At 37.9% G+C, this 140931-nt stretch overlaps 1 pseudogene; it reads left to right on the top strand.

Moving 5' to 3' along the window:
• The first annotated feature begins 19243 nt into the window (after nucleotides 1-19243).
• LOC149205200 (magnesium-protoporphyrin IX monomethyl ester [oxidative] cyclase, chloroplastic-like) lies at nucleotides 19244-81874 on the top strand (annotated as a pseudogene).
• Nucleotides 81875-140931: the final 59057 nt, after the last annotated feature.

The following is a 140931-nucleotide window of genomic DNA, read 5'->3' as shown; positions in this document are numbered from 1 at the left end:
TTCACTGAAGTAGCTCAACACATGAATCCTGTAATGCAATCTCTTTATTACTCAGTCCCGTCTGCTGACTTGAAAAATTGGTATAATAACCCCCAGGTTTTTGACCAATACAACTCTACAAATGTCTAGCAATCCACCCGCAATACTTCGAATTATGAAGTATCTATACAAAAATAGTCTACAAAATAACTCAAATTGTCTTGAAATTAATCTAGGAAAAAGAAATATCTTCATGCAAGAAGATAGAGAGAGATGTTGAACTGATGTATGCTATCGCTGTTTATTTGGTTGTGTTGTCTTTATGCTTTCGACCTTTTGATGTTTATTCTCTGCCTTGTTGTTCGTCTTCACGCCGACTGTTCTTTTTACTTTGCCTTTTCAACTGATACTCTTTACCCTGATACTCTTTCATCTGGCTAGCCTATTATTTTTCTCTTATTGTGCTTTTTCAGTTTGACTATGCATTTTTACTGTAAGTCATTTAACTTCAACAAAAGATCTGCATCTAGTAATTTTATATTTACCATTTTCCTATAAATTTCCTCTACTTTTGTGTACTTAGCAAAAGTGGGCCTGATCACAAAAAGGTGTTTAGCTGATGCTAGAGGTAAAACTGGTTCTCAAATTTATGATATAGAACCTTTCCAGTAGGCATCCCCTTCATAGAAGAATTATTTGCCTGATCCCTTGCCACCTCTTTGATTCTCCTGTTATGGTCTTCCTGTGGCATCAATTTGTCATTTATCACTAAGGGATTTGAAGACCTTTTTGTCTTAAAACATCAAACTTTACTAGGAACCTGTCTATAGCCAGTTGCATGGTTTAGCATTTGTCCTCAAGGTTCATCATCAAATTCCTCTTGGTGAGCACCTTTTTAACCTCCAGTATGGTGCCTGTCGTGTCAGCTATGTCCAACTCTTGTAATTCATATTTACTTTTAGAGTTAAGGAAATGGATTATTCTAGTGGCTTCTTCTGGCATGTCTCCCAGCTCAGCCTTAACTCTTTGTATTGCTTCTGTAGCTTATTTGACTAAGTTATTTTGATCAAATATGAGTTGTATAGATGGCCAAATATCATTGATATAGTCAATGATATTTTCCCATAACTGTTCTTTAGCTTGGCCAAGGGGCTCCTTCAATGGTAGTTCTTTCTCTAAGCTCTTCATTCTTTCAGTCAACCTGGTTTACTTCTGAACTTCCTCCTTGTGCATAATCTGTGTAAGATTATTCTCATTCTCTAAACTTGTTATATTTTCTTTAAGATTATTTATCTCTATGGTCTAAATGAACATGTCTTCCATTTCTTTAACCAATTTGCTTGCCTCATCACTTGGCTGAGCTAATGTTGTTGTCGAACTTGTTGCTAATGTAGATGTTATTGCAGTTGGAAGTGTTATAGCTAGTGGAGCTGTAGGAGCTAATGAAGCTATCAAGGTGGATGGTATGGCTATAGTGACTGTTGGAATGACAGTGGTAGTGGTGGTCTCAAGGCTAGCCTGTTTCAGTGTTATTAAGATGTCCAACTCCTTCTCCATTTCTTTTGATTGGTCATTAAGTTGTAGAACTAGATCCATCATCTCCTCCTACTGTGTTTTGCTTTCTAAGACCTCTCTTTGTTTGTGGGTGCTCTGAATGAGGTAGTTTTAGTTGCTTCTTCAAAGCAACAATTTCCTCATTCTTTTTCTTTATCAATTTCTTAGCAACCTTGACATCATTGGGATCATGTCCAATCTCAATCACCAAGTCTTCCAGTGACTTGATTTTGTTGTCCTTAGCCTATGAGGAGGCCTTTTCTAGTTTGTACTATGCAGTGATATTATCTAGTGAGCCTTGGAGTTTGTGCACAATCATAGCTTTGCTCGTCATGGTGGAATAGAAAATATCACCTGCTTGTTTGTGAAACTCAATTTGGTCAATAAGGTGAACATCCCTGGCCAAAACTTCAAAATCTGTTTTCTTATAGTTTGCTGATGATCTTGGTTGTTGGACTGTAGGTTGCATGAATGTCATTTGCATCTTCCCAGTCTTAATGTCGAAGGCTGACATTAACCTATTTTGATTGGAAAGTGTTTGCTTGAAGTACTGGGCATAAGTCTCAGCCTTCAATGATTCATTCCTCAACTTAATTTCCTTGTACCTCTCTTTAATATCTTTCTCTTTATCCATAGGCCTTGTGGATGAAGATACCTCAATGATGAGTTGTTTCCGAATAAGTTGGGTGTTTGAGGTAGAAGGTTGGTGTTTTTTCTGAAGCTGATGGGCCTTTTCTCCTTCCCACCATTGTGTCAGTGTCATTGATTTCCACTTTTCCAATGGTGTCTTTCTATTCAGTTACAGGATTAAGCTTGGGCCTCTTCCTATAACTAATTTCAAATTGTTCATATGTGGTTTCCATGGCTAAACTAGAACCTTCTTCCCTTGTTCTCTTTGCATTTCTATCTTCATTTGCTGGAGTTTGTAAAAGAGGGGGAATATTCATCTTTCTCCTAGGTCTGGAACCTGCAGAAAGGAACTAGTATCAATCTTCTTTTCCACATCTATCAATGTATTTTCCACATCCACTACAGTACTATCCATGTCTATCAAAGTGTTTTCCAACCATTCAGTCTGGTTGGCGAATCTCTCAATGTTTGGCATGGGACAATGTATGAAAGGATCCAATTTGACTTTGAGCCTTAGTTTATTTATGACTCCATGAGGGTCATATTTCCACATAAGACTATTCTTGAATTTCATCTGCTGTAGAATCTTATCAGCCTTTGGTCCAACTTTCCTATTATTACAAATAAAGGGGTCCAATTGGTTTTTCATTTTGAATTGAGCCTTCTTCTTGGCTTCTAGGAAATTAACTTCATCAGAGTTTATAATCTACCTAAAGTACTCTAATGCAAATAACCACATGGTGAGGTATTTGGGCAGTTTGTAGGGAGCTAGTTGGCATCCATATATCCTTATCTCTGTGTGGTCCTGGTATAATTACCAGTCTCCCACTTTACTGTTCTTTGCCACTTGTAAAACACTTTTAATTTCCTGACTAATCTTGGGCTGATAGCTACTGGTTTGCATTTTTATGACAGGATGAACAAATGAATCAATGAGGTCTTTATAGCAAAAAATAGTGGAGTATTCTTGGATCAATGGTGTCCAATAGATGACTGATCTTGGATTGCCTTTGGTGTCTAACTTCTGAATGTTGATTGGAAACTTGTCTAACTAATAGTATAGGAACATGTGAAAGAAAACTGAAGAGTACTTGAAAGCTCTCTCATTTGGTAGTCTGATGAGTTGTTCATGCATTCTATCTACTATGAACTGAGCATAGTTATACATTATAGTAGGAGGCTTGCCTGGGCAAAAGATAGAGAGGAAAGCCAGGACAACCTCATCCACATGTTCATCTATGGTGTACCCTAAAATGCAAGAGAGCATGGTAATCATTTATCTACCTCTCTCAGAAAAAAGGGTGGCAGCATAAGGAGGACTATCTGTTGGAGTGTGAGACTCTTTAATGATGAAAGTTTGAATAATCTGAGCTTTCTTGGGAATATTTAGCTTAGTGTAGAGATCAAACAACCCTTCAATTGAAAGTAGGGTTTCATTTTGAATTGACTAGATTTGCATCATTTGATTTATAGATTCTGTTGTAATGGTGAACAAAACCTATTGATCATGGGTGACTATGGCTCTCTGATTTGGAATATAGCATTCTTGGTAGAAGTGGATGATTTCTAGGAATGGGTGTACCTGTGGGAAATAGTACTTGGGAAAATTTGACTCCCAAAGGTGAATGTCATCATTCTGGTTTAAAAACGTGTCTTTACTCCAGCAATGGAGTTTCAGTAGGTAGGCAGGGGAAGAAATATCTTTAATTTGAAAGTCTCTATTAGCAAATGCAAGGTGGTCAATATCCCGGTGAGGGATTGCAAGGGTCTTACATCCAGAGAGGTTTGGGAAGCCATAATTGGGTTTAATGAATTGAATTATGCTTTATGTGGCTTTGAAAGTAAGGTTTAGGAGCTTTGGACAGTGGGAGGGTAATTTGAATTTGTAAGAAAGGGTTTAGGATGTACAATAGGTTTCTCTTCAATTTATGAATTTTTTTTTTAGTTAGTTTTATTAATTAACCGTTCAATAACTATTGTACCTTTTTCAAATTCACATGGTCATTTTGGTTTTTCCGAGAATACCTTGAAATTGGCGATTTGTTGTGCAGACGAGGTTCTGTGGTAGCTGTAGAGGGTACTGAGGCTTGAACTGGATATTTTCTACTTCAACTTAGTGTCCACAGTGTCTTTAGGTGGCGATTGGTGGCTAAATTGGTCGCTTAGAGGTTTTGGGTGTTACAAGTGGCTTACAGCAGTTTGCAGAGAAAATGAGCAAAAAGAGTAGTTTGGGGATTTTTCGGCCTTTTAAATGATAACAGTCACATTTTGGCGTGAATAGTATTGAATGAATAGTGGGCATTTTTTCCTTTAGGCGGGGAGGTGTTTTGTGTGACATCATACCAGTTTTGGATGGGGGGCGATATTTTTCACGTGCATGCGATATAACGTGGTGCTGCCATGTAGCCAAGCAATGTTTGGCCAAAACCACGAATCTCGCGTGCTCTTGGGTCGTTAACTCCCGGACAATGAATCTGCAGAATATGGCTTTACATCGTTAGATCTGGGGTTGGGAGATTGGAGTGATATCACACAGTTGAGTTGCACAGATGAAGTCGGGAAAGTGGTTGGCGGGCCCGAGGTTTAATTACAAAGAATTGTAATTAATTAATCATAATGTCATGATTTAATATAAGAAGTGGGCTAATAAAGGTGGTACCATGGGTTATGTGGTGAGGGTTTTTTAACTGCACTAGAGTTTGTGGGTTAAAAAGGTTATCAGGGAAACATAAAGTGGGGGATGTTATTTACATAATGCGGGGGGATAGGAAAAACTAAGGATAAAGGGTTTTTGTGGGTTTTTAAGGGAAAAGGGAAATTAATAAGGGGGAAAAGTGATATTTGTAATGGGGAATGAGTTTGACACTAGGGAAAAGGGGTTTTAGGAAGGGGGGATGAATTTTGAAAGGTAATTTCTAGGGGAATGTGTGAAACCAAGGGTAAAGGTCAAAATGATGGGAAGTGTATTTATAAGTAATAAAGGGATAATGGGGGAAATTAGCAAATAAGTATGTGGGGGTGTAGTGAAATGAGGGGAAATTTAGTAAACAAACTTTGGTGAATATCCTTTCTTTTTCTCAATTCCTCCTGCACATGAAACATAGGATTAAGCATGATAAATGTGCTTTTGACTTAGAAACCTTGTGCACTTTGCAAAACTTCTTCTACCTACCCTTTATTTACCTTAACATTTTTTCTTCATTTCAATGGGTGCATTTAAGCTTGCTGACCCTTTATTTCTTTTTCTTTTGATAAGAAAACTATCTAATTGTAACCTTATAACTTCCAATGGCTCAGATGAAACTAATGAGCTCATTATTATTTTCTACCTAATAACTAATCTGTCAAGTTTAAACAGTTAGGCTAGATCTTTATTCTCTATCTATCAACATGAAATTTAGAGAATGAATGAGTCAAGATTAAGCTATTTGACCATCATGGATTGTGGAATTTTTGACAGGCTACACACAATATTATTTTACAAATTAAAGTAAAAGGAGTGGCATTTTAATTTGCACACTTTCATGATCCATTTTTATCTCTTTTGGAGTTCATTTTTTTTTTACTTTTTTCTTTCTTTTTGTCCCTTGATTATTCTTTTAGGACACACCCTCTTTACATTTTTTAATTTTTTAATATGGAAAACATTTTGTAGAAAGAAAAAGTATGTACAATATTGCAAGACTAAGCATAGCCAATTCAAAATTATGAATCCTATTATTACAGGACCCTAACAATGGCTTCACATGGGGATGGAATTTTCTGGTGAAATGTCAACAACTTTAAGATCAATAGCGTTTGAAATTTTTGACTATAGTTGCCTTGTAACCACTCCTCCATAATCTTCTTTATTCATATTTATGATGGTAAACCTTTTCAAAGCTCAGGGCCTTTTCTCTAGGCTTCAACTTTAAATGATTACCATCCAATCCAATCTAAACTCTGCAATGTTATATACAATGGGCAAAGTAAAATGAACTACTATTAATCTGTGGATAAGTAATGCTTTAGCATTATACCATTGATTGATCATCCCAGTAGATATGTTCCATCTAACTGTCTCAAGAAAAATGCATTGTTACCTCTGTAACCATAAATCATATAAGGGCCTTGCCATAGGAAATCAAATTTGCCATGTTTACCTTTCTCTTCTCTTCTATAATCCCATTTAATTACTTTGTCACCTATGTAAAAATAATTATCTTTAGTTTTCTTGTCAAAAATATTTTTGATTTTATCCTGGATCACTTGTGATTTGACATAGACTTCTTCTCTGGTTTGCTGCAAGTGTATTGTCTGATTTATCCTCCTTTGGATGTCATTTGGTTCAACTTGCAACTCTTGAATCATTTTCATTACTGATACTCCTAAAGAGGATGGAAAAACAACATCCATTCCATATACTAGCTGATAAGGAGATGTACCAATGGAATTTTTGGTAGTTAGTTTGTCTGCCCATAAGGCATTGACCAACATTTTGTTCCAGGTCTTCTTGTTGTCTTCTAGCAGTTTCTTGATGATATTGATAAGGCTTTTTGTTTGAGGATTTTGCAAGTCCATTACCTTGAGGGTAATAGGCAGTGGAATGGCCAAGGGTAATGTGATATCTGTTACAAAATTCTATCATTTTCTTGGATTTAAAAGTAGCTGCATTATCAGTAATGAGCTTTTGGGGGCATCCAAATCTTGAAAGGATATTGTTTTCAAGGAATGAGATAATGACAAAGTCTATGGCTTGTCTAGAAGGGATGGCTTCTATCCATTTAGTAAAGTAATCAGTGGCTGTCAAAATCCACTTATGCTGGGCTGAGGAGGATGGGTGAATTTCCCAATGAAGTCTAAACCCCATTGTTGAAATGGCACTTCTATGGATATGGGTTTGAGAGGTAAAGGTAAGAGCTTCCTTTTGCACTAAAATATTTGGAACTTGTGATAGGAGGTCACATATTTCTTGACATCTGCAAAAAGGGTGGGCCAATAGAAACCTTCCCTTAGAATTTTATCAGCATTTGTTTTCCAATATAGGTGTCCTCCACAATATCCTGCATGAAATTCTTGCATAACTTTGTCAGCTTCATCTTTCAATAAACAATTGAATAGAATGCCACCATTATTTTTCCAAAATAAAGAATTGCCTATGATACAATATTTTATTGATTTCATTTTCAAAAATCTACCTTTAGTTCTACATAAACTAGGAGGAGCTTGTAGGTTTAGTAAAACAAATATGATATCTGCATACCAAGGTGAATATGTAAAAGGTTCACTGGTCTGTGGATTTTCCATCTCTTCCTGATCATCTAGGGCGCCAATAAAATTTATATCTAAGTCCCGACAGTTCGATTCAGCCATGAGTTTAGCTAAACCTTGGCCTTTGATAAGTTTTGTAGGTTTTATTTCTATCATATTAAAAAATAGTGGCAATCCATTTGCCTCTATCTCCTTCAGGCCCATCCTATGTCAGAATGCCCTTTACTACTGAATTTGGAACATAAGCAACGATGTGAGAATATAAGATGTATACTCTGAAATCTTTAATATCTTTCACTAAAGCTAGTGCTTGTTTTTCCATTATGTCATATTTCAGTGTATCATCTCTCAAAGATTTGCTGAAAAATGCAATAGGTTGCTCATAACCTTGATCATTCTTTTGCAACAAGATTTCTACAATAGTATTTTCTGAAGCAAAAGAAAAAAATATAAAATTATTTTGGAAATCAAGACTTATGAGGACTGGTGTTTTAGTAAGGGCTTCCTTGATTGCCTTAAAAGACTATTTAGCCTCTACTATCCACTTAAGTGCTGACTCTTTCTTTAACATGTTATTTAATCTCTGATTAATTCTGCTAAGTTAGAAATGAATCTCATAAGGAAATTTATTTTTCCTAAGAATGACTGTAATTCTTTGATTTTTCTAGGATAAGTGATGTTTAGGATTGCCTTTATTCTAGCTGGATCTATTCTGATTCCATCTTTGGATGTTATGTGTCCCAACACTTTACCTTCTTCTAGACCAAAGAGTGTCTTTTTGGGATTTAAGGAAATACCAAATTTTCTGCATTTAATGAAAACTCTTCTTAGGTGATCTAGATGTTCATTATCTGATTTTCAAAACACAGTGATGTCATCTTGGTAAACCACTAGGAAGTCATGGATTTCTTTTGCAAAGGCTATATCCATTGCTCTTTGGAAGGTAGTCGCTTCATTAATTAGTCCAAAAGGCATCTTTAAATACATAAAAGTACCCTAGGGAGTGGTAAATGAAGTGTTTGCTTGATCCTCTAGTTGAACTAAGATTTGGTTGTATCCAGAGAATCCATCAAGTAATGAAATTTTGGATGAGTCTACTACCCTTTGGAGAATTTGGTCCATTTTAGGGAGAGGGTAGTTATCTTTTAATGATACTTTGTTCAAGTTCTTGAAATCAACACAGAATTTGATTTCTCTTGTTTTCTTTCTAGTAGTGACCAAATTAGAGACCCAGTCTGAATATCTAATTGGTGTTATGATTTGTGCATCATACATCCTCTTTACTTCCTTTTCAATTAATGGCATAAGAACTGGATTAATTCTCCTAAGCTTCTGTTTAAAGGGTTTATGATCTTCTTTGATAGGTATCTTATGTTGAATTATGATGGTATCATAAGACTTAAGGTCTTCATAACTCCAAGCAAATACATCTTGAAACTCTTTGAACAGACTTATGTATTTAATCTTTTCATCTGGAGGTAAGACTTTTGATATTTTGATAAGCTTGGGTTTTCTTCTGTTCTTATGTTACATTCTTCTATATCTGCTCTTAAAGGTTCCATCTTTGGCTTCCTAGCTACATCATTTGAATCAAACAAATCTTCTAATGGGGCTAATCCCTTGGGCAAAAAGTTATCTTTAAGGTTTAAAATTTCAGGATCATCATTCATTATTTCTTCTATTTCTACCTTTTCTAAGTTATCTATTTCTACTTTAGTGAAATTAGTGGGTTTATTCAAATCTAAAGCATTTATATCTATCTCACTATCTATGTTATTATCTACTATACAATCAGTATCTATGTTATAGTTTTGAAACTCTCCTTTAGCATTCATGAAATCATAAATTTGAGAATCTTGTGAAAAAATCTGCCAATATTTCAAATTGTCAGGTATGACAGGTCTGTGTCTTACTTCTGTAGTGTACTTGTGGTTAGGCTGAATAGGTAATGTGCAGTTACTAGTAGAAGTGGCTAGACTATGAGCTTGCATGTTCTGTTTCCTAGGAATGGCAAAAAAATCAGTTTCAGGAGGTCCTTAATCAAATCTAGGATAGTCTCTCTGTATTGGCTAAGCATGGGATTATTCACAAATTATTCTCCTTTAATTTGTTTTATAATCAATTCTAAATCTCCCATGATAGAAACTCTCTTGGCTCCAATTTTTCTAACAATTTGTAGTCCTAAGATTAAAGCTTCATATTCTGTCATGTTGTTTGTGCATTTAAAGTTTAATGTAAAGGCATGACCTTCAGAATGATTATTCTCCATGTTATGAATCTAAACTCTTGCACCTACTCCTAATCTATTTACAGAGCCATCAAAATCCAAATGCTATATAGACTCATGAAATATGTTTTCACTATTAGGTGATTTGTGTTTTTCGTCTACAGCTGTAATTTCATTTTTTCCATTGTCTGAATTGTAGAAGATAAAAGAGTCCATATCAGAATGCATGGAATATATGGGGAACTTTTGTGGTTTTTTCTGCACTACTCGCCATGTATTTCATCATGGTATCTCTATAAAGTTTTCTTGGCTGACCAAAAACATAGATGGTGGCATATGACATATCTAACTATAGACATCCCTGCAATTTTGCTCCCCATGAGCAAGATAACAACATTCCATACTTGGGTGGGATATCAACAACTACTATGTCCATGAAAATGCTCTTTTCTGGGAACTGGAATAGAGTAACACACAAACCTTTAATTAGGCCAAGGCATTTGACTTGGCTAGAATCAAATGAAAAGAGGTCGTTGTATGGTCTGGTGATATCTAAGTTTAATCTCTCCATGATTGCTTTTGGCATTATGTTATGGGATGCCCTTGAATCTAGCATAGCATTATGTAAGATTTTATCATGAACATTCAAGCTAATGTAGAATGGAGGGATACCCCCTTGCTGATGTGTGCCATTTACTTCTGGGCCAAACAATAACTCAGGTTGATCATTGCTGAGGTTTACAACATCTTCTCCTTCACCTATGTTTAGTGTTTGGATGATTTGTGCTTTATATGATTAATTTTTCACTAACTCTATGAAAGGAACTGATATTTTCAATTTGGCTATCTTAGTCTTAATGTTGAATGGAAATTGAGTTTTGCCTAATTGTGTAAGATCTTCCTGAACAATTGTGGTCTGTGAAGTTTTATCTTCTTTATTAGTAGTTGGCAATTCAGTTTGTGTACCAGCTGTTTTGTTTTGGATTCTCGTATTTGGGATAGTTTTTCTAACAATTTCAGTTTGAGTTTCAACTGAAGTTATATCTACAATTTTAGGGATGGAAGTCTCTTGAGTTCCTCTAATTTGTATCACTTTGTTCACAGGAGATTGTGTTATATTTTTAGTTTGGGTTCGGATTGATTTCTTAGTGGGAATTTCAATTTTCTCTTTGCTTCTAAGGTTGCACTATTTGTGAACTTAATATGTAGCAGATTCATAGCCTTGTTTGAAGTCAAAGGGTTCTCCAGATTCTAATTATAATTGTTGTAGCATGTAGAATTCTTGTTCTTCTTGAGTAACAAAACCAACATCTTCATTTTTAATTCCTAATAGATTTATCTGGGTATCCTCCTCTTCTTCATGGTTTTGTGAACCCTCAACATAGTTTTCCTAGAAAGGAGGTCTAATCTATTGATCTGGTATAGCATTTTTTCTAGTGTTAGGATTTTTCCTAATGTTGGGGTTTCTTATTGGGGGTGGCTGTTGATTTTACCACTGAGTTTTTCTTTCCACATTTTATAATCTATCCATTATCCTTTCTACACTCTTTGCTAAACTATCTATTTTACCATTAGAAGTGGAGGTTTCCTCTTTAATGACAACTCATTTCTCATTTCTCATCCTAGCTTTCTTAGCCAATAAATTTGCTTCTACACTAACAACATTTATTTGCATCTTTTCTAATGTTTCATGGTTTCTTTCCCTCAACTGGTAGGACATGTCAGTGTCAAAACCATCAGGAAATTTGATTAATGCTAGGTCTGGTGGAGGTTTAATATTAGCAGGGATTGCATTGTAGATACTATTGAACCTAGTACAATAGTCCTGAACTGATTCATTAGGAGCTCTTCTAATGTTATCATATTCAGATAGTATTTGCAGAGGGTTTTTCTTTCTTTCCCATCTATCAATAAACAATTTATGAAAAGTAGCTAAATCTGCAATATGATTAGCAGGTAAACCTTTGAACCATTTTTTAACATCCCCTATCAATGTTTGGGAAAATAACCTCATTTGGACATCAGACTCATCAATCTCATGCAATTCAAAGTAATCAGTCATTTTATTCACATGCTATTGGGCAGTATACTAACCAGTAGCATCAAACAAAAAGATTTTGCTTTGGTAATCTTGGGGCATGGCATGTAGTTGAGCTGGTAAAACCAAAGGTGCATATCTGTCTACCATGGCTGAGATTTTGGTTTGACTGTGGGGCAAAGTAGTGGTGCTAGAAGAAGGACTTGAGATGGGTGTAGATGAACTTGAGATGTTTGGTTGGAGAGGAAGCTGAGGTATGATTGGTTTAGGGCAATGAACTGTGGTGGATATTATAGGTGGGGTGGTAGTAAATGAAGCTGTATTTGCAGTTTTTGAAGACTCTGTAGAAAGTTCAGAGGTAGCAATAGTGAGGGCAGCTAATTCAACTGATTGTTGAAGGTAGGCATTATCTATATGGTTTATCAAGGTTGAAGTTAAAGATTCTAGTTTATCAAAAGTATCCAAAACAAGCTGATATAAATCAGGATGTATAGGCACCCTTTTTGACTCAATAAATTGAATAAAATTAGGGTCTATTACAGTTTCATGAATTGAATTTTCTGATTTGGTTGTAAACAAATAAAGCTCAAATGATAGACCAAATTGAATATCCTCTAAACTTGATAACTCTTTGGGGAGTGAATTTTCTTTAACTAACTAACTACTACTTCCTTGAGTTTCTAACGTTTTTGATTTTCTTAAAATTCTGTCAGGATCATCAACTATTGCTGCAGGGTTTGGATATGCATTTTCTCTAGTATAGTGTGTTCTCCTAGAAGCCATAATTTTAACTTTTTTGATTTGTTTTATGAAACTTTTTAATAACTCAAAAATGACCTTAAGGTGCAAAAGGTAAGATTTAAGATTTCCTTAAAGTTTTATTACACTAAGGACTGTCCCTAGTATGGTTGCAAATATGTTATCACAAAAAAATGTCTATAGAGTTGTTAGGAAAGAAATGATAGAGGTAACCACAAACCTACTTTGGAGATTAGGATCTAGCCTTCCTAATGCTCAGAGAGGGCTCTCTCTTTATGATTTAACTTTGTTTAGCTAATTGATTTTAGGCTAGTTATGATTGTACTTGGGTTTTGGTTTTGAATTGGTGGTGGGATCACTTAATTAGATGGATAGAGGGATGTATTTTACCATTGGGCTATGGGGTCAAATGTCAAGCAAATAGGACTGGATCAAGGTCTAAAGATAGTGTTTACAGGGCAAGGTAGCTGAGTAATTTTAGATCTTAGGGCTGGATGGTGAAGTGGTTTTCAATTGGATCTAAGGAGCAATTAAGGATTCCTTAAACCTGATTATGAAGGAAGTGAAATAGGTCAACCAAGATGGGATAGAAATTAAGGATTCTCAAATCTGAGTATCAGAAGAAAACATTAAAATGATTAACTATTCAAGACAGAGTGTACATAAACAAATTATGAAATAAATTTCCAGTTATTTCATTCAATTTAGATAACATGCAAGTTTGTGAAACACATAAGAAAATAACAATTTGACAAAGAAAATACTTCACTGAAGTAGCTCAAAACATGAATCCTATAATACAATCTCTTTATTACTCAGTCCAATCTGTTGAATTAAATAATTAGTACAATAACCCTTAGGTTTCTGACCAATACAAGTCTACAAATGTCTAGCAATCCACCCTAAATACTTCGAATTATGAAGTATTTATACAAAATTAGTTTACAAAATATCCCAAACTTCCTTGGGAATTAATCTAGGAAAAAGAAATATCTTCATGCAAGAAGATAGAGACAAATGTTCAATAGTTGTATGCTGTCCCTCTTTATTTGGTTGTGTTGTCTTTATTCTTTTGAACTTTTGTTGTTTATTCTCTACCCTGTTGTTGGTCTTAATGTTGGATTTTATTTTCACTTTTCCCTTTCAACTGATACTCTTACCCTGATACTCTTTCATCTTGCTAGACTATTATTTTTCTTTTACTATGATTTTTCACTTTGACTCTGCATTTTTATAGTAATTCATTTAACTTCTCCCAAATATTTTCATCTTGTAATTTTATATTTACCATTTTCCTGTAAATTTCATCTGCTTCTGTGTAATTAGAAAAAGTGGGCCTGTTCACAAAAAGGTGTTTTACCTCATGCTGTAGTTAAAACAGGTTCTCAAATGTCTGATATAGAACCTTTCCAGTAGGCATCCCCTTCATAGAATAATTATTTGCCCGATTCCTTTGCCACCTCTCTGATTCTCCTATTGTAGTCTTCATGTGGCATTAATTTTTCATTTATCACTAAGGGATTTGGTAGACCTTTCTATCTTAAAATATCAAACTTTACCATGAACTTGTCTATAGCAAGCTGCATGGTTTGGCATTTGTCCTCAAGGTTCATCATCAAATTCCTCTTGGTGAGCACCTTTTTAACCTCCAGTATGGTGGTTGTCCTATCATCTATGTCCAGCTCCTGTAATTCATATTTATTTTTAGAGTTAAGGAAATGGATTATTCTAGTGGCTTCTTCTTGCATGTATCCCAGTTCAGCGTTAACGCTTTGTATTGCTTCTATAGCTTCTTTGACTAAGTCATTTTGCTCAAATATCACTTGTATAAATGGCCAAATATCATTGATAGAGTCATGATATTTTCCCATAACTGTTCTTTAGCTTGGCCAAGTGGAAACTTCAATGTTAGTTCTTTCTCTAAGCTCTTCATTCTTTTAGTCAACTTGGTTGACTTCTGAATTTCCTCCTTGTGCATAATCTGTGCAAGATTATTCTCGTTCTCTAAACTTGTTATCTTTTCTTTCAGCTTATTTATCTTTGTGGTTTGAATGGACATGTCTTCCATTGCTTTGACCAATTTTCTTGCCTCATCACTTGGCTAAGCTACTGCTGTTGTCGAACCTGTTGCTGATGTAGATGCTGTTGCAGCTGGAAGTGTTGTAGCCAGTGGAGCTGTAGGAGCCAATGAAGCTACCAAGGTGGATGGTATTGCTATAGTGACTACTGGAATGACAGTGGTAGTGGCAGTCTCAAGGCTGACCTGTTTTAGCTGTATTAAGCTGTCCAACTCCTCTATTTCTTTCAATTGGTCATTAAGTTGTAGAACCAGATCCATCATCTCCTCCTGCTGTGTTTGGATTTCGAAGACCTCTTTTGTCTATGGGTGCTCTCAATGAGGCGGTTTCATTTCTTCTTCAAAGCAGCAATATCCTCTTTCTTTTTCTTTATCAATTTCTTAGCAGCCTTGACATCATTGGGATCATGTACAAGCTCAATCACCAAGTCTTCCAGTGACTTGATTCTGTTGTCCTTGGATTTTGAGGAGGGATTTTCTAGTTTGTATTATGAAATGATATTATCTAGTGAGCCTTGAAGTTTGTGCACGGTAATAGATTTATTCGTCATGGTGGAATAGATCATCTGACCTGCCTGTTTGTGAAACTTAATTTGGTCAATGGGGTGAACATCCCTAGCCAAAACTTCAAAATTTATTTTCTTATAGTCTGTTGATGATCTTGGTTGCTGGAGTGTAGGTTGCATGAATGTCACTTGCATCTTCCCAGTATTAATGTTGAAGGATGAAATTAACCTATTTTGATTATTGGTGTTTGCTTGAAGTACTGGGCATAAGTCTTAGCCTTCAATGTCTCATTCCTAAACTTAATTTCCTTGTACCTCTCTTTAATATCTTTCTCTTTATCCACAAGCGTGGTGGATGAAGAGACCTCAATGCTGAACTATTTCTCAAGAAGTTGGGTGTTTGAGGTAGAAGGCTAGTGTGTCTCTTCTGAAGTTGTTGGTTCTTTGCTCCTTCCCACCATTGTGTCAGCGTCAGTGCTTTCCACTATGCCAATGGTGTCTTCTTGTTCAGTGATAAGATTAAGCTTGGGTCTCTTCTTGTACTAATTTCAAATTATTCATTTGTGGTTTCCATGGCTAAACTAGAACCTTCTTCCCTAGTTCTCTTTGCATTTCTGTCTTCATTTGCTAGAGTTTGTAAAGAGGAGGAATATTCATCTGTTCTCCTAGGTCTGGAACCTGTAGAAAGGAACTAGAATCAACATGCTTTTTCACATCTATCAATGTATTTTCCACATCCACTACAATACTGTCCATGTTTATCAAAGTGTTTTCAAAACTATTCAGACTAGTTGGAAAATCTATCAATGTTTGGCCTGGGATGATGTATGAAAGGACCCAATTTGACTTTGAGCCTTAGTTTATTTATGACTCCATGAGGGTCATATTTCCACATAAAACTATTATTGAATTTCATCTGCTGTAGAATCTTATCAACCTCTGGTCCAACTTCCCTATTATTACAAATAAGGGGGCCTAATTGGTTTTTTATTTTGAATTGAGTCTTCTTCTTGGCTATCGTGAAGTTAACTCCATCAGAGTTTATAATCTTCCTAAAGTAATCTAATGCAAATAACCTCATGGGGAGGTATTTGGTAAGTTTGTAGGGATCTATTTGGCATCCATATATCCTTATCTCTGTGTGGTCCTGGTATAAATACCAGTCTCCCACTTTACTGTTCTTTGCCAACTGTAAAAACCTTTTAATTTCCTAATTGATCTTGGGTTGATAGATACTGGTTAGCATGTTTATAATAGGATGCACAAATGAATCAATGAAGTCTTTATAGGAAAAAACAATGGAGTATTCTTGGATCAATGGTGTCCAATATATGACTGATCTTGGATTGCCTTTAGTGTCTAACTTCTGAATATTGATTGGAAACTTGTCTGACTGATAGTACAGGAACATGTGAAACAAAACTAAAGAGTACTTGAAAACTCTCTCATTTGGTAGTCTAATGAATTGTTCATGCGTTCTGGCTACTATGAACTGAGCATAGTTATACGTTATAATAGGAGGCTTGCCTGGGCAAGAGATAGAAAGGAAACCCAGGATAACCACATCCACATGTTCATCTGTGGTGTACCCTAAAATGCAAGAGAGCATGGTAATAATTTCTCTGCCTCTCTCAGAAAAAATGGTGGCAGCATAAGGAGGACTATCTATTGGAGTGTGAGACTCTTTAATGATGAAATTTTGAATAATTTGAGCTTTTTTGGGAATGTCTAGCTTGGTGTAGAGGTCAAGCAACCCTTCAATTGAAAGTGGGGTCTCATTTTGACTTGACTAGATTTGCAGCATTTGATTTATAGATTTTGTTGTAATGGTGAACAGCTGATCAGGGGTGACTATGGCTCTCCGACTTGGAATATAGCATGCTTGGAAGAAGTGGATGATTTATGGGAATGGGTGTACCTGTGGGAAATAGTACTTGGGAAAATTTGACTCCCAAAGGGGATTGTCATCATTCTGGTTTAAAAACTTGTCTTTACTCCAGTAGTGGAGTTTCAGTAGGTAGGCAAGGGAAGCAGTATCTTTAATTTGAAAGTCTCTATCAGCTAATGTAAGGTGGTCAATATCTAGGTGAGGGGTTTGTAGGGGTCTTACATCTAAAGAGGTTTGGGGAGCCATAATTGGGTTTAATGAATTTAATAATACTTTTAGTGGCTTTGGAAGTAAGTTTTAGGAGCTATGGACAGTGGGAGGGTAATTTGAATCTGTAAGAAAGGGTTTAGGATGTACAGTAGGTTTCTCTTCAATTCAGGAAGTTTTTTTTAGTTAATTTAATTAATTAACCATTCAATAATTACTGTGCGTTTTTCAAATTCACAGGGCCATTCTGGTTTTTCCAAGAATACCTGGAAATTGGTGATTTGGTGTGCAGACGGGGTTCTGTGGTAGCTGCAGAGGGTACTAAGGCTTGAAATGGATATTTTCTGCTTCAACTTGGTGTCCACAACGTCTTTAGGTGGCAATTGGTGGCTAAATTGGTCACTCAGAGGTTTTGGGTGTCACAATTAGCTTAGAGCAGTGTGTTGAAAAACGAGCGAAAAGAGAAATTTGGGTCTTTTTCAGCCTTTTAACTGATAACAGTCACATTTTGACGCGAATATTATTGAATGAACAGTGGGTAGTTTTTCCTTTAAGTGGGGAGGTGGTTTTATGTGACATCACACCACTTTTGGATGGTGGGTGGTATTTTTCGCTAGCACACGATATAATGTGGTGCTATTGCGTAGCCAAACAACACTCAGCCAAAACCATGAATTTCGCGTGCTCTTGGGCCGTTAACTGCCGGACAATGAATCTGTGCGACATGGCTTTACACCATTGGATCTGGGAGTGGGAAATCTGAGGGATATCGCACAATTGAGTTGCACGGACAAAGTTGGGAAAGTGTTTGGCAGGGCCCGAGTTTTAATTACAAGGAATTGTAATTAATTAATGAATAATGTCGGGATTTAATATAAGCAGCGGGCTAATAAAGTTGGGACCATGGGTTATGTGGCGGGGTTTTTTTAACTGCACCAGGGTTGGTGGGTTAAAAAAGGTATCAGGGAAATAGAAAGTGGGGGACATTAATTACATAATGCGAGGGCATAGGAAAAACTAAGGATAAAGGGTTTTGTGGGTTTTTAAGGGGAAAAGGGAAATTAATAAGGGGGAAAGTGATATTTGTAATAGGGAATGGGTTTGACACTAGGGAAAAGGGGTTTTGGGAAGGGGGGATGATTTTTGAATGGTATTTCTAGGGGAATGTGTGCAACCAAGGGGTAAAGGTCAGAATGAGGGGGAAAGATATTTATAAGTAATAAAGGGATAATGGAGGAAATTAGCAAATAAGTATGTGGGGGTGTAGTGAAATGAGGGAAAATTTAGTAAACAAACTTTGGTGAATATCATTTCTTTTTTTCAATTCTTCCTGCACATGAAACATAGGATTAAACATGATAAATTTTCTTTTGACTTAGCAACCTTGTGCACTTTGCAAAACTTCTTCTACCTAGCCTTTAGTTACCCTAACATTTTTCTTCATTTCAATGGGTGCATTTAAGCTTGCTGACCCTTTATTTCTTTTTCTTTTGATAAGCAAACTATCTAATTGTAACCTTATAACTTACAATGGCTCAGATTAAACTGATGAGCTAATTATTATTCTCTATATAACTACTGATCTTCCATGTTTAAACAATTTGGCGCCATCTTTATTCTCTATTTATCAACATGAAATTTAAAGCATGAAGGAGTCAAGATTAAGCTATTTGACCATCATGGATTGTGGCATTTTTGACAAGCTGCAAACAATATTATTTTACAAATTGAAGTAGGAGGAGTGGAATCTGAATTTGCACACTTTTATGATCTATTTTTATCTGTTTTAGGGTTCTGTTTTTTACTTTTTTCTTTCTTTTTGTCCGTTGATTATTCTTTTAGGACATAAACTCTTTAAATTTTTTAATTTTTCAATATGGAAAACATTTTGCAGAAAGAAAAGGTATGTAAAATATTTCAAGACTAACCATAACCAATTCAAAATTATGAATCCTATTATTATAGGACCCTAACAGACATTACGGACTCTAACTAGTATCTGGAAAGAAATAGATGGAGGTAATGGAGGATGTTCTGACGTATCAACAAAAAAGACAATCAAACAATCGTCTCAAGGATCTACTACACCAAAATTAGTTAATAGAGATTTATTTTGAGACGGGCACGAATGGAGGACTTCCAGCGTGGACATGGCTACAGGGGATTATGGCAAGTCGTCTACTATAATGTATGTATGGGCAGCTCAGTTAGAAGCCACGTTATGATGTAATGGTCCCTTGGGGATCTTAGAAATTGACTCAAATTTAGGTTGAGTTATCTGTAGCAGACCATTTGGGGTCATATGAGGCTCAACAGATGCTTTGGTTTTAGACTCAGTGGTGGACGAAATTGATGGCTTGTCATATTGACATGATTGATTTTACAAGGTTATATCAGAGGTATTGACCTCGTCAGAATTCATCATGAGGATCTGGTAGTCACCAGGACTAGAAGGTTGGGGAGGGTTGGCTGCTTGATCTTGCTGAGGTTGAGCAACAACAAATCCTTGCTAAGGGAAAGGATTTGTGATAACTACCGGTTGATATGGCGTAAGATTCTGAGGTGGTTGCCGCATGGGCGGTTAACCTCTATAAGCTACTTGGGCTTCCCACATTTGGTGCATCTGGGATTAGAGGGGACACAAATGAGTATAATGGCCATGTAAAGCACAACATGCACAAGGCTTGTTCATACAAATAGCCTTGTTATGCTTGGGTTGGTCACCCTATTGCTAGTTGTTTGTGTTAGGCTAGTTCCCCTAGGGTTCATTAGGTTGATTACCTTGGTTACCCTGGTTACCCTTGTTTCCTTTGCCCTTATTCTTTTTATTTAAATTTTGGGGACTAGTTGCACTCTGCTATGCAAAAACCTGACCTTGGGGGGAAGGTGGCTATTGGGGTTGAGGATTCATGGGAGGTTGCGGTGCTAATTATTGAGGGGATGGAGTGCTTGACAATGCATAGGTATAAGATGGTGAAGGGGAAACAGTATAGTAGACAGGTTGAGTAGTAGTTGGCCCTAACATTTGTTGATGTGTTCGGGTAAATGCATAAGAGGGGATTTGTCCTGAATACACGTTGCTGGCAGGAGGGGGATAAGTGTTGGAGGAATTGGTGCCCCCCTTTGGATAGCCATAACTCTGTTGAGTATATGGTGGAGGATGTGAAATAGCTCCAACAATATTGTCGGTGGCATGAGATGCCCCCATGCATTAGCACCACGAGGACGAGGGAGGTCTGGAATAATGGTTTAGACATAACCGGATTGAGCATAAATCAAGTCATATATTAGAGCAGTCTGAAGAGCTTCTTCCTCTATCTGAGGAAAGTGAGACGTGACATATTTTGAAATAGGTGCTAAAAGAATCCTAAGGAACCAATCAAGGTAGAAATAGTCTTTAAAGGGTGGAGCACAACACATGCTCCTCCTGCTATTCCATTCTTAAACATGATCAGAAAGACAGGTGGAAGAGGACTGACAGAATGTGATTAAGAGCTCTGTACCAGAGTTGTATTGGAGAGGTAACTAAAAATATGAAAGGATCACTTTAGCAAGTGTCGTGAAACGTGAGAGGCGACAGGCTAGTCCATATAACACTTTGTAGCAACTCCACTAAGCGTGCATTGGATCAAACGAAGAAGAATGGAATCATTGGTGATGGAATTGGATGAACACCACATATGGAAAGAGTGAATGTGATTGGTGTGGTCCCCTCTAGAATTACCTTCAAACTTGGGAATGTTAGAGGGGGGCTTAGTCGGCATAGTTGGCCAACCAACATCATGGTGTATAGGGTCGTTAATCAATTGGCTAAAATTCGGGAGGCTTAAACTAGCCATGAAAGGTAGCACAGGAGCTGCTAGAATAGTTCGTGAGATGGTTTTGCTAGATGTGGCTACTGGGGTAAAATGGAAGCCAACACCAGGTTGGTGTACTGCACCTAGAGTGGATCCTGACATGATGATGATATGCAATGAAGGAGGCTCAAAATCAGATGAGGAATTAGATGAACCAGAAGAGGAGTCGATATGGGGACTCAGGGGACTTTGAACTCGAACCCTGCGGGGAGGAGTTATTCCTGACCGAAAGTTGGGGATGAATTCCTAAGAGTCTCAGCGACAAACACTACAAAGAAATGGTGAAGGGAGATTAACAAGATGTTTTTGTCTCTATTTGAGATAAGTGTTGGCTTGGTAGCGTAAACCAAGCACCCTTCACTTAAGGTGTGCTTATATGTGTAGGTGTGTTTATTAATTAAGCCCATATCATGTTTGAAAAAAAAAATATTGCTAAAATAAATTGAAATTAAAAAAAAAATGAACAAAAAATCAACTCTCTAAACCCCACCCAAACTGGGTTTGCAAACACTGTGGTGGTTGGTGGTGAAATCAAATGAAAACACATGAGAACGGACAAGATATCTAAGCTTCATTGATCCATAACTTGTTAATATAAGAAGATTTTCTTAAAAAATCACATTACAAATATTTGGTCGACATGTTTCGAACCATATAATTTTCTTATATTAACACGGCGACCAAATATTTGCAATGTGATTTTTTCCCAAAATCTTCTTATATTAACAAGATATCTAAGTGTCGGTGTGACTGGGACCAAATGACACTATATTGTTAGAAAGTGGTGCAATGACAACAAAAAGCCAGGGAGGAAAATCGCTAAAAAAATATAGGGATATGGGTGTGAAACCTAGGGAAAACACTGGGACCCTAAGGAAAATATCCAAACAAGGTTTAAGATGAAACTTTGGATGGAAAAAACCTATCTATGATGATCTAGAAAAGGAAGGTACATATATGGAAAATATGGCTGAAATCTCTGCAAAAACTCAGAATTATTATTCAGCTAAACTCCTCCTATAAAGGTGGAAGCGTACTAGAAGCCCTAAGGCGATAAATTCCACTTCGACGAGTGAAACATAGTAAATCAAGGCCTAAGCAGGCTAAAACAATGGTCAACCAATCGAGAAGACAGTTCTCGGAAAAACCCAAAAACAGATCAGAAAAATCCCAGAAACCCTAAAATTGCAGGTACTAACTAGTTTAGGGGGATATCACACTTTTTGGGCTAGAAAGTGTCCTTTGAACCTCTATATCACACTTTTTGGGTAGAAAAGTGCGATTTCTACTCCTCAGTTCTCGGGTGGCAAGTCTAAAAAAAAATTCTGTTTCTATCGCGGTTGGTACCTGTGACCTACTGAAATAACTAGAAAACTTGCGAAAGTTAGAAATTTGATTGATCTAGGGTTAGAATGGTAGTAAACAACATTAAGAGACTGGAAAAAGAAAAAACTTCAGCTGAAAATTGAAGGTCACCCAGGTTTCTTAATCAGAATTAAAAAACGCTGTGGAGTCACCAATTTGTTATGTAGTATTCTTCTCGAATGTGTATGAAAAGAAATTACTTTAGGTTGTGGATGACAAAAAACCCTAACAATAAAAATGGTTGTTAAACATTGTAGATCTGTAGCAAATGATAGAAACAAAACCTGCTAAAGCCCTGATCTATGCAACAGACATAGTTAAACAACAAAATGGAATAGTATAATAAGCGCAAATAACTCCAATAATCTAATGGAAACCATATATATAAAGAATATATTTTATTAAACAACACCTGTGAAGGGAGCAAATAATGTTACCGGTCCCCCTCTATGGGATGGGTTCTTGGCTATCCTCAACGTCTTCATCTTTTTGTAGAGTCTCTCTCCTCTATAATATGAAAAACCTAGCAAACAAATTTTTGAGCTCAATGAGAACTCAAATGGAAAAGAAGATGGTGTGCGACAATGATAATAATCAAAGCTGCAATACTGAGTACAACAATGAAAATATTCGAAAGTGAAGAATGAATGGAAAACCCTTCTATTTATAACAGAATATTAGGTTATCCCCCAATAATGAGAAATAATAAAATATTATTAAATCCATTCTAGAATTAAACATTTGGAATATTTTCTTATATTTGGTTGGAGGGAAAGAGTATTTAAACTTTATTTAGAAATAATAAATAAATAGCTAATTTATTTATCATCTCAAGAAATATGGTTAAGGAATAATAAACAAATAATGATTTAGTTAATTATTCCTATGGGATTTGGTCAAACTTGACAAGGAATAATAACTAAATAGTGATTAATTAATTATTCCTAAAGAAAAATAAGATAACTAATGATTTATCTATTTATTTCTCATATTGGGCCAAATGTGACAAGGAATATGACTTAAATAATGGTTTAATTAATTATTCCTACAATATAATTAAATAAATAATGATTTATTTAATTATTCTTCATGGGTTTAATTATAAATGACTTAACAAATGTGGTTTATTAAGTAATTTCTCATAGTGAAAGCAATTTTACATGGTAAAATTGGCCCTATAGGGTGTACTTTGATCTATTTAGTAAATTATGGCTAGATGATCAATTTTTTGTGATAAAAAATACCCAAATCCCCATATACACATACATAGAAACAATAGATATCTATTGCCTAAAACAAATCATATTAGGAGATACTAGATAAAGTAAACTCTTGACACTAGAGTTTATTAAGATAACCTAGATTTATTAAGCTGGAAATGTGTGGGGAGGTCTCATTTCCCCATATATCTTGATATAAATAGACCATTCATCTATATACTAGTCTCCAATATTTTGCAACATTTCTATAGCTTCTTGAGACAATCTTGGGCATGGTTTGCAAAAGATCAACTCATACAAAGGTGAAAAAAAGTAATCACAAATATGAGCATAATTATGTATGTATTTATGCTCCCAAAGATCCTTGCAATACACATGAACAGGAGGTTGGTTAGGTGTCTAGGACCAACCCATGCCTACAAATGAGTTAGAAGCACAAACCACATCCAATAGATAAGATGACATATCAAATTTTGGAGGATTGGTGGATGCATTAGGCTTGGCCTTCCTAATAGCTTCCTACAAAGAATGGGATAAAATGGTTGCCGAGTTGAAAGAAGTTCCTTGTTCTATGATTTCATGGATAAATGGTAGCCAAGTGTTATAGACATTTTTGTGCCTTACAGCTCTAAGCATGAAATGTCCATAAACCAAGGGATCCTAAGTCCCTAAAAGTGTTGTTCCTGCCCCTAAAGGAACAAGGTCAACCAATGACAGCTTCTCCCAGAAGTTCTCCACCAGAAACTACTCAGAACTAGTCAAATCAGGATCAATTCAGATGCTCCACTAGCTGGCTGCGTTGCAAAGCACCCAAATACACTGGCTAGGTGCGTTGCAACGTACTTGAATGCACTACCCAAGTGCACTGAGCGGGAAATGACAAGTGGCAGAGTCATTCAACGAGGTGGAGAGACAATGGAAGCTTCCAGAATATTCTCCAATGACACTTGCCTCACTGAATTCGACCAGTGATGAGTAAGAGGCTCTCAGTCTCCAAGTGGAAGCAAGAACTGACAGAGAGAAGCCACAAGTCAAAACATAAGCTGACTCATCCTCTCTGCTTACATCTATATATGGATCCCTCATCCCAGAGATCCAGAGGCTGGAATTTTGTACTTTGCAGAGAATTGTTGTTGGTTTTGAGATTGAGATTAGTGCATTGGTGATTTATGCTTTGTTGGAGGTGAGGAAGGGATTCCTTTGCTGGGAGGTAGATTCTGGATCAGGACTCACTTGGTTGTATCTCCTCCTGGATCTTCTTGTTATATCAATAAAACTATTTGAGTTTCTCCTACATGTTTGTATATCAATGATGCTTTGTTATATTTGCATGTTTAGCTTAAATCTGATCCTAAGCTAGTTATGAATGTAAATCTATATCTTTGTGTAGTTTTTCCTCTTTTGTGATCTTGCAGGAACTTGGTGAAGCTGGGCAAGCGAGAGAGCGGGTAGCTGGAAGCCAACAAAGAGGAGAGCGATTGGATCAACAAACTAGCGCAAGACACAGGTTAGTTAATCCTTCCTCTTCGTTTACATTTCATAAAGAAGAATACGAAAATAGTTTTCCTTGTTTGTTGCTAAGGCACTGTCACATCTTAGAGTGGGATAGGGCCGTTCTGAGTAGATACTTTTCCCAACAACAAAATGGCGACTCCGCTGGGGATCGTGTCTAGTTAGTTTATTTGTGTTTCTCTTGTTGTTTGTTTCATAAACACAGAAGTAGCAATCGAATTGCATTTGCCATTATCAAATGCAAAGTAGCTGCTACTTCAAATCCACTCGCTGGATTTGTTTATGATTTGAACAGCTGATCCACAAATGCTCTAATTACCCTTTGTGATAGCTCTTAGTCCTCCTTTAAATCATCCCTCTGATTGTACCTTACTGATTACTTTTACTCGGCCAAAATCCATAGATTAAACTGCAAACCGTGACCCAGAACCCGGATAGAAGTCTCGTTTCTGCCCCAACGCAGGCTCTGTGAAGAGGTTCTGCATTTCAACGCAGGTCCCGAGAGGGCTACCTGCGCTGCAATTCAGTTTCTCTGTGCAATAGGTGCGCTGATCAGCCTTTGCCCTGTGCAGCTGAGGTTCTTTGCTTCTTTTTGTCCAGTTTGATCTCTGATTTTTGCAGCCTGTTATCAGTGTGTGTACCTATCTAAAAACCCCTTTTCTCTGCCTTAATTCCGCCTCCTTTGTACAAAAAGACTGTAGGTTTTCTTTGTGTATTTGTTACATCATTTACAATTTTCCATTGAAAAGTAAAATAGTCATACTGTTGTCCTTAGATTTAGATCTGTCGTAAGTGTCGATTTTAATCTTAGGAGAAAGTTTGCTTGCTCTTGACAGTTGATTATACCTTTTACTTTTCCTTTGGTTTGAATTTGTCTCTTTCTAGTGTCGAAACGAGTGTTTATTTCAAAATCATAAAGTGTCGTAATCTTCTCTACCTTTTTGATTTCGAAAAAGAAGCTTGTTTGTGTTTTTCACTTGAAAGAAAATTCAAATTTGTACATCAACTTTCTTTTTAGGCATCAATATTAAGAAAGTGAAAACAAATACATGCATTTGTGCATTTGCATATTGATAGTTTGTATGGTTTGATTTAGGAAAAGTGCATTTACAGTGTGCTCTTTGCTCTTTGAGAAACGATTGTGTCTTTCTTTTCCCCTTGTAGCTAGGATTTTCATTGTTGAAAAGAGATAAATGCTTGCTTATCATCTTTAGATTGCATTTAGGAATTACATCTACATCTCGTGGTGATCCCAAAAGGCAAACTTCTAAGAAAGATCAACTTAAAATAAATTGAATGAATCTAACAACGCATTGGAACTTAACGCACAACATAGAGGTGTAGGCTAGAGACGTGTTCCGGCGTCGTAAAGCCTGGTAACTGTTGTCCTCACTGATGGTTGGGTGATTCCTCCACTGTGAGACGATAAGTGCCAGTATGGATTGTGCTCCCACATACCGTCGAGTATATATTGGGAGACCCCTATAGGCTTAAATCCTTTTATCCATAGGAAGTCGTGTCGGCCGCCCTACTGATCGCAATGCACCGAACACAGCATTCGGGAAGATTGACTGCCGTACCGTAAAAAGTATTCTGTAGTTTTGCGATTGGTTTGGTACTCCCTCTACCTAGATCTCCAGAGTAGTCCCTTTCATTCCTTTTCAGACTCCTTAACGGAAAAGGTCCATCTGAGCACTTGTCACTTCAAGCTCATTAAAAATCGAAGGAGACTAGAGTCATCTTTTGTTTTTTCTCAACTCTTAAAAACTGAAAAAACAAGTTGTGTCAAAGCATCTAAAATTCATTTAATTTGGAAACATACTTCCCCTTTGTTTTAGTTGATCGAGTAATCCGCGATCGTGGAAGAAAGTCAATCTAAATCGCTACAAAATCTTTTGGATAGACTAGATATGTCTGAACAACCGTCGACATCCAGGACTGTGTCGTCCGACACAGTAGTGGCATAGCCTCCTACTGCTACTCCAATGATGTTCAATGGTATACCATCTGTCCCGACAAGTTATCAACAACAAGCCGGAGTCCCATCAGGGACTGCTTCGACGACATGGTTAGTTCCTATTTCTTCATCCGGATTATCATCTGGTATTTCTTATGTTGAAACTCAACAAATTGATCCAATGTGTCTTCAAAGGCCAATCTACCCTTTAAGTACTGGATTGCCACCATATGGAGGGAAGTATGCATTTTCATTGTTCCCTCCCAAAGAACAACCATATGAGAGTTTACAACAAAGTTCAGGTCAAACTGGAATTACATCCAGCAGTTGGGTACCATTACTACCTCAGCAACCAAGGGTTGTATATTCAATGCAACCAGTCCACCCTGTGTCGAATACTCCCACTATACCTGCTATGGTGACTGCATCGCAAGTACAAGCGTTACCTGTTGTATGTCAACCCCAAGTTTCTCAGGTTGCAATACAACAACCTCTTGTCTCAACGACTCAATCGCAACCTCGGGTTAGTGCCTCCTTATCTGGAGCGACTCAGGCTCAAACAAGTACTATGACTCCTCATCTTGGTCAATCATCCAGTATTGGATAACAACAAATGGTCCAACAACCAGGGCTGGTTCAATCTCAACAACTGCCATTCCAACAATCATATCAAGGACCTGAGCAACAAGTCTTTGTAAGTAATGGGCAACCACATTTCCAAAGTGGTTATCAACAACCATATTATAGTGGTTATGCCCATCAACCTTGTCAAAGTTGCCAACATCAAATACATTATGCTGGTATGCAAAGACCCATTGCTCAGGCGATTCCATCTTATCCTGGGTATGCTTCGCCTAACCTGAATCAACAGTTGCCCTTTGTAGCAACTCTAGAATTACCAGATCTAAACCGGCTGACGAATGATCCAATTACTTATGCCCCTTGGTGGCCAGCGATTCCGCATAAACTTCCATCAAATATTCCTAAATTTAATGGAAATCCGGGTGAAGATCCGTCGAATCATGTGATGACATTTCATCTGTGGTGTTCATCAAACACCCTAAATGATGATTCGATTAGGCTTCGCCTTTTTAAGAGGACGTTAACTGGTCCAACAGCAAAATGGTATATCGAATTGCCCAGAGCTTCGTTTGACAACGTCAGTACCCTAGCCACAACCTTTTTAACCCATTTTCAGTTACCGATAAGGTACGAAACGGGAACAGAACTTCTTACCAATTTCAAACAAACAACGGCCACTCACATATCTGATCATATTCATGAGTGGCGATGTCATCGTAGAATGGTAAAAACGTATGTTCCTGATCAGCTTTTAGCTGAATGGTTTATTAAGTCTTTGTTACCTTCCATCACGGAAGATGTGGCAAAGGGGGGAGTCGTAACAGAAGAGCAAGTTATCGCTCGTGCGCAATATTTGGACTTGATTTACACTCAGTCTGGCACGCTCTACGATAAAATACCTGACGCCCCTAGACCGGAATTCTCAGTTCCTCCTCTTCCTAAATCAAACAATGACTCTCATGCCATTGATGGCGTGATTGGCACGATAGAAACGAAATCGACAAAGGCTACATCTAAAAAGGCCTGTCAAAATGCAAATGAGGAACTTCTTGCCTCGGAAGTAAATGCCGTGTCGACTGACAAGGGCAAACAACTGAAGCAACCAGGGGGCAAGAAGAAAAAGAAAGGGAGAAAAAGGAAGCAGGATGAGTCATCTCCTGAAAAGCCTTCTACAAACCATTCTGGGCAAAGGAAACCCCCTGCGGGGTGTCATATATGTGACGAGGATCATCGGACGAGAGATTGTCCACATAAAGCTGAAGTTAAGAAACTCTTTAAGAGTTCAAAAACCTCAGCAATATTGACTTATCCATTTCCAAGCCCAGGAACCAAACTGGTTGCTAATCAAAATGCTTCCCGATCCCAAGTGCTTATGTTGTCTATCTCAAAGCAGCAAAATGATGCTTTGGCAAGGAATAAAGATTGCGGGAATCCACAGGTGTCAAATAACAAGGCTAATGAACAAACTAGTAGTTCGACAACAACTTTGACCAAAGTTGTGCCACCCATCATTCCTGAACAAATGATAAAGTCGCCAAAGGGAGTAGTGCACAAATCGACATTTAATCCCCATGCAAAAATAGCACAGAATTATAATATAATAGAGGACCTGGCCCAATCGCCGTCCGCTATGTCGACACTTGAGGTACCGCAAAATTGCCTCTCCCAAGAGCAAGCTTTATTATCAGCAATAGGTGGGATTGACCCAATGGATTCCAATCTTTAAGTATGGGGGATTTACGCAGTGCATTATATTAGATATCATTTTTGGGATTCAACTGCGTTAAGTAAGTCATTCAAACATATGACCATTTCCATGAGAGGTAGTCGTAACTGACTAATTTCTCATGATTTTTGAATAGTTCACTTAGCACTCATTGCATCGGGTGATGCTCACAGGGGTGAAGAAGTGGGATTGAAACTAGTGAAATGTGGAGAACGAATCACATAGCATCAATCATCACTTCCGGGGCTTGCAACCGGTAACCAGGACTTCCCAGGAGGTCACCCATCCCAGAACTCCTCTGGCTCAAGCGCGCTTAACTGTGGAGTTTTTCCCACAATCAAGTCCACTTAGCTTGCTACCCCATTTGCAAAACCTTAGCAAGTATTGTGCCTCATGAACCATTCAAGTAGAGATCCCTTGACTCTTTTTGAATTTAAGTATGGGGGATTTACGCAGTGCATTATATTAGATATCATTTTTGGGATTCAACTGCGTTAAGTAAGTCATTCAAACATATGACCATTTCCATGAGAGGTAGTCGTAACTGACTAATTTCTCATGATTTTTGAATAGTTCACTTAGCACTCATTGCATCGGGTGATGCTCACAGGGGTGAAGAAGTGGGATTGAAACTAGTGAAATGTGGAGAACGAATCACATAGCATCAATCATCACTTCCGGGGCTTGCACCCGGTAACCAGGACTTCCCAGGAGGTCACCCATCCCAGAACTCCTCTGGCTCAAGCGCGCTTAACTGTGGAGTTTTTCCCACAATCAAGCCCACTTAGCTTGCTACCCCATTTGCAAAACCTTAGCAAGTATTGTGCCTCATGAACCATTCAAGTAGAGATCCCTTGACTCTTTTTGAATTTAAGTATGGGGGATTTACGCAGTGCATTATATTAGATATCATTTTTGGGATTCAACTGCGTTAAGTAAGTCATTCAAACATATGACCATTTCCATGAGAGGTAGTCGTAACTGACTAATTTCTCATGATTTTTGAATAGTTCACTTAGCACTCATTGCATCGGGTGATGCTCACAGGGGTGAAGAAGTGGGATTGAAACTAGTGAAATGTGGAGAACGAATCACATAGCATCAATCATCACTTCCGGGGCTTGCACCCGGTAACCAGGACTTCCCAGGAGGTCACCCATCCCAGAACTCCTCTGGCTCAAGCGCGCTTAACTGTGGAGTTTTTCCCACAATCAAGCCCACTTAGCTTGCTACCCCATTTGCAAAACCTTAGCAAGTATTGTGCCTCATGAACCATTCAAGTAGAGATCCCTTGACTCTTTTTGAATTTAAGTATGGGGGATTTACGCAGTGCATTATATTAGATATCATTTTTGGGATTCAACTGCGTTAAGTAAGTCATTCAAACATATGACCATTTCCATGAGAGGTAGTCGTCACTGACTAATTTCTCATGATTTTTGAATAGTTCACTTAGCACTCATTGCATCGGGTGATGCTCACAGGGGTGAAGAAGTGGGATTGAAACTAGTGAAATGTGGAGAACGAATCACATAGCATCAATCATCACTTCCGGGGCTTGCACCCGGTAACCAGGACTTCCCAGGAGGTCACCCATCCCAGAACTCCTCTGGCTCAAGCGCGCTTAACTGTGGAGTTTTTCCCACAATCAAGCCCACTTAGCTTGCTACCCCATTTGCAAAACCTTAGCAAGTATTGTGCCTCATGAACCATTCAAGTAGAGATCCCTTGACTCTTTTTGAATTTAAGTATGGGGGATTTACGCAGTGCATTATATTAGATATCATTTTTGGGATTCAACTGCGTTAAGTAAGTCATTCAAACATATGACCATTTCCATGAGAGGTAGTCGTAACTGACTAATTTCTCATGATTTTTGAATAGTTCACTTAGCACTCATTGCATCGGGTGATGCTCACAGGGGTGAAGAAGTGGGATTGAAACTAGTGAAATGTGGAGAACGAATCACATAGCATCAATCATCACTTCCCGGTAACCTGGGAAGTCCTGGTTACCGGGTGCAAGCCCCGGAAGTGATGATTGATGCTATGTGATTCGTTCTCCACATTTCACTAGTTTCAATCCCACTTCTTCACCCCTGTGAGCATCACCCGATGCAATGAGTGCTAAGTGAACTATTCAAAAATCATGAGAAATTAGTCAGTTACGACTACCTCTCATGGAAATGGTCATATGTTTGAATGACTTACTTAACGCAGTTGAATCCCACTTCTTCACCCCTGTGAGCATCACCCGATGCAATGAGTGCTAAGTGAACTATTCAAAAATCATGAGAAATTAGTCAGTTACGACTACCTCTCATGGAAATGGTCATATGTTTGAATGACTTACTTAACGCAGTTGAATCCCAAAAATGATATCTAATATAATGCACTGCGTAAATCCCCCATACTTAAATTCAAAAAGAGTCAAGGGATCTCTACTTGAATGGTTCATGAGGCACAATACTTGCTAAGGTTTTGCAAATGGGGTAGCAAGCTAAGTGGGCTTGATTGTGGGAAAAACTCCACAGTTAAGCGCGCTTGAGCCAGAGGAGTTCTGGGATGGGTGACCTCCTGGGAAGTCCTGGTTACCGGGTGCAAGCCCCGGAAGTGATGATTGATGCTATGTGATTCGTTCTCCACATTTCACTAGTTTCAATCCCACTTCTTCACCCCTGTGAGCATCACCCGATGCAATGAGTGCTAAGTGAACTATTCAAAAATCATGAGAAATTAGTCAGTTACGACTACCTCTCATGGAAATGGTCATATGTTTGAATGACTTACTTAACGCAGTTGAATCCCAAAAATGATATCTGATTCCAATCTTGTGGCCTTTAATCATAAAGGATATGACCCTCAGTTACCAACTCAACTAACTTTTCTTATTCAAGTGAAAGCCCTCAACAAAACTGTTCATCGAACAATTATTGATGAGGGGGCATCTACATGTATTATGTCGATGAGTTGCTGGAAAAATTTAGGATCTCCAACCTTGTTGCGGTCTGCGACGACGTTAAAAGCATTCGACGGAAGGACATATACCCCATATGGTATCCTAAATAACTTGAAAGTTGAACTAGGAGGGAAAACAGTAGAAATAGATGTTGAAGTCATAGATGGGAATCTTGATTACAAAATCCTACTAGGAAGACCATGGATATATGCCATGGTAGCTGTTGTGTCGACCTATTTCAGAAAGATTGCATTTCCCTTTCAAGGAGGGATTACAATCGTCGATCAGTAAAACTTCCTCCCCAATGGTTCTCAAGTTACTGGAAGCATTCCAATGATCCATGGAAGCAATCATTCGCTCCAAAATATCAGAGTAGGTCTCCTAAAAGACCCTGCCTTAATGGGTACTTTTTCCCTACCACCTCCGAGTAATCTGGCGGAAGTGGCCACAGTGGAATATGAAACCTTCTATATCTAATGGATTTGGACTCCGAGAACGGTTCTGATCTCGTGTCAACCTCATTAAAAAATGAAACAAGGAGTCATGAGGATAGTTCTTTTACTGCATCAACCTCATTAAAAAATGAAACAAATCCCCTTTTCAAATCTCAAAGGTAAACCTTCATTCCAACCACCGAGTTGAATGCAATGAAGCTTGGGGGGCATGCACCTCGATTTGCGTTATTATGCTGGGGGCATGCAAACTTATCATCGAGCAGTTTTAGCACATAGTTCAAGCTCGTTAAAAAATAAACATAAGACCGAGCAAGTGTTTCAATCTGCGTTTAAGCTCGTTAAAAAATGAACTATCCTCCGGTAAATAACCACCATGAATGTAGCATTATTAGCCATTAAAGCCTTGGTCGTGTTTGCACCGTCACCTCCACTTTTCCATTGGCCGATCGTTCACCTCCATTTGATTTTTTACCCATTTTGAGGAACAGCTGCGAAGAGTGATTTCACTAGCCATCCTTGTGACACTGCCGTGCTTGGAAAATTCCAACCCTTACCTAGAATCAGTTGCTACCCATTTTATCATTCGTTCCTCAAAAGACGAGTCTTCTTTAAGCTCTTTTCATCTGACTAGTAAAACATGAAAATATTGCCGAGTTTTGGCCTTCCAGCTCGTTAAAGTGACCGGAAGTGCTATCCCTCCTCTAGATTTTAATCTTTTTGGACTTGAGGGATTATTGCACAAAAAGATCGAGCGCTTGTGTTGTTCGGCTCGTTAAAACTATCGAAAATTCATCCCTTCTGTATTGTTTTATACTTTTTCGGACTTAAGGGATTAGATGACGAAAAAGGAATTCCGGAGTTACCTTTACGTACCTTTTCAGACTCTCTAAAAATGAAAAGGACCGAGTTATCTTTGTCGTTAAACTCGTTAAAAACATTAATAGCGACAAACTTGTCTTTAGACGAGAACGAGTTTCACTATCGCTAGGCTCGTTAAAACATAGCGATGGGTTTGCCCGAAGGGAAAATTATAGAACAAGCACATGTTATCCTCCTCAAGCTTGACAAAAATAAAGAGGTACTGGTCAGCAATGACTGGGGAAAAATTGGGAAGAAACTCAAAGAATCTTTATTGGTAGCAAGTCGCTCTTGAACATGACACTTCCACTCCGTGCCTGAGTTGGGTTGGGTTGTTTCATTCACCGGTCACATCACCATGGTCTCGCCATACCATCCAAATTTGGGGTAAATGCTACCAATCCATCACATAAGTGTCACCGACATGTTCAAGAGAAGTCATCCAGAGAAGTCACCCATGTCCCATCCACTACCATACATTATACTTCATTCCTTCATGACCGCCATCCTGAACCATATATCATCAGATCGTTTTCACCTCCATCAAAATCATTTGCTCCGTTCCATGTCATTGATGTGGGATTCATTAAGGCCCTCCTTTGATGGATCGCTTCCTGTTGACATCAGCTCATTATCCAAGAAGTTGATCTAGGAACACCCCATTCAGTACTTTGAAGCTTGCATGCCTCAATGGCAAGTTTCTCACTTCCGGCGACAGGTTTACATCAATGACCTTCGACCGAAAGATTTTGCGTGGTGTTCGACGCCAAGTCCTTTATTCACACCACGTGAATTGTACTGCAGTACCTTGAGGGTCATCATCCTTATCGGTGATTCCTCTCGCGCTTGTTAACAGTTTACATCATCGACTGGTAATCAAGCGATGTCTGTCCATGTTCGACTTCAAAACATTTCTCACATGGATCGACTTGTACTTCGAGTGAAGATCGGACGAGATTGAAGACCCCGGATCTAGTTTCATCCATCTGGGCTGCGATATATATTCAGGAAAAATAAAAACATTGACGTGTACAACATTGCAGCACAGATAATCATCCTACCAAAAGGATGATGACTTCATCAGAATCATCAGTCTACCATCAGACGATTGTCTGTCCTATGTACATAAAAATGAATTTATAAAGCTGAGCATGGGAATGCCCACCTCAGCTAGATCATGAAAACAGTATAAAGATAATGTATTGTATCGTATCTTATTACAGGTCTCCTCCCAGCATTGAAAGAACTTCGGATCCTCCTAATAAAGCATTTCACCCGATAAACGGCCTCATACTTTAGGGGGCAACTGTTATAGACATTTTTGTGCCTTACAGCTCTAAGCATGAAATGTCCATAAACCAAGGGATCCTAAGTCCCTAAAATGTTGTTCCTGCCCCTAAAGGAACAAGGTCAACCAATGACAGCTTCTCCCAGAAGTTCTCCACCAGAAACTACTCAGAACTAGTCAAATCAGGATCAATTCAGATGCTCCACTAGCTGGCTGTGTTGCAAAGCACCCAAATACACTGGCTAGGTGCGTTGCAACGCACTTGAATGCACTACCCAGGTGCGCTGAGCGGGAAATGACAAGTGGCAGAGTCATTCAACGAGGTGGAGAGACAATGGAAGCTTCCATAATCTTCTCCAATGACACTTGCCTCACTGAATTCGACCAGTGATGAGTAAGAGGCTCTCAGTCTCCAAGTGGAAGCAAGAACTGACAGAGAGAAGCCACAAGTCAAAACATAAGCTGACTCATCCTCTCTGCTTACATCTATATATGGATCCCTCATCCCAGAGATCCAGAGGCTGGAATTTTGTACTTTGCAGAGAATTGCTGTTGGTTTTGAGATTGAGATTAGTGCATTGGGTGATTTATGCTTTGTTGGAGGTGAGGAAGGGATTCCTTTGCTGGGAGGTAGATGCTGGATCGGGACTCACTTGGTTGTATCTCCTCCTGGATCTTCTTGTTATATCAATAAAACTATTTGAGTTTCTCTTACATGTTTGTATATCAATGATGCTTTGTTATATTTGCATGTTTAGCTTAAATCTGATCTTAAGCTAGTTATGAATGTAAATCTATATCTTTGTGTAGTTTTTCCTCTTTTGTGATCTTGCAGGAACTTGGTGAAGCTGGGCAAGCGAGAGAGTGCGTAGCTGGAAGCCAACAAAGAGGAGAGCGATTGGATCAACAAACTAGCGCAAGACACAAGTTAGTTAATCCTTCCTCTTCGTTTACATTTCATAAAGAAGAATACAAAAATAGTTTTCCTTGTTTGTTGCTAAGGCACTGTCACACCTTAGAGTGGGATAGGGGCGTTCTGAGTAGATACTTTTCCCAACAACACCAAGCCACTTTAAAATGTGAAGATTACTTTTCTCCATATAATCTGTTGACCAATTAAGCTGCAAACATATCGGTGCCTTTCAAATCAACTGTTATTTTATATGTAATTAGGCATTTCTGTCATTTATAGGATCGACTTCATTTATATGGTTTTTGTTGCATTTGTTTCAAATGTATTTGAGGGTGTGACTGGGTCTGTTGATTCATTTAGGAAGATTGGTTTTTATTGTTTGTCTAACCAAGTCAGGGAAAAGAGTTATTTTCTAAGAAGAAGATGCCAAGGAATGCTCTACAAGGGCTTACTTTGACCTCATTGCTTCTCTAGAAGCAGTGAGGTAATTGAGTTTCTTTGTATCTTTATTTTTCTATATAATATAATAAATATCTTACAAAAAATTATGTTTTTGTGGCTTCTGCATAGGTTTATGTCTGGTGCTTTTTTGTAAGCTTTAATCTGTTCCACTTAGAGAGAGAGAGATCTAGAAAGAGTGGTACTATATTATTTGCAATACTCGATCTTGATTAATTACATAAGAATTGTAGGTTTGCATCATCTAATTTGAATTTTAGACTCTAGAGCACATTTTAGATGACTTCTGAAATTTTTTGTTTGTTGTAACTCAGCAGTGATTCAAAAGGGAACATTTACAAATTTTGACTATGGACTCTGGCGGAATTTGGAGGACTATGGAAGCTTAAATCCAATGGATTATTATCTCTCTTAAACTCCATAATCACTTCCTTTATGGATGTAAAATGGAGGGAAAGATGCTTTGGGATATTTGGTGGATGTAAACCACACACTCACCCAGTTGAATAGTAAGCCAGTGTTGGTATATTTGGACTCCTACACTCACCTTGATTTTATTATGGGTGTACAGGAAAAAATAGATTCGTATGATTCCATGGTAGAGTTCTTTAAAACCCAGTCAAGAAATTTGTTTGAGTAGTTTGAACACAAAGAATAAAAAATTAAGGCAATGTAAAGAACCTATAGACCTATTGCAAGCTTTATTAAGAGCTTACAACTTCTTTCACTACTAAGTCCAATGGAAATAAACTTTTGTACTATATTTTGTATATGGATGTGTATCACATGGAACATTTATTGTATATAGACATGTGCATATATGTATAAACAAAAAAACTCACACTCGAATGTATGGTTAAGAGATCAAGGTTATTTGTTAGTGTTATATGGGTTGAGACTTTATATTGGAAATGGAAAAACAAATGTACAATGTGCACTATACCGCATTACATTTGTATTCAAACTTCAATAAGAGAATTGTGAGTAATTCAATTGTCGACAAAACGTTTTTTGATCTAGCCCTTATGTTGCTAGAATATTAAAATTGTTGGCTTATCTAGGAAATCTATAGATATTATATTCTTGTTTTAATAGTGGTACAACATAACTTTCTTGGCACTACACATTAGAATGTCATTCTAAGTGCAACATTTGATGGGATGAATTCCTCAAATAATAATAGGATGAAATTGTACTGGAACTTCCCTTTTCTTAGAAGTGGAGTATATCATGGGATGATTAAATTTCCAAATTATTGCCTTGTCTTCTGACTTAATTTGTGATTTTTAACCAATCCAAAAATTTTGGGACACTTAATACAAGAAAGCTAAAGAACACATGAAATAGATTAGGATTTGGAAGATGATCACCAAGGTCCTCTTGAAATATCCTTTTTTTTACTAAAATATCACCATCATTCATACGTGGATATTCTTTGTTTGTTGAGTTTGATCCCTCATCTAGATTTCTACCAATTAAATGCATTTGTATTTGTGAATCACATTCCTAGATATGAAAAAATTTTCTTTTCTTAATTAGGTGGATTTAGTATTTAGATCATTAAGGAAGATTGTTATAAGGTCCATAAAATCACATCTTTTAAATCCACATTTCAGATGTTTCATGATACCTAAGGTAATTAGGATTTTCTTTGTCCCATAACACAAACCCAATGCCACTAGGACAAACATATACCGATTTAGATGAAGAAAGGAATAAAAAGAAGAGAAGAAATAGGTTGAATGGTCTCTTCTCCAATCCCAAGATGAAATCCACCAATATTCCATGATAGCGTAATAATAAAACCTACACACATTGAAGAATACAATCCAACTAGGCTCAATATAATTTTAACAATATATTTAGCCCTCAGTTCTCATTTCTTGAATTTTTTAGATATTTATTGGTAGAATTTGGTTGCAATAAACTAGAGTATGAAGTTTGTATCATCATCTAATGTTCTCTATAATATAATAAGTTAGAGTGCTTTAGATTATTATCTTTCTATAATGTTTGATTTACAAATCTGAAAGTTATCCTTTCGCATTTTGTCTTGTTTGGTGAATTGGAGACAATATAGACACCCTTGGATTAGGATATTTGAAGCTTTATTCCTCATGTGATTTTAGTTTCATTTCTTTATTGTTGTTTTTTTAACAAAGAAATGCATGTTCGCGTGCAATTTTATATTTGTTTAAGTTATGCAAATTTATAGGTGCTTGAAGGGAATGGAAACTCCTTTCTTTTAAAGCTATAAGATATTTTAATGGATGGCAAGATTGTTGTAGTTAATTAATTCTAATATTATTTCCAAAGAGATATGTGATTGCAAAAGTGGCCCTAATTTTTTCTAGATAAAGAAACTACTTAATAAGGGGTTTTTTGCACTCAAATAAGGAGTTTTTGTTATTGAACCTCATAATACCCTAGTTTTTTTCACTGGAATAATACTCTTGTGCACTCACCATTGCTGGAGACACATTTTGGTTAGTGTACTACCTCTGTGTTATAGACATTTTTGGGCACTGCAACCCCAAGCATAAAATGTCCATAAACCAAGGGCTCCTAAGTGCCTAAAGGTGTTGTTCCAACCCCTAAAAGAACAAGGTCAACTGATTACAGCATTTCCCAGAAGTTCTCCACGAAAAACTACTCAGAACTGGTCAAAACTAGACCATTTCACCTGCTCCATAGGCAAAGTGTGTTGCATCCCACCTAAATACATGCAGTAGGTGCATTGCATTTCAAAAAGCCCTTCTATGGGGTGCGATGGGCGAGAAGGGACAAATGGCAGGGTCAATCCGCAAGGTGGAGAAGCATGGAATCTTCCAGAAACTTCTCTTGTGACACTTGCCTATCTGAATTCGACCAGGGATGAGTAAGAGATCATCAATATCCAAGTGGAATTAAGAACTAACAGAGGGAAGACACTAATCAAATCACAAGCTGACTCATCTCCCTTGCAGACATCTATATATGGATCCCTCATCCTAGAGATCCAGAGGCTGGAATTTTGCATCTTGTAAGGAATTGTTGTTGGTTTCTTGAGGCAACATCATAGTGTTGGGTGATCTAAGATTTTCATGAGGTGAAGAAGGGCTTACTTGCTGAGAGGATGACGGTGGGTTAGAACAATTGGTTGTAATTCTCTTGGCTCTTTCTTGATTATCAATAAAGCTATTCAAGTTTTCCTCCGTACTCTTGTATGATTTATGTTTTATGCATTTGTATGGTCAATTTACATCTGATCCTATATTGTTTATGATAATAGATCTATGTTCTCGTATAGTGTTATGCTGCTTTGATTCTACAGGTACTTTGTGAAGCTCGGTATACAAGAAAGCGAGTAGCAAAGGACTATCAGAAGAGAGAGGAATCGAACAAGGAACCAAGTGCAAGACAGAGGTTGGTCTCCTCTATTCTTCTCTCATCTATCTTTCATAAAGGAAAACGAAAGTAGTTTTAAGTTTGTTTGTTTCTAAGGTAGCTACCAGCCTTAGTGGGATTAGCAGTTCTGCATAGACACTACTCCCGGTAACAAAATGGCGACTCCACTGGGAGCGAGTAGATTGTTTGTTCATCTACATTTGTTTACTTTATAAACTTACAGACGGAGCCTGAAGTCAAGCCAGCTAGCCTACGAATTGCATTTTCTATGCAAGTGCAAAGTAGATCAACGCTGCTTCAGTCAATCTCCAGGTTTTGTTTATGAATTAAACAATTGATTTACAAGCTCTCTAATTGCCCTTGTGGTGGATCTAGTAACCTCCTTAGATCTACCCCTGTGATTCATTTACTGATTACCACTTTCTCGGCCAAAATCCCTGAACTGCACTGCAAACTGTGACCTGGAACCCAATCAAAGTCTTGTCCCTAGTCCAACGCACTGTTTGTTCTGTGAACCTCAAATTCAATGCACTTCTCAAGTGTAGTAGGTGCATTGCATTTCAGTTTCACTGTGTTACAGGTGCGCTGATCAGACTAGGCATTGTTCCTAAATTTTGGTTTCTGTGTTCACTCTTTTTAGATCTATTCAAGAGTTTTGCTGCCTGTAGTCAGTACACCTCTATTTGAAACCCCTTTCCTTGCTTTTATTCTGCCTCCATTGTGCAAAGAACTGTAAATGTTTTTATGTATTTTTTGAGTCATTTTCAGTTCTCCTTTACAAATAAGTAACGTAATTGTACTGTCGTTTCTTGATTTGAAAGTGTCGCAAGTGTCGTTTTCAGTCATAGAAGAGAGTCTGATTGCTCTTGATAGTTGATTACCCTGTTACTATTGTATTTGATCTGAATTAATAGTTTTTCTAGTGTCGAAAGCAAGTTTTCAATTCCAAATCGCAAAGTGTTGTCATTGTCCTCATTTTGTTTTGAAAAGAAACTTGTTAGTAATTGTCGCTTTGAAAAATAATTCAGATTTGCACAATAGCTTTCTTTTTACCATTTACACATTAAGAAGGCTGAAAATAAATACATGCATGTGCATTTGCATTTAGATTGTTTGTTGGTTTGATTTAGGATAGTGCATATAGTGTGTGTTCTTTGCTCTTTGTTGAAAGAACGCCATCTCTCTTTCCTTAGTAGCTAGGATTTTCATTTGCAAAAAAGAAGATTAAATGACTGTTTATCATCTTAGATTGCATTTTAGGAATTGTACATCTACATCACACGGTGAACCTGAAAGGAAAATTTCTTAAGCAAGATCAACTATAAAATAAATTTAATGAATCTAACAACGCTTTGGAACCTAATGCACAACATCTAGAAGTCTAGGCTAGAGATGTATTCTGGCGTCGTAAAACCTGGTAATTGTTGTTTTCACTGTTGGTTGGGTGATTCCTCCACTTTGAGACAATAAGTGCCAGTACGGACTTGTGCTCCCACGTACCGTCGAGTATATTTTGGGAGACCACAATAGGCTTAATCCTTTATCCATAGGAAACCGTGTCTGTCACCCTATCGATCGCAATGCACTGAACACAACATTCGGGAAGATTGACTGCCGTACCGTAAAAAGTATTCTGCAGTTTTACGATTGGTTTGGTAATCTCTCTGCCTAGATTTCCAGAGCAGTCCCTTTCGTTCCTTTTCAGACTCCTTAACGGAAAAGGTCCATCTGAGCACTTGTCACTTCAGGCTCATTAAAAATCGAAGGCGACTAGAGTCATCTTTTGTTTTTTCTCGACTCTTTAAAATTGAAAAAACAAGTTGTGTCAAAGCATCTAAAATTTATTTTAAACGGAATAATTATCACCTTTCCTATGTTGGTCTTAGGTTGAAGAAAAATGGAGTCCACGAACCAAGGAGTTTCCCTTGGAGGAAATCCTAGTCCCTTCTCCTCTTGGGGAGATGTTGGTGCGCCCCATATGGCCACATTGTTGCTTCTAGGATTGACAATTGGTTTGCCCGTATGGCTCTTCTCAACTTCCTGAGAAATTAAGTCAGCAACTAAACGATTCCAGAGTTACCCCCCAACCCTCTACTTCGTCCAATTCTTCCTCTGCTCCTTCCTCTTCGCTTGATGAAGCTGGTAAAGCCAAAAATCAAGTTCCTGAGAAGAAGAAGGAAAAGAAGAAGAAAGAGAAGAATAAGAAGGAGCCAAAGGTGAAAAGGGGCAACCAAGCATCGTCTAGCGAAAATCCACACACTGCACCGACCAGGCCTAAATCGCCATGTGTCATTTGCAAAGGAGACCACTATCATAGAGATTGTCCTTGCATCCCTCAGATCCTAAGGGACTGGTCTCCTCGTTTGCACAACCCGGTGTCGTCAACCTCTGGTGATCATGTTGAAAGTACACCGTCAACTAGTGAAAGTGAAGCCCCTGGACAAAAAGGAAAAGGTAAACTTCCTTGTAGACTGTGTGAAGGCGATCATGCCATTCACCGTTGTCCCTTCTTAGATGAGGCTAAAAGAGTTTTGGACGACCGTCCGGTTTCACCGTTACGACTCCCTCCTGGATATAAGAAACTCTTGCTGAGGCCATCACTAGTTGAAAATCTGGCTGACACGCCCTTGTGGTCGGCTGAAGCGTCTATCATTGAAGATAAACCATCTGAATCCATACCAGATGAAAGTCAAAAGGTCGAGGCGGCAGTTGACCCGGTCTTGCCTTCAGAGGTTCCGTCTTCAGATGATACAGTCACCGAAGAGAACAAAGATGACACCGTCCAAATTCTCTTCGTAAACACAGACTCCAATGAACATGGGGGCAGTTTACCCGTTCCTTTACTGCAGGAAGGAAGTTCGTCAGAGTCATACCCGGCCGTCTATTTGGTCCCACCTCCAAGCAACCTGGTCGTTTCCTTTGACTGGAATCTACTAGGCAGACCCCGTTTACCGGCTAGTATACCATTCCGAATCATCACTCAAGTATATAGAATGGTTATGGCCGATACCATCATAGATGAAGGGGCTTCTGTGAGTATCCTTTCCTCAACTGCTTGGAAAGCTCTTGGTTCGCCATCGCTTTTTCCTGAAATGAGAAATCTAACAGGCTTTGACAAAGGAACCATTCGACCGTTAGGGATCCTTCCTAGTGTGCCCATTACATTGAGAGGGAAAACCATTCACAGGAACGTAATGGTAGTCCAAGGACCCCTGGATTATAATCTACTCCTTGGACGAGACTATATTTATTGCATGGGAGCCATTGTCTCCTCACTCTTTAGAGTAATGTGTTTTTTGCACGAAGGAAGAGTGGTCAAGCTCGTAGACCAACTTTCATTCCCCGGTTCACGCATAGCAAATAGCCATATACCATCCTTGAATGGTATTTTCACGTAAGGAATGTCTCATCAATCCCCAGCCCGTCCACCTGATGAGCACGAGTGATTCGGGGGACATGACTGAAATCCAGGGGGCATGCATCCTGGTCTGCTTCGACAAGAGAACCTTGGGTATAGGGTTGATTTCCGCAAGGGATATATGACTAATCTAGCGAACCCATCCTTACAGGAAAATGGGAACAGACTGGAATAAGATACCTTCGTTAAGGTTATGCCGGGCGACACCACTCCTCTTTGCCTATTTCAATAGGAAACGCCGAGAAAGAATTTTATCCAATACACGGATGAAACTTTCTTGGTAACCTGGAAATTTTTCTCTATACCTGGGGGCATGCAAACCTTTTGGCGTGCAAGCGAAGAGCGACTATTTATTTTTTAAATTTGTAGGTCCCCTAACCCTTTAAACTCGTAGGATTAGTCGTTTCCTAACTTGCATATAGAAAGGATCCGAAGCAAAGCTTTGTAAGGTGCAAGCTCCACAAAAATGGCATCTTAGATGAGACATCCTTATTATACAACTGGATCGAGCAGTTTTATTGTGGAATTCAAGCTCATTAAAAAATAAACATAAGCAATGAGCAAGTGTTTCCCCCTGCGTTTAAGCTCATTAAAAAATGAACTAATTTCCGGTAAATAACCATCGTGAATGTAGTACTTCAACCTTTAAAGCCTTGGTCATGTTCTCATCATAACCTCCACTCTGTATTGGCCGATCATTCACCTCCACTTGATTGTTTACCCCTTTTGAAGAACAACTGCGAAGAGTGATCTTGTTAGCCATCCTTGTGACACTGCCGTGATTGGAAAATTCCAAACCTTACCTGGAATCAACTGCTACCCGAATTTATCACTCGTTCCTAAAAAACGAGTCTCCTTTAAGCTCTTTTCAACTAACTCGTAAAATATGAAAAGATTGCCGAGCCATTGGCCTCTCCAGCTCGTTAAATTGACCGGAAGTGCTATCCCTCCTTTATATTTTAATCTTTTTGGACCTGAGGGATTATTACACAAAAAGATCGAGCACTTGTCTTGTTCGGCTCATTAAAATTACCGAAAGTTCATCCCTTTTGTATTATTTTATACTTTTTCGGACTTAAGTGATTTGATGACGAAAAAGGATATTTGGATTTTCCTTTACGTTCCTTTTTAGACTCTAAAATTGAAAAGGACCGAATTATCTTTGTCGTTAAACTCGTTAAAACCTAATAGCAACAAACTTGTCCATAACAGACAAGAACGAGTTTCACTATCACTAGGCTCGTTTAAACATAGCGATGGGTTTGCCTGAAGGGAAAATTATAGAACAAACATATGTTATCCTCCTCAAGCTTGACAAAAATAAAGAGGAATTGGTCAGCAATGACTGGGGAAAAATTGGGAAGAAAACTTGAAGAAACTTTGTTGTTAGCAAGTCGCTCTTGAACATGACACTTTCACTCCGCATCCTAGTCGGGTTGGGTTGTTCCATTCACCGGTCATATCACCATGGTTCCATCACACCATCAACATTTGGGGTTAATGCTACCAATCCATCATGTCAGTGTCACTGATATGTTCAGGAGAATTCATTCAGAGAATTCACCTATGTCTCACCCACTATAATACATTTTCGCTCCATTCTTTCATGACCGCCACCCTGAACCATATATCACCAGTTTGTTTTCACCTCCATTAAAATCATTTGCTCCGTTCCACGTCATTGATGTGGGATTAATTAAGGCCCTCCTATGACGGATCGCTTCTTTTCGACATCAGCTCATTATCCAAGAAGGCGATCTAGGAACAACCCTTTCAATACTTTGAAGCTTGCATGCCTCAATGGCAAGTTTCTCACTTCCGGTGACAGGTTTACATCAATGGCCTTCGACCGAAAGATTTTACGTGGTGTTCGATGCCAAGTCCCTTATTTACACCACGTGAATTGTACTGCAGTACCTTGAGGATCATTATCATTATCGGTGATTCCTCTCACGCCTGTTAACAACTTACATCATTGGTTGGTAATCAGGCGATGTCTTTCCATGTTTGACTCCAGAACATCTCTCACATGGATCGACTTGTACTTTGAGTGAAGATTGAACGAGACTGAAGACCTCGGATCTAGTTTCATCCCTCCAGGCTGCGATATATATTCAAGAAAATAAAGACATCAAATGTACATATTGCTGCAGAGATAATCATCCAATCTAAGGAATGATGGCTCTACCAGAATCATCAGTCTACACTCAGACGATTGTCTGTCTCATGTACATGAAAAATGAATTTATAAAGCTGAGCATGGGAATGCCCACCTCAGCTAGATCATGAAAAAATTATGAAGATAATGTATTGTATTGTATCTTATTACAGGTCTCCTTCCAGCTTGAAAGAACTTCGGATCCTCATGATAAAGCATTTCACCCGACATCAAAAGATTAACGACCTCATGCTTTAGGGGGCACCTATTATAGACATTTTTGGGCACTGCAACCCCAAGCATAAAATTTCCATAAACCAAGGGCTCCTAAGTCCCTAAAGGTGTTGTTCCAACCCCTAAAAGAATAAGGTCAACTGATTACAGCATCTCCCAGAAGTTCTCCATGAAAAACTACTCAGAACTGGTCAAAACTGGACCATTTCACCTGCTCCATAGGTAAAGTGCATTGCATCCCACCTAAATACACACAATAGGTGTGTTGCATTTCAAAAATCCCTTCTATGGGTTGCGATGGGCGAGAAGGGACAAATGGCAGGGTCAATCCGCAAGGTGGAGAAGCATGGAATCTTCCAGAAACTTCTCCTGTGACACTTGCCTATCTGAATTCGACCAGGGATGAGTAAGAGATCATCAATCTCCAAGTGGAATCAAGAATTAACAGAGGGAAGACACTAATCAAATCACAAGTTGACTCATCTTCCTTGCAGACATCTATATATGGATCCCTCATCCCAGAGATCCAGAGGCTGGAATTTTGCATCTTGTATGGAATTGTTGTTGGTTTCTTGAGGCAACATCATAGTGATGGGTGATCTAAGCTTTTCATGAGGTGAAGAAGGGCTTACTTGCTAAGAGGATGACGCTGGGTCAGAAAAATTGGTTGTAATTCTCTTGGCTCTTTCTTGATTATCAATAAAGTTATTCAAGTTTTCCTCCATACTCTTGTATGATTTATGTTTTATGCATTTGTATGGTCAATTTACATCTAATCCTATATTGTTTATGATAATAGATCTATGTTCTCGTATAGTGTTATGTTTCTTTGATTCTATAGGTACTCTGTGAAGCTCGGTATACAAGAAAGCGAGTAGTAAAGGACTATCAGAAGAGAGAGGAATCGAACAAGGAACCAAGCGCAAGACAGAGGTTGGTCTCCTCTATTCTTCTCTCATCTATCTTTCATAAAGGAAAACGAAAGTAGTTTTAAGTTTGTTTGTTTCTAAGGTATCTACCAGCCTTAGTGGGATTAGCAGTTCTGCATAGACACTATTCTCGGTAACACTCTAGGAAAAACTATGCTTGGAACCAAAAATATGAAATCAAAGGTTACATGCATTTTCTAGGAAGCGTATATCACAGACCATAGCTGGAGGGCTATTTGTATGTGCTGATATTTTGTATATGCATCCAACAATGTTGTTTGTCTTCATCATAAGGTTTTGTCCTCCTAAATTGTTCACTGTAAATTCAATTTTTGAGTGTGATAATCTCCATTTGTCTATTGCATTGGATTCTTGAATTTGTCATTGGAAATACAAATTTATTTGGTGACTTTTAAGAAGAAATGAAAAATAATTGGTTATATGAAGACTGCCAAAAGAGAGGGAGAATAAAAACCAAAGAAACCCAAAATATCAAATTACGAAAGGGCCTAGAGGGCACCAAGAAGGAAGCCCTAGGCCAACAATGTCATTAACAATAATCTCTCCTATCATCCAAGGATGAAAAGATGTATGTGACAAGATTTCTAATGTCCACCTGCCTAATAAATTTGGTGGATCTGCTCATAATTATTCGTGTGACCAGAATCACTTAGAAGGTAAAAATAATAGGTTGTGTATGTTGGCATTATGACACGGGTTTGGCACTATGACACAGGTGTTGTCCTTGATGGCAACTCACTCAGATGACAGATCTCAGTTCAGGCTCTTAGAATGAAGGTAACAGAGATATACATAGGTTCCCTTTGTCTGAGGTGCGTATACACGCGAGTTAGACAACCAAAAGGCACGTATACATATACACACACTTTCACACAAGAAAAAGCACTCACAAGTTGGAAAACTTGGTTTTGGTCCGTGATATTTGGTCCTTGGTATTTTGACCCATGGTATTGGTCCAAGGTATTTTGTCCGAAGTGTTGGCCCCACGTATTTGGTCCAAGGTATTGATTCTAAGCGGTTTTGGACCATGGCATTGAGTAAGGCCTAAGACTATAAAAGGAGGAGGAGATCATTAGGCAAAGGCACTCAAGTATTGAATATCTAATGAAGAGCAAGATCTAGACTACTGGTCATTGGGTTATGGTGCATAGATGGATCTGAATCAAGGAGGAACCTGAGTGCTTGATGAAGGATAAGTTCTATTGATGGGTCAAGATCTTAAAACTTGAAGAGAAATATCTTAGTGTGGTTTTTATATTTTATTATTGGCGCATATCATAATCTGTAAATCTGATGATCTAGGTATAACTGATGTCTGATTAATTGCAAAGGTTAAATCATCTTTTATAGATCTATACGCAAGTTCAGTATATCAAAGGCACGTATCCACGCTGGTTCGGCATTCCAAAACAGCGTATACGCTAGTTGGCCTTAGGAAGAGTGCGTATGCACGCAGGTTTGTCACATTGAAGTAGCGTACATCTCATAGAATATGCTTTAGCTACTTCTGTTTTGTTGCTGCAGTATTTTGGGTTCTGGCTTGGGTTCTGGTTACTGGTATAGTATTCTGGTTACAGTTTTCAAAGAAGAGATTAGTTGATTCATTTTGGTTGGTACAAGGATATTGGTTGATGTAGAAGTTTGATTGATGTTATTGATGGATCCAGTCTGAAAATTTATGAAACGAGGTCCCTGGAAGAAAAGTGAAGGTTGTAGCCTTCTATAGGTCAGCACCTACGTACTAGTAAAAACATCAGCTAGTAAAAGAGCTAAGGGGGTTGAAGCTCCCTTCCACGAGAGACTGGAGAATGAGAGAAGGTTGTAGCCTTCTGCAGGTAAATGCTTGTGTACTGGTATAATACTGCACCAGTATAGAAACATTGTAAGAATAAGTTTCTTATTAAAAGAAGATAGAGACGAATTGCAGTAGGTGGTTTTCACCCACATTGGGTTTCCACCTTATATCTTGTGTTCTTGTGTGTGATTGTCTGCTCTGTTTTTACTGTACCTGGTTACTATTTATATGGTTCTAATGCACAGATTAATGATCAACATCTGAAGAATTAACTAAATTATAAGTCTGTAGGTTATACGTTAGTTTCCTTAACTACAATTGCGTATATACGCAGGTTTCACTAACTGAAGTAGCATATACAAATCTGATTGTGAAATGAAAAATAATTGACTTGCTAATATTGATTCACCCCCCCTCTCAGTATTATTTCCAACAATTGGTATCAGAGCAGGTCCTTCAGAAGAAGCTTGATCGCTTGAAGGAAGATCCATCATCATGAGTAACCAAGAAAAAGAAGGATCTATCAGACCTCCAATCTTTGATGGGAGCAACTTCGTCTATTGGAAGGTAAGAACCACGACATATCTTCAGTCTAAAGGAACAGATGTCTGGGAGATCGTAGAAGGAGGATATACCTTTCCCTCAGCTATTCCTACAGATGCAGTAGGTAAAAAGCAATATGAAACCAATGCTAAGGCTGTCATTATATTATTAGGGAGTCCGTCACAATCAGAATTTGTCAAAGTTATGCAGCTCAAATCTACCAAGGAAATATGAGACATGATCGTTCTAAGCTATGAAGGATATTCTCAAGTAAAACGTGCAAAACTACAAATTCTCAGAATACAATATGAAAATCTCAAAATGCACAATGATGAAAGTATAGCTAATTACTTCTTACGAGTAGATGAAATTGTTAATTGCATGAAGAATTTGGGTGAAGAAATAAAAGAAGTTACTTTAGTTGAAAATATTTTAAGATCCTTGTCTACTAAGTTTGAATCAAAAGTGTCTGCCATAGAAGAAAAGTAGGATCTTCAGACTATTACTATGACACAATTGCACGAAATATTAACTATTTTTGAAATGAGAAAAGGAGGTACATCAGATATGAGAGAAGTTGCATTCAAAGTTGCAAGAAGAGAAGAATCAGGGCATATTTCAGAAGGAGAGGAAGAAGTAAACTTCGTCAAAAACCTTCAACGGGGTTCCAGAAGATTCAAAGGTAAACTGCCTTTCAAACATTTTTCTTGTGGAAGAGTCAGTCATTATGATGCCAAATGTTCTCATAAAGACAATTTTGATAAAGGTAAAGAACCAACAAAATGGAATAGAAAACAAAATGTAAGTAAGAAGAGTTACTATACACATGAAGATAGTGATGGTCTATCAAACAGTGATGAAGATGAAAATAATGATAACTATAGACTTCTAATGGCTTTTGAAGATGATGATTTCTTGGATGCTTTAGATGAAGATGGTATTTATGAAGAAATTTCTAAACTTAAAGTTTGTTTAGAAGAAAAGAATATGATTATAGATGCTCTAACATTCCAACTTCCTGAAAGGGAAAAACATAATGAAAAATTAGAATGTGAAATTGTGGGTCTAAGAAAAGATATTGAGAAAACAAAAGCTCTCAATCTCAGATTTGTGAAAGGATCATAAACTTTAGATGAAATTATCAAAGTACAACGTTCTCCTCAGATAAAAACAGGTCTTGGATATACTGAAGAAGAATCTCAAGCACCAAAGCCATCAACCTCCAAAAGCTATCTTGATGCAGCAAAGAAAAGTGAACAGTTCGACAATCGTCAACAAAGGCATAAAGTAGATCACTAGGTAAATAAGGTCCAACCTAATTCAAGGATGAACAAAAGCTACAACCAACCTCAGGTAAATCATATTCAATTTGCTTCAAGAATGAATGCCAATGGAAACTACAATCACCAGGTCAGTAGGGCAGATTATCACAGGAATTTCTTTAATGGTCAATGTTTCTCATGTCATAACTTTTTACACAAAGCTACTCAATGTGTTGCTTAAAAGATCATCATGACTAGAGAAGCACGAAATCAAAGGAATGTGACTAGGATCATGAAAAGGACCTACAATAACTTCTCTGCTCTTGAAAATGAAATAGAATGCTATATCTGTAACAACTTTGATCATGAGGATTCTGAATGCAGGAGTAATTTTCAGCAAACATCTCAGAAGGAGCAGACTTCATTGGGTCCCAAAACATGGAGAAAGAAAGAACCACAAACAGAAAGATGTGGTATAGCTCTGTATGCTAAAGGACAAGAAAATCAATGGTACATCGACAGTGGATGCTTGAAACACATGACAGGTGATAAAGAAAAATTTCAATCATATAATGCCTTAGAGAAAGAAAATAAGGTCTCATTTGGTAATGACACTCCTGCTGTCATAAAAGGCAAAGGCTCTGTTCTCTTACAAGAAAAGGTTAAAGATATAAATGTTATGTATGTTGATGGTCTAAAGCATAACCTTTTGAGTGTAATTGAAATGTGTGATCAAGGAAATGAAGTAGTATTTCGATCAAATGGATGTGTTGTTTGTGAGCTTGATACATGTGAAACCGTGATCAAAGGTATAGGAACTCCAAATAACTTATACATACTCAAGGGAGGACAACAACAATGCTATCTAAGCAAAACTGATGAACACTGGCTATGGCACAGAAGATTGGGGCATTTAAGCTTCCCTCAAATAAGGAAAGCATGCAAATATCAAGCTGTTCGTGATCTTCCTGATATCCGCATTCCAGAGAATACAATATGAAAATCATGTCAATTTGGTAAGAAAACCAGGGCACATTTCCCTGAAAAGGAAGGATCAACTAGTAAGCCTCTTTAACTTGTTCATACTGATTTATGTGTTCCTTCAAGGAAAAAGTCACCTCATGGAGAAGAGTACTTTATATTGTTCATTGATGATTTTTCCAGAATGTGTTGGATAGGACTTCTAAAGCATAAAGATGAAGCATTTGAAAAATTCAAATCCTTCAAAGCTTTGGTTGAGAATGAATCAGATTGTAAAATCAAATGTCTCAGATCTGATCGAGGAGGGGAATTTACCTCGGATGAATTCTTTGACTTTTGTGAAGAACATGGAATAAGAAGGGAATTCTCCACTGCAAGGACTCCTCAGCAAAATTGAGTGGTAGAAAGAATGAATAGAATGGTTCAACAAATGGCTCGTGCTATGCTAGATGAATTTGGAACTCTTGCAACCTTCTAGGGTGAAGCTACATTCATTTTTGTCACTATCCTCAACAAAACAAACGTTCAGGTAAACATCACTCAAACTCCTCATGAAATTTGGTATGGTAAGACTCCTATTGTAAAATATTTCAAAACTTTTGGAAGCAAATGTTACATCAAAAGGACTGATGAAAAACTTGGCAATATTGAACCTAGAGCAGATGAAGGCATTCTCCTTGGCTACTCTTCCAGAAGTAAAGGATATAAGTTCTATAATAAAAGACTTGGGAAAATTGTTGAAAGCATTGATGTTGTGGTTGATGAAGCAGGCAAAAATCCAAAGCAGGTAAAAACCGAAGAGCATGAAGAAGATGAGGACTATCCTGAAGAAGAAACCAATGAAGCACCAGAAGAATAGAGAATGGAAGAAGAAAAGACACCATCCATGTACGTTGAGAAGAATCATCCAGAGAGTCAAATTTTTGGGCAGAAAGAGGCAGGTGTGTAGACAAGAAGAACTATTACAGAAGCTTCAAGCTATCCAGCATTTCTTTCCTCCATAGAACCACAAAATGTACATGAAGCATGCAAAGATGAATGTTGGGTCAAGGCCATGAATGAAGAGCTTGAGGAAATTGAAAAGAATAATACTTGGGAATTAGTTCCTAGACCTCATGATAAGAATATCATTGGAACCAAATGGATATTCAAAAACAAGCTGAATGAGAATGGAGAAGTTATTAGAAATAAGGCTAGACTTGTTTGTAAGGGATATTCTCAACAATAAGGTATACATTTTGAAGAAACTTTTGCACCTGTTGCTAGACTTGAAGCCATAAGAATGTTTCTTGCTCTTTCTAGATTTTAGAACTTCAAAGTATGTCAAATAGATGTAAAATCTGCCTTTCTTAATGGAGATTTAGAAGAAGAAGTATATATTGAGCAACCAGAAGGATTCATCCTTGGAGATGATCCAAAACTTGTATGCAGACTCAAAAAAGCTCTCTATGGTCTAAAACAAGCTCTAATGGCCTAGTATTATCGTCTTGACCAATACCTTCATCAACAAGGTTTTTCAGAAGGATCAACTGATAACAATATATATATGAAAATTGACAATGATAAATTGCTAATACTTGTTGTATATGTTGATGATATTATTTTTGGTAGCAATGAAGAATCCATGAGTCAAAACTTTGCCTTGGTAATGCAAAAAGAATTTGAAATTTCCCTGCTTGGTGAACTCACATATTTTCTTTGTTTACAAGTTCAACAACATAAAGATGGTATTTTTCTATCACAAACCAAGTATCTCAAGCAGATCCTGAAAAAATATAGCATGGAAGACTCTAAACCAATATGTACCCGTATGGTAATAGGATGCAGCCTCAGTGCAAGTGATGAATTAGCAACAGTACATCAACCAACCTACAGATCCATGATTGATAGTCTGCTCTATCTAACAGGTACCCGACCAGACATCATGCATGTAGTAGGAATAGTTGAAAGATTCCAAGCAAATCCAAAGGAATCACACCTTCAAGCAGTGAAAAGGATCTTCAAATATCTTCAAGGAACTCAAAACTTTAGGTTATGGTATCCTAGGGATATAGATCTTACTCTTCATGCATATATAGATGCAGATTGGGCAGGAAGCATGGATGACAGAAAGAGCACTAGTGGTGGTGCATTCTACATGGGTTCCAAATTAGTATCTTGGTTTAGCAAGAAACAAATTTCAATTGCATTATCTACAACTGAAGCAGAATATGTGGCTGCTGCATCTTGATGCACACAACTTCTTTGGATGATTCAAACTTTGCAAGACATTTAGATCACATGTACTCCACCCATCTCCATTCTATGTGATAATACAATTGTAATCAGTATTTCAAAGAACCTAGTCATGCATTCAAATACTAAGCACATACCTATCAAATATCATTTTCTCTGGGAACAAGTGCTTGAACAAAAGGTCAAATTGGAGTATATTCCATCCAAAGAACAAGTTTCTGATATATTCACCAAAACACTGCCCAGAGAGACATTTGAATACCTCAGACAGAAGCTGGGAGTAGTTGATGCATCATCTTGCTGTTGAAATTTATCCGTTTTAGAGAAAAAAGGTTGTACGCGAGTTTCATGAAGCAAATCTGCGTACATACGCCGATTTCTGTGGGTACAATCGCGTATTTTTTGGCTTGAAGAAAATCAATGGGCCAGACTCAAGATGAACAGAGTCTGATATAGTTCTGTTAGAGACCATCCGGCATAGGTTTAGGGGGAGCATATACTTCTAAATGCATTGTTGGCATTATCTTAGAAGATCTTGGTACAATTTCATAGTTGTTTTGATTCAGGTAAGAATAGGTGTAGAGGGAGATTATGGTTAATGGTGACTGACAAATGCTACAAATGATAGTTACTGATGACTATCATAATCTTATTTTAGATATTTTGTCTTTATGTCATGTATATCTTTTATTATCAAGGTCATGTAACGACCTATTTTGGTTTCCCCACTGTGCCTGGGATGAATGATGTAATGTTCTTGTTTTGACATATATAAACTTTTGGTATATCCCCACTTGGTTGGGTGGATGTGACAATCTTGGTATATCCTCACTTGGTTTGGAGATGGATGTATGTATGAATATTTGGTCTTGCTCGTCTTGTAAGAACATATTTTTGCAGATCTTGCTTATAGACAGGGGAAGCATGGACAACACTCTTTAGCAGATCAAATAATTCACCATGTACTCAAGGGGAGCATAACCCTTTTCCCTTGATGACAAAGGGGGAGAGTGACTTTGGGTTGCCATCAAGTCCAGAGGGGGATATTGTTGGCATTATGAAACAGGTTTGGCACTATGACAGAGGTTTTGTCCTTGATGGCAACCCACTAAGATGACAGATCTCAGTTCATGCTCTTAGAATGAAGGAAATAGAGATATACACAGGTTCCCTTTGACTGAGGCGCATATACATGTGGGTTAGCTGACCAAAAGGCACGCATACGTATACATGCACTTTCACGCAAGAAAAAGTGCATACAAGTTGGAAAACTTGGTTTTGGTCTGTGGTATTTGGTCCTTGGTATTTTTACCCATGGTATTGGTCCAAGGTATCTTGTCTGAAGTGTTGACCCCAGGTATTTGGTCCAAGGTATTGCTTCTAAGTGGTTTTGGACCATGGTATTGAGTAAGGCCTAAGACTATAAAGGAGGAGGAGATGATTAACCAAAGGCACTCAAGTATTAAATATCTAATGAAGAGCAAGATCTAGACTACTGGTCATTGGGTTACGGTGTATAGATGGACCTGAATCAAGGAGGAACCTAAGCGCTTGATGAAGGATAAGTTCTATTGATGGGTCAAGATCTTAAAACTTGAAGAGAAATATCTTAGTGTGGTTTTGATCTTTTATTATTGGCGCATATCGTAATCTATAAATCTGATGATCTAGGTATAACTGATGTCTGATTAATTGCAAAGGTTAAATCAACTTTTAGAGATTTGTACGCAGGTTTAGTATATCAAAGGCACGTATCCACGCTGGTTTGGAATTCCAAAATAGCGTATACGCTGGTTGGCCTTAGGAAGAGTGTGTATGCACGTAGGTTTGTCACATTGAAGTAGCATACATCTCATAGAATATGCTTTAGCTACTTCTGTTTTGCTACTACAGTATTTTGAGTTCTGGCTTGGGTTTTGGTTACTGGTACAGTATTCTGGTTACAGCTTTCAGAGAAGAGATTGGTTGATTCAGTTTAGTTGGTATGAGGAGATTGGTTGATGCAGAAGTTTGATTGATGTTATTGATGGATCAAGTCTAAAAATTTATGAAACAAGGTCCCTGGAAGAAAAGAGAAGGTTGTAGCCTTATGTAGGTTAGCACCTACATACTAGTAAAAACATCAGCTAGTACAAGAGCTAAGGGGGTTGAAGCTCCCTTCCAGGAGAAACTGGAGAATGAGAGAAGGTTGTAGCATTTTGCAGGTAAAAGCCTGCGTACTGGTATAAGACTACACCAGTATAGAAACATTGTAAAAAGAAGTTTATTATTAAAAGAAGATAGAGATGAATTGCAGCAGGTGGTTTTCACCCACATTGGGTTTCCACCTTATATCCCGTGTTCTTGTGTGTGATTTCCTGCTCTGTTTTTACTATACCTGGTTACTGTTTATATGGTTCTGTTGCACAGATTAATGATCAACATCTAAAGAATTAACTAAATTATAAGTTTGTAGGTTATACGCTAGTTTCCTTAACTACAGTTGCGTATATATGCAGGTTTCACTAACTGAAGTAGCGTATACAAATCTGATTGTGAAATGAAAAATAATTGACTTGCTAATACTGATTACCCCCCCTCTTAGTATTATTTCCAACAATGCACCTAGAATTAATAATGTGGAAAGATCCATCTCTTAGAGCCTATGGTTAACGGTGAATAATCTCATGAAGGATTAGGGAAATGCATCTATCACCTTATATTATATACAAATCTTTGAGCCATAAGAAATTCAATATCAATGTTCAGGTATTGGAGGAAAGAGAAGATATAGCATGCCAACTATTTATGATACTTTGGCTAGCAAGATTTATAGAGAATTGGATAGCCGTAAGGATATTTGTTTTAGCTTGAGTGGGAGTCTGGCATGCAAAAAATCCTATGCAGCATGGTCATAATTGGAAAATCATGAAAATACAATGGGGACAAAAGTGTGAGATAGTTTTCCTTTCATGAATATGCTTTGAGAACATAGTAATGAGTACTCTCTCAAGTAGTTCCAACTTCCATACTGTTTCACTTAGGCATAGGTTCCAAGCTTCACAATTGTAAAAGAGAGGTGTCACTAAGGTATGGAAGAGGAAGATCTAAGCCCAAATATCTTGGAAGTCGATCTGGAAACATTTTTTCTGTAGTGTTTATGATCCTTCGTATCCTCTACTCTACCTTGATTTTGTTGTTAGGATTACACTAAAGGATGGGCCAGAGGATACTACTCCAGTGTAAGTGTAGGATGTCACCATTTATAACTCCTCTTCTTTATAGGTGAGGGTAGTATTATATGCATCCTTCTTAGACACGTTGAAAGCTAGAATATTTAATTTTGCAAGGTTGACTTGAAAGCCATAACTATCACATAATGAGCTCAAAGCATCTAAATGCTTTCAGAGTACTGTGATTATGTGGGATAAAAGGAAAATTTCATCCACGCAGCAAACTTCTGAAGGAAATCCCATAGAGAAGGAAACCACCTGTATCACTTTGAAATCAAATCTTCTAGCTCGTCAATATAAAGTTGAAAGAGTATGGGTGACAATGGACACCTTTTCTTTGACTTTTATGTTGTTGTGTATTCCATTTGCTTTTCCCATATTGGTATGGACCTTACCAATAATCATCTTATAGATTGTCATAAATATGAAATCCTATGTTCAATGGAAGTAATTATTTTGCAGATTCAAGTTTTCATGAAACATTTGATTTCATGAAAACTTATGAACTTCGATATTTGTTTTTGTAATTATCCTTTTCCTACATAAAATGCTGCATCCATTTGTGGAATCAATGTTTGCTAGATCAATAAGATGAATAAAGAAGGTTTTTTGCATTGGAGAGATACAAGAATAATAAGTATACATTCTTTGGACCAATGGTATCTTCTAGTAAGATGAAATATATTCTCATAAAAATAAATTAGAGTGAACTCTGGAAAATATTGATAAAGTAATCAAAATGGAAAATTCTAGATTTTTTTGTAGTTAGTTGTTATATTTAATTCTAACAAAACCCAAGGGATTAGCTCAACCCATTGTTGCCAATGTATTTTGTCATTAGTTAGTTCCATGCTAACAAACACCTAGTTTGAATGCCATTGGATTAGGCTCACTAGTCTATGTGGATGGTTTTACTGAGAGTGCCATCCATGAATGTGGGGAGGCATCCCCTCAGTTTACCTGCGATGTTTTCCTTGAAAAATAAGGATTTAGTCCTAATAGGTCCACAACAAAATTGCAAGCAAACTATTCAATTTTTCGATTTCTAGTGAACACAAAAAATAAAGTACAAGGCCTTATAATACCAACAATTATTTCCAGTCAAAAAGAGAAGAAGAAGACATTTAACACATCCCATAGTTACTTTAGGAACTCAAAAGACCATTTTTTGAAATGAAATATTAATATTCAAATATCCTCCTCCACATTTTTATACAAAAATAGGGTTAACATGTAGCCCTAAACAGAATATATCTTCCATATACAATTTAAGTTTCAAACTTCCATACAAAAAAATCAAGAGATGACTTTAGAAACCATAGTATACCTAATGATAGTTGTTATGGACCCAGCTTGATGGCCCATCATAAACAAGGAAATAGTAGGCAAATAACCAAACTTTTTGCTCTCAAAAGAGTCCCAAAGAGTTTATTCATATTAACGATTAGGAGGTGGAGTTAAGAATCACTTTTATCAGGATGTTCATAATCGAAGAGGACATGATTCTTTGGCAACAATTTCTTTCATTTGGGGAAGTTAATGGCCCCTTCAACACATTAGAATGTGGATGCAAGGGAGAACTACTTAACATAGCACAGGTGAACCTAATAGGATGGATGGGGATGGGGTTTTGGAGTTTTATCAACTGGTTTTTTGGGTAGTTTTCCTTATGATTTTTTATTTTGCGGCTGACAAGAATTGGTCCACTTGCAACCTTATTCACAATATTAGAAGGAACGAACTTTTATTTGGAGAACATAGAAGAGATTTGTAGTTCATGGTGCCTTACATATTGATTCTTCCATACAATAAGACACCTAAGTTTCTAAAGGGACCAACAATACAATGTAATGTTTATTCCTAGGAAGTCTACCCAATAAATTAGGAAGGTGGAGGGTTGTAACAAGGATTATTTAGGGTGTTGTTGAGTCTATTTGAGATGATGAAGGAATCAATGAGTGAAAATTATGGTGTTCCTAATGATGCTGAAGAGTTGTTGTAGTACTAGGAAGCAAAATACCAAGCATTGACTATGTAATACATGGAGCAGTCAAATATTCCCAAAAAACACATATTTTGTTGAAATAAAACAAAAAATCCATAACTTCAAGAGCTAATAAGGAAAATTCCACAATTATGACCTAAAAACCAAAACAAAGGATTTGAAACTCTTCAAATACTCAACATAACTACCTCAATATTCGAATAAAAAAGGATTTAACCACACAAGCACTCTGATACCATAATGAGAAATCACATGTGGGCTACTCACAGGATGAACACCACAAAGGAATAACTCAAACTGACAAAAATTGAGACACCAATATTTATGTGGTAAAACCCTCAAAGAGGGAAACACCCACGAAGCAACATAAAAGTTGTATCATTGCTCATGAAATGAAATATTGACACACATATATATCCTCTGTTTCACATTTATTTATCTAGATTATATTAAAAAACTAGGCCAAATCCTTACATTTATATATACTATCTTGTGAAGATAAGGTGGACCCAACCCTTACGAAAATATTGGGTCCACTTGTGACTATCTACAAATCTAGGGTTGTGCCCATATGAAGTGGCATGACTCCGAAGAATCTAAAATGAAAGTGAGCCTTGAGGGCCCAACATAAGAAAAAGACCAAACATTGAAATGTAACTGTAATACATGGAGTGGTAAGATATCCCAAAAATACATAGGTTTTGTTGAAATATAAGTTCTTCAAGACCTAATAATTTGAGTTCCACAGGTCTGACCTCAAAACCAAAAGAAGGGATATGAATCTCTTCAAATACCCAACATAACTAGTTCAATATTTGAATGAGGAATGAACCTCACAAGCACTTTGATTGTTATGAAACCAGCTCACAAAAAGATAGAAAAGATAGATCAACGCCTTAGAATTCAGCCTCTTCGAGGGGGAAACCTCCTTTACATTACACAAATGAACAATTATTGGATGATACAAATGACAAGACCTCCTTTCTATATATAGGAGTCTAAGGGGTCATAATATAATCAGAGCCGACATAACAATAATAATGTAAGGGCACAATAATAAAAATAGTGGGCTTCTATGGAGCAACACAATAATAACAATATGGGGACTACATGGTTAGAACAATATAATAAGGAGGTTGTACTAATAACAATAAGGGGTTACACTAGAAGTATAGGGGCCTAACATGCCCCTCTCCTTCAAAAAGTGTTGTCCTCAACGCTTGAGTAGTTCTTGATGCTTCTATATAAAATTATTGTCCTCCCATGTGGAATATTTGGTGGGTAAATTCTTCCACTTGATGAGATACTCTGAAATTGATCGATTTCGTAGCTGTCGTGTTCTTACTTTTGTGACTGCTCCAGGTTCCAATTTGATTTTTCCTTCCTCTTCAAGTTCTAAAAATATTGTTTGAATTGGACTATTCTGCAACTTTTGAATGAGTGGCCACACTTCTTTGTCCTTCTTCCATTCATCCCTTGCTTTTTTCATCCAATTTGGTTGGATAATAGAAACAGCACAAAATAATTCTTCCACATCCTCATTCTTTCTTGAGAGTGCATCTGCAACAAAAAATTTCTTTCCTTTTCTATAGATGATGTCAAAGTCATAACCCAACATATTTGTGACCCATTTTTTTTGTTCTTCTAAAGATAATATTTGTTCTAAAAAGTATTTAAGGCTATCATGATCCATTTTTACCTTGAAGTGTCTTCCCATTGGGTAAGGTCACCATTTCTTAAGTGCATGTAGTATTGCCAACATTTCCTTCTCATAAATATCTTGCTTGAGATGTCACCGTAAAAATACCCAATCCCCTACATCAAAACTCTTTTCACTATGATGTTGATCTACCTGTTGTTTCATTCGATTCTGCACCAAAGTGGCATTATCCTTTAAAAGTTAGAGAACTTGTTGTTGATGCTCGATGTGATTTTTCACTGCTTGAACTCTTTTCTTCTTGATATGTCCTATCTTAAGAGTTTGAGGAGTGGTAATTTCTTCTAATGCTCTACAAGATATGGTTGGATTCATTTCTTGATGCTTGATGTGATCTTTCACTTCTTGAACATTTTTCTTTTGGATATGTGTTATAGAAATATTTGGGCATTGCAACCCCAATCACATATGTCGATAAACAAAGGGCTCTCAAACCCATAAAAGTGTTGCTTCACACCCTAAAATATCAAGGTCGACTGATCACAACATTTCCCAGAAGTTCTCCCTGAAAAACTACTTAGAACTAGTCAAAACTGGACCATACAGACTGCTCCATACTAAGGGTGCGATGCATCTCACCTGTTACACACAAGGGATGCGATGCATACTGAAAAGCCCTTCTGTAGGGTGCGATGGGTGAGAGTAGACAAATGGAAAAGGCAGTTTGCTAGGTGGAAACTCAGAGAATCTTCTAGAAATTGCTCATATGACACTTGCCTCTCTAAATTCGCCCAAGGATGAGTAAGAGATCATGAAATCTCCAAGTGGAACCAAGAACTATCAGTGAAATGACACTAATAAAAAACCCAGAAGCTGACTCACCTCTCTGCAAATATCTATAAATGGATCCCTCATCCCAGAGATCCAGAGGCTGGAATTTTGTAATTTGTAAGGAAGTGATGTTGGTTTCTCTTTGAGACATTGTATTGTTGGGTGATCTTACTTTTCATGAGGTGAAGAGGTCTTTCATGCTAGGATGATGATGCTGGATCAGATAGCTGGGTTGTAATCCTCTCTTCTAATTCTACTATCAATAAAGCTATTTGAGTTTTCCTCCATATACTTGTGTACTTGTAAATCTTGTATTTGTGAATGCAATTATATGCTTAATGTACATCTCATTCTACATTGTTTATGGTATCATAGATCTCTATGCTTTGATGATATTTTGTTACTTTGCCTCTACAGGTGTTCTTTGAAGCAGGACAAGTGAGAAAGTAGTGGCGAAGCTTTATCAAAGGAGAGAGGAAACAAGCAAGGAGCCAAGCGAAAGAATGAGGTTGGTCCGCTCTGCTTCTCTCTTATCTATCATCCATAAAGGAAAACAAAAGTTGCTTTGAATTGTTTGTTTCTAAGATAGCTACCCATCTTAGTGGGACTAGTAGATCAAATAGTGACACTAGTTTTCCTGGAAACAAAATGGCGACTCCACTAGGGAACGAATATTTTGTTTGTTTGTTACTGTTTTTTGCTTTATAAACTACAGACAGAGCCTGAAGTTAAGCCAGCTAGCCTTCGAACTGCACTTGCTATGCGAGTGCAAAGTAGATCAACACTGCTTCAGTCAATATCTGGGTTGGTTTATGAGCTGAACATCTGACTTGCAAACATCCTAAGTGCCCTGGTGGTAGCTCAATAACCTCATAAGATCATACCCCTATACTTTGTGTTTACTGTCTATCATAGCTTGACCGAAATAGTTGAACTTAGCTGCAAATTTTGAGCAAAAACCAAGCTCAGTTTTGTTCTCTGGACCATCGCACTATCTCTCATTGGCAGTCTGGATGCATCGCACCTCCCGTGTGCTGCAGGTGAGATGCATCCATGTTTCCCTTAAGGACAGGTGCGATGATTGAATGAGACTGTTTCTCTCTCCAGAAATTGGTTTTCTCTTCATTGTTTTCAACACTATTCAGTAGTTTTGCAGCCTATGATCAATATATCATTGAGAAAACCTTCTTCCTTTACATTATTCAACTTCCATTTATAAGGAATTGTGAATGTTTTTTATGTATTTTTCATCATTTACAGTCCTCCTTTACAAATAGTAGCTTAATCGAACTATCGTCTTTTGATTCAAAAGTGTCATAGCTGTCATTTTGAGCCAAGAAGAAGAGTTTTGTAAAGTCTTCCTCTTCTAGATAGTCGATCGTACTTTTGCCATTGTATTTGATTTGAATTGTCATTATTTGAAGTGTCGAAAGAAGTTTCCCATTCGAAATTGAAAGTGTCGTCTTAGTATTCCTTTCATCTTTTGAAAAGAAATTGCTGAAGTGTCACTTTGAAGAAAAGTAGTTCAGATCTGTACTTAGTTTTCTTTTTGGCATTCTCACATTAAGGAAACGGAAAACAAATACATGCATGTGCATTTGCATTTAAACTGCATGCGGAATTTGACTTAGGAAAAGTGCATTTAGTGTGAGCTCTCTGCTCTTTGTTGAAAGAATCGTACTCTTTTTTCCTTAGTAGCTAGGATTTTTATTGCTAAAAGAAAACAAACAACAATTTATCAGTTTAGATTTCATATTTAGGAATTTTACATCTACATCACGCAGTGAACCTTGAAAGGCAAACTTCTTAAGAAAGATCAACCATAAAATAAACCTCAATGAACATAAAAACGCTTTGGAACCTAATGCACAACATCTAGAAGTCTAGGCTAGAGACGTATTCCGGCTTCGTAAAGCCTGGTAACTATCATTTTCATCGTAGGTTGGGCGATTCCTCCTCTTTGATATGACAAGTGCTAGTATGGACTTGTGCTCCCACGTACCATCGAGTATATATTGGAAGACCACAATAGGCTGATATCCTTTATCCTTAGGAAGCTGTGTCTCCCGCCCTATCGATTGCAATGCACTGAACACAACATTCAGGAAGTTTGGCTGCCGTACGTAAAGTCCTTGGTAATTTCTCTTTAATTTACCACCAAGGTGTATATTGCAGTTTTGCGATTGGTTTGGTAATCCATCTGTCTAGATTTCCAGAGTAGTCACTTTCATTCCTTTTTGACTCCTTAAAGGAAAAGGTCCATCTGAGCACTTGTCACTTCAGGCTCATTAAAAATCGAAGGCGACTAGAGTCACCTTTAGCTTTTTCTCGACTCTTAAAAGTTGAAAAAGCAAGTTGTGTCAAAGCATCATAAAATTTATTTAATTCAGAATAACATCACTATTCCCTCGTTGATCTTAGGTTGAGATAATGGAGTCCACCAATCAAGGATTTCCCCTTGGGGGGAATCCTAGTCCTTTCCCTTCTTGGGGAGATGTTGGTGCTCCATACATGGCTACATTTTCCCTTCCAAGAATCACAATTGGCCTACCGGTATGGCTATTCTTGACCTCTATCGTTCAAAACACCGTAATTCCTCAACAATCGAATCAGCAACCAGATGATGCTGGAGTTTCTCCCTCACTTTCTACTTCATTTGTTTCTCCCTCTCCTTCTTCCTCTTCGCTTGGTGAAGCTAGTGATACTAAAAACCAAGTAATTGAGAAGAAGAAGAAAGGGAAGGAGAAGAAGAAGAAGAAACTGGTCCAGCAAGGGGGCAACCATGCATCCTCCTTTGAAAATCTGCACACCGCACGTTCTAAACCCAAAACTCCATGCATAATTTGCAAAGGAAACCACTTTCATCGAGATTGCCCTTGCATTCCGCGGATCTTGAGAGACTGGTCTCCCGCATGCACCATCCGGTGTCATCAACCTCTATCGATCATGTTGAGAATACACCATTGACTAGTGACAATGAAGTCAATGGAAAAATAGGAAGATCTAAATTTCCTTGTAGGTTGTGTTAGGGAGATCATGCTCTCCACCATTGTTCGTTTCTAGACGAAGCTAAAAGTGTCTTGGATAACCGTCCTGCTTCACCGCAGTGACTTTCACCTGGATACAAGAAACTCTTGCCAAGCCCATCGCTAGTTGAAAATCCAACTGACATACCTCTGTTGTCGATCGAAATGCCTATCATTGAAGATAAACCTTCTAAGTCCACACTGGACCAAAGTCAACAGGTCGGGACGACAGCTGACCCAATCTTGCCTTTAGAAGGTCCACCTTCAGATGATACAGTCTCCAAAGAGAATGAGAACGACATTGTTCAAATTCTTTTTATTAACATAGATTCTGATGAACATGGGGCAAATCTACCCGTTCCTTTACAACATGAAGGAAGTTCCCCATTTCAAGAGACTCATCTGGCCATTTATTCAGTCCCTCCTCCAAGCAATCTAGTCCTTTCCTTTGATTGGAATCTACTAGCGGGACCTCGACTTCCATCTAATGTGCCATTTAGAATCACAGTACAAGTTTACAGAATGATCATGGTTGGCACTATCATAAATGAAGGGGCTTCTGTGAGTATCCCTTCCTCAACTGCTTGGAAAGCGCTTGTTTCGCCATCGCTTCTACCTGAGAATCGAAATTTGTCAGGCTTCAATAAAGGAACTAGTCAACCGTTAGGGATCCTTCCAAATGTGCAAATAACTTTGAGAAGGAAGAACATTCACTTGAACGTGATGGTAGTCCAAGGGCCGCTAGATTACAATCTACTGCTCAGGCGTGACTACATTTACAACATTGTTGTTGGGAAAAGTATCCAATTCAAAATGCCCCTATCCCACTCTAAGAGGTGATAGTGCCTTAGCAACAAACAAGGAAACTTATTCGAGTGTTCTTCTTTATGAAATGTAAATGAGGAAGCAGGATCTAACTAACCTGTGTCTTTCGCAAGTTTGTTGATCCAATCACTCCTCTCTTCAGTAGCTCCCAGCTCCCAGCTCTCTCACCAGCCCAGCTTCACAGAATTCCTGCAAGATCACAAGAGAGAGAAACTACAAGAAGATCCAGATATACATTCATAACAAGCTCAAGATCAGATTAAGCTAAACATGTAAGCATAACAAAACATCATTGGTATACAACATGTAGGAGAAACTCAAATAGTTTATTGATAGAGTAAATAAATTCCAAGAGGAGATACAACCAAGTGAGGCCCGATCCAGCATCTACCTCCCAGCAATGGAATCCCTTCCTCTCCTCCAACAAAGCATAAATCATCCAATGTACTAATCTCAATCTCAAACCAACAGCAATTCTCTGCAAAGTACAAAATTCCAGCCTTCTGAACCTCTGGGTGAGAGATCCATTTATAGATGTAAGCAGAGAGGATGAGTCAGCTTATGTTTTGACTTGTGGCTTCTCTCTGTCAGTTCTTGCTTCCACTTGGAGGTTGAGAACCTCTTACTCATCACTAGTCGAATTCATTGAGGCAAGTGTCATTGGAGAAGATTCTGGAAGCTTCCAGGGTCTTTCCACCTCGTTGAATGAGCTTGCCATTTGTCATTTCCTGCTCAACGCACCCTGGTAGTGCTTCCACCTGCGTTGCAATGCACCTAGCCAGTGCAGACTTTGACATTCAACGCAGGCAGCTAGTGGAGCTTCTGAATTGATCCTGAATTGACTATTTCTGAGTGGTTTTTGGTGGAGAACTTCTGGGAGAAGCTGTCATTGGTTGACCTTGTTCCTTTAGGAGCTGTAACAACATATTTAGGGACTTTGGATCCCTCGAATTATGGACATTTCATGCTTATAGCTGTAAGGCACAAAAATGTCTATAACAGTTGCCCCATAAAGTATGAGGTCGTTTATCGGGTGAAATGCTTTATTAGGAGGATCCGAAGTTCATTCAATGCTGGGAGGAGACCTGTAATAAGATACAATACAATACATTATTTTTCATACTGTTTTCATGATCTAGCTGAGGTGGGCATTCCCATGCTCAGCTTTACAAATTCATTTTTGTGTACATAGAACAGACAATTGTCAGATGATAGACTGATGATCCTGCTGAAATCATCATCCTTTGGGAGGATGATTGTCTGTGCTGCAATGCTGTACATATCAATGTCTTTATTTTTCCTGAATATATATCGCAGCCCGGATGGATGAAACTAGATCCGGGGTCTTCAAACTCGTTCTATCTTCACTCTAAGTACAAGTCGATCCATGTGAGAAATGTTCTGAAGTCGAACATGGAAAGACATCGCTTGATTACCGGTCAATGAGGTAAACCGTTAACAAGCGCGAGAGGAATCACCGATAATGATAATGACCCTCAAGGTACTGCAGTACAATTCATGTGGTGTGAATAAAGGACTTGGCGTCGAACACCACGCAAAATCTTTCGATCGAAGGTCATTGATGTATACCTGTCGCAGGAAGTGAGAAACTTTCCATTGAGGCATGCAAGCTTCAAAGTACTGAAGGGGTTGTTCCTAGATCAACTTCTTGGATAATGAGCTAATGTCGACAAGAAGCGATCCGTCAAAGGAGGGCCTTAATGTATCCCACATCAGTGACATGGAACGAAGCAAATGATTTTGATGGAGGTGAAAACGATCTGATGATATATGGTTCAGGGTGGCGGTCATGAAAGGATGAAGGATAATGTATGGTAGTGGATGGGACACGGTTGACTTCTCTGGATGACTTCTCTTGAACATATCGGCGACACTTGTGTGATGGATTGGTAGCATTTACCCCAAAGGTGGATGGTATGGCGAGACCATGGCGATGTGACCGGTGAATGAAACAACCCAACCCGACTCAGGCACGGAGTGGAAGTGTCATGTTCAAGAGCGACTTGCTACCAATAAAGTTCTTTGAGTTTCTTCCCAATTTTTCCCCAGTCATTGCTGACCAGTACCTCTTTATTTTTGTCAAGCTTGAGGAGGATAACATATGCTTGTTCTATAATTTGCCCTTCGGGCAAACCCATCGCTATGTTTTAACGAGCCTAGCGATAGTGAAACTCGTTCTCGTCTAAAGACAAGTTTGTCGCTATTTAATGTTTTTAACGAGTCTAACGACAAAGATAACTCGGTCCTTTTCATTTTTAGAGAGTCTGAAAAGGTACGTAAAGTCAACTCCGAAAGTCCTTTTTCGTCATCTAATCCCTTAAGTCCAAAAAAGTATAAAACAATACAGAAGGGATGAGTTTTCGATAGTTTTAACGAGCCGAACAAAACAAGCGCTCGATCTTTTTGTGCAATAATCCCTCGGGTCTAAAAAGATTAAAATCTAGAGGAGGGATAGCACTTCCAGTCGCTTTAACGAGCTGAAAGGCCAAAACTCGGCAATCTTTTCATAATTTACGAGTCAGATGAAAAGAGCTTAAAGAAGACTCGTCTTTTGAGGAACGAGTGATGAAACGGGTTAGCAGCTGATTCCAGGTATGGGTTGGAATTTTCCAATCACGGCAGTGTCACAAGGATGGCTAGTGAAATCACTCTTTGCAGCTGTTCCTCTAAATGGGTAAACAATCAATATGGAGGTGAATGATCGGCCAATGAGAAGTGGAGGTGACGGTGCAAACACGACCAAGGCTTTAATGGCTGATAATGTTACATTCACGGTGGTTATTTACTGGAGGGTAGTTCATTTTTTAACGAGCTTAAACGCGGAAAAACACTGCTCAATCTTATGTTTATTTTTTAACGAGCATGAACTATGTGCTAAAACTGCTTGTTTATCCAGTCATATGATAAGAATGTCTCATGTAAGATTCCATTTTTTATGGAGCTTGCGCCTCACAAAGCTATGCTCCTGGAATCCTTTCTTTATGCAAGTTCGGAAACGACTAATCCTACGAGTTTAAAGGGTTAGACCTACAGGTTTAAAGGGAAGGACCTAAAAATTTTAAAAATAAATAGCCGCCCCTTGCTTGCACTCCAAAAGGTTTGCATGCCCCCAGGTATAAAGTACGATTTCAAGGTTTCCCCTCAATTTGCAAGTAAAACATTTGTTCTACCAGGAAAGGCCTACCTCTTTCAGGTCACCCAAAGGTTGTTCCATTAATCTTTCAAACAAAACACTTCTTCGGCAATGTCTACCGAAATAGACAAAGGTGAGAGACTCCGTCTGTCAACTCACATAACTTTGACAAAAGAATCTTATTCTAGAATAACCCTCTTCCTGCATGGGCGGGGTACAGACTAGTCATATTCTCCCGCGGAAACCTACCATATACCCAAAGTTTTCCTACCGAAGTAGACCAGGACGCATGCCCCCTGGGTTCCAGTCATATCCTTCCGAATCACTCGCGCTCATCGGGAGGACGGACCGTGGGTTGAGACATTTCTTGTGTGAAGAGACCATTTAGGGATGGTATATGACTATTTGCGATGCGTGATCTAGGAAATGAAAGCTGGTCCACGAGCTTGACCACTCTTCCTTCGTGCGGAAAACACATTACTCTAAAGAGTGAGGAGACAATAGCTCCCATGCGATATATATAGTCTTGTCCAAGGAGTAGGTTATAATCCAAGGGTCCTTGAACGACCATCACGTTCATTTGAACGGTCTTCCCTTTCAATGTTATGGGCACATTGGGGAGGATCCCTAAAGGTCGACTGGTTCCTTTATCAAAGCCTGTCAGATTTCTCATTTCAGGCAAAAGCGCTGGCGAACCAAGCACTTTCCAAGAAATAGAGGAAAGGATACTCACAGATGCCCCCTCATCAATGATGGTGCCAGCCATGACCATTCTGTATATTTGGACGATAATTCTAAATGGTATGCTTACTGGAAAACGGGGTCTGCCTAGTTAGTTCCAGTCGAAGGAGACAACTAGGTTGCTTGGTGGTGGGACCGAGTAAACGGCCGGGTATCGCTCTGACGAACTTCCTTCCTGCGATAAAGGAATGGGGGGAGTGCCCCCGTGCTCGTCGGAGTCTGTGTTGATGAAGATAATTTGGATGGTGTCATCTTTATCCTCTTCAGTGACTGTATCATTCGAAGATAAATCCTCTGAAGGCAAGACCGGGTCAACTGCCGCCTCGACCTTTTGACTTTCGTCGGGTATGGATTCAGCTGGTTCATCTTCAATGACCGACGCTTCAGCTGACCACTTGAGCGGGCCAGCTGGATTTTCAACTAACGAAGGACTCGGCAAGAGTTTTTTATATCCAGGAGGAAGTCGTAACGGTGAAACCGGATGATCATCCAAAACTCTTTTCACTTCGTCTAAGAAGGGACAACGGTGGATGGCATGATTGCCTTCGCACAGTCTACAGGGGAATTTAGCTCTCCCTTTTTGTCCAAGGACTTCACTCTCGCTAGTTGACGGTATGCATTCAACATGGCTATCAGAGGTTGATGCCACCGGATTGTGCAAACGGGGAGACCAGTCCCTTAGTATCCGAGGGATGCAGGGACAATCTCTGTGGAAGTGGTCTCCCTTTCATATGACACATGGCGATTTAGGCCTAGTCAGTGCTATGTGTGGATTTTTGTCAGACGACACTTGTTTGCCCCCAGTCGCTTTTGGCTCCTTCTTCTTCTTCTCTTTCTTCTTCTTTTCCTTCTTCTCCTTAGGAACTTGGTTTTTTGTTTTACCAGTTCCGTCAAGCGAAGAGGAAGGAGGAGAGGAAGAATTAGATGAAGTAGAAGGCTGGTGGGTAACTCTGGTCTAGTCTAACTGTTGATTCGACTGTTCAGGAATAGTGGTGTTCTGAACGACATTGGTTGAGAAGAGCCAGACCGGCAAGCCAATTGTCAGTCTTGGAAGTGACAATGTGGCCATATGGGGCGCACCAACATCTCCCCAAGAGGAGAAGGGACTAGGATTTCCACCAAGGGGAATTCCTTGGTTGGTGGGTTCCATTTTCTCAACCTAAAGATCAATGCAGGAAAAAGGGGTGATTGTTCCGTTTAAAATAAATTTTAACGACGCTTTAGACACAACTTGATTTTTCAATTTTAAAGAGTCGAGAAAAAGCTAAAGATGACTCTAGTCGCCTTCGATGTTTTAACGAGCCCGAAGTGACAAATGCTCGGATGGACTTTTTCCATTATAGAGTCTGAAAAATGCCAAAAGGAACTGCTCTGGACTTCTAGGTAGAGGGTGTACCAAACTTTTCGCAAAACCGCAGAATACTTTTTAAGGTACGGGTGGTCAATCTTCCTGAATGCTATGTTCAGTGCATTGCGATCAGTAGGGCGGCCGACACGACTTCCTAAGGATAAAGGCTTTATGCCTATAGGGGTCTCCCAATATATACTCGATGGTACGTGGGAGCACAATCCGTACTGGCGCTATCGTCCCTCAGGAGGAATCGCCCACCATCAGCGAGATCAACAGTCACCAGGTTTTACGACGTCGGAACACGTCTCTAGCCTAGACCTCTATGTTGTGCATTAAGTTACAAAGTGTTGTTAAGTTCATTCAATTTATTTTAGGTTGATTTTTCTTAGAAGTTTGCCTTTTTGGATCACCACGAGATGTATGATACAATTCCTAAATGCAGTCTAAAGATGATAAGCAAGCTTTTATATCTTTTCAACAATGAAAATCCTAGCTACAAAGGGAAAAGGAAGACATAATTTTTTCTCAAAGAGCATAGAGCACACTGTAATGCACTTTTCCCTAAATCAAAGCATGCAAACTATCAAAATGCAAATGCACAAATGCATGTATTTCTTTTCGCTTTCTTAATATTGATGCCTAAAAAGAAAGATGTTGTACAAATTTGAATTCGATTTCAAGTGAAAACATAAACAAGTTCCTTTTTCAAAATCAAAAAGATGATTACGACACTTTATGATTTACTTGTTTCGACACTAGAAATGCATAAATTCAAACCAAATGACAAAAGTAAAAGCTCAATCAACTGTGAACAACAAACAAACTCACTCCTAAGATCAAAACGACACTTATGACAGGTCTAGATCTAAGGGCGACAGTATGACTAGTTTACTTTTGTAATGGGAAACTACAAATGATGTAACAAATACACAAAGAACAAATACAGTTCTTTATACAACTGAGGTAGAATTGAGGCAAAGAAAAGGGGTTTTCAGATAGGTACACTGACTGATAACAGGCTGCAAAAAACAGAGATGAAACTGAGCAAAAGGAAGCAGGGAACCACAGCTGCACAAGGCAAAGACTGATCAGCGCACTCCCAACACAGAGGTTTTGACATTCAGCGCAGTTAGCCTTCACGGGACCTGTGTTGAAATGCAGAACCTCTTCACAGAGTCTGCGCTGAAGCAGAAACGAGAGTTGTTTCTGGGTTCTGAGTTACGGTTTGCAGTTAAATCAACAGTTTTTGGTCAGATCAAAGCTATCAATTAGGTACAATTAGGAGGATGATTTATAGGAGGTCTAAGATCTATCACAAAGGGCTGTTAGAGCACTTGTGGATCAGATTGTTCAGATCATAAAAACAGGCCCAGTGAGTGGACTAGAGTGGCAGATCTCTACTTTGCATTTGAAAATGGCAAATGCATTTCGATTTGGCACTCCTGATTTTATGAGAAGAACAACAATAGAAACACAAATAAACCAACAAGATATGTTCCCCAGCGGAGTCGCCAATTTGTTTTTGGGAAAAGTATCCAATTCGAAATGCCCCTATCCCGCTCTAAGAGGTGATAGTGCCTTAGCAACAAACAAGGAAACTTATTCGATTGTTCTTCTTTATGAAATGTAAATGAGGAAGCAGGATCTAACTAACCTGTGTCTTTCGCAAGTTTGTTGATCCAATCACTCCTCTCTTCAGTAGCTCCCAGCTCTCTCACCAGCCCAGCTTCACAGAATTCCTGCAAGATCACAAGAGAGAAAAACTACAAGAAGATCCAGATATACATTCATAACAAGCTCAAGATCAGATTAAGCTAAACATGTAAGCATAACAAAACATCATTGGTATACAACATGTAGGAGAAACTCAAATAGTTTATTGATAGAGTAAATAAATTCCAAGAGGAGATACAACCAAGTGAGGCCCGATCTAGCATCTACCTCCCAGCAATGGAATCCCTTCCTCTCCTCCAACAAAGCATAAATCACCCAATGTACTAATCTCAATCTCAAACCAACAACAATTCTCTGCAAAGTACAAAATTCCAGCCTTCTGAACCTCTGGGTGAGAGATCCATTTATAGATGTAAGCAGAGAGGATGAGTCAGCTTATGTTTTGACTTGTGGCTTCTCTCTGTCAGTTCTTGCTTCCACTTAGAGGTTGAGAACCTCTTACTCATCACTAGTCGAATTCATTGAGGCAAGTGTCATTGGAGAAGATTCTAGAAGCTTCCAGGGTCTTTCCACCTCGTTGAATGAGCTTTCCATTTGTCATTTCCCGCTCAACGCACCCTGGTAGTGCTTCCACCTGTGTTGCAGTGCACCTAGCCAGTGCAGACTTTGACATTCAACGCAGGCAGCTAGTGGAGCTTCTGAATTGATCCTGAATTGACTATTTCTGAGTGGTTTTTGGTGGAGAACTTCTGGGAGAAGCTGTCATTGGTTGACCTTGTTCCTTTAGGAGCTGTAACAACATCTTTAGGGACTTTGGATCCCTCGAATTATGGACATTTCATGCTTATAGCTGTAAGGCACAAAAATGTCTATAACAAGCATGGGAGCTATTGTTTCCTCACTCTTTCAAGTGATGTGTTTCCCATATGAAGGTAGAATGGTACAGCTTGTTGACCAGCTTTCATTTCCCAGTTCAAACACGGCTACGAGTCAAATGCCATCCCTAAATGGTCTCTTTACACAAGGAATGTCTCTTCAACCTCCAATTCATCCACCTAATTACCACGAGTGATTCGGTGAATGTAACGAAGCTTAGGGGGCATGCACCCTGGTCTGCTACGGTAGACGAACCCAGATGAAAAAACATATTTCCTTGTAGGTTATATGATTAGTCTGAAACACCATTTCCTTGTAGGATTTGAGTATCAATATGAAATATGATTGATCTGAAATTCCATTTCCTTATAGGATATGGGATCAGTCTGAAACAGGATCTCCTCGCAAATTATGTGATTGGAAGCTCACACCATTCACCTTTGTCTATTTCGATGGACAGAGCCAAGGAAGTGTTTTGTCTGCTCTGTACATGAAATAATCCTACTTAAATGCAGGAACTTCCGCAAGGTAATTGGAAATTTTCGTTTTCTCAACACCTGGGGGCATGAAAACCTTTTTTACGCAAGTGAAAAGTGATCAGCGTAACTCTAACCCCGTGGTATTTTACTAAATTAAACTGCTTAGCTTAGGTGATTGGTCTGATCCTCCATTCACCTTTGTTGGTGGCCCTAGAAAAGCAAAGGAAACGTTTTGTCGGAAACTATCCTACCTAACCTCAGTAGTTCATTAACTCTTAGTTCTGTAGTTGGTCGTTTTTAGCCTGCTTACAAAAGGTGCTGAGCAAAGTTTCGCATGGGGTAAGCTCACTAAAAAATGAACCTACAAAATAAGAGACATATTTAAAAGACGTCTGGAATGAGCAATGTTTCCGCAAAGTTCAAGCTCATTAAAAAATAAACCTAGCAACGAGCAATGTTACTACAGGGTTGAAGCTCGTTAAAAAATAAACTCTCCACTGAGCATAGTTTCCAAAGATTCAAGCTCATTAAAAAATGAATCCACCCTCAGTAAATAACCTTTGTGATCACATTGTTATCAGCCGTTTCAGCCTTGGTCGTGTTCTTATCGTCACCTCCACTCTTTTAGCCGATCATACGCCTCCACTTGATTGTTTACCCTTTTGAGGAATAGCTATGACAAGTGATTCTGTTAGCCACCCCCGTTACACTGCCATGTTTGAGAAGTTCCAAACTTACCTGGAACCAATTTCTACCTGGATACATCACTCTTTCCTAAAAAACGAGTCTCTTTTAAGCTCTTTTTAGACTCGTAAAATATGAAAAGACTGCCAAGCCACTAGCCTTTCCAGATCGTTAAAGGGAGCACCATCCCTCCTCTATATTTTAATATTTTTGGACCTCGGGGATCATTACTCAAAAAGATTGAGTGCTTGTCTTGTTTGGCTCACAAAAACTATCAAAAATTCATCCCTTTTGTATTATTTTATACTTTTTCGGACTTAAGGGATTATACCACGAAAAAGGACTACTGGAGTTTCCTTTCTGTCTCTTTTCAAACTCTCTAAATATGAAAAGGACTGAGTTGTCTTTGTCGTTAAACTCATTAAAAAAATTGCGACAACTTGTCCATCTGGACAAGAGCGAGTTTCACTATCGCTAGGCTCGCTAAAACATAGCGACAGGTTTGCTCAAAGGGAAAATTATAGAACAAGCATATGTTATCCTCCTCAAGCTTAACAAAAATAAAGAGGTACTGGTCCGTAATGACTGGGGAAAAAGGAAGAAAACTTGAAGAACTTCATTGGTAGCAGGTCGCTCTTGAACATGACACTTTTACTCCATCACCATGATTGAGTCGGGTTGGGTTATTCCGTTCACCATCACCATTGGTCCTCCATACCATCCATGGGGTTAACACTACCGATACATCACAGTGTCGCCGATATGTTCAAGAGAAGTCGCTCAGAGAATTCACCAACCCAGCTAATGCATCATCCACTGCAATACCTTCACGCTCCATTTTTCATGACCGCCACCCTGAACCTTGTATCATCAGGTTGTTTTCACCTCCAAAAAATCATTTGCTTCGTTTTGTGTCATAGATCTAGGATTCATTAAGGCCCTCCTATGATGGGTCACTTCTTGTTGACATCAGCTCATTATCCAAGAAGTTGACTTAGGAACAACCCTTTCAGTACTTTGAAGCTTGCATGCCTCAATGGTAGGTTTCTCACTTTCGGTGACATGTTTACATCAATGGTCTTCGACCGAAAGATTTTGCGTGGTGTTCGACGTCAAGTCCTATATTCACACCATGTGAATTGTACTATAGTACCTTGAGGGTCATTATCATTATCAGTGATTCCTCTTGTGCCTGTTAACAACTTACATCATTGGCTGGTAATCAGGCGATGTCTTTCCATGTTCGACTTCAAGACATCTTTTCACATGGATCGACTTGTACATCGGGCGAAGATTGGACGAGTTTAAAGACCCTGAATCTAGTTTCATCCATTCGGGCTGTGATATATTCAGGAAAATAAAGACATCAAATATACTCCATAGCTGCACAGATGATCATCCAAGCTAAGGGATGATGGCTCTACCAGAATCATCAGTCTACCACACAGACGATTGTCTGTCCTATGTACATGAAAATGAATTTATAAAGTTGAGCATGGGAATGCCTGCCTCAGCTAGATCATGAAAATAATATGAAGGTAATTTATTGAATTGTATTTTATACAGGTCACCTTCTAGTTCAAAAAACATCGGATCCTCATGATAAAGCATTTCACCCGACATCAGAAGATTTACGACCTCATGCTTTAGCGGGCAACTATTATAGACATATTTGGGAACTGCAACCCCAATCACATATTTCAATAAACCAAAGGCTCTCAAACCCCTAAAAGTGTTGTTTCACACCCTAAAAGATCAAGGTCAACTGATTACATCATTTCCCAGAAGTTTTCCCTGAAAAACTACTCAGAACTGGTCAAAACTGGACCATACAGACTGCTCCATGCTAAGGGTATGATGCATCTCACCTATTACACATAAGGGGTGCGATGCATACTGAAAAGCCCTTCTATAGGGTGTGATGAGCAAGAGTAGACAAATGGCAGAGGCAGTTTGCTAGGTGTAAACTCAGAGAATCTTCTAGAAACTGCTCATATGACACTTGCCTCTCTGAATTAGCCCAGGGATGAGTAAGAGATCATGAAATCTCCAAGTGGAACCACGAAATATCAGTGAAATGACACTAATAAAAAATCCAGAAGCTGACTCACCTCTCCACAAATATCTATAAATGGATCCCTCATCCCAGAGATCCGAAACCTGGAATTTTGTAATTTGTAAGGAAGTGAAGTTGGTTTCTCTTTGAGACATTGTATTGTGGGGTGATCTTGCTTTTCATGAGGTGAAGAGGGCTTTCATGCTGGGAGGATGATGCTAGATTAGACAGCTGGGTTGTAATCCTCTCTTCTACTTCTACTATTGATAAAGCTAATTGAGTTTTCCTCCATATACTTGTGTACTTGTAAATCTTGTATTTGTGAATGCAATTCTATGGTTAGTGTACATATAATTCTGCATTGTTTATGGTATCATAGATCTCTATGCTTTGATGGTATTTTTCTACTTTGCCTTTACAAGTGTTCTTTGAAGTGGGACAAGTGAGAAAGGAGTAGCAAAGCTCTATCAAAGGAGAGAGAAAAAAGTAAGGAGCCAAGAAAAAGACTGAGGTTGGTGCTCTCTGCTTCTCTCTTATCTATCGTCCATAAAGGAAAACACAAGTTGCTTTGAATTGTTTATTTCTAAGATAGCTACCCGTCTTAGTGGGACTAGCAGATCAAATAGCGACACTAGTTTTCCCAGAAACAATATGTCCTTCTATATTGATAGTTTGAGGAGTGGTAATTCCAGCCAATGCATTACAAGATATGGTTGGATTAATCTCTTCTTTCTCGATATGATCTTTCACTTCTTGAACCTTTTTCTTCTTGATATGTCCTTCTATCTTAAGAGTTTGAGGAGTAGTAATTCTGGCCAATGCATTACAAGATATGGTTGGATTCATTTCTTCTTTCTCGATGTGATCTTTCACTTCTTGAACATTTTTCTTCTTGATATGTCCTTCTATATTGAGAGTTTGAGTGGTAATTCTTGCCAATGCTTTACAAGATATGGTAGGATTCATTTCTTCTTTCTCAGGGGTTGGGTCCTGGTGTATATCATCTTCTTTTGATGTTTCTTGATCCTTTTCTTCCTCCTCTTCATACTCTATGTAAAATAATTTCTTCTCAGCACACTTATGACCTTTAGTGCATTTTCTATCACAATTGTAAGAAAGCCCTTTTTCTCTTTTTTGTTCCAATTGTTGTGGTGTAAGACTTGTAGGTTGTGGAAGGCTAGGAGAAGAAACACTTCCATAATTATAGTCATGAGTGGTGGGATTCCTTATTTCCATAATTTCGCTTTCAATTTTTCTTGCCAATTTGAATGCCTCCTCCAATGAATTAGGTTCCCAAAAACGAACCTCATGTTGAACATTATCCTTTAAAGTCCCTATGAAGACATCAATCCTTTTCTTCTCTGGAATATAATTTACCCTTCTATTAAATTTTTGAAAGTCCTTAATGTGCTCTTCCATTGAACCCTTTTTTTTGAGATTTATCAATTGGCTAAAGAAGGAGTTTCTCTTTGTATCCTCATAATGTGCTATCATTTCCTCCATGAAAATTGACCACGTGACAAGTGGTTTACGAGAACAAAGTCCTTTATACTATAAAAATTGATTCAGTTCTAAATAATTAGATGCAATACATACCTTTTGTAATAGTGGTACACCATGTAGATCAAAATATTTCTCCATATGTAGTATCCAATTTACCGGATCCTTGCCATAAAACTTCCTCATCTCGCTTTTTCTTGATTTTAGGAGCTCGATCTTGAAACGACTGTAACTTTGTAATTTCAGATCTTCCAGTTCTGAAATTGTGACCTGCAGCAGCCCTCTGCATCCTCTTTCGAATGCCACCAGTCTGATCCAAATTGGATTCTCCAAGGAAGTTTTATGCCAAATCTCCCACGGTGACCCGATTATAGACTAGTTCAGTAGAGAAAACTTGTATGATGTGCCACGTGTCACTGTTTCAACCTTTGGATCTAAAAAATGTACAAAAGAAACTACTGTCTATCCTCTTTTTGTAACCTCTGATGAAATTTCAATCTGATGCTGAGAGAGAAAATTATGATGAGTTTCCCCAGGTCACCTTTTTGGAATGTAATTCAGAAGTCTACAAAAATACCAACTTCCTCCGATCATATCTCCACAAATATTGCACAAAATGCTCTAAAATTCGTATCTGAGGTTCAGTGCGATTTCCTCTCAAATGGGTTTTTTTTCGCTTCTGAAACATCGCAGAAAAAAAGTTATAGTGATAATTCCACGATGACCTATTTGGACTAGCGAAACCCTAGAATCCAAAGCTCTGATACCAAATGTTATGAAACCAGCTCACAAAAAGATAGAAAAGATAGATCAACGCCTTAGAATTCAACCTCTTCGAGGGGGCAACCTCCTTTACATTACACAAATGAACAATTCTTCGATGATACAAATGACAAGACCTCCTTTCTATATATAGGAGTCTAAGGGGTCATAATATAATCAGAGCCGACATAACAATAATAATGTAAGGGCACAATAATAACAATAGTGGACTTCTATGGGGCACAATAATAACAATAGTGGGCATCTATGGGGACTACATGGTTACAACAATATAATAAGGGGGTTGTACTAATAACAATAAGGGGTTACACTAGTAGTATAGGGGCCTAACATTGATATCATATTAGGAAATCACAAGTGGGTTACTAAAAAGGATGTATACCACTTAGGAATAACTCATGCTGACCATAAACTAAGACACTGAGATTTACATGGTTAAACCCTCAAAATGAGACATCCATGAAGCAACAGAAAAGTTGTACTACTACGTAAGAAATGAAGGGTTATATCTAGTACAATATTCTACTCTTAATCATGTGAGACAAGTGACCATCCATGATCTTTAAGTAGAGATCATGGACGAATTAGGTGATAAAACATATATCAATTTTCATAAATACCTAGAACATGAGCACCATCGAAGCATCCATGCAGGAGATAGAACAGTGACCATTAGATAACCAAAAACACATGACTATACTACATTAGACCAAGTTGGTCTTAATCACTCCTAAGGTCTAATATCCTAATATCCCCGCTTAAAAACAACTTGGGATAGGACAAATTATTTACCAAATGACATGGGACAACAAGGAGGCATTATGCCTAAACCCACTTGAGAGAGGGAAGGAGGCATTACAAATTTACAGCTAATCCTAGACAAAGGAAATTAACATTATTTTTCTCATCAAGGCTTTATGAAAAATAAAAAACCAATAAAGCTTTAAAAAAATCCGAAATTTGCATAAGCCAAAAATTTATTCCAATTTCTATGGAAATATTTCATGATTAAGGTTGTTTGCCTAGAACACGAGTCTGGCCACACCTTTAGTGTAGATATTTAGAAATTTCACTACACAATCCTTTCAAAATTCCCATAATCTACTATCCAAGAAATTATATCCTTCACATGGATTAAAAATCCACATAACAAAATTGAATTGTGATGCATTGTGATGGAGAATCCTCTCTGTAAATTTTTCTGCCCAAAAGAAAAAATAAGTCTGAAACCCTTGAAGAAATGTTGTAGATCTTTTAAAATGAATTTTTCAATGTATAGGTTGCTCACTAAGTGCATGAGGTTGAACTTGGTTGAACCTTGAAATTCTCAGCGACTCTTTTAGGGATAGGCCAAACCCTACACAAACTCACCTAGTAATGAAGAGGTTGAACTTTTGATGAGATTAACCATGTCCTCTCCTTGTTTTTCTACCGACTTGAGTAAATTGCAAATAAGCAAGAGACTCAGTGAGTCCTATTCTAGTGGTTATCTTAAAACTCTAGAAAATTAACCCCTATGAAACCTTTACGAAGATCCAGTTCAATCTATACTCCCGATGAACTTCTCTATTTCTTCTAAAACATTTTCTAGCGAATGGTGCACAAGTAGGTTTGGAAGCCTTGATCATAATGGGATGGAAGAAGGATAAAAGATGCTAGAAAAATATTGGGGAACCAGAGTTGAAAAATATCTTGTACTTCCATAAAGAAAAGGGACTTCCTTAATAAATTTTATCATATTTGCAACAAACACAAATTTTAATGAAAAAAAAATCTTAAAATGAGGTATTAAGTGAAATAATTGTTTAACAAACCCATTTATTCTTTCTCAGTCAGAAGAAAAAGGCTTCATGATTTAGCAAACAAACCTGCAAATAAATTATTTCTCAGTTAGCAAGATAGTCTTCCAAGGATTTCTCTCTAGATGCTTTGCATGAAGAAGCTTGAGTTTCTTAACACATATTTTGAGCCTCTCTAAGGCAGTCAACAATTCTCCACCATTTACACCCTGAAATGGACCCCATCATAGTAGCATCAAGCTACACCTGTGAATTCCCCTCCACTAGTTTTTGTTTATGGGAACCCTGTAATGCTTCCTTAAATCCTTTAAAGGGTTACAAACACCTACCAACAACCTACAAACTTACCAAATTGGTTGTGTCAAGCTGGAGCCAAAAGCACAAGCCATTGCATTCAACAATTTGACAATGACTTCTATCCTCTTTCCAATGATATATTGAGTGACCATTAGTTTAGTAAACTTTATTAAATTCAGATATGTATACATCTTGAAAAATAGGATATAATGTAGGGGTTAATACAGTCAATTTTCCTCTCAAGTCAACATGGTTTGATGGCTTCTGTTACATACTTGGCTTGAGATTTTGATGCCTTTGTGTGATATGGATATGGAATTACAAGAAACAATTGAGTTAAAAAATTGGATTTGATGAATATCCATTTGTGTCCTGTTATGAGATGACTTGGTGAATGGGTATGCAGGAAATTGACCTAACTCGAATGTTCATTTGTAGAAAACCAACCCAGTTGTGGCTGAGATATTTTCCCTCATGTCCAAAGATGAAGCTCGCCATGAAGGGTATGTTATCTTACTTTGTAGGTGTGGTTTATTAGATCAAAGTTATAGCTGTTTGCTGCAAAAATGGCTCCCCTTTCACAACTCCCTACGTCTGTTGGCACTGTTGTTTACTATATTGGATATATTTCCATTTGAAACTTACATTGGATAAAGTATTTATTTGGAATATATTTTTTTGTCACTGTAATTACATTTTATGATGTAATATGTCTATTGACTTTCTCAACTCAATATTTGACACATTCGGTTATAGGTTTTTTGAACAAGGGTTTATCAGATTTCAATCTTGTACTGGACCTCGGTTTCCTAGGTAAAGCATGCAACTATACTTTCTTCAAGCCTAAGTTCATATTCTATGCCACTTACTTATCCGAGAATATTAGTTACTAGAGATATATTACCATCTCTAAGAACCTAAGAGAAAGCCCTGAGTATCAAGTGTATCCTATATTCAAGTACTTTGAGGAATATGCACGATGAATTTTTCTTAGCTTATTGACAACATAACCAAATTTTTTGAATGAATGGACAACCAAACTTTGGTAAAGGTTTTTCTGTCTCTCAGTGAGTTAATATTGAATTAAATCTACTATATCCTAAAGATCTAGGCAATATGACGTCTTCTATTTTCATTCAATATTTATTGATGATGTATTGTTTCTTATTCTCTATGAATGATTTCTTCTGGGAACACTTTCTTTCCTTTTGCAAGTATATGTGATGATGTACCTCAATGATTTCTAGAGGACAAAATTTTATGAAGGCACTGGACTGAACACAAAAGATTTCGATATGCATGTTATGACTAAGGTGGGTTAGAAGTTTCATATAGATTACAATACTTAGAAGCCATTTTTTGTCTAAAATTGAGTTGTAGTGATTTTTTGTGTGTGATGGATTTTAGCAATGTATTTTTCTGACCGATGCATACAAACCTAACTACAACAAGGATTTTTCCCATTGTCTTGGATGTTGAGAATCCAGAATTCAAAAAGAAACTTGGTAGGATGGTAGATATCAACCAACATATAATAGAAATTGGATAAAGGTAGACTCCTGACTTTGTGAAGAATCTCCAAATAATTACTCTTATAGCTTCTCTGCTGTCAGAATAAATAAAAACTTATTTGATGCCACCCGTGGATTTTGGTTCTTTGGATTATGCTAATTTTGACCCACAGGTTGTGTACTAGACGCATTTCATACATACAAAGTGTTATAGACATTTTTGTGCCTTACAGCATTGAGCATGAAATGTCCATAATCTAAGGGATCCAAAGTCCCTAAACATGTTGTTCCTACCCCTAGAGGAAAAAGGCTAACAAACCATAGCAATTCACAGAAGTTCTCCACCAGAAACTACTCAAAAACAAGTCAATTCAAGATCAATTCAGTGGCTCCACTAGCTGTCTGCGCTGAATGTCAAAGTCAACACTGGCTACCTGCACTGCAACGCAGGTAGAAGCACTACCAGGGTGCGTTGAGCGAGAGTTGACAAATGGCAAGTTCATTCCAAGAGGTGTCAAGACCCAGGAATCTTCCAGAATCTTCCTCAATGACACTTGCCTCAGTGAATTCGACTATGATGAGTAAGAGGCTCTTAATCTCCAAGTGGAAGCAAGAACCTCCAAGTGGAATCAAGAACTGACAGAGGGAGAGGACACTAGTCAGATCTCAAGCTGACTCATCCTCTCTCCAAACATCTATATATGGATCTCTCCTCCATGAGATCTAGAGGCTGGAATTTTGTTATTGCAAAGAATTGTTGTTGGTTTGAGATTGGAATCATTGGGTGCTTAATGCTTTGAAGGGGGTGAAGATAGGAATTCCATTTGCTGGGAAGGAGATGCTGGATTGGAGCCCTCTAGGTTGTATCTCTTCCTGAACCTTGTTATTCATCAATAAAGCTATCTTGGTTTCTCCTATATACTGATGTATCTTTGATGTATGATTGCATTAGTATGTTTAGTTTATTTCTAATCCTGAACTAGTTATGAATATGAATCCATGTCTTGTGTAGTGTTCTCTTCTTGTGATCTTGTAGAAACCTCTTGAAGCTAGGCGAGCGAGAAGGCAAGTAGCTGGGAACCCTCAAAGAGAAGAGAGACTGGATCGAGGGACAAACGGAAGACACCGGTTAGTCCATCTATCTCTCTTCATTCTTAATTCATAAAGGAAGAATACTAGAATAGCTGTCTCTGTTTGTTGCTAAGGCACTGTCACACCTTAGGTGGATAGGATCGTCCTGCATAGGCATTTTTCCCCACAACACAAAGATACATGGTTGCACTATATAATCGAGAATGGAAATCTATGAATCTATGACTTTATTTGTAGTTGTTTGACTTTTGAGATGTCCTACCCTTTTCTAGAAAAGCATTCATATTCTGCCAGAAGATTGTCTTTACATATGCACATGCTATATGAAATGTTGGAATTTTGTGATCTAAAGTTATTAGCAATAGAAAGTATCTATGCCTTGTTAGTAAACAAAATATTTAAACTCAGTAGGTGTTTTTAGGCCATGATTTGTGAAAAAATTAATCTCTCATAGCTTGACAGAAGTGGTAGAGAAAAGATTAATCTATCCTACCTTGACAGAAGTGGTGGTCAAGATCAACACATACATGAAATTTGTGGTGGAATATTATAAAGACTAATAGAGGGATATGAAAGAGTGTACAGTAAGAACCTTGACAAACATGCCCATTGAAGCATGCAACATTGTTTGTAGGAAGAGAAAAATATGTTTCTTTTTTCCAAACATGTAAGTTAGTATATTACAGTTTAATGAATATGTTTACCTATTATCATTTATGGTTTCATACTTTAACAAAAAATTCACCAAGATTTCATAATGTTTTGTTATTCAGTGAAAGATTTTCCAATATCTTATAAGATTTTATAATTAGTGAAAGATTCACCATGATTTTACAATATAATATAATTTGGTGAGAGAATCTCCAAAAAAATTATGTATACATATTATATTATTGATAAAATCACCTTCCAATTTTCCTATGTATCATGGGGATTTACCTATTTATTTTACATCTAAATTTAGGGGGTTCTTATAGTTTTCCCTGAATGCCATTTTTAAAAAATGTTGAAAATTAAGCTTAAAAAAATGTAAAACATCATTATGGAATACACAATTTTAGTTTTTGGGTTGTTTTTCATGTTTTATGGGGGTTTTTTGGCTAGAGTTCTCATTTTGAGTTTACAGTTCCCATTTCAAAGTTTACATTGTTCCATGTTGGCTAGAAATAAATTTTTACATATAAAATAAATACATAGACTCCACATCCGAGCCAAAATTGGGTTAAGGGAAGTGATTAGAGTCACTAAAATACTTGACAAAGGTTGTGAAATATGAATGGGTCAAATCATGTTTAGATTTAATATTTAGAATTCATGAAATAGGTTTGTGCATATTGTACTTATTTCATATGAGTGTGCAATTTATTTTCATTTGTTGTATCATTCTAATGCTTTTAACAATTTGCATGAAAATGGGAATATAAGAGACAACAAAATCTTTCAGAATTGTTTTCAACTTTGAATATAGCTACACCATCTTTTGATTATTCTAGCTCATACATAACCTCATCATTAGTTTCATTATTTCCTTGAATTTTATCTTATGGTTGGAGAATCTATGTCATGGGTAACTATCATATCATATATTTTCTTTCCATCATCTCCATTTTGAAGTTCCAACATTGATTTTCATCCCTTTCCTTCCCTTGTCTCTCTTTTATTAGCATGCCAATTTTCCTTTTTCTAACTCATTTCTTCTCATTGCCTTTTCCTGTAGATACTCTAAATGATCAATCTTTATTAGCCCTCTACTCTAAGTTAATTAATATATCTATATAATTCCTTCATATCTCTCATTTTTCTCTTAGTGTTGGTGAGGGGTGATGCAACTCACTTGAAACATTAGACTCCAAAATACATCAACACATGGTTACATAGAAGCACTTTATTGAATGCTTAACTTTAATAACAATGTTTTTTCTAGGTTCCAAAACCATAACTTCGCATTAACACTTCAATATCATCATTTTCCAACATTCTTGTAGGTGCTGGAAAATAATTTTCCAGTGCTCTTGTAGGCACTGGAAAATTGTTTTCCAATGTTTTTTTGAAGGAAGATTGCAAAGTCTTTTGGAAGTGAAAGTTCTAACATTACCAATTAAATGGATGTTTGACTAATCTAAAATGTAAGGTATGACCTAACCCTTGCAACTTTACAAGTAGTAACCCAAATACTTTAAGATCTTGAAATAAATTCGTTTCCACTAAGTTTGGTTTTTGCTTCATGGAAAACAACTTTCATTTCCTTAAGATATATGGATCTCTCTTATGTTTGGTTGTGGTCATCAATTCAAAAGGAGTGAAACTTGGGTTTTATAATGTTTCTTGTTATAATATGAAATCCAATTTGTTTTGATTTCCCTTGAAGAAAGACAAAATACTTTACAAACGAATGAAGCCCGTGAATGACATGCCCAACTTTGAAGATCTCAAAGTTTTGTTTGTAGAAGATTAGTATTCATGGAGCAATTTTGAACATTTGTTCAATGAGTTTTTGCATATTGGATTTTGCAAAACTTTGATGAATATGCCTTAGGTTTATAACTTTAACACATTAAATTTCAAATTGTGATATGAAAAAGTTAGATGAGTAAATGATACTCTCTATCTTGAGCTTCTTGATAGGTGATATTCTCCAAATTAAATTTGAGACTCAAATATTTTTAGTTTTGCACTGAAATTTGTCAAACCAAGAAATCCTTGGATTGTAATTTTCATGCTTCAAATTGCAATTTTATTACAGATTTATACTACTCATGAACATCTAAAATCACAATTATAAGGTGGAAATATTGTAAAATTGCAGTGCTGACATTCAAACTGTTAGATTAAAGAAAAAAATGCCTTCAGAAAAATTGTAAAATGCCTGCCAAAAGAGGGTCATAAATCTTCAAAAAATACTATGGTGAAAAGTGGTAGTTTGAATCTACAACTTGGTGGTTATGTTCAATGCTATCTAGTTTTTTTGAATATTCCCATTCAATATATGCAGGATAAAAAAAATCTAAATTTAACTTCGGAAGACGAATTCAACAACCTCAAAAACCCTAACTAATGTGGGCTACAATGGTATCCAACAGGAAAGGTATTGTAGGTATTTATAATTTTACTTATGTTTTTTAATAATTGTTTTTCGTAGATGTCCCTTGAAAATTCACAATTTGAACCCTAGCTCTGTAGCCGCCGCGAAGCCCTCAGCCGCCATGGGTTCTCAGAATGCCCGGGATGTGAATGGATGCAAGATCCGCAGGCACAGATCAAGGGATCTATCACTCTCAGCAGACGCTCAGGTTGATTTGGTGATTGATGGAGCCGCAGTCAAGAATACCCGTGCAGATCTATGGGTAGATTGTTCTGAAGCAGCGCGGCATCAGGCCCCCGCTTACACAAAACACCCATGGAGCCATCATCTGACCAACGGCGTAGCAGCCAAGGGCACGCCAGCAGAGCCCCTAGCAGCGTATTCTCAGATCCGGGTTATAGGGAAGGAAAAGACTGCTTCTCAGGGCGATATGCCTCCTCTGCAAATAAGGCAAATCCAAGATACGAAAACCAAACTTCGTGCATGCTGCCTCTCTACACAGATCAGCATTGATAAGGGGCATTCGGTCTTCTCAGCATCCTTTCAGATACAAATCAAGCTCATTACAGGTAAAACTATGCTACAATGGGTTAACCAGTCGGATCTAGTGCAGAATCTCAAGCACACACTGAGCATCAAACTGGGAATCCCCTCTGCAGCTCAACGGCTTCTCCATGAAGGTAAACAACTTGAGGACCCCTATCCCCTCTCTTTTTTCGGCATTAAGAAGAATGCATGCATTATTTTAACCCTTCGTTTGAGGGGAGGAGCGGCAGGAGAGTCATCCTCACCGAAAGTATCCTCTTACAAAGAAGCAGTCCATGCTAAAAAGCCTGAAAAAACAGATCAGCCAGTTCAGGCTCCTCCCAAACCCTTTTTGGTTGACAAATCGGAAGAGGTCCCCTCTGTTGAGATCTCTTACCCTGAGTTAGCAGATGCCACCCAGCAATTTGCTGAAAGAGCCATCATATGCAGATTCAATGGCCTATGGCCACGCTCAAAGGATCTTTATGACTGGAGCAAGGACAACTGGACGCACTGATGCAAGATCCACTTCTGCGCAAAAGGGTACTTTATAGTTTTGTTCGAAAACCTCGAGGACTACAATGAGGCCTTAGAAGAAGGCCCTTGGTTCATGGGTTCGGCAGGCCTCTTCTTAACCCCATGGTTCCCAGACTTTGATCCTGTTTCTGCAGTTATCACAAAAGCCCCTGTCTGGATCAGACTCCCAAATCTTCCAATTCACCTGTGGAGCACTGAGGTATACAGGCAAATAGGCAACACTTTGGGTTGTTTCTTAATGGGAGATTACAAGAGGGGAATACAGGGTCTTTACACATATGCCAGAATCTGTGTGGAGCTAGATTTAAGCAAGGGATTGCCAGAGCAAATCAATATCAAGATCAAGGACTCAGTTTGGACTCAGTTTCTAGACTACGAGAACACTGCTTTTAGGTGTCGCCATTGTCACCTTACAGGACACCTGCAGAACTCTTGCCCATCGTTGACAGCAAGATCGAAAAAGGGACTCAATGCAAAAACCAAGCCCAAGCGTTGGGCTCCCTGCCCTCCTCAGCCGACTGGAAACCCCAGCTCCCCAGGTTCGAAGGATGGGGATAGCGATGCAGAACCAGATCAGGATCCTCAGCCAATGGATCCTCCCATGAATACCATGGGCCATTCCCTGGGCACACCTATCGCCCTGAAGCGCAGCCATGAGACCTCCTCAGAATCTGAAAAGGAATTTCCGGTATCAGAGTTTCCCAGTCTTCAAGTTGTCCTAGCTCATCCTCCCCAGGATGGCTGGACAAAAGTCAACAAAAAGAAAGGGAAAAAACAATGCGTTGGAGCTACTACCCCCATGGGGTAAAGATTATTTGATATGTTTGTAATTTTTTGCTATCTGCTGTTGCCTTTAGTTTGAATCTTTTTACTGGGACCGAGGTTGATGGATTCATCATTTCCGGTCTGCCGGTCTCTTGCTTCTCCTGATTGTACATTATTTTCTACCTAATAGAATTAGTCTTTACCGAGAAAAAAAAAAACAGGAAAGGTATTGTAAAAGAAATAACTATTTCATTTCAGTGGCCCATATATACAAATTTATTCTTAAAAGTATTGATAAGAAATCTTATCTACAAAACTATATGTTTAACAAAAGGATCAAGACTACTTCCATTTGCAAAATCATGGCCCTGAGTGCGTACGAGTGGGTTATCTATTCATAATACTCAGAAGTATGTGTTTATAGGGTAGATAGTCGAGATCTTTTCCATCATTGAAGCACATTATAGATTTGTTCCAAGGCCCATCATTCAAATCTACATTAGATTTATTTATGAATACATTTCCAAACAAATTTAGAGCTTAGAGAAATTCTATTCTCCATTATGCAGATTTCTCTTATTCCATAAATTTCAGCAAATAGAGAAGAGTCATCTCCCCTTTGTGTTATTTATTTGCATGTCTGAGTGAAATATTTTGAACATTATGTGAGGGAGTTGGGTTCATTGAATTTTTTACTTTTAAATTTTGATTGGGACAATAGGTTTCCTAATATGTTTCCACATTTTTTGCAGATTGTGAGACAAAATGGAAAAGAAATGGAAGACTATAATGGGTCTTGAGGTGCAAGACCATAAAGAGAAAATCATATTTTATGGTAAATATTTAGTTTGGCATGAAGTATCTAAGGCCAACATGAGTATTGATTAAGTTGAAAAAATTCATTTACGTATTGTTGCTGACTTCATTAAAGGAGAGGAAATGAATCTAGAGGCTTTATGTACCTTCACCCATGTAGTGCTACCCTACAGTGGGAATTGTAAGTATTTTAGAAATTCCTTATTTAGATGTTGATATTAATAATGATTTATTATTTGTCAGTTGTTTTGACATCTTAAATTTTATTATGTAGCTATGCTTGCTTATATGGTCTAGAGGATAATAGAGAAAAATGTACAACTAAATGAAAGTAGTCATTTGTGAAAAAGAGGGGCTGCTAGTGCTGTTTTATCGTAAAGATTATGGTTCAAATCCCAGAGACAACAATAAAAACATACAACATGTATGATCACAAAGATGGGGAAGGATGGCCCTGTCATGGAAAACATGACATTTCAGGTGATGCTAGGTCTCTACATAAGCCAAGGCTTTCAAGGGACATGGCTTATTATGTAGAAAGTTGTTTTTTTCTACAAGTGCCAATTAATGCAGTTTGTAAAATGCATTTAAAAAATATGTTGACATAGATGCCACGGATCAAGATAGGGATTTTTTCTTATGTAGAAAAGATGTCGAAAACATCTATAATTGTTAGATGAAAGGAAATTACCAACATCATAAAAAAGATGAAAAAAGTGTGAATCTTTGGTATAAAAAACACAAAAATGATTTCTTCTTTTACCAAACTCTCAATGGTTAGAATGTCACTTTTATAGCTAGAATATAAACAAAATGGATGTTGGGCACTATGGTTGAGTTATCCCATAATAGCTTAATAGACATGGATTCAACATTGAACACAAATAAATATGGGGTTAATATTTTTCCAATGTTTCATTTAGTGAAATAATTTTGATTGTAATGATTCAATATGATTAATGGCATAAACTTAAATTCATTTTTTTTAATATGACAATATCATTTGTACACACTCGTGGTGTTTGACGATAAACAAAGCGGGGTTCTAGTTGCATGAGTGGTGATGTCAAGTAGTACATCACAAGATATATCACTATGGTTGGAGAACCTCATGCATAGGTATTATCATCTTTTTCCTGATTGGAAGGTCAATGAATTTATGGTTGATGATGCATTGGATGAAATTATTGTTTGAGGTAACTTTAGTCTTCTTATTTGACATTAAAAATTGTATTCAATCTAAATATTTCTCACTTAACATGAATTAATTATGGTAGGACCATCACCAGGTGTGAGGTAATATTGTTTGTTTGGAACGTAAGGAGGGCATGGCTAAAAAATGTTAACTAGTTGGCTAATAGTCGAAAAAAAAGAAAAATACATGTTCAATGAACTAGGCCATATGTTGAAAAATTGTTTGAATGATGAAGTGACTAATGGAATAAATGGATTTTTCACCAAATTTGCAACTGAGGTGAAGTTCTTGGACTACTTCCACAAGAATTGGTTTGTCGGTGATAAGTTTAGTAAGTTCACATACTCTTTCTTGTGTTTATACTTTTTTTGTTTCATAAAGACAAGATATATTTACTAATTAATTTTTTACAATTAGGGATGTGAGTAAAAGGTTGTTAAGTTTTTCCTCATGCAAATCAGGAGATAAGTAATGTTGGGGAACCATATGATTGTTATCTCAAGACTACCTTTCTATCTGATCATAGAAAGAAATATTCTTGTAGGATGGATTGGCTATTTTATACTCTCCTCACAAATGTTGAACTATGTTACCGATTCAAGGAAATTTTGAAAAAATAATGATATTTGAACAACCACAAGAAAGAGAAGCAACTTGAATCATCAATGGAAAAGATAGAAGAATTACAGATAGTGATTGCAGCTCTCATGAGAGAATATCTCATGCTTATTGGGTGATGAGTCAAAGTACAGGTCTGATAAGATATATCTTATCACTTGGAATCACATAAATGTTTTCACTTGTGATTTCCCATGGTCTATTCATGGCAACATTTGCAAGAATTCCATAAAGGTAGGTTGGTTTTATTCCCCTTCAATGAATTTCGATGCTTTATGTTGAGAAATGGAAACAAGAAATTCCAGTTTAATTTGTCCTTGAATTTAAACTAGGAATTAAAATCGAATTCTATTCTCATAGCAACTTCCAAATAGTTATTTAAGTTAATTAGCTTAGGAATTTCGAGTAGGAAGTATTTCTGAAGTCATGTATATGTTCTCCCTAAGTTCTAGGTGTCCAATATGAGTTTAAATTGAGTTGGAAATTTTATCACTCAATACACTGAGTTAAGTTCAGTTAAAATAGTTCCAAACAATTTGTGGAACTAATAGACAGTTAATAGTTAGTTGGTGCATTAGTGCATCCACAATTATCACTCTAGTTAACTAAAGATTCCCTCATCAGAAACTCATGCATGTTGATTATGAGACAGACCTAGTTGAGACTAGAGTGCAGGGACAATGTACTATAAGTTGTATGATTTATTGAGTTTTATAGATCATGCATGCAATCAAAGATTGATCCTATGTTTTAATTGCATAGTTTTGGAAGCATGAATTCCCTTTAAATACAAGCTATTCATCCTATAAATTACGCAAGATATTAGGGGCTTAGAGAGCTGCATAATTGGATAAGTGTTGGCCAAGAGTTATCTTGTGAGTTGAGAGAGTTAAGCATACTCATGCGGGAATTGTTCTAGTGAGAACATGCATTGTATTCTCATCTTGGATTTATGATATATGCAATATAGATAGTGGCGTTTTCCACAGTGGATTTCCCCAAATACATCTTGTGTTATGTGCCATTGATTTATCTTCTTCTTGTTCATATTGTTTTCATCGATATATTGGCTTCCGCTGGTTGAAAGTGGAGGCATATTCTTGTCTTGTGCTTTAGTACATTGCATGAGCTTGTGAATCTACATGGTATCAAAGTCAAGAACAATATACCAAAGGAGATTTCAAAGTTTTGAGTTCAGGGTTATAAGTGAAATTTGAATTTGCAATACATACTTTAGGATCAATAGATGGATTTCTATGGTTTGCGGCTCAAGTATTCCTTGGAAGGAAACTCAAATTTTATAGCCTGGAGGGATATAATGGAGGCTATACTAGAGGACAATGGCTTGAAGGAATCCATTGATGAATAAATTCCTAAGCCATCAGCATCAGATGCACATAATTTTTCTAAATGGAAGAAGTGTGTGACGAAGATGAGGCAAATAATCCTTGAGGGAGTTCGAGACCACATTGTATCGAGTCTCCATGGCAAGGAAAATTTGTATGCTATGTGGAAAAAATTGACAAATTTGTATCAAAACAATAGTGACCAAAGGAAATTTCCACTAATCAAAATGGAGAAAGGCGAGACAATTCCAAAATATTTGACCAAGTTCACTTAGTGTCATGATGAACTTGAAAGTGTTGGAATCATAGTTATCGAGGATGATATGGAGAGTCTTTCTCTTCTAGGACTCCCAAAGAGTTGGTACAGTTATTAGGAATCTGTCAATGGTTGCTAGATTGGCAACAAGTGTGGTGAGATTTGATGCAAGAGGAGATCAGGAGGAACACAAGGGATGAATCTTCATCAGATACTGATGATGAAGAGAACTATGCCTTAGTGATTAAGGCAAATAAAGGGAAAGGGAAAGCTATCCATTCCATTCCATTCCCTTTCATGAGCTGGGCCATTTTTCTACAAATTGTCCACTCAAGAAGCCCAAGAAGAAGTTCTTAGGAGGAGCGGTGGGTGAGGCTTTGGCCTCTCAATTCGAATTGGACTTTTTCCTCATTGTATGCATGGTGTCATTGATGATGGGAAGTGTATGGTACTAAATGGAGCTTCATTCCACATGACTAGTGACAAAGAGTTATTGTTTTCTAGGTCTCTGCAGACAGAGACGATCCCTCTAGCCCAATGAGTGGGACTAGAAACCTATGTGACAATCTACTAGACACTTTCCTAAGTTACAATTGAAAAGAGAGACAAAGAAGATAGCCTACCTCACTCTGATGCTATAAAGTCATCCTTTGTTGAAGATCTTGAATCACTTGCATCATGGGCTCGTTCCTACTTCTCACAGCATTTATGCACCTGCACAAGATATCAAGACACAACAAGGCATGAAAATACCAATAGCATATTCAAAAGCAACCTACTTAACTGATCAAGGAATGTTAAGATAGATGATACATAAGCATACACATCAATGGAAAATGAACCGGCAGTTGTATATTAATAGAAAAGAAGGGGAAGCATACAACCAAGCCTTGATGTTGATAGGCTCTCCTTGAATTAATTTCCAACTCCAATATAAGCTCTCCAATCACTCCTTCTCCAAGCCAAATGAGTAGCATATAGGCACGATCTTCGCATAAGGGTGCAAATAGACATAGACCAAGCATTCGGGAATGGGAGAGGATGAATATATAGGCTGGGAAAGGAAGTTAGGATCTCTCCAAATATAGGAGTAGGACCTCATCTCAAGGAGGTAGCTCATAGGGATAAGACCAAGAGGCCAAGTTGGGAGAACTCGACCTCATCTACACCGAACAACCTCCAACACACTGCCCTCAAAGCTTCTAGATCACAAAGCTTCTCATCCTCTTTGGGAAAATTTCCTTTTTGAGATAATCACGAGTATACAAGTAAACAAAGTGATGCCATCACAGGTCAGTGTAATACAATAGGCGACCATCATGGTTTTAAGTCTCATAAGAGAGATGATGCTCAGATTAGGCTTTAAGAGCTATTTCCTTCAGGGGAAGCTCAAGGAATTTTCCAATCAATGTCCGAGGGAGGATCTGAGTTACATATATGAATGAGTACACTACATGATGGTCATGTTTTGGTCACTTCGGGGTATGTCATAGGGAAGTGTAAGAGGTGTGTCAAAAATACTATGTAATAGATGCCCCCTAAAGCATGAAGGTAGAATGGGGAGTGATGGCTGAGATGCTTTATGAGCTTTTGCAAGGATGAGAACAAACATTGTCAAGAGACCTGCAAATCAAGGACACATATACATGTACATATATGATATCAAAACATGAATTCACAACATAGACGCAACCATCCGGATAATAAGGAATATATGAAAAGATCCACGACATGGGAACAACCATCCAAATGAGAAGGATCATCTGTAAGCCTAAGATCAAAGGTATGGACGCAACCACCCAATATAAAAGGATCATCATAAGTATAAAGTCTCACGGTATGGTCACAGCCATCCATATAATAGAAACATGTGTACAATCATGAATAACACATAACTCCACATAGCCTGAGTCATATCAGACATGACTCAGGGTCTTGTGCTCCATCCCAACCTGATCAAATTATGATTTCTAACATGTGAATGAACGTGTCGAAGTTGAACATGCTATAAAATGGCCACCTGATTATCGGCCAATGATGTGGACTGTTAACTGGCATGAGAGAAACCACTAATAATGAAAATGGATCTCAAGGTATGACAGTACAATCTGTGAATGTGATAATGAAGCTAAAGTTGAACACTCATGGAAACATTCGATCGAAGGCCACTGATGGACACCTGTCATCGGATGCAGATAAATTACCACTAAGGCATGCAAGATCTAAGGTACTAAAAGGGAGTTTCTAAGTCATCTTCGTGGATAATGAGCTGAAGTCGACAGGAAGTGTGATCCAGATTTAAACAGGAACACAACAAATTACAGAGATAACCATAAACACAAAGATGCAGCAAAAATAATACTTCATTTCATTAATGTAAAATACTGATATATGCTTACAAACAAAAAATGGAAATAAATAGCTAGGGCAATGGTAGCTTATCTCTGAGAAGAGATGTGGTGGCTACATGCCTCTGAACTGTCTTACAATGAGGCTCGAAGGCCTATATATTATTGACAAACAATAGAAATCCCTTAACATCCCAAAACCTAACCCTAGAAGATGAAACGCCAAATTGTGGCCCCATTTGGGTAATTGGTACATTAATTTCCCGGGGTCGTAACTTTGGCACCTGATCTTCGTTTGACGCATACAATAGCTCATTAGAAAGATCTATCCGAGAACTATAACTTTGGGAAGGGAAACATCCATCCATGGACCCATGTTGTCCCCAAATTTCCCAAAAAATGTCATTTAGGGCCTCAAAACGGCTCCGGAAGTTCAGGACCCAAAAAAGTGCTAAAAATAATAAACTGTGCTACAATTTAGGAAACTGAAAAACTAAAAGAGACAGTTGTGGGGGTCCAAATGGGATACGTGGGTGGCCACCAACATCCACCTGGATCATTCCTCCCCCCTTAGGAAGCAATGGTCCCCATTGCATTGAGTTTCTCCATAAGATGAGGAAGCTTCTGCTGAGCTAGGTCTCTGGTGAGTTGTTCTGCAATCTTTGATGTGTCCACTAATGGTGGGAAGCATGGTCTTTGATGGTCCACATTGAACACTCGGTGCAAGAAGAGGAATGTTGTGCTCCAAAGCATTATTTCCCACAGCCTTGGTAATGGTGTAAGGACCATGTCGGTGTGGTCAGAGCTTCCGATGGGCTCTTGTAAGGCATCCTTTCTGTAGATGCAACCAGACTTTATTGCCCACCTGAAGCTTCTGTGGTACCCTTGTAGATGAGGAGAAGTTGTTCCTGTGTTCTTTCATGACTGTATCCCTCTGTTGTTGTTGCTGCGTGGAGGAACCCTTCGCGGGGGTCATGGATGTGGTGACGATCTTCCACTTACTTTGGGAGCGAACCAGACAGATGAATTTCCTAGTCTGGGAGATGAGCTTGCTGCCTTTCTTGGTAGTGATCAAAGAGGTGGTGGTAGGTGGGGCTACCTCTGGTATCATGTATAATGAATCACCCAAAGAAATAATGACAGTGTGAGGCCTTGACTTATACACAGCATGTTGCCTCCACAAGTATGGCTGGCCTAATAGTACATCACAAACATCTAGAGGTGTAACATCACACAATACCTCGTTTGTGAAAGGCTTGATGCTGTAGCGAAGGTGACACTACTGGCAAAATTTGAGATCTCGTCCTTCATGAAGCCACCCAATATTGTATAGCTGCGGGTGTGGTGTAGTCAGTAGGCCCAACCGCTTCACGACCTCTGCTGAAATGAGGTTCTTTTGGCTGCCACTGTTGACAATGAATTGCAACAGTGAACCCTTCACCCACATCTATGAGTAGAAAAGACGTTCCTCCTCCTCTATATCTTCGGGTTCCTCCTTCTGGATCTTCGTGGTGGCAACGGTGGCATTGGGCTTCACATCGATAATCTGCTTCCCTTTGTCATTCCCCTTGTCAAATTCTGATTTAGAGTCGGAACATGCATCTGATTCGGAAGCCTTCAACTCAACCACCAGCGACTGCTTGGTCCGACACTCGTGTTATGAGTGGGACTCTTGTGGAACTCACACCACTTTCCTGTGTCCTTCTTTGGCTTCATGGTGTTGCTCTTTTCTTGCAGCTTTGACGAGTTGTCTTGGGTCACCCCGCCTTGGCTTTGTCCTTTGGGTTTTGGATTTGCAGATCCAAAGTCTCACTTTTATTTGAACTTTTTCTCGATTTTGACAGAATATCGGTACACCGTGCCGAGAGAGGAGATGTTGAAAAACTCCATCTCTTCCTAGATGTATCTATGTAGGCAGCGATGGTACTTGAGTACCAAATGCAGATCAAAATCTTTGATACCCAACTGTGTGCAAAGGGTATGAAAAATGTTTGTGAACTCTGGCACATCTTGGTCCCTTCCCTGCCGCAGTGTGGTCCATTTGATGTATTTGTCATCATAGCTTTTGATAGGGTAGTACTGCTCCTTGACAGCATCCCGGAATAAATCCCAAGTGGGTGCGGCTAAAAATAATGAGCCCGTACTTTCATTCTTCTACTCGTAGTAGGTTTCCCACCAGTCCTTGACGTGGGGGGTTGCTTTGAGAAGAGAAAAATTAATCTTTTCCCAACTCGAAAATTCATGAATAGAAAAATACTCTTCTAGTAGATTTAACCATTTATCTATGGCATATGTGTCTATTTAACCCTCAAAGATGGGGATTTCAAAATTAACTTGAACCTTAAATGGTGTGGCGTTTCCAGAGTAGCTGTGGGAAGCCGATGCATCACCCCTGGGTAGCTGCTGAAGGTTCTGGGAAAAGTTGTCCATCATCATGTTCCTTTGTTGCTCGAGGGTTTCTTTGAGAAGGATTTTGATAAGATCTCCTGCTCCCTCATCTTTCTTTTCATCCACCATGGGAGGCCGTCGGGTTTTGCGAGGCTGGTCTTGCAAAGGTTCGACCAGTTCAAGCCCTAACTCCTTATATCCCGACCTCATTGGGGACATGCAAAGAAAAACAGAGAAAAAACAGACCGCTCTAATACCACTGATCCGGATTTAAACAGGAACGTAACAAATCACAAAGATAACCATAAACACAAATATGCCGTGGAAATAATACTTCATTTCATTAATGTAAAATACTGAGATATGATTACAAACATAAAATGGAAATAAACAGCTAGGGCGATGGTAGCTTATCTCTGAGAAGATATGTGGTGGCTACATGCCTATGAACTATCTTACAATGAGGCACGAAGGCCTATTTATTGTTGAGAAACAATAGAAAACCCTTAACATCCCAAAACCTAACCCTAGAATATGAAATGCCAAATTGTGGGCCCCATTTGGGTAAATTGGTACAACAATTTCCCGTGGTCATAACCTTGGCACCCGATCTCCATTTGACGTGTACAATAGCTCGTCAGAAAGATATATCCAAGAACTATAACTTTGGGAAGGGAAACATTAGTCCATGGACCCATGTTGCCCCAAATTTCCCAAAAAACGTCATTTAGGGCCTTAAAATGGCTCCAGAAGTTCAGGACTCGAAAAATTGGTAAAAATAGTAAACTGTGCTACAATTTAGGAAACTGAAAAATTGGAAGAGATGGTTGTGGGGTCCAAATGGGATAGGTGGGTGGCCACCAACATCCACCTAGATTAAAGTGACCTGCCAAAGGAGGGATATAATGAATCCCCCATCATCGACACAAAACAAGAAATAAAGTGGAAAGAAATGAATAAGATCCAAGACTGTAACAATGGGTCATACAATGTATAGGTAATAGATTGTATATAGGACTTCTCTTAAACATATTAGTGACACGACTCTAGATTGTGTCAACATTTGACTCAACATAAGCCCAAGGGTCATAATAATGAAGTGGAATAGTCAGATGAGAGGTAAAATGGATCACCCAAACTCAGGAGGACAAGTGAATGAGTGAGGATATCCCAAACCCAACACGAGATACAAATGAGTGTCATGTTTAAGAGTGAAATGGTGCCTATACAAGAGATGTTTCACTTTCACTTTTTCCCACTGTTTCTAGTGAGTACCTCTTTATTTTTACACAAGCTTGAAGAGGATATCATATGCTTGTCTTATAATTTCATCCTTTGGATGAATCCATCCTAGTAAGTTTTACGAACCCTAGGAAGGAGAAACTTGGTCTCGTCATGGTGACAAGCATTTCATCGTGTAACTTGGTGTCTTTTTCATATTTAGAGAGTTTCAAAAAGAGACGAAAAAGAAAACTCCATCATGTCTCTTTTCATAATTTATCTCTCGAACCCGAAAAGGTAGAAAACAATATTCGAGAGAACCTCTTGACCATGTCTACCAAGGTGTTCCTTTTTCGTACATAGTTAATCTCAGCCTAAAAAAGGGGTAAATGTATAATGAGATGATTTCAATTAATTTAATTTAACGAGTTCTAAAAGATAAGTACTCGACGATCTTTTCATTTTTCGAGAGTCATAAAAGAGCTTAAAGATGACTCCACCTAGAGGAACGAGTGGTATAAATGGATAACAACTAGTTCTGGTCATGATGTAACTGCTCAAAACATGTAAAGGTCAAGAGGTTGGCTAATAAGACCACTCATTGCAGATGTTCCTTAGGAAAGGGTAAAACAACCAAGTGAAAGCATATGATCAACCAAAGAGATGGTGACAATGGAAATGAAAAAACCAAGGCTCATCTAGCAAAAATGGTTTAATAAAAATGAAAATCACGAGATGTAAAGTAGGAATGGTTTCATTTTTACACAAGCTTGAAACATGAGAAAATATGCTTGAGCATACTTGAATATGGTTTCATTTTTTTACAAGATTGAAACATAAACAAACTATGCTTGGGTTTGGTTTCATTTTTACACAATCTTGAAACAAAGATAAACTATGCTTGAGATAGGATTGCATGCCCCTAGCATAATGACTCAATTTGAGGTACATTCCCCCCAAGATTTATTTCATACACCTAAATGGATGGAAAGAAGGTTCACTTATGAGATCAAGTGAAAGACGTGACTCGGATTTTATGAGATCTAATCAAATACTCGAATTGGAAGGGGAATTGTTTCATTTTTTAACGAGCATGACACAAGAAAATAACCATGCTCATGACATCTTGTTTCATTTTTTAACGAGGTTGACACAAGTAAAGGAACCATACTCATGACACCTTGTTTCATGTTTTAACAAGCTTGACACAAGTAAAAGAACTATGCTCATGGATACCTAATTCATTTTTAATGAGGCTGACATAATCAAAGAACTATCCTCAAATCCCTTGTTTCATTTTTTAATGAGCTTGACATAGGACAAGGAACTTTGCTCCATGACACCTTTATCACAACCCAAAAGAGGCCATGGCTTCGAAAATGTTCTCATCAGATGGGAGAAAAACACTCCAGAAAGGATACATGGCCAAGGATCCAAATGAAAAATTGGGCTCCAATGCCCCCAGTACATGGTGTACTACATCACCTACTAGAACATCAGTAGATGTGGGCATCGAACAGGTGGCCACGTAATTAACGTTTGGTGGGGGTGATACTGCTTGTGTATACGAACCACTTAGGGATGATGGTTAATTAGGAGTTGATTTAGGACCAATGAATGTAAGCTGATCAATGATCACAATGCTTCCTTCATGTGGGAAACACATCACTCAAAAGAGAGAAGAAATAAGGGCTCCCATGACATAAACATAGTCACAGCCAAGGAGTAGATTAAAATATAAAGAACCTTGGACAACCATCATATCTATATAGATAGTCTTTCCTCCCAAAGTAATAGGTAACTTAGGAAGGATCCATAACGGTTGGTTGGTTCCTTTGTTAAAAGTTAACAGATTCTAGGTGACATGGACAAGCTGAGGAAAAGCTAAAGCTTGCCAAGTAGTTGACGATGGAATGCTAACATATGTGCCCTACTCTATGAATATGCTAGGTACAGCCATATGGTAAGCCTGTACTATAATCTGGAAAGGCACATAAGACAGAAGATGATATCCTTCCAGTCGACTCCAATCAAAAGAAGTGACCAAACTACTTGGAGGGGGTGTCGTAGGAACAAGAGAGATACTCTCTTTCTCTATGGGAACAAGATAACTACTCTCATGCACCTCAAGAATGGGAGGATTTCCCTTCATTTCATTTGAAACTGAAGAAACCATAAGAATCTGAGCAGTATGGGGTTCACTCTCTACCTGAAAGGTATGATTAAATGAAGGTGGAGTCAACTTTACCAGGTTCTCAACCAATGGTTGGTTGGACTTACGAGACTCACTTTCAGAGAGAGCGGGGTCAACCAAAGATGGATTTTGATCAATAACTTGACCAACTAACGAATGATCAAGGGAAAGCTTTAGATACCCAACTAGAAGATGAGGTTGAGAAACTGTAAGGTTTTCCAACTCTTTGGAAGCTTCATCCATAAGAGGACAAAGGTTAATGGGATGATTACCTTCACACGACTTACAAGGAAATTCGACTTTTCCCTTTTTCCCATAGGCCTTATTATTACAAGTTACGAGTTTGTCATGAGCATGAACTCTAGAGGTTGATGACAAAGGTCGATGTGAACCTATGGAACACACTTCTAAGACCTTAGGAATATGAGGAAAATTCCTAAGAAGGTGGTCACCCTTACATAACATGCAAGGGAATTTTACTTTCTGGGGCTGGTTGGAAGATTTTTCTTCATTATTTGCATCGGTAACAATAGTTGCTTGGTTTCCCCCTTGCTTATTTTTCTTCTTCTTCTTCTTCTTCTTAGCACCCTGGTTACTAGAACCCAGACTTTCACTAGGCGAAGAGGAAGAATGGAATGAAGAAATAGGCGAACAAGGTAAGGGGTAAACATTAGGATCAACATGAGGTTGATGTTGTTTAGGTGGAGGAGAACTTTGTTGAAAATAAATTTGGACACTCGGAACCACTGACATCGAAAAAAACCAAACTAGAAGACCAGTGGTCAATCTAGGAAGGGACAATGTTGTCATATAAGGCGCACCAGTATTTGCAAAAGAAGGAAAAGGACTATGATTCCCATTAGAGGGGTTTCCTTGACTAGTAGACTCAGGAAATGTTGCCATTGGTATCAACCTAAGATCTACTAAGGAGTATTTCCATAAGAAGGATGTTGTTCTGCAGTCAATTAATTGTTTTAGAACATTAACAAAAATAAATGAAAAAGGGGTAATCTAGGAAAAACGTTTTGCCAACTATCCGTGAACTGCAATATACACCCCAGTCGAAGCCAAGGACGTAATTTAAGGTGATAAATCTCTCCAAATGTTGTATTCAGTGTATCAAAGTTACATGGCGACTAACTCGGTTACCTGTGGCTAAAGGCTAGCAACCTAATGGGGTCTCCCAATATATATGTGACGGTATGGGGAGCACAAGTATGTGTTAGTGTTGTCTAATGTAGAACCATTCGATGAGAGAATCTCTATATACTTTTCATAATGAAGTGCCTCCAATATACCTGAAAGTACTGGAGAACCTTCTATATACTTCCATACTGGGACGAGATTTCACACCCGGGATACACTGGAGGTCGTTAACGCCAACTGCTATGTTTTAAGACACCGGAGCACATCTCTAGTCTATACCTCTATATATTTGAATTAAGTTCCAAATGCTCCTTAGGTTAATTGAGGTAAATTTTAATGTTTATCTTCAATTAAGTTTCGGTTGTAAGGCTCAAAACGATGTCACATGAATCCCTATTATGTAGTTATATGAGAAAAGAAAAAAATTTCGTTTTAATGAAAGCTAGACTAATCAAGGGAAGAAATTTCAATCAATAATGCCACAAACAAAAATGCATCAAACAACATACCTTCCACTAAATCTCACTCTCATCTTCCAAATGCAATGCCAAAAGTAAAAATGATTTTGACTTTTCACTATCTTAACTGCAACTTTTTCGAAAGAAAAATGATTTTGACTTTACTAAGATGCATTTATATGAATTATTCTTTTGCTTTCGTTCTGAATGATTGGATGCACCTAATACAATTTTTAGCTTTCAATCATCGAAAAATGTGATCTATTCTCAATGATGAATCTCAAAAAATAACTTTTCAATGCAACTAATCTAATGCATTTTCGTGAAAAAGTAAATTTCGAAATACAAGCTAAAGCAAATGAAAAATGATGTTTCCAATGATTTCCACAGAAAACAACACTAAATCAATCAGCAAAACAAACATCTCAATGACACCAACAAGCAACAAGTGATGACCAATTGACTAGAAACCCTAAAACTCAATCAGATTTCACTTCAAATCCAATGAGACAAATTTTGAAAATTAATCAAGATAATCAATCAAAAACTGACTAATCCAAGCATACAAGATAGGAAAATACATTAGGGGCCAATACACACTAGATTCTAAGGAAGAAAATATATACCCAAACCCATGATGATTGGGTTTTCATCGCTACTTTTCATAGCCAAACCTATGATGGCCAGGGTCATCATCACTACTTTGTATAGAAAAAGTAGTGATGATTTCAGTGTGACTAAACAGTGAAGAAATTCTTTTCCATCGCGACTGTACAGGTAAAAACTGAGGATGCCATCGTGAATGTTAGAGCTAAACCCACTATGGGAGAGGAATATGGGAAAAAACAAAAACTATTCCAAGAAACAATTTATACTACTCTAAGGCAATAATCAGTGATGGTATAAACCTAGACTGATGCAGATAAGCCGAAAAGTTGATAGTTTGTCAAACTTATCAGAAAATCAAGGTGAAGGATTGGATAGAAAGGTTTATAGCTTCCCAAGTGGATTCATGATTTTGTTGTTTAGGTAAATCGTCTCTACAGACAGAGGCGATACCTAGAGCCTAATGAGTGGGACTATCAACCTACGTGAAAATCTACTAGACACTTTCATAAGTTACAATTGAAAAGAGAGACGAAGAAGATGGCTTAACTCGTTCTGATGCTATCAAGTCGTCCTTTGTTGAAGATCTTGAATCACTTGCATCACGGTCTCGTTCCTACTTCTCGCAGTGTTTATTCACTTGCACAATATATCAAGACACAACAAGGCATGCAAATACCAATAGCATATTCAAAAGAAACCTAGTTAAGTGATCAAGGAATGTTAAGATAGATTATACATAAGCATACACATCAATCGAAAATGAACCAGGAGTTGTATATTAATAGAAAAGAATGGGAAGCATACAATGAAGCCTTGATGTTTATAGGCTCTCCTTGAATGAATGTCCAAGTATAAGCTAAGTTGTCCAAGCACTCCTTCTCTAAGCCAAATGAGTGGCATATAGGCACAATCTTAGCATAAGGGTGCAAATAGGCATAGACTAACCATTTGGGAATGGGAGACTGTGGTGAAGTAAAATTGTAAGTGCAGTCACAAACGAATTCCTCTAGCCCGATAATGGATCTAGCCACAATAGATACATTCTATGGGATATTTCCTTAGGTTAGAATCAATCAATATGGCCTACCTCTTGGTCGCTTATCCCGCTTGCTGATGTCCTCGCTTGCTCGCTCTAGCAATCTCTCGCTTCCTTCTTCAAGCTCCTGAAACAAGTAAACAACAATACCACACAAATAATAGAGATTTTGCAATTCAACCTACTTAACAAGTTGAGAAACATTAAGACATGAATATGTAATATTACAAAAAAATGTAGGAAATCAATTGATAGTTGTGTATATTAATATCAAAGAGAGATTACAACCATTCGTCTTGATGTTGCAGTCTTTCTCTGACAAAACCAGGTTCCCACACACTTCTGCTAGCATTCCATAATGGCTTAAAACAACAATAGTTTTAAATCTCTTCCCTTTAGGCTTCACTCCAAACCAAAACGCACTTCTCCCTCACACAACTAGATAACTACAACTATTAATAGCTTGCTTGTCTACTCCAAACCAAAATAGCATCAAAACTTTGCAACTATAACACTCACACTAGTTTTTGCTTGGGAAGAAGGGAGGTTTATATAGGAAATTGGATGGGAGATGGATCCTCTTCTCATGGGAGAAGGAATTATCCCTTGAGGTAGTTCCATCATTATAGGGGAAAGGAGCCCAAACTTTCATCCTCGACCCCATCCGTCCAAACCATTTACCAAACTTCCATTACGAAGCTTTTAGAGCTGGAATCTTTGGCTCTAATTTAAAAAACTTTCCATAACAGGACTGGCGTACTTGGAACACAACTCAACTTCTCTGGTCCGTGTGAGGAGTAGTGTTAATCTCTGCACATTAGTGTGGAGCAGACAAAGGCCATTAGCGCCGGTCTTGTAAACTGGGCAAAACAAAAGCTTCAGGGGAAATGGTGCAAAAGGGAAATGATCTGCTCATGAAGAGGGACACAAGGGAAGTTTCTTCATGAAGGAAAAGCATGCAGGTTACACTGTAGAGGTCCTCTAGGATCAAGGAATGGGGAGTACAGGGACAGTGATAAAATGTTGTGTAACAGATGCCCCCTAAAGTGTGAAGGCCGAGCTGGAGTGAAGGATGAAATGCTTTATAAATCAGTGTAGGAAACAAATTTGTCGTCAGAAAACCTACAAGAAACTACAAATACATATACATAAACTGAGATCTCTGTCAAATGATACATGAATCGTCGCATGGACGCAGCCATCTAGAGAATGATCATGTAAATGGATACAGGTATGGGTGCAACCATCCGTCAAAGAGGATCATAATGAAACCAAGGTATGGTTGCAACCATCCAATAATGAGAAGGATCACATATGATAACTCATGGACTAGTTGCAGCTAGCCATCTGCAAGAGACATGCATATCATCAAAACCATATCACACCACTTCACAACTTGGACTTTTGTTATTTGAGTCCAGGGTCTTGTGCTCCAACATGACCCGATCAAAGTAAAGATCTGATCATGCGAATAGATGTGTTGACGTTGAACATGATAGAAAGTTGCTTGATTACCAGTCAATGATGTAAACTGTTAACAAGTGTTAGAGAAACCACCAATAATGACAATGGTTCTCAAGGTACTATCAACACAATTCACAAAATGTGAATATAGGAACTGAAGTCAAACACCCATGAAATCCCTCGATCAAAAGTCAATGATGTGAACTTATTAGGGCATGTCAGCTCTAAGGTACTGGAAGGGAGTCTCTCGGTCAACTTCTCAGATAATGAGTCGAAGTTGATGGAAAGTGACAGTGTCAAAGGAGGGCCATAATGAATCCCACATCATCAATGCAAGACGAGAGGATGCAAAATAATTTTGGATGATATAGAGAATTAGAGGTAAGTGTAACTGTAGAGGGAAAACTCTTGAACATATCAAAGACACAACTAGAAGTTTGGCAGCCTTTGGATCCATAGGAAGGTAAAAAATGAACGGCCCAAACCCAGGAAGGTCAACGATACAAAGGAAGATGTCCCAACTCAACACAAAGCAAAGAGTGTCATGTTAAAGAGTGAGCTTTTTACATGAATGATAGATTTCCAAAATTTCCCCCACCATTTCTGGCAAGTACCCCAATTATTTTTCAATCGTAAGCTTGAAGGGGATAACATATGCTTGCACAGTAAGTTCATCCTTCAGACGTATCTGACCTAGTGAGTTTAACGATCCCTAGGAAGGAGAGTCTCATGTTTGTGATGGTGACAAATTTGATGTCGTTTAATAGTTTAACGAGTCAGACAAAGGTGTAACTCATTATCTTTTTCATGTTTAGAGAGTTTGAAAAAGACATGTAAAAGAAAACTCCACATGGTCCCTTTTTGTACATTTGTGTCTCTCGAGCCCAAAAAGGTAGAAAATATTACTTGAGAGAACCACTTGACCATTCCAGTCAAGGAGTACCTTTTTCGTAAATAGTGCCTCCCAGCCTGAAAAAGAGGTAAACTTATACTGGGCGCATGACGTTTCACATCCATTAAAGAGTTTGAAATGACAAGGGTTCGACCATCTTTTCGCTTTTAAATAGTTGGAAAAGAGCTGAAAGCAGACCCCCCATTTTTATTTTCTTTAATGATTCAAAAAGGGAAAAAATACTTGGTGATATTTTCATATAATTTTAACGAGTCGAGAAAAGAGCTGAAACGTGACTCATCGTCATCGTCGAACATCCATCACTTGTCACTGCACAAGTAAAGTAAAGTGTATTATCAAGTCCTTGAGGCAAAATAGGTCAAAATATTTACAAAACCTAATGTTTTCATCAAAAAGTGAATAAAAAGGGGAAAAGTAAATATATTTTTACCATTTACCATTTTACCTTTGTTGTGAAGACTTTTTACCCACTTTTGCCCTAGTTGTTCTAGAGCAGTTTGTGGGAGATCCATGGGGTCAATCAACGAGCCGCTAGTTACAAGTAGTAGCCGAAGCCGTGAGCCCCATTTTCATACTATTTATTTCTGCTTTTAGCCATTTTTTTGGATTTTTAGGGAGGTTTTTGAAAATAGTTTTTGCCCTCGGTCGGTGCGATTTAGGCACATGGAATCACGCTGGCCAAGCCTGATTAGCAAAGCCATCTGTGCTGATCAGCACAACTATTTTTAAAGCAGGCACACCAGCACTGTGGATAGGGGAAAACCCTATGTTTTAAAAAACTGACCGTTTAATCTTGAAATTTATGTGACAAGGATGATTATTGACTCAAATTAATGGCTTTTGCAGGAGAGAATTGCCAAAAATGGTGGATTGGAAGGAACGGGAACATGAAGATGTTGACACCCAGGAAATGAATGACCTAAATTGCCTGGAGGCTTTGAGGGCTTACGGGCTCCTCAAATTCTTCCTTACACTAGGGATGCGGGCCCATCCCGAGTTGCTTTGATACCTGATAAGCCTTTGGGACATTAATCAAGAGATTTTTGTCATTGGTGACCAAGAGCTAGAGTTGACAACTTCAAATATTTACTTTATCACTGGACTATCTCACAGAGTTGAGCCAATGAACTTGTATGGGTCATGTCCAATCGGTGCAAGCATATATTCCCTGCTTTTCGAACACTGCCCTAAGGCCCTGAATTCCAAGAGTGGGAAGATAGAGATTTCTAGTGTGCGGGATCTGACACTGAGGGTGCTTCTCTTGAGTATCAACAGAGTGGCGGGGTCCCAAGCAGAACATGAGACTAACAAGCTGAAGTTCCTTTACTCTATTTACTACACAACTCCTACAATCTTCAATTAGGTTGAAGGCATGAATATGAACATCAAGTGCCAGTTGTCCAAGGCAAGGGCAGTGAATCTGAAGAAATTTGGCTCTGAATCTTTACTTGTGACCTTCTTCCCGGAACGAGTACCACTGTTCAAGTATCATCTGACTGAGGTGGATCCTCCCATGCCACGTGATCTGCAGATGGCCTGCTAGAGTTGTTTGATGCCCAGGATCACTGGTGGTCAGTATATGTCATACTAACCTGCATTCGTTTCATGGCTACGATGACAAAATATCGTCGTGGAGGACTGGACATACAACAGAAATGATTTATGTGGAGATCCATATATACCCTTACCAGATGGAGAGGACTTTGATGACGAAGGTAAAAAATCAAATTTTTAATTTTGAGATTTTTTAATTGTTTTTGGTATATATGTGCTTATAAAATTTCTCTTGTTTATGAAGATGTTGGACCAGAGTGGCGAGCTGGGATGTCCCCAATAGCTAGGTGATTCCCCCGCCCTATTGATCATGTCACCCCTTATCAGGAAGGGAGTGACAACAAGGAGGAGATCACGAGGAACCTTGAGGGGTTAACTCATGGCATCCCGGAGTATGCTCAGATAAGAGACATGCCCCGTCGGTACCAGAGACACACGGTGGGAGTCTCAGATTAGATCCACCGATTGTTGAGTCATGTTGCATGAGCTGTCTCATGCTACCATGACCACCATGCTGATTAGTTCCTAGGTCTAGCAGTTAAATATTTTTTGAGGCTTGCATGCCATGGATGTATGAGGCTTGCGTGCCATAGATGCATGAGGCTTGCAAGCCACTGATGTTATTTTAGCTACACATATTATTTTTTGGGGTTACGATGTATCAAACATTCTCACCATATATATATGTATATATATATATATATATATATATATATATGTTGTATTTTCTTGTCTATTATGGTACAAATGGTTTGTCGTATCTTTTATATGTTTCGTAAATGTCTATCCAACACGTAATTATCTAATGCATCTGTCAATGTATTCATGCATCTAGGAATATGATGATACGTAATATAATCAAATTTCCTTTCCAATAGATGGATATGGAGATACATTCTCAATATTTGAGGGTTCCTAATGGAATATTTCCCATTGAGTTGAAGGACCACAAGCTATGAATCCCGGTTGACAACCAATTCTTTGATGCTTAGAATGATGGATTCTGACAAGAGTTCGACGACCGCACTATATTCAAAAAATTTGTTGGTTGTACGACCTTGATAGATATCCTGAAGGTCAGTCAACTCATCGTTAGGGTCATAGATATCCCATGTCGCGGATGATAGCTTCCGGGTACTACGACAAGCACCATCAGCGAAACCAATGTGAGGAGTTGCAAACATTTACAAAGCAAGAAAATCATAGTAAATAGGAAAGTTGTTTGAAAACTATCACGCAAAACCACAGTGTAAAAAAATGAATCACACACTAATGTACATAAGTAACCATGCAAGATGACCTAAGCATAGTAATTTTTGAGAGAGTCCATGTTGGGACTCAGGTAATCAATCAATACAGATGAACATTGGAGTTTTACCATCGCCATGATGAGTAAGCGTCAACTCGGCCAAATAATAGAGTAGAACTCATATAAGGATTTTCCCCCATGCCCCCTAGGCAAGGGAGGGTTAAGAGTCAGAGGAAAATTGGGGAAAACTTGAGGAGGGTAAAAAATCTTGAATCCATGAAGGGATAAAGGTGCCCTCAGTTGAAAGATCTTGATTATGTTAGAATAATCTAACACATCAATAAGGAGTGAAGAATATAAATCTTCGAAAATAGTAGACATGACCACTGGGCGAGGCAGGAACGAGGAGCAATGATGAGTATCGATCCATGGTAGTTTCTTGAGAGACATGATTTCCATGATACCTTCAACAGCAAGGAAGGTCTCAGTGATCCAAATCGGATCCATAAATGTCTATCATAGAACTACGACTAAATCAAGATGAACAAATCTCGAATGAAATCCAAAACAGTAATCGAAAACACCCTGAACTAGTGGCCATGGCAGGCGGCATGGAACGACGAGGACCTCGGTCAAAGCGCACTGACCGAGGCCCATGGAGACTGTGAAGGAGGTTGATGTAGCCCCTGGGAGCCCTGGAATGGGAAAAGGAACTGATTTTCGATGTGCGATTAGCGCTTGGTGCTAATCGCGCATCATTGGGCGAACAGGGCTGAAATGGTAGAGCCTTAAGCACTCGGTCACGTTGGGAGCCAAAGGACCATGGGAAGAGAAATGAGAAGCACCATCGTATGAAGGTGGGATCCATGACCTGGAAACCAGTGGTTTGATCGGCCGCCCTTGAACGGTAAGAGGTTTTGGAGGAGAGCGGAGCGATCCCACTCAGTGATCGATGCGTGGTAGTGGAGGTGAGAGAAAAACTGCCATGATCGCGCGTTATCGGTCAAGCAAGTCAACCACGCTTGACGTGCGTATGACGTTGGATCTGGAGGAGCCCAGATCGGATGGCTGAGATTGCGCCCAATAGACAGAAGTGGAATCGACAGGGGATTAAGCCGCAATTTAAGGGGATTTGGAATCCGTTGATCACCACGATGGAGAAAGAATGTATCCATGACATAATGGAAGAAATGAAATGACGAACAGGCTGGCGCTATTCCAGTGAGGACATGTGGCTACTTCTTAAGCGTTCATGCTGACGCCGAACAGGGAGCTCCAAGCACACAGGTGGTAGGCGAATCGACGCAGGTGGGGGAGGAACCGAACTGGCATGGAGATCGAATGGCTAAAGCCATGAACAGGGACACCGAATAGAGATCAAAAGAGGAGGAATAGATAAGAGTCCAATCGACCAAGAGGGACAGTGAACAGTGAACCCTGAGAGGAGGACTGAACATAGAGAGCAGTAAAGCCAAGCAGAGGAGATAGAGGGCCGAGCTGACCACAAGCAGTATCGAGCACCAAAGAGCTTGAAGATTCAAGCCTTCCCATAGAGGAATCTGTCTGGATTGAGCATCACAGTTGGCTCTTTCCACTGTAGACCAAGGGTCACAGAGTTGGTAGGAAGAACAAGAGTCTGTGTACTCCGAGTGGCTTGGGGAATCCAATAACCACCCTGCCAAGCAAAATCTTCTTCAAGAGAACTCATATTGAGTCCCTGTATTGTAATTTCTCTGCTGAAAGACACAATAAAACAAGGCCACCACTGAAGCTAGACCAGAGAGGTAGCCCTGGAGAATAGGGTGAACTCCTTATTAAAAATTGTTTGTGTATTTGTGTTGCTTACTGTATTTCTCTGCTGTCTCTCTATTTATTTTCTATGTATTGGCAATCTGATCGATCCGTTGTTTCAATAACACATAACACACACCATCACATGAGTCTGTAATACCTTTCGTTTAATAAATCTTCAACTAAGGTCACTCATAGGGTGATTATCAGATCACTCAGCTAAGGGATCAAACAATTCCAAAGTGTTGAGCCAAGGGGATTGAGAGTACATATCGAGAGAGGTCTTCGACATACAAGAATCATATGGTGCAGAGTTCAAAGCCAAAAAAAATTCCACGTAATTGACTTTAGCGGGACTAAGCGACATAACCTCACCCCAAGTATCAACAAGATCGGGTGCAGGTATGACCCAAGGATCAGATTTGACTGAGATCATGTTAACAGAGGCAATATGAGGAGGTGGGAGTGGAAAAATTCCAATTAAGGTAGAATCTTTGAAGAGACCTACCCCCACACTCTCATAGGGAGCACTAGAGTGCTTGACGTACGAAACATCGCCATCCTAGGAAGAAGAGGAAAAGAAAGAAAATTGATCGATAGTGACAATTTTCCCTTGATGGGGAAAATAGATCACGTGAAAGAAAGAGGAGGGCATGGCATGCATCGCATGAGTCCAACTTCGGCTGAGTATAAGATTATAATTGAGATTGGCGTCAACAATTTCTACTTCGACTTGCACTGTCTTGCCTTCCAGGGTGATGGCAAGGTTAGGTAAGACACCGAAGGGTTGCGAATCACAGCCATCGACTGCTTCCAAAGTGTTCAAAGACTAGTTCAGTGCAGGGGAACCAATAGCCTTCCAACATGCAATTGACATGATGTAGGTGGAAGCACCTTCATAAATGACAGTGCGGTGGATGGTCTTCTCATTAATGATTACATGAATAAGAAAGGCAATCTGATGAGGGGGTCGTGGAACATGGTTCTCTAGATAAAAACATATCAAATTGGAATCGGCGGGATCGATTCCCTCGATACCTGACAACAAATATTTTCGTTGTGATGGGCAGCTTTGGAGTACCTCAAGAGCCAACATGGTTGATGGTGCTTGAGCCAAATCCTCAACAATATTGTAGTGCTGAGCAGCTTGCGTGTTGGGGTTCTACGAGGATTTCTGCAACACACCTCAAGAGGGTGGCCGCGTAGCAAAATTAGGGTTAGGGCACTCAATTTGCAGAGGGCCAGAACTTGGGGTAGAAGAGGAAGGTGCACCTTCTTTCTCTTTCCCAGCTACCAGAGTTGGAGTTTGATTGTCTTTCGATGGGGTAGCCACATTAATAGGCATGCTCATCACGAACACTTGAGATCTAGAGGAAGCATATCGGGGTTGGTTTACCATTTGGGTCTACTGAGACGGAAATGGCTCTTTGAGGATTGCATGGGTCCCTTTGAGTAGGCGACTGACTTCAGATCATCGAGGATAATCCTTAGTGTAGTGATCCTCCCCGCAAATGAGGCAGGAATACTTAGGTTTTCGTTGCAAAGATTCGCCAGTCGATGATTTGGGAGGACCCTGTTTTGGGGCATCGGATTTAGCTTTGCCTTTGCCTTTATTTTTTCCTTTCAAGGATTTTTCCACTGCGATAGACTAGACAGCATGGACCTCTGAGGTTTTACCAGGGCTAGGTGGATTATGAGATGAACTATTAGGAGCAACATTCGAGACCAACTTCTATTTGCAAGAAGTTTTAATAGGGGTCTGGGATACTGAACCAATAACTCCATCAACGGAGGAATAGCTGGGGACTTTGATGCTGCGGGATTGGATGATGGATGCAGAGCATTGGGTAGCAACTCATATAAAGTGCCAGACTGAGAGTAAACTAGTTCCAAGTACTGGGCACGAGCGATGGCCTGCTCTTCAGTAACACATCCACCCATAGCTATATCTCGAGAAATTGGGTCTACGAATGATTTGGTAAACCATTCAGTGAGAAACTAATCAGCAATCTCGAATTTGGTCAGGAGACATCTACGTCTCCATTCATGGATGTGATCAGTGATGTGCGTCGCAATATCTTTCTTAAGCAATGTGAGAAAATAGGTGCCAATTTCATAGTGAATTGACAACTGAAAATGTGTGAGGAAAGCCATGGCTAAAGAGTTAAAGTCATGGGAAGTACTTCAAGGTAGCTCGATGTACCATTTCGCTACAGCACCCGTGAGGGTTCGTTGGAAAGGTGAAGATGAATGGAATCATCCACGTATGAGTTCGATGAGCACCAGAGGTGATATGTCATCACATGGGCCTGAGGATCTTCTTTAGCTTTTCCATCAAACTTTGGGCAATCACTTGGTATCTTGGACGACACTGGAGGCCAATACAACGAATGAAGGATTGGATCATTCGTAAGGTGTGATACATTTGGCAACTCGAGTGTAGCCAAGAAAGGTAATTGAGTGTTAAAAGGCATGGGAAGCCACTAAGCGGGCCCATAGGGAGGATCCCATCTCTTTTGGTAAGTATTTTGGCCCCATAGTGGGGGATTTTGGCCATATGGCATCTGAGGCAGCCCCCATTGCAGATTACCTTGAACTTAGGAAGGATTTTGACCTTGAAAACCTTGAAACTGTCCATGCATAGGTTGTTGATAAGCAATGTATGGGTTAAAAGGTTGTTGAGCCTATTGACCTTGGACATATGGATATGAGACCTATTGTCCTAGAACATATGACTGATGAACTTGTTGTCCCTAAACAAGAGTTTTTTGGACTTGCAATCCTTGGGCATAAGTTTGATACACTTTTTGCCCTTGGGCATAGGGGTTTTTTACCTCGTGCCCTTGGCTAACAAGATTCTGAACCTTTTGACCTAGGATAAGAGGGTTTTGGGGCCTACTGCTACAGGACTTGACCTTTACCCTACCCCAACAAGGGCTAACCTTGTTGGTATGTATACAAGGGTTGTTGCTGCCCTGGTTGGCAAGGATAATTTTAGGGGCAAATGTTCGCCCTTTGGCGAAATTAAGGGGTTTTAAATTTTTAGTGGGCGAATAATTTGTATCATAGTACATTTTTACAAATCACCTCAAATAGCCCACCTTATTTTAAGGGAGAGGGTAAAAAAGGTAAATTTAGCCCTTGAAATTAGGGCTTACAACCTTCCATTCGCCCATTTTCAAGAATAGGTTTTATTTAAGTGAATCCATTCGCTCATTTTCAAGAATAGGTTTTATTTAAGTGAATCCTATGGGCCAAATACCATATTTGTAAAATAGGTATGGTATATTAATAAAAATATAAATAAATGAGAGGTATGGTAAATAAATAAAACATTTTTTATATTTAATCCATAAGTCACCTTATATACATGTAACAGTGTAAACAAATAAAAATATAAGTAAAGTGGAGGTATGGTAAATAAATAAAACGTCTTTTTATACTTACTCAAATGGTATGGTAAATAAATAAAAATATAAATAAACTAGACGTATCGTGAATAAATAAAACCTCTTTTTATATTTAGTCCATAACCCTCGTTCTATTTATGAAGGCTCAAGAAAGAGGTTTTATTTAAGTGAATCCTATGGGCCAAATACCATATTTGTAAAAGAGGTATGGTAATTTAATAAAAATATAAATAAACGAGAGGTATGGTAAACAAATAAAACATTTTTTTATATTTACTCCATAAGTCACCTTATATTTACGAACACTCAAAAAATGGGTTATATTTAGGTGAAACCTATGGCCAAAATACTATGGGACAAATACCATGGACTAGATTGTTATTAATACCATGCAAAAAACCATTATTAACCCTAATATTAGAATTAATAAAAATAAAAATGGCACATGGTATTGACCCATGGTATTCACCAAAATGGCACATGGTATTGACCCATGGTATTCACCTGGAATGTAGCCTATTTAAATGGGGGAATTAAACCAGCATGTAGCCTATGCTAAGATTCACTAGGACTTTACAAAGTTTTATTATTTAGTGAAAGACTCGCCAAGATCTTACAAGATTTTATAATTGAGTAAAATATTCGCCATGCCTGGTGAGAGATTCGCCAAAAAATTATATATACATATTATATTATTGATAAAATCGCCTTCCATTTTTCCTATATACCATGGAGATTTTCCCATTTATTATATTTATAAATTTAGGGGGGGCTCTTAAAATTTTCCCTACTGGTTGGTTTTGCTGTTGTAAGGGTTGACCTTGCGGTTGCAAAATTTTTCCCTAGGGTTGCAGAGGTTAGCCCTGCGAGGGTATGGGTTGAGAGGTGTGCGGAGCATATTGCCTGCTGTGTGGCTTGCTACAACTATTGTAAGGATTGACCTTGCGGTTGTTGTAGGTGACCTTGTTGCAGGATTATTTTCCCTTGCTATTGTGTGGAGAGCCCTTATTGCAACAAAGGTTTCCCTTGTAGTAACAAAGGCTGCCATGGTTGTTGTAAAGGTTGACCTTGTTTTTGCAAGGGTACTTCAACAGTGCCCAGGAAATTACCAAACCAAATTTGGCCGTAGCCAGGCTAGATATACTACCCAAATTGGAGGGTGTAAGGTTGATTAACCAATCCTTGAGAACCATATGGAACGTAAGGATTTTTGTATTAGACCTAAACCCCATAGGGATGATCATGCTAAAAATTACTCAATCCAGACGGATCAACAAGATTATGAACCTGTTGGTACTGGACATTGCTTGATCTAGTAGGATCAACAGGGTTATAAATAATACCAGAAGAGGGTTGATTTATACCAAGCATGTGAGCTTGTGAGCCACTCACATTAGTGGCACCTAACACTAGAGAAACATTCAGGTTCTGCCCCCCAAGCGGTGGCACAATCTAGCCACTAACTAATGGGACAGAGGAACTAACAGAGACAATATTTGAAACTACCGGTTGTGACTGACGTGTAACTGGGATCGATGATACAAGAATATTTGGAATGGTGGGTTGCACTAGGACTAACGGAACATACTGTTGGGAAGTCATGTTCGTGATGAACGGACCTGACCCCTGATGCCCATACAAGATTATGGTAAAGTGATGAGGCACTAGGTGTACCTAAAACCAAGTGCACCATAGACACATAGTTGGGTGGAAAACTGTCGACAATACCTTTCAAAAAAGGGAAACCCTCAAGAGGAAATTGCAATTGAAATTCTTCCCCTTCAACAGTGTGTGGAGTATAAACTTCGGACTCATCTGGAGATGTGACTAGAGCATCGCCTTCGGGTTCCATGTTTGAAAAAAAACAACGATGAATGGCCAAATGAGTACTGGGGGATAATTCCAAAGGAACACCTGGATAGTCGTATGGACTGTAACGATGCTGCGGTGATATCGCAACAATGTCAAACAGAGGGTTCAGATGATAGATAACTAGTCCAAGTTGACCATCAGTGGTTGGCAAGTTCTCTGGAGTGCGAATGGGATTGTCCAAAGATTCCAGGACAAGAGCAGCAGATGACCCTATATCGAAATTAGGTGGAGGACAAGATGACAATGGTTGAACACTCACAACAATTACGAGTTCAACATTTTGGTCCTCGAGTGACACTAATAACTCAAGAAATGACTCGTCAGACAATATTTCTGATGAAGGAGATGAAGAGGAATTGGGTGACCCAGATGGTTCAGCCACAATGACCTTGTCTTAGTCGCTAGAACAAATAACTTCAAGGCTTTAAAATGTCCTTTTAAGGGAGCTCACAATTTGGTCAGAAAGACTAAAAGGATGTTTTGGATCGTGGGCAATCAATTATTAAGATGCATAAAAGACTAATGCTCTTTCATTTTTTAAGGGTCAAGAAAGAAACAAAGATGACTCTATCACTTTCGATTGGAAACGAGCTTGAAAGGACAAGTTCTCGAATGATATTTTCAGTTTAATGAGTCAAAAAGATTAAATGACTGCTCTAGATGATCTAGGTAAACATGATTACTAGGAAACCGTGATCTACATAATACCTCCTAGCGAACCAAGAATTTCAAGCAGGAAATCTCCCCGAATGCTGTGTTCGGTGTATCATGTTCATAAGGCAGCCGACTTGGCTTCCTAAGGATAAAAGTATTGTAGCCTAGTGGGGTCTCCCGTTATATACCCGACGGTACGAGGAGCACAAATCTGTACTACCATTGTCTAATGCCGAAGCTAACGACAACTGCTAGGTTTAAAGACGCCGAAACACGTCTCTATCCTAGACCTTCTATATATGATCATTAATGTAAAATGCACCTTAGGTTAATTGAATTCATTTTAAAGTTGATCTTGAGTTAAGTTTCAGTTTTCAGGTCTTAGCGATGCTACTCAAAAAAACCTTAAATGCAACTAAATGAGACAAGACCCTTTCAATTCGATGAAATGCCTACATTAGAAGGATAGAAAATAATCAATCAAATGCAAACAATCAAGCAACTGAAAACGAAATGATCTTTCACTACCTTACTTTTTCAAAAAATAAACTAATGAAAAATGCATTCCAAATCCTAATTTCCTGAAAAGCACTTATCTATTAGTCCTTTCAAGAACAAAAAATTCTCTTGCTTTTTCAAATGCTGATGCAATTTTAGTCTTTTAAAAGATGCAAATTATCATAACATAATGATGTAACATGTTAGAATTTCATACTTTTTCATGACACAATGAAACAAGATTTTGCATACAATCTTTCAGTGAAAAAGTTTTCAAGACAATAAGATCTTCAAGAGGATGAACACATGAAAAGAGAAGTTCATTCAGATCAATGAAACACCGACTTTTCCAAACACAAGACCGACAATGTAATCTATGCCCGAAAAGAAACCTTTAGGCAAGCAAACGAAACTTTTTCAAACTTGTGCAAAAAGAGGTCAAAGTCGTAAAAAGGACCAAAAAACAAAATGCAAAGATTAAACACACCTACAACTTGACTTAGTGAGTTCACAAACTGTTGAATGGGTGACGAACTAGATGCCCTAGTGTCGCTGGTCACTCAATGACTCAATCAATCTAACAGAAAGATGACAAGCCAACAAGAAAACAAAACCAAATGAAAAGTAGCTTTCTAATCAAGGAGAAAATGGTCCAAAAAAAACTTATGGGGTCAAAACCAAAAGAGCAGAACACATTGGCCAAGATTGGGGTCAAGCCCTAATCTTCACTTACAGGCATTGACGCAACTACCTAACTAAAAGCAAGCACCAGAGGCTGGTCGGAACGACTGTCTCTCAGCAACTTGCACTGGTCGGTGAGACTGTTAGTGGATTAAGCACACTGATCGAGGTAGCTAAGGAAAAATAAAAATAAAAAATTCAAAAACAGGGACCAAATCTGCTACTACAAATTTTAGACTCAGGCCAGTAAGTAGGAGAAAAGAAACAGAACCAAAGGAAAAATTGAAACTACAAAAGTTCTCACGAAATCATGAAATCCAAGACAAACAAAAGGATTGGGATCCCTAGCAGAGTCACCAATTTGTGGTGAAGTAAAATTGTAAGTGTAGACACGAATGAATTCCTCTAGCCAAATAATGGGTCTAGCCATAACAGATACATTCTATGGGAGATTTCCTTAGGTTAGAATCAAACAAGAGGGCCTACCTCTTGGTCACTTATCCTGCTTGATGATGTCCTCGCTTGCTCGCTCCAACAATCTCTCGCTTCCTTCTTCAAGCTTCTAAAACAAGTAAACAACAACAACACACAAACATAATAATAGAGAAATTACAATTCAACCTACTTAACAAGTCAAGAAACATTAAGACATGAATATGTGATATTACAAAAACATGTAAGATTCAATCAATAGTTTCATATATTAATATCAAAGAGAGATTACAACCACTCATCTTGACGTTGCAGTCTTCCTCTGACAAAACTAGGTTCCCACACACTTCAGCTATCATTCCACGATGGCTTCAAACAACAATAGTTTTAAAGCTCTTCCCTTTAGGCTTCACTCCAAACCAAAATACACTTCTCCCTCACACAACTAGATAGCTACAACTAGTAATAGCTTGCTTGTCTCCTCCAAACCAAGATAGCATCAAAACTTTGCAACTATAACACTCGCACTAGTTTGTGCTTGGGAAGAAGGGAGGTTTATATAGGAAATATGGATGGTAGATGGATCCTCATCTCATGGGAGAAGGAATTATCCCTTGAGGTAGTTCCATCATTATAGGGGAAAGGAGACCAAACTATCATCCTTGACCCCATCCGGCCAAACCATTTACCAAAATTCGGTTACGAAGCTTCTAGTGCTGGAAGCTTCGACTCTAATTTAAAAAACTTTCCATAACAGGACCGGCGTGACTGGAACACAGCTCAGTCGCTCCGGTTGGCACGAGGAGTAGTGCTAATCTTTGCACATTGGCATGGGGGAGACAAAGGCCATTAGTGCCGATCTTGTAAACTGGGAAAAACATAAGTTTCAGGGGAAATGGTAAAAAAGGGAAATGATCTGCTCATGAAGAGGGACACAATGGAAGTTTCTTCAAGAATTCCAAGCATGTAGGGTTCACTGTAGAGGTCCTCCAGGATCAAGGAACGGGGATTAGAGGGACACTGAAAAAATGATGTGTAACAGAGACGATGAATATATATGATGGGAAAGGGAGTTAGGATCTCTCCCAAGATAGGAGTAGGCTCTCATCTCAAGGAGGTAGCTCATAGGGATAAGACCAAGAGGCCAAGTTGGGAGAACTAAACCTCATCTATGTTGAACAACCTCCATCTCGCTGCCCTGGAAGCTTCTAGATCACAGAGCTTCTCATCCTCTCTGGGAAAATTGCCTTTTTGGGATCATCGTGGGTATACAAGTAAACAGAGTGATGCCATCACAGGTCAAGTATAATACAATATGCGACAATCATGTTTTTAAGTCTCATAAGAGCGATGATGCTCAAATTAGGGTTTAAGAGCTATGATGTTCAAAGGGGAATCTCAAGGAATTTTCCAATCAATGTCTAAGGGAGGATTTGAGTTGCATATATTAATGAGTATACTGCATGATGGTAATGTTTCGGGAACTTTGGGGTATGTCATAGGGAAGTGTAGGAGGTGTGAAAAAATATTGTGTAACAGTTATTTAGTGACCTAGAGGAGAAATATCTCCATATGCATATCGAGATGGGTGATGACGGGAAGTATAGTGTTACTGGATTGTGCACAATTACTTTTCAGAGGCAGCATGGGGCTCCACTCACCTTGAAGAATGTTATTTATGTGCTTGGGCTAAAGAAGAACTTGGTATCCATTTCCATGCTTGAGGATAGAGGCTATGATGTGTTCTTCTCAAAAGGAAAGGTGCTCCTTCGACACATAGGCACGGTTCAAGTAAAGAAGATAGGGATTCAAGTGAAGAATCTCTATAAGCTTGAGGTAGAGGAGTGTGGTATTTTGAGAAAAAAATTAGAAAGGGTGCATAGCCAAGACATTGGTGAGTTATGGCATAGGAAATTGGACCACTTGCGCCATGGGGCTTTGAAGATATTACAGTATATCTCTACTGGTCTTCCCAAATGTATGTTTGAGCAAGTTGATACATGCAAGGGGTGTACTTTTGGAAAATACACCATGTTTTCCTTTCATGACAGAGACATTCGAGCAAAGGCTATTCTAGAGCAAGTCCATTCAGATGTGTGTGGACCATTCTCAACAGCAGCCACGACCAAACACAAGTATTATGTTATATTTGTTGATGACTATTCTCATAAATGTTGGATATTTTTCATGAAGAAAAATGATCAAACTTTCACAAAGTTTTGTGAGTTTAAAGCATTGGTGGAGAAAGAGTCGGGTAAGAAGGTTAAAGTTGTACGGAGTGATAATGGTGGTGATTATTTCTCAAACGAGTTTAAGAAATTCTATGCAGCAGAAGGGATTAAATGGGAGTTGATGACACCTAATAACCCTCGGTAGAATGGGGTCACTGAGACAAAGAGTAAAAGCATAATAGGGGTAGCAAGGGTGATGTTTCATGATCAAGGCCTACCACTACACTTGTGGGCTGAGGCATGCAAGATAACGGTTTATGTTCGGAACTGTAGCCCACATTGGATACTTGAGATGAAGACACCAGAAGAGCCTTATTCTGGTAAGAGGCTAGATGTTGGTCACTTCATAATTTTTGGGTCATCGATATATTTCCATGTGACCAAAGATGCATGGAAGAAGCTTGAGCTGACAACAGAGTTGGGGATATTTTTGGGGTACACTAATACACCTCATAACTATCGGGTGTACTTCCCAACCAACAGGATGACAATGGTTCATAGGGATGTCAGATTTGATGAGGAGAAGGTCATGCGAGATTCCCTTGAGAGGGAGCTTTAACTACATGAAGATGAAGAGATTTTACCTCCTAATTTTGAGGAGCCTCAAATTGATGTGGAGCAGTCACATGCAGAGGTCCGGGAGTGGAGACATCCACTCAGGCAGAGTCTTCAAAAGAGGGAAGAAATCACATCAGAGAGGCTAGAAGATTTTTGGATGATGCACGAGAGAATGTGGGAGAACCCACTTCTCAACATAGGTAGAGGAGGTCACCTGAGAGGTACACTAGATACATGGCTCTTATGGGTGAATGTGTTGTGACAAAGCCATCTTCCTTTAAGGAAGCAGTGCAACAATCAATTTGGGTTGATGCCATGGTGGAGGAGTATGACTCCATAGTTAATAATAGTGTTCGGGATGTGGTCCTGAGACTGGAGGGCAAGTCAGTGGTGAGATCCTACTGGTTTTACAAGGTAAAGCAAGCTGAAGATGGTAGTGTGGAGAAGCATAAGGCTAGATTTTTTTCCCGTGGCTTTTCAAAGTTAGAGGAGATTGACTATGATGAGACCTTTGCTCCTGTTGCAAGGTGCTCATCAATCAGATCTATATTGGCACTATGAACACAAATGGGTTGGAATATACATCAAATGGATGTGAAGATGTCCTTCCTTAATGGAATGATTGAGGAAGAGGTGTACATAGAGAAACTTGAAGGTTTTGAGACCTTTGATCGTGAGTCGCATGTGTGCCATATCAAGAGAGCATTGTATGGGTTGAAGCAAGCACACCATGCTTGGTACACCATCATAGATAGCTACTTCACTGAGTTGGGCTTCACGTAGGGTGAAGAGGATGAAAACCTATACCACATAGTGGTGGAAGGTAAATTGTTGATCATTGTACTTTATGTTGATGATCTTATACTGACAGGTGATGTCTAGTTGATCAATTCTTGCAAAGAGGACCTTGCAAGAGAGTTTGATATGAATGACATGGGGCTCATGCATTACTTTAATGGCATGGAGGTATGGCAGGGAGATGGGGAGTTGTTTGTGTCTCAGGGCAAGTATGCCAACAAGATACTCAAGAGATTCTGCATGGAGAGAAGCAAACCCATGGAGACTCCTCTACCAGGTAACTGGAGGAAGGAGGATGCTACTTCAGGGAAAGTAATGGAAGCTACTATTTATAGGAAACTTTTGGGTTCACTCATGCACTTGGTGAACACACGATTGGATATGTGCTATGTAGTTAACCAACTTAGTCAAGCAATGGTTAGGCCTACCAAGCTGTATTGGAAGGTGGAAAAGCATGTGTTGAGATACCTCAGGGGCACATCTCCATATGGATTATGGTACAGATGGTCAGAGGGAGTGAAGGTTCAAGACTTCACCAATGCAGATTGGGAAGGGAGTCCATCGAACAAGAATAGCACATCAGGAGGGATCTTCAGTATTGGGTCAATGATGGTTTCTTGGTACAACAGGAAAAAATGATCAGTTGCACTCAGTTCGGCAGAGGCAAAGTACATGGCTACAAGTTAGGCAACATGTGAGGCCATCTAGATGAGGAAGATCCTAGTTGGTTTGTTTGGTCAATAGATGGATCCAACTATCATTTACTGCGATAATCAAAGTTGTATCAAACTCTTTGAAAATCTAGTTTTTCATGATCAGTCCAAGCATATTGATATCCGATATCATCATCTTAGAGGTTGTGTATTGGGGCAGATTGTGTTGTTAGAGTACATTCCCATAGAGGAGAAAGATGCATACATTTTGACAAAGGAATTGTCAAGATGTAAATTTGAGTTTCATAGAGACATGATCGGGGTAGCTCATAATCCATTTCTTGTTGAGGGGAGTGTTGAGAAATGGAAACAAGAAATTCCAGTTTAATTTGTCCTTGAATTTAAACTGTGAATTAAAATCAAATTCTATTCTCATAGCAACTTATAATTAGTTAATTAAGTTTAATTAACTTAATTAGCTTAGGAATTTTGAGTTTGAAGTCTTTCTGAAGTCATGCATATTTTCTCCCTAATTTTTAGGGGTCTAGTATGAGCTTAAATTGAGTTGGAAATTAGATCACTCAATTTATTGAGTTAGGTTCAGTTAAATTAGTGCCAAACTATTTCTAGAACTAATAGAGAGTTAATATTTAGTTGAGGCACTAGTGCATCCACAAGTGTCACTCTAGTTAACTGAAGATTCCCTCATTAGAAAATCATGCATGTCAATTCTAACAAAGGCCCAATTGAGACTAGAGTGCAAGGACATTGTATTACCAATTTTATGATTCACTAAGTTGTATAGATCATGCATACAATCAGAGATTGATCCTATGTTTGGATTTCACAACTTTTGGAAGCATGAATTCACTTTAAATATGGGCTATTCATCCAAGGAACTAAGCAAGAGATTAGGGCCTTGGAGAGCTGTAGAATTGGCTAAGTGTTGGCCAAGAGCTAGCTTGTGAGTTGAGATATTTGAGTATACTTGTGCATAAGTTTTATAGTGAGAACAAGAATTATATTCTCATCTTGGATTCTGATATATGCAATACAGATAAAGGGGTTTTGAGTAGTATCTTTCGATAGATACATCTTGTGTTATGTTCCAATGATTTATGTTCTTCTTGTTCTTATTGTTTTCATTTATCTATTGGCTTCCGTTGGTTGAAAATAGAAGTAGATTCTTGTCCTGTGCCTTAGTACATTGCATGAGCTTGTGAATCTACATGATTTTATACACTTTATTGGATCACGATACTAGACCCAATACTTTCAATTCCCATCCTAAGATAGTTATAGAGGAGCCAAAACTTGATACATATGTCGACACAACTATCATGGTTGATAAAAATGTGGATTCAAATGTTGAATAACTTTAGTTGGCTAGAGAGGACTTGTTTGGCTACCTAGACCTGTTGAGGAATAACCTTCCTGCTATTTTGAACAAGAAAAAACAGTTGATAGGTTTTCTTTAAAAAAATGATGGATGATGCCAATGATCTTCATATTATGGACTATGACTTCACCCTTTGTTTGGGTGCTTATGAGTCATTTTTTAAGAGAGATAAGAGTTTCATTTGACCTAAAAAGAAAAACAAAAGAGGAAAACAAACTGGCATCTTGGAAATTGATTTGAATGTTCCTACATCTGAATATGAACCATTTTAGTTTCAACATCTCAACAATATAGGTCATCCTCATTCCAACAATGCATATATACATAACAAGTTTTTAATGAAGTGGTGTGTAGATGTTTGCAATGGCACGACATCCCATTAGTGTGTTTGCTCCTATGGATCATCCTCCATTGGAACATGCTTCGCTCATTGACAATTGTCAGATTAGTGATTTGTGAGGTGTGTTGCTATATATTTTCTCTTAATTTTATTATAAATGTGTGTACTAGATGTTATTGATGTTGTTAATGTCATGTATGAATGTTTGTAGACTTGCAACATCCCACCAACGTGCCTTCAATTCAAGCACATAGGTAGATGCACCATCAATCTAGTTATCACATCATTCAAGGTGCATTGGATGGGTTTCATAATTAATGTAGTCCATAATATGATGTGTGTATTAATTTACACGTCATTATTTTCTTTGATGAAAATTGCATTGTTATCTTAAAGATGCAATAGCTTCTAGTATGGACCATGCTCCATTAGAGCATGCTTTGTTGGTTGAGAATTTTCCAATTAATGATTTTTTAGGTTTGTTGCTATATATTTTCTCTTAATTTTCTCTTAAATGTGTGTACTAGATGTTATTTATGTTGTTAATGTAGTGTCTAAATGTTTGCAAAGGTTTGACATACCACCTGTGTGCCTTTAATTCAAGCACATAGATAGATGCACCATCGATCTAGTTATCACATCATTCAAGGTGCATTGGATGGGATTCCTAGTTCATGTAGTCCATAATATGATGTGTGTATTAATTTATATGCCATTATTTTCTTTGATGAAAATTACATTGTTATCTTATAGATGCAAGAGCTTCTCTTATGGATCATACTGCATTGAAGGATACTTCGTTGGTTGACAACCACCCAATTTGAAAGGTTTGTTGTTATATCTTTGTTCATAAATGTGTGTAATGGATTTTATTGATGTTTTTAATGTAGTGTTTTAATGTTTGCAGAGGTGCGACATCCCACCAGTGTGCCTTCAATTCAAGCACATAGACAAATGCACCATCGATCTAGTTATCATATCATTCAAGGTGCATTGGATGGGATTCCTAATTCATGTAGTCAATATTATGATGTGTGTATTACTTTACATTTCATTATTTTATTTGATGAAATTTGCATTGTTATATTACAAATGGAAGATCTTGTCCTATGGATCATCCTCCATTGGAGCATGCTTTGTTGGTTGACAACTATCCAATTGGTGATTTTCCAAGTTTGTTGTTATATCTTTCCTCTTAATTTTCTCTTAATATCAATAGAAAACATTGGTATAGATTTATCTCCCTCTCCTAATGAAGTAAAGAACAAGGGGTGTATGAGTATAAGACAAGGGGTGTCAGGAAGTTATATTGGTTGGTTTCCAAAATTACAGTCAACACAACATAATGGATGTCACATGTTTATTTTTTTCATACATTTTCATTCATTGACACTCTAATCTAGCTATAAGGCCTGCAATAGGTTTATATTTCATGTGATTCCAAATTCTCATCTTGGGAGCATTATTCCTAGTATAATATTGACATGCATATATTGAAAAATTGTGACGTGTCTCAAGAGTTGGTTATGTTGTGTAGGTAATTTTCCCGATAGACAAACAACATGACAAAGAGAAAGGTTTGTAAATCCAAACAAATGATTTGGATAAATCTTGTAAAAAAAAAATCATCTATTATGATTCCCAGTTCAAGAGCTCGACATGGAATACACATAATTTTGTCAATAGGGATATACTTTGTTTAGTAAATTGTATCATAAAAATATGGTAATATTTTATGGTTTCTTTCCTAGATATTATGGATCTTAAAGTTTTGTACATTTTTATATATAATGTATGAAAAATAAATACAAAGGGTTTTGAAATCTTTGGGAAAAACATTGTGTGTATTGTAAACTTTTCAAGATCAATATAGTTTGTTGTCTACAGAAGTTTGAATGGTTTTAAAGATTCATGTATTACTGTTTTTTTGTTTGTCCTCCTTCTACCCACTTGTTCTCCTTTTTACTTCTAATATGTTGATATCTTCAGTATTGGAATATAGTTGTAACAAACTAGAATTCATGCTTGATTTCTCAGTCTCATAATATTCAAATGATCTAAGCGTTTTTCCATTTAAAGGTTACAAAAATCACTATGTGGTGCTCGTGTTTTTTGAGATCAATATGATAGTCTTCTATTGCATCCTGATTTTTAGAATATGAACAAAGAAGGTAATACTTGTCTTGCCTCAGCCAAAGTTTTGAAGGATTTGCTTCTCTTAGTCATTTTTGTAAGCATAAGAACACGTATGAGTAGACATGAGTGGGGATGCTCCTTCCACTATTTTCGAAATTGTTTCCTTGTATATGATCATAAAAAATTTAGTATATGTTTAATCCAAAGTTTTTAATGTTTATTTTATTAAACATGACCTTATCACTCTTTAATATTTCATGAAAAAGCATTTTCCAATGCTTAATAACTTAATTCACACAAACTTTCTCGGTTTTATGATTTTGCAACATTCATATAGGCATTGGAAAATTATTTTCCAACACTCCTGTAAGCGCTGGAAATTTCCAATGCTTTTTTGAAGGATATTTTGAATACTTTTGACTAAAAAAATTTCATTGGTCCAAAATTACCAACAAGGTAGCTGATTGCTTACTATGAAATGAGAGAAATAAATTACCCCCTTGCTACCTTACAATTGGTGACCCAGCATAGTGTTGGGGCCTTGTCTTTTGTGATATTTTATAGAGAAGGAGGCTAGTGACAAGTAGTGGAAATGACCATTGGGAAGTTGCAGAGCTGACAACCGAGAAAATACATGAGACTGAAGGAAGGTTGGCTGTTGCGAGAAGAAGCAAAGACAACCGAGTTAGGAAAGAGTAGGAGCAACCAAGGATGAAGACAACTGAGCAGGAGAAAAGGAACTTGAAGTTCGGTTGGTGTAGGAAAGGAAAGAAGAAAATAAAAAGAAGAGAGGAGAGAAGAGAAGGGGTTGGTTGGTTATGTTGTAATCTTGGTAATTCCATTCATCATGTGTTGCAGGGAAATGAGAGCAACTTCGCTATTATCTTTGTATGGGTTTATATCTTGTCTGTAAGAGTTCTAATGCTGAGGAATGGGTCATGAGCCTTCGGTAATGTGCTTATTTTGATAGTAATGAAGAATACTATTATGGGATCATAGTGTGGTCACTGTGTGTTATTTTTGTTATTTAATTTTTTTTATATATGCACCTGTTTAGGTAGTATCTTTGTTATAACATGCAAACACCATTGCGATCTTGTTTCTTTGAATGTTAAGTTACTGTCGCTTTCTCTCTATCTTTTTATATGGTTCCCTGTTATCATATTACAACCCTCCTATAACTTATGTTGTGACGCACCTCGGGTGAGACTCCTTACCCATCCTGGTAAAGAGAAAATGCTGACGTTGTGCTAGACTACAACAGAGCATTGTTGGCCCTTGTGCTCTAACCTAGGGTCTTAACCCTATTGTTATTTCTATGCCAACAAATGGTTCCATTGCCAGGACCTAAAATTCAAAATGAGGGTTTGGAGTATTGTATCGAGTATCTTCAAGAAAGAACTAGGGAACTGGTGGGATGAGAAAGTGGACCAATGTGTTTCTCATCAAGCTCAACTACGTTGTCGAACTATTGTGAAACTGAAGGAAAAAATTCTATATTTGGAACTGATGAGTGATTAGTGCAAGATTTTATGGTGCAAATTTCCAGAAGAAATTTACAACTGGTTACAAAGATTGCAGATGAAAGGGAGGTCCAGTGGACAAGATTTGTCTCGTTGCATCTGGACTCAAGAAGATCTCACTGTACTATGTCATCTTGACACACTACGTCATCTTGACACAGATCTGACGATGGCAGTAGATTTTTGGGTGCAGACCACACTGGAATGGTATATTATCGAGTTTACAATAGAAATCCATCAATCCTTTTCAAAGCCTAAAGTTGTGTTGTGACTAGAGTTGTGAGGGAAGTTGTTGAAAGTAGTAACCCTCTGGGTTAAGGTCTTAATGGTGGAAGAGGGATTTTTGGTATTCCAAAGTCCAAGCATGGCAATGTAAACACCTAGTACTAGGGGAAGGACCTAAAGGGAAGGATGCTACCAAGGGGGGAATATGAGGCTATTAGGAGGATGGATGCAAATGATTCTTGAAAGGCTAGGGATCTAAGAGTGAAAGGGAGAGCACATATAGTGGAGAGATGATAGGAAAGGGCCATGCAGATAATTAGAAGGAAACAAGAGGGATTACAACAAGCAGGAGAGGTGTTGAGGAGTCTAAAGAAAGGCTATAGGATGGAAGAAATATCAATGAAGGGAATAAAGATGACTGTAACCGCTGGGGGTACTGCAAGCTATAGGGTCCCTCCCTCACCAATGGAGAGGGAGAGGTTGGAGGGAAAAGGTCATGTCGTCTCAAAGGAAGGCCTAGAGGATGATATCTATTTTTTTATACAGAGAATGTTTGTTGAAGATGATGCATCCAAAATAATCAACGATCCACCCCCCCCAAAGCTCAGGAAGTGTCTCCCCCAACCATCCTCTAGTACTCATAATAATCTTGACAAATTCCTTTATAAGTTGATCAAAACTATAAGAGTTCATAGTGTGCATGTTAGTTATAAAACTATAAATAGTAGTAGTGGAAATATTAGCAGTAATACGGTCTTACAAGGATCTCTACAACTAGAATCACAAGGATTTGTGATTTTAGCATGGACTCAGTAAAAAATGGAAGGATAATTCACAAGGTATCCCAAATTCTCTGGTAGGGGGAATGAAGATGTAGAACAACATTGGTTTCTATGCAAGGCCATCTGGAGATCCCATCAGATGCCTGATAATGTGAACCTAATTAAATTTCACACCACTCTTAGGGAAAGGGCCTTGAGGCGGTTCATAAAATGTTCCAAGTTATACCAGAACTCAGCTGTGGATGATGTTAAAAGAGAATTTGTAGAGGATTTCTAACTTCCCCAACTTGATCAGTAAGGGTTGCCAGAGCTATGGGAGATAAAGCACCGGGAGGGAGAAACTGCATGGGAACTGATGCAAATATTTCAGGATGAAATTAGTAAACTTAGTTATGTTAGCACTCTATAATTTATGATGTTTATAGAGAAATTACAAAGGTAACCATAAACCACTTTGGAAGCTCGGATCTAGCCCTGCAACCTTCAGAGAGGGATCTCTATATTAGATTTATATTTGTTTGATTTTGGATATTAGGCTAGGTATAAAGGTTTAAGGTTTGGTATATGATTTGGTTTGAATTGTATGGTTGATTGATTTCTATATTACGATTGGGTTATGGAGTCTGTGAATTAAAAGATGGATCTGTTTTAGCATTTTGCGGATAGATTTCATAGTGCAAGGTAGCCTAACTAATTGGATTCTTTAATTTTAAATGAAGTGAATAAGAAGAAGAGAAAATATTTCGATTAAGTAAAGAGATATTAAGAATTCATTTACTTAATGTTAGTCGAAAACATTAAAATTATTTAAAGCCAGAATCAAAGTGTACATCAAAACAAATTATGTTCTTCAACTTTCTATTGAATAATAAACATATAAAATGATAGAGGCACTTCACCAGCATTTTGACAAAAGAATATTGTGAAAGAGATTTTTGTATTACTAATAAGTCCATTGAAGCTCGAAAATGTACAATAGCTTTCTCAAATGCAAAACCAACCCTTCATACTTCGAAAGTAGAAGTATTTATAAGTATATTTACAAAATATATTGTCATAACTGATCAGGATTGAATTTAGGAAATTCTAAACTAATTATATTTCTATTTTACAAAAATATAGGAAAAATTGAACTGCTTGGATTGTTGGCACTATTTTTGTGGAGACTATTGTTGATCTGGCCCTTGACTTTTGCTGCATTGTTTGTCCTGCTGCTGAAGAAGAATTAACTTTTTACTCAAGTAAATTGCATAATTTTTCCCACCTGTCTTCACTTGGAATTGAAAATTTGGGTAACTTCCTGTAAATTTCGTCTACCTCTGTATATTGGAAAAGGTGTGCTTAGTGACAAAAATGTATTTGATTTCATGTTGGATGTCTAAATCAAATTTCAATGCCTCTAGGAAGGTTTTCCCTATTATACTCCCCCGTGTTCTTACAAATTTTGTACTATCTCTGGAAATGACCATCAATTTCTAACTGTAATATGGAAATTTTATTAATGTGTCATTGAACACCAACAAACTTGGAAGTCCCTTTTGACTGAGGAACTTAAACTTGTTGAAGAATCTCTGGACACCATTCACCAAAACTTGGCACTGTTTCTTCAGCTACAACATAAGATTTCTTTTGTTCAATACTTTCTTGATTTCTAATATGGTCTCAGTCTTGTCTTCAATTTCTAGTTCTTCCAACTCATATCTATTTTTAGAATTTAGAAAGTTAATGAGGCTTGTGGTTTCTGTTGGCCTTTCCCCTAACTTTTCCCTAATTCCTTGAATGGCTCCTATGGATTTTTGAATCAACTCCTTTTGCTAAAAAGTAATCTGTATTAATGGACATATCTTTGTGATTGATTTGTTGATATATATCCATATATTTTTCTTAGCCTAAAATAAGGTATGAGCCATGACAGATTCCTTTTCCAATTGATATATCCTTTGCATCAGTCTCTGGGATTTTTGTACCTCTATCAATTGAGAATTCTCAATTCTCTCTTTCTATTCCTGTAGAGTCCTTACCTATCCTTGTAGTTTCTTGATTTCCTCCCCTTCTAAAGACATGTATTCCATGGAATTTACCAGTTCACTTGGGTCATCTGAAGTTGGTGTAGGGGGTGTTGTAGATGTAGAAGCTCTTAAAGTACTTGTTGTATCCGTGGTTGCTGTAGTTGACGTAGAAGCCCTTGTTTGCACTATTGTTGCAAGAGGTAATGTATTAGGTTGAATTATAGCTAGCTGTGCATTTTGTTCTTTCTCCTTGATCAACTTGTCCATTTCTGCTTCCATGTATGTTATCTGTGCATTTTGCTCCATAGTTAGTCTGAGCATGTCCTCCTTTTGGCTCTCTGTCTCCACCACTTCTTTTAGTTGTGGATCCTCGGTTGCTAGCACTTTCAACTATTTTCTGAGTGCTTCTATGTCAGCATTCTTATTATTAACTATTTCTTCTCCTGCCTTAACATTTCTTGGGTCATATCCTATCTTAATGAACAAATATTCCAATGGTTTTATCTTACTATCTTTTGCTAAAGAAGAAGCCTTTTCAAGTTTTAATTGGGATTGACTATTAGTAAATGATTCCTACAATTTGGAAGTAGTCATTGTAGTACTTGTCAATGTAAAATAGATCATCTCCCCTCTCTTCTTGTGCATGTCCATTTGATCTACAAGATGGACATCCTTTGTATCAAAATCAAATGTAGTTTGCTTGTAATCTACTATAGATTTAGGATGGAGGACCTATGCTTGCAAGAATTCCATTTGCATTCTTCCTTTCTCAGTGTCAAAGGCTGACAAGAGCCTATGCTAAGTAGAAGAAGTTTGTTATGAAATTGATCATAAGTGATAACTTTGAGAAGCTCATTTCTACTTTTTATTTCCTTAAACTTGTCAAAGATACTTGCTTCCCTTTGACCTTGGATTAATTCTAATGTCTGAGTTGTATTTGGATTCTCTTGTGAGACTTAAGAGAATGGAGATCTTGTAAAGATGCTATCCCTTGTTGGAAAATGCAGAGTCTTGAGTACTATAGGAGCTTTCCCTACTCCTTTTGAAAAATATATCTTAGGATTTGTCCTTGCTTTCTTAGTGTAAATTTTAAATTCTTTGGCTGAAACCTGTATGACTGAAGGAGAGTCTTCTTCTTGTGGCCTTTTCTTTGCTTTTTCCTGAGATGTGGGAGTTTCTGAAGTAGCGGTGGACAACATCTGCTCCTCTGCCTCCTATAGAGTATTTTATTCCCATTCATCTTGGTTCATGTATTTCTCTATTTCAAGCCTCTGAGTGTGAACAGATCGAGTGGTTTTTTGTTCCACTCTTAGTTTAGAGATCATACCAAATGGATCATATGACCAAGTGAAGCTCAAGGGAAAATTCATCTGTTTTAAGAGGATATGTGCCTCCTCTCCCACTTTCTTTCTGTTGCAAATAAATGGTCCTATCTGAGCCTTCATTCTGAATTGTGATTTCTTCTTAGGTGACACAAAATGTACTTCATCTAAGTATATAATTTTCCTGATGTATTCTAAAGCAAAAATTCTCATTGGGAGATACCTGGGTAGTTTATAAGGTGGCAACTCACACCCATACACTCTTATTTTGGTGTAATTCTGGTATAAATACTAGTCACCTATTCTAACTTGCTCACTTAGGTATAAAATTTTCTGAATTTCTGCATTGACCTTGGGTACTACCTCACTACTCAACAAACATGTTGCTGGAAGAATAAATTGATCAATAAAATCTTTGAAGTTGTATTCTTCTGAATTCCTTATTTGCATAGAAGTCCAAAAAATGACTGAGTGTGGCTCCCCCTATTCATTCATCTTTTGTACTTCAAATGGGTACTTTTATGCTTGAAAAAATAAAAACAACATACACAAGAATAGAGGCATATATGAACATTCCTTCAGTTTCAATCTTAAGGGATTGTTATTGAATGTTGTCAGCCAGGAACTGGCTAAAATTTAAAATCACTGAGGGTTTTTCTTCAGTGGAGAAAATGGATAGAAATCCTAAAATAGGTTCATCTACCCATTCATCTGAATAATACCCTAGCAAACATGAGAGTATAGAAATGATTTGTTTAGCTCTGTCTGGAAAAATGGAGGAGGGATATGGTGGATCCATTTTTGGGAGCTAGGCATCTTCAAGTAGGAAGATTTAAAAAATCTTGGATCTCTGAGAAAAGGTCAATTTCTGATATAATTCATTCAAGGTTTCCACTAAGAAAGGAATAGTGGAATAGTTATGAGGGATCTACAATATTTGGTCAATTGACTGAGGGGTGATTGTGAATAGAATTTCACCATTGTGAGCCACAATGTCTCTCTGGTCTGGTAGGTAACAAGCTTGGAATTTGAGGAAAAATTCAGGAAAGTGATGGGTTTGGGGAAACATGTAGAGGGGTAAACTGGATTCCCAGAGGCCAATTTCATCACTCTGGTTAAGGAATATGTCTTTGAGCCAGTTGTGTAATTTGAATAAATTGAATTCACACTTCGGCTCTGAGATTTTATAGTCTGTGTTAGTCAGGGTGATGTGATCAAGGTCAACTGATGGGGGAACCATAAGATTTTTAATATTGGCATTGGTTTTTCTCTTGGGAGCCATATTGGGAATTTGAAGGAATTTGGAAAAGGTTGACTAGTTGTGCAATTTACTCGAGAAAAGATTGAAGATGGAGGTTGGTGATGATGGTGAATCTAGTGCTACAACGTCCTGGTTTCTTGCTTAGTGTCTGGATAATTTTCTTGTCTCAAATGAAATTGAGAAAATGAAAAAGAACACTGATGGGATCAGATTTAGCAAAAGGTGTAATGAGAATGGATGTTATGCTCTTTATACTTGCAAAATAGTCTTGTTGAGGGTGCAAAACCATTGGTGGGTTTAACAGTAATTTAGTGGGGGATTAAATGCATAATGGGTAGGGGAAATGGTTAGACAAGTGTCATGGAGGGATTAGCGGGGTAGGCGGGGGGAACCATTGGTGGGAAGAAGCAGATTAGGCCATTTTTAGAGGTGGGGAGGGAGGTATGCAATATGGAAAGGGGGAGGTGGGAAAAATGTGGGAGTGACTTGTAAGGTGGGGTCGGGGAATCGAAGCCACCTTTTCAGACCCCCCCTCTGCCGATAAAGGTAGGAAGGGAAGGGGGGGGCGAAAGGCATTGTGGACTGTCGATCAAAATCATGATTTGACACATAGCTTGGCTCAGGCCCACCCTCTATACACTACAAAACAAAACATATTGTCGTTTTTCACTATTTGTTTATAAGCAGCAAACTTAGGACAAAAGCTGTATCGCTTCAAAGCATGCATAATACCATTTTAATGATTTTTCTCCTAATTTTTTTACAGCAAGGCCTATCTTCTACAAACCAAGGGTGCAGTTAAATGTGCAAAACCTCCTTATTTTCCTTTAAAGGATAGATTTATCCTAATCTAATTTCTACCCTACAACTCAAATTATTAATCCAGTTTAAAAAATTGGATCAATTTTTTCTCCTATCTACCTAATTTTAACCAAGTTTAAACAGTTTGGTTAACTTATTATCTAGTCTAAAAAAAAATTCAAATGTGTTTGACAATTATTATACTGTATGATTCAAACAAAGATCTGTGATTGTGGAATTTAAAACAAGATGCCCACAATTCATAATTTATTTTTTCAAAACAAAACTATTTTTCTCATAGTGGCATTTGAATTTGCATCACTTTCACTCTTTTTTATTTTCATGGGGTTCTTTTCATCTTTTTCTTTTTTTATTCTTTTATTATATTTTTCTTTTATATACCCTTTATTAATTTTATTTTTATTTTTTTCTTTTTGGAAATCATTTGCAACATGCAATATTATTTACAATTTGATATACTAAAAGAAAATATTCAATCATCATTTGATCTTATGAATCATTGGACCCTAATAGGCGCCAGCTGGGGATGGCACTCTCCTTGTGAGGTGTCAAGAATTGTTGATCAATATCCTTGAATCATCTCCTTCAATATTATTTTTTGCATCTAATTTGTCTTTTTGTTGTTGTAGTTATGGTGGCAAACATGACCAGAAGGTTAAGGCCTTCTCTTCGAGCTTCAACTTTCTGACAAGAGCTACCCAATAATAATAGTATAAATAAAATTATATTTACAATGGTTTTGGTGAGGAATTCTTCTATTCTTGGAACACATAATGTTTTAATATTATGGCATTGACAGGTCCACCAGGCAACTCAAATCCATCAATGTACTTTAGAAAAAAGCATTATTGCCCCTGTAAGCATGGATTGTGTAAGGTCCCATCCATAAATTATCAAATTTTCCATGATTATCTTTCTCTTCTCTTCTTGAATCCCATTTCAAAACATTATCCCCTATATGAAAATCATCAGCCTCAGTTCTTCTATCATAAATCTTCTTGATGTTTTCCTGGACCAATTGGGTTCTATTGTGAACTTCTTCTCTTGATTGTTGTAGTTGAATTGTTTGATTAATTCTTCTTTGACGGTCATTAGGTTCCACTTGCAATTCCTGCATCATTTTCAAAACAGGGATACCTAATGAAGTTGGAAAAACAACTTCCATTTCATAAACTAATTGGTATGGAGACATGCCAATTGATTTCTTAGTGGTGAGTCTGTTAGCTCATAATGCATTTACCAGTTTGTTATGCCATGATTTCTTGTTATATTTCAATAATTTATTGATGATATTAACCAAAATTTTGCTGGAAGACTCTGCTAATCCATTCCCCTGGGGGTAATAGGTGGTAGAGTGTCCTAAAGTTATTTGATATTTGTTGCAAAACTCCACCATCTTCTTTGATTTGAATGTTGCTACATTATCTGTAATGGTTTTCCTGGGACATCCAAATATTGAAAGAATATTATTTTCTAAGAATTCAATAATCATTGCATCATATGATTGCCAGGTAGGTATAGCTTCAATCCATTTGGTAAAATAATCGGTGGCTGTAATAATCCATTTGTGTTGGCCAAGAAGGAAGGATGAATTTCTCCAATGAAATCCAAATGCCAATGTTGAAAAGGAGTTTCAACTATATGGGCTTCAAGGGTAAAGGCAACAGTGTCCTTTTTCCTTCAAATATCTAGCATTTGTGACATGAGGTGACTTTCTTATGGACATCTGCAAATAAGGTTGGCTAGTAAAAACCAACTCTTAGGATCTTGTTGGTAGTGGTATTCTAGTACAAGTGTCCTCCACAATCTCCTTCATGAAATTCCTGCATTACTATATCTGCTTCATCTTTCAACAAGAAATTTAGTAAAATTTGAGTTTAAGAAATCTAGCTTTAGTTTTGGTTAAACCAGGATGAGCTTGTAAATGATGTAAAACAAAAATAAGGTTTGCATACCAGGGAGAGGTTGCAAAAGCCTTTGTTACTTGTGGAGTAGCCTGCTCTCCTTGTTAATCAAGTATAACAAGAAAATTTATATCCAAAGAATGTAAATTTGATTTAGCCATCAATTTAGCTAATCCATAACCCTTAATGAGTTTGGTAGGTTTGATTTCAATGTCATATTCTAGGATAATGGTAATCCATTTACCCCTTTCCCATCAGGATCATTAAATTGGGTCAACATGTCTTTTACCACAACGTTTGGAACAAAATAAATTATATGTGAATGGAGAATATAAAATCTAAAACCTTTAATTGATTTCACTAAAGAAAATACTCGCTTTTCCATAATGTTGTATTTCAATGCAAAATCTCTTAAGGCTTTGCTAAAGAAAGCAATAGGTTTTTCATGTCCTTCATTATTTTTCTGTAAGAGAACTGCTGCAATAGTATGCTCAAATGAAAATGAGAAAATGAGAAAATATTTTGTGAAATTAGGGCTAATTAATGCAGGAGCTTGGGTTAAGGTTTGTTCTACGTGATCAAATGATTGTTTTGCCTCACTGTTTCACTTTACCTCAATTTCTTTTCTCAACATATTTGTTATATTTCTTAGAAGCTCTACTAAATTAGGAATAAATATCCTTAGAAAATTGATTTGGCCAATGAAGGATTTGACTTACTTTACATTTCTAGGGGGATTTATTTTTAAAATAGCTTCAATTCTGCTAGGATCTATTCTAATTCCATCTTTTAAAATGATACGTCCTAGCAGTTTTCCTTCTTTTAATCCAAACAACATTTTCTTTGGGTTCAAGGAAATAACAAATCTCCTACATTTTTCAAAGGCCCTTCTTAGGTGAAGCAAATGTTCTTCATATGTTTTTGAAAAAACAGTGATATCATCAAGATATATAACTATGAATATGCCTATTTCATCTAAAAAGGTAAAGTCCATGGATCTTTGAAATGTAGCATCAACATTCATTAAGCCAAAAGGCATCTTCACATACATGAAAGTGCCCCAAGGTGTAGTAAATGTTATCTTTTCTTGGTCTTCAGGATGCACTAGGACTTGATTGTAACCAGAAAAACCATCTAATAAAGAAATTCTACTAGATCCAACCGCCTTCCGCAAAATGTGATCCATTTTAGGAAAAAGGTAGTTATCTTTCAGGGAGGCTTTATTAAGATTTTTGAAATCAATACAAAGTCTAATTTCTCTAGTCTTTTTCCTAGTTGAAACTGAGTTTGACACCCACTTAGAATATCTTAATGGTGCAATGATCTTGGCATCATACATCTTTTTGACCTCTTTTTCAATTAGAGGCATCATCATTGGGTTGATCCTCCTAAATTTTTGTTTAAAAGGCTTTTGTTCTTCTTTTATGGGAATGTTATGCTATATAATGTTGGTTTCATAAGATTTCAGATCTTCATAACTCTAGGAAAACACATCTATGAATTCCTTGAACAAGTTTATGTACTTTTTCTTTTCAGTTGGGGGTAAAGATTTGGATAATTTAACTCTCTTGGGTACTTGTACAGTTCCTATGTTACAATCTTCAACCTCATCTCCAGTAGTTTCAATTTTAGGCTTTTTTGACATCATTAAAATAAAAAAAATCCTCTAAGGGGACTAACCCTTTAGGAGAAATATTGTCTTTCAATTATAAGATTTCTAATTCTTATTTTTCTTGACCTATTTCTTTCAATTCTAATTTGGTCACACTTTTATGTTCACTATCTTCTATGTCAACATCTACATCTCCATTAGCACACTCAAACTCTTCCTTTGGTTGTAAAAGAAATTCAATTTGTTCATCGTTTCCAAAGACTTGCTAGTATATGATATTTTCTGGTACAATTGGTCTGTTTTTTACTGCAACAATGTATTGGTGACTAGGATGATATGGAATTTTGCAGGTAATAGCTAAAGTAGTCGAACCATCAGGCATGATGTTTTGACATATGGGGACCACAGACAAGTTATACTCAATGAAAGATTTAAAAAAATCCAAAACAACATTCCTATAGGCCCTTAACCTTGGGTGTTTGGTAGATTATTCCCCTTTTATCTATTTTATTATCAGTTTAGAGTCCCCATGGATTGAAATTCTCATGGCACCTATCTTCTCTAAAGTTGTAACCCTATAAGTAAGGCTTCATATTCAACTATGTTGTTAGTAAATTGAAAGTTTAGCTTATATGAATGGTCTTCTGAGTGATGAGGTTGTGAATTTGAAACCCATACACCTGCTCCTAATTCCTCTTTACTGATAACCCCATTAAAACCCAAATTCCATAGAGGTTCATTTTGTTTATCATGTTCTACCATATCTATTTTTCATTCCTAAATTTCACACAAAACAATTTCTAAATTGGCAATGTGTTTATTTATGGTTCCATCATTGTACAAAATAAAAGAATCAAGGTCTGAATGGACTGAATATAAGGGATAATTGTGGGGTTTATCTAGACTGGTAACCATAATTTTCATTAATTTTTCCCTATATAGTCTCCTCTGCTGAAGAAACACTGGAATGGTAGCATAGGTCATATCCATTTGAAGGGTTCCTTGCAGTTTAGCTCCCCATGGGTGAGATAGTAACATGCCATATTTAGGAGGTATTTCAACAACAAATATGTCCATTACCAAGCTCTTGGGTAGTATTTGTGCTAAATTGACACATAAATCCTTAATGAGACCTAGGAATTTTACTTTACTTGAATCAAAAGAATACATATCTTTGTATTTTCTAGTGATATGCAGTCCCAATTTTTCCATAACAACCTTAGGCATGAGATTGTGAGAAGCCCCTGAGTCAGGCATTGCATTGTGAAATTTTTTATCATGAATGTTTACACTAATGTGAAATGGAGGTACATCTCCATCTTGGAGTTTTCCATAAACTTCAGACCCAAACAATATTTCTGGTTGATCATCCAATACATTCAATGTACCTATATCTTCCCCTATATTCAAAGCTTTCATTACTTGCAATCTATATGCAGGTTTATTCATAAGTTCTGTTAGGGGAATAGATATTTTAAGTTTTGCCAATTCTTGTTCTGTGCTGAATGATATTTGAGTTTTTTTTATATTGAGGGAATCTTGTTCCTCAACGACATCCTTTTGGGAAATATCTTTTTGTTGGCTAGTAGAGGGACTATCAGTTTTAGTTGTTTTGAAGATAGTATCAAATATCTTTTGGGTTGGAACATCTGCATTCTTTTTAGCAAAAATGTCAAGATTTTTCTTAGAAGGGGTGTCAACTACCTTTTTATTGGGAGTATTAGCATTATTTTTAGTAATATTATCAACTGTTTTCCTACTCCGTAGGTTATGTTTCCTATGGACTTCCATAATTGAATTTCAAAGACTTCCTTGTAATATTCAGATTCCTCAGGATTTACTTCATCTTGTGAAAGTAAGAAAATGTCTTGTTCTTATTGAGTAAGGAATGTAGAGTCATTATCATTTATTCCAATTAAATTTACATGAGTATCATTAAGGTCTTCAACTAATTCTCCCTCCTCATCTCTATAGTTTTCATGAAATGGAGGTCTGATATGCTGATCTAGACCTTTTTGTTCCCTTTGTTTGATTTGGGGTGGATTTATCCTAAAATTAGGATTTTTGATTTGGGGAGCAGGTTGGTTTTCTTTAGAAGGATTCCTATCAACTATACTTATCCTCTCCATCATCCTCTCCATCCTTCTAACCAGATTATCTATTTTATAATCGGATGAAGAAAAGGAAGAAGGTTCCTCCTTTATAGTAACCCTTCATTCAATTTTTAGTTTCGATTTTTTGGCTAATAAATTATCCTCAACTTTAAGGGCATTAGCTTGCATTTCCTCTAATGTAGTAGGGTCTCTCTCTCTCAATTGGTATGCCATATCCAAATCAGCTACTTCAGGGAAATGGATAAGGGCCAAGCCTGGTGGAGGTTTAATAGAAGCTAGCATTGCATTATAAACTTTATTAAACCTATCACCATATGATTCCATAGTTTCATTAGGTCCTCTTTTTAAATTTTTATACACATTTAGAATTTTAAGGGGATTATTTTTTGTTGCCCACCTATTTAGGAAAGCCCGATGAAAGGCATCAAGCCTAGCTATACTAGCTACTATTAATTTTTTTATCCATTTTCTTACCTCTCCACCCAAACTTTGGGCAAAAAGTCTCATCTTTAGATCACTTTAATCCACTTCCTGAAGATCAAAGAAATCAATCATTTTGTCTACATGTTTTTGTTCTGTGATAGCACCACTCGCATCAAATTGAGGAAATTTGGTTTGATAATCTTGGGGCATAGGATGAAATTTCCCAGGTAAGACCAAGGGATCATAACAAGCTACCATGTTGGGTTGAATAATAAGAGAGCTTATGGGAGGTATAGATGTAGGAGTTATTAAAAAGGTTGGGTCACTGTCTGTAATACTATTGGAGAAGTAGTGGAGATTATGGATGGAGTGGGACTAATTGATGCAGGATGGAAAGATTGAGAGGAAATAGCAGATGCTACAACAATCAAGGTAGAAATTTCAACAAATTGTTGAACATAGGCTTCATGTACAACTTGATCAAATTCGGATACTAGATCTTGTAACTTGTTGAAGTTTTGGAGGAATTGTTGATCAAAATCTAGTTCAACAGATTGACCTTCAGTATATAGGGTCATAGCATGGATTTATCAAGTATTGTTTCATCCAAAAAAATTTCAGACTTAACCGTAAATAGAATATGTTCAAATGGTAAGTGAAATTGAATATCTTGTATAGTAACAAATTTCTCTCAGAGAGAGTTTTCCCTAGGTAGGGGACTATTACTTCCTTGACTTTCAGCTAAACTATATTTCTAACCAATTTTTCAAGGTCATCTAAGATCTTGGTGTTGAAAATGCAACAAGATGATGGATCTTAGTGAAAAGAAGTTGCCTTCACTAAGTGGGCCCGCAGGCTATTTTTGGCGCAAAGTCTATTTTTAGACTATGTATATTTTTAGACATATGGATCATGGTCTATGAGTTGCAGGATGTTATTTATGGATGACTGGTCATGTTGGTAAAAATAGATGGACCTCT

The sequence above is a fragment of the Pinus tabuliformis genome, chromosome 1_2 (genome assembly GCF_031772625.1).
Source record: "Pinus tabuliformis cultivar Carrire ecotype Pingquan chromosome 1_2, CPIR1, whole genome shotgun sequence".
In the NCBI taxonomy this organism is placed as follows: domain Eukaryota; kingdom Viridiplantae; phylum Streptophyta; class Pinopsida; order Pinales; family Pinaceae; genus Pinus; species Pinus tabuliformis.
Note: the sequence above shows the minus strand (reverse complement) of the source record. Positions and strands in the feature narration are given on the sequence as shown.